This window comes from Hyperoodon ampullatus (genome assembly GCF_949752795.1).
Source record: "Hyperoodon ampullatus genome assembly, chromosome: 8".
Lineage (NCBI taxonomy): Eukaryota > Metazoa > Chordata > Mammalia > Artiodactyla > Ziphiidae > Hyperoodon > Hyperoodon ampullatus.
In genome coordinates this window covers 2,529,591-2,673,769 of record NC_136921.1, presented here as the reverse complement: position 1 = coordinate 2,673,769, position 144,179 = coordinate 2,529,591, and positions in this window count along the sequence as shown.

Sequence of the window (144,179 nt, the reverse complement as noted above, 5' to 3'; positions counted from 1 at the left end):
CTTGCCTTGTAAAAGAAGATAGTCTTTCCTCATTTTCTAGACTTTGGACTAGACTAACTATTAGTCAAAATAGAAGCCTCCGTAATTTAATTTTTAAAGAAAATTGTCCACTACATATAACATTTCAAATATATTAGCCTGAAAATTTTTCATTTATTTTTGTATCTTAATCACAACTTATCAGAATTATTCTTATTTTTCATTTCTAATATTTATTCATGCCTTTTTCTTGATTAATTAATCAAGAAAAATTTCAGTTTTTATTAGTCCTTTGTAAAGAATCATGTTTTGATTCTTTTGTTTCTCCCTATTGCTTCTTTATTTACTATTTCCAAAATTTTGACTTTATTATTTTTTCTTTTGGTTTTACATTGATTTGTATTATCTAAATTTTTACATTGCATTCTTAGCTCATTAATTAAAAATCTCTCTTGTTTTCTAAGATATATGTTTAATATTATAAATTCTTTATAACATCCCCTTTCATCTACTTTCCACAGATTTTTACGTATAAGTTCTTTTGTCGTCATTCAGTTCTTGGTATTTATAATCTCCATTACAATTTCTTCCAGACCAATGAATTATTTGAAAGTGTTATTTATTTCCAAATGTATGGGTGCATTTTAACTGACTTTAAAATTTTATTTCTAAATTCATTGTGGACCACATGTTTTCAGATCTTTGGTATTTTTCAAGACTTCCTTTGTGATCCATTATGTATGTATTCAAATTTTAAAAACATATTTTATGTGTTTGAAAAGAATGTGTAGTCTGTATTTGTGGGAGTCTGAGAGCTCTCTCTGTGTCTCTCTCTCTCTCCATCTCCATCTCCATCTCTTATCTACTATATCCCATAGATCAATTATGGTATTTCAATCTTTTCTATTCTTACTGATATTTTGAAAGCTTGATTTATCTGTTAGTAAGAGAAATGTGCTAAAATGTTTTACTTCAGTTATAGATTTGTTAACTCCTTATATTTTGTCAATTTTTGCTTTGTGTATGTTGAGGCTATCTTATCCGATGTGTGTGTGCGTGTGTGTGTGTGTATCAATGATTGCCAATCTTATAGAGTTATTGCTTTTATCACTAAAAATGATCTTTTAGCCCCTGATAATATTTTTTTCTTAAGCTCTTTTGCCTAATATTCATAAAGCCATTCAAGCTTTCTTTTGTTTAGCAATCGCTTGTCCTGTCCCATCTCTTCACTTTCAACCTCTCAGTTTCCGTGAGTTTGGGTGTTTCTCTCATGGAGCGTATGTTGCTGAATATTGTGTGACTAGTATGTGGAACAAACACAGTTCATGCTGTAATTAAAGAAGGACTTTATTTTTGTTCTCTGTCTCTTTAAAACTTGTTAATTGGCTGTCATCTTACACAGTCGTGGGCTTGGGCAGGTCCTGACTCACCTCTGACTTCCAGGTTGCCACCAAGTCCTCAAACACACCTCAATTCAAAAATCAATAAATGTGGCTGAACTGTTAATCAAAACTTTCATATTCACTTACCACCACACACCCCAGAGAAGTCTTGTAGTTGGTGAGTTGATAGCCCTCAGGGAGGCACTACCCTTGGCCCAGTTGGAGCATACGGAGAGAGGAGAGAAGTGGGGGAGTGTTTCTGCCTTGTGGGTCTAGCAGAGGTTTTACCCTGGTTCTGGTGGGACCTTTTTGGGGTTCTCCAGGGTTGTTCATGCCATCATTGGTGCTCCTGTGCTGGACCTCAGAGGTCTGCTGCTCAAGGTCCTCAGACACTTCAGGTGGTCCTCTGGGGCAGAACCTGAACCTGTGTGTGTGTGTGTGTGTGTGTGTGTGTGTGCATGCACACACATGTGTCTCTTGTTTCAGTTTCCAGTCTGTCTCCCCCTCTTCCATCCCCTCTCTTTTGCATGGCCCATAGCTGGTACAGGAGAACATCTTGTCCTAACAACATCTGGTTGTATAAGTCTTCCCCATATAGCAGCCCTCTCTTCACACACCTACTAAAGCAGCTGACCAGAACCTCTATTCTGGTCAGCAGGCAGGAGGAAGCAGGCAGTCTGGACTACGTACATCAGGCTTTCCAGGGGCTACAGTTGAGCCCATTCTCTTGGGTCAGGAAGGCTTGAGCTGTAAGCACCACTTTCACCAAAGCTGCACTCCACAAATCCATGATCCCTCCATTGCCCAGTTCCCATGATATTCTTGAGTGTGTGTGAGCTCAGAGGCAGTGGACTGGTCCCCAAACATTTCCTTTGTGAATCTGACACTTGATAGGATTTTCACATCTAGTTATCTTGGTGTCTAATCAAAAGTTCAATTTTAGGGACTGTCTGGTTAAAAAAAAATCTGTCTTTAGAAAGGTGATTTATAATTCATTTACACTTATTGTGGTTACTGATTCATTTGAAATTATTGCCAGCATTGTAGTTCTGTTTTCTAGTCAACATTAATTTCCTTGTTTCTTTTTCTGTTTAATGACTTTGTTAGATAGAACATTTTCTTTATTTCCCTGTCCCCTGCTCTGCCACTTGAAAGTTAGACGTTTCATATCTGTTCTTTTAATGTCACCTATAACTTTTTTTTTTTTTCGGTACACGGGACTCTCACTGTTGTGGCCTCTCCTGTTGCGGAGCACAGGCTCCGGACGCGCAGGCTCAGCGGCCATGGCTCAGGGGCTCAGCCGCTCCACGGCATGTGGGATCTTCCTGGACCGGGGCATGAACCCGTGTCCCCTGCATCGGCAGGCGGACGCTCAACCACTGCGCCACTAGGGAAGCCCAAGTGGTCACCTATTACTTTTAAACAAGTGATTTAACTTTATATTTTCAAATTAATTTGATAATTAACTCTAAACCCTTTTCACAAAGAAGATAAGAATCTAGGAACACATTAATTTCCCTCTGACTTCCTACTTCTTATTGTCCACATTATTATTTAGAATTTTAGTTCTTGGCATTTTTCACTATAATGAAATATGTTTTTCACTATTATTATTATATTTTGTAATGAAGATACAATTTGGATTGTTTACTGTATTATTTAAAATTCAATGTTTAATTGACTAACATTTTGCTGATTTCTTTGCTCACTATATTTTATTATACTCCTTTATTGTTTTTTGGGGTTCATTTTTTGGTAAAGTTCATTCTTCAGTAGTTAATTCAAGGGTCTATGCCAGTGATTGCCAGACTTGTCTGCATAATATAAAAATCTCAATGCCCAGGCCAAACTCTAGCTCAACTAAATCATAATCTCTTGGGGTGAGACATGGACATCAGGTATCATGGAACTTCTAAGGTGATTCCAATATGCAGACAAATTTGGAAACCACTGGTATAAGCATAGAAACTCTCTTAATCATTGTGTCTAAATATATCTGTATGTGTCTATGTGTGTGTCTAAATATATCCTTGAGCATAGAATTCTATGTTGGTGGTTATTTTCCCTTAGCATTTGTTACTTCAAGGCTTTGGAATCCATTTGTATTGATGAAAACTCTGCTGCTCATCTGTCATTTCCTTCTGACGTTTTAAATATTTTAGTTTTCCCTTGATGTTTCTCATCATATGTCTATGTTTGGATTCCTTTTTAAATATTTAAAATTTTAAAAATCCTTCTCATGTCTCAGTGAATTTCAATTTGAGGACCTATATATTTCTCCAATTATGGATAATTCTGTGTTGTTATCTGCTGAAGTGTTTGCACTCACACATTTTCTTTATTTTCTTCTTCTGGAACTCCTATTAGATGTAGCTTGGATTCAACCAATCCTTCATGTCTCTGAGCTGACTTTTCATCTCTCTGTGATGCATTCTAAGTGATATCCTTAGTTCTGTTTTCTAATTCATTGATTCTCTCTTTTGTTCTATCTATTAATGTATTGTAATGTAAGCCATTTATTGATTTTTTGTTTATTTCAATGTTTTTAAGTTCCATGATTTCCAAATGAATCCTTCTTAATCCAGAAATTTCTATTCCCTCTAATAGTTGTTATTCCTTCTATTTCTGTAAATTATAACAATTAAAAATTTTAACAATTTAATTTTAAAGTCTTTTTCAAATTACTTTATTTCCTTCTTATTTCATTAGGTATGAATTCTCCCATGATTTGGTTCTATTAATGTGTCTTACAGCAGTAGATTTTGTCATGTGTTTTATGTTTTTTATTTGAAACTTCACCTTGCCTGGGAGTTTTCCCTCATGCAAATTTGTGTGTAATTGTATAATTAAAGAATAAGGAAATAAACATCAGTGAAAGACAACGGTTAATGTTTAAAATCCTTATTAAGAGAAGGATTCATGCAAGTAAATAAGAACTAAGTCTCCACGAAATTCAAAACAAGGTCATAAGCAGATCATCTATGACAGAAAATGTTTAATAAACAGCTTAAGTATTCAACCTCATTGGTAGTCAAGAAATACAAATTAAATTAAGATAACGATGAGTTTTATGTTCACCCATTAAATTACAAATAATGAAGAGATGGTAGTATTTACGCTGGTGAAGTTTTTTTTTTTTGCGGTACGCGGGCCTCTCACTGTTGTGGCCTCTCCCCTTGTGGAGCACAGGCTCCGGACGCGCAGGCTCAGTGGCCATGGCTCATGGGCCCAGCCGCTCCGCAGCACGTGGGATCCTCCCAGACCGGGGCACGAACCCGTGTCCCCTGCATCAGCAGGCGGACTCTAAACCACTGCGCCACCAGGGAAGCCCTGGTGAAGGTTTTATGAGACAGAAACTCTTTCACTGCCGGTGAGGGTTTTACTTTTCAAGAAAGCAACCTAACAACACAATAACAAGGACTTAACTCATTCCCTGAGCACATAGTATGCATTGCGCTAAGTACTGAGCTAAGTATATTACAAACATGAGACACACCTATCAGGAACAAAAATTGCTTTATTTTGGTGACTTTTATAAACACAACAATAGGAGGATAGTTAATTAAATTATGATACATTTTGCTTCCAAAGAATTTTCTTGATAAGAGGAAAACTCCTGAATACAGAATTTGAAAGCAAAACAAGTGAGCTCAACAATGAGAATATATGCATAGAACATAATATGAACAGAAATATACATATATGTCAAAGAGCAATTCCTTTTGGTCAGATTGAGGGTGATTGTTTTATGGCTCTTTGTACTTTTTATGTGCTTTCCAAAATTTCTACAATATGATGTTATTACTTTAATCAATCTAAAAACATTAAGAGATAGAAAGCTGGGCTTTAAGTAGTAAATATTTTACAGATAAGTAACTTTTTTTAACTTGCTGATGCCAGTCTCTTGAACTGAGATGGCTAAATGCCCTCTTGTCCTGCTTCTACCTGCTGTCAGGAACCTCTCTCCACATCAGTCTGGACCAGAGAGTTTCCGGACACTCCTCCCTTTTTTGTATACATCTATTGATAAACAACTTTCTATTTCCTTGGGCAGCTCTGCCTGTTAGGAAGTTCTTTAAATTGAACTTTAGAAAGCTATTTGATGATATTAGATATTGATTTTATTGTAAAACTGCCTTTGAGGGCTCCCTGGGTCTGGATAGCAGCAGGTGTTATGCCCGTTCAAATCTGAAATGCACTGCCAATATTCTGTTAGATGCTGACCAATGCCATTTTGGCTCCCAGGGGATATTTGGCAATGTTTGGAAACATCGTTGTTTGTCAAAACTAGGGTGAGAGGGTATGCTACTGGCCTCTAGTGGCTGGAGGCCAGGGATGATGCCAAACTTCTTCCAGTGCATAGGATGGACAGACACACACAAAACTACCTGGCTCCAAATGTTAATGGTGCCAAAGTTGACAGGCCCTGTATTTAAAAGTTCTTTTTTTCCAACAAGGACCTACTGTATAGCACAGGGAACTATACTTAGTATCTTGTAATAATCTATGATGGAAAATAATCTGAAAAAGAATATATATATATATATATATATATGTATAAAGGAATCACTTTGTTGTACACTTGAAACTAACACAACATTGTAAATTAACTGTATTTCAGTTAAAAAGTTCTTGAGTCCAAAACTCATAGACTTTTAAAATTGTTTTCATTTTTTTGTACACAAAAGTGCTATCAATGCTTTATGCCAACACATCACACTTAAATTGATTTTTTGCAAGTCATTCTTAAGCTTCAAAATGTCCCTTATTAATAAGAAAAAATAGCATTGAATAACTTATTAAACTACTACTGATTCTTTAATAAGAAAGATTATAGGTTTTAAGGACAAAAGGAATGAAACGGCATGCCTGGGAAGTCATTTTGGATATTCATCAGACCTTCCCCAAAATAACGGTCATCAGATTCTGGAGTGAAGACTCTAGGAGCCCAATGTCAACCCTGAGATCCATCGCTTCATCCCTCACTCTCCCTGCTTGGCCTACCCTGCAAAGGATCATCAGGATGCATCCAAAGCAGCTCATGCAGAAGATTCTCCTGCAAGGGGCAAAGTGAAGACAGATGTTCTGTCTTTGTTCAAAACAGCAACACATGAGAATCAGCCTAATTTACGTCATTTTGCATTTCCATTAGCAACACCCTCTGCATGAAACCATAAGTGGGTTGGAGACATCTTAGGGTGGCTCCTTGGCCCTGTTCCAGGGGTCAGGGAGATGACCTGGCCACATGAAGAGCCTCTGAGAATCTGGACTCTTGGGGCTAGTCACTAACCAGCTGTGTGACTTTAAGCCACTTCATCTCTCTGTCTCAATTTCTTTACCTGTAAGACAAAGAAGTCATATCAGAGCATCCTTTTGTCTCTTTATGCCTCTAAAATGCTAGGATTTTAAAGCATTGTCTGAAAAAGACAAGACAAGCATCAGAAATTTAGCAGTGAAGTACACTTTATAAATTATTCTTTCACCACTGTTTCCCCTTCAACTTTGGAAATGGACTCAATTTTCTTTCCACAGTGTTTCTTTAACAAAAGCAGCCTGACTCATGAGTTAATTCAAATTTATTTGGGATGATTTTAGAAGGAAAACAAGTTCAAAGACTCGTTTGATAGGAAATGAAGCCAGAAGTTAGTTGCATATGGATGTTGAGAATAAATTTATAAGCTAAAAAGGTATGACAATTTTTTCTCCTGCCCAGTGTTTCTTTAAAAAAAAAAAAAGATACTTTAAAATAAAAGAATTTGAGATCTTCACATTTGGTTGTTGCATTTTCATTTAATTAATAACTGTCTTTGACCATTTTCATCTGGTAAAGCAACCTAACTAGGAAATAATCAGGAAAGCATTAGTGAACATATTGCCAATAAGTTAGAACATGGTGACTGAAGACATTTGAGTTTGGTTGGTCCTTGATCTTTTCATGGACCATTAGGAATAATTTCCACAGGGTTCTTGCAGGTGGAGGAAAAAGCTGGAAATGCTAAAAAATTGAGTCCAACCAAGAAGGCAGAGCAGGGAATTGGTTATACTTTGACTGAACTAGAGCTTCCTTCCCCCAGCTAGAATCAAGGTCAAACTCACGATGACCTGGAGATCTGAGGAACCAGCTTTCCTGTCTTCTGAGGTCCTTCCCAACATGAACAACGGCTCTAATGCTGTGGTGTGAAGTCCATGGACCAGTGTTTAGGCTCTCTGGGGCTGCTTCAGGACAGTGCCAGAGGCAGAATTCTAAAATAGCCCCCAGTCCCACCCTGGTGTAGACACCCTGTGTAATATGTGAATATAAAGGATTTCAGTCCCATGATCAGGTTGTTAAAGGCACTGGAGAGATTATCGTGTGGACCTAACCTAAGCACACGACCCTTGAAGTTTCTAGACATCAGAGACAGGAAGTCAGAGCATCAAAGCATGAGTGAGATCCCACATGTGCTGAAGAGGACCACGTGGCACAGGATGTGGGCTGCCTCCATGACGGGAGAGCTGCTCCTGGCCTACCACCAGCAAAAAAGCATGGCTATAGCCATGAGGAGCTGAATTCTGTCAACAAGCTGAACGAACTCAGAAGTGGATTCTTCCCTAGTCGAGCCTCCAGATGAGAACACAGAATCCGATGCCTGGATTCCAGCCTTTGAGACCCTGTGAAGAGAACCCCGCCATGCTGTGCCTGGACCTCTCATCTGCAGAACTGTGAGCTAGTAAACGGGAATGTTCTAAGCTGATAGATTTGCAGTAATTTTCTAGGCAGCAGTAAAAACTAAAATGGCAGCCACACACCCAAGCTGAATGAATACAAGTGGTGGCATTAGAGATGGAGGGAGATGCCACCTCCACATACAAACCTCATCCCCTTACAGGCATCTTAGCATCTTTAGGGCCAGCAGCATCTCACAGCTGTATTCCATCCTCTCCAGCATGGTTTGAATCCACTCTGTCTTGTAAAGTGGGAGGCAGCCCTGAATTAGATATTGGAGGACATGGATTCTGTCATTTTCTGCTTTGCGATTGCTTGATGGCATTTGACAAAGTCATTTCCCTCTGGGGCCGTAGTTCAATGATCTGTGTAAAAGCAATTGATTTAGAGGCTACCTGACCTCTAAGAGGCTGATAGGATTTGTTGTGGCTTTGTGATTGCTTAACCCCCCCTCCCCAGGTGGCTGATAAGTCTGTGTCTGAGCACCTGGAGCAAAGGTATTGGCAGCTCCCTCCATATGTGCTGGCCAGGTATTGAGAATAAGCCAGTTGTTGTCCTAGATATTATGAAATCCTCAAAATAGCATTTTGAGGACATGCTTAAGTTATGCTAGGTGAAAAGAGCAGGATCTAAAATAGCATGTACTGAAGAATCAGATAAAATCATTTAAACTGGGTCTGTTAATCCTTTCAGCTATTCCTCAGGAGGTGCTCATTCTGCAGTGGAGAAAGGAGCAGAAGCTGTGTGACCTGCCCCCTGCCCGCCCTCTCCAGGTGTGCTTTGCATAGGAATCCTTCCTGGCCAAGCAGAAGTGGATCAGATACGACTAGAGTCACCAAACGCTTCCATTATTGCTAGACATATGGGTGGTTTCCTTTTTGTTATTGTTGCTTTTCTTTCAATCCTTTTATTGTGGTAAATACACAGAACATAACATTTACCGTCTTAATCATTTAAGTGTAGAGTTCAGTGGTATTAAGTACACTCTTATTGTTGTACGACCATCACCACCATCCATCTCTAGAACTCTCTTCACCTTAGAAAACTGAAACTCCGTCCCCATTAAACAACAGCTCCCCTTTTCCCTCCCCCAGCCCCTGGTAACCACCATTCTACCTTCTGTTTCTATAAATTTGATTACTCTAGGGACCTCATGTAAGTATTTAAAACAATACAGTATTTGTCTTTTTGTGACTGGCTTATTTCACTTAGCATCATGTCCTCAAGGTTCATCCAAGGTGCAGCATGTGTCAGAATTTCCTTCCTTTTTAAGACTGAATAATATTCCACTGTATGGATGGACCACATTTTGCTTATCAGCTTGGGTTGCTTCCATGTTTTACCTGCTGTGAATAACGCTGCTATAAACATGGGTGTGCTCCTTTTGGTTTGTGTGTTTGCTTATTTGTTTTGAAGACTTTTTTTGATGTGGACCATTTTTAAAGTCCTTATTGAATTTGCTGCAATATTGCTTCTGTTTTCATATTTTGGTTTTCTGGCTGTGAGGCATGTGGGATCTTAGCTCCCCGACCAGGGATCGAACCCACACCTCCTGCATTGGAAGGCAAAGTCTTAACCACTGGACCGCCAGGGAAGTCCCCCTCCTTCTCGTTTTAATTAAACATTTTTTGCAAAGTGCACAATTCTTCTGTATACAATTCAAAAATTGTTTTCAAAGTGAAATTATCCATGCGACATCCCCCAGACAAGGACACAGAACACACCAGCACCTGAGAAACGCCCTTGTGCACCTCCCACTCATTTCCCCCATCTCCCTCCCCAAAGGTAACTGCCGTCCTGACTTCTAAGGCCACTCCCGGTTACACTCATGCTTGATGTTATATGAATGGAATCATGTGATCCCTACTCCTCATGCCTGGCTTCTTTGCCCAACATCGTGAGCTCTGTGCATGTTGTTGCAGGAAACAGTGGTTCAGTCACTCCTCTTGCTGTGTAGTAGGTATTCCACCGTATAAAAATATCTCCATTTATTGGTTGATTCTATGCTGTGATGGAGCTTTGGTTTGCTTCCAGTTTGGGGTTATTCTGAATAAATCTGCTATAAATATTTTTATACACGTTCTTTGTGGCTATGCACTCATTTCTGTGCGGTGTATACTGAGGAGTGGGATTGCTAGGTATAGAAAAGTCAGCTTTTGTAGGTACTGCCAAAGAATATTTCAACAGTGTTGTTCCATTTATGCCCCTTCCAGTCTTTCCCCATCCTCACCAACACTTGGTCTTATCCTTCTTTTAGATTTAGGTATTGTGATGACTATTTTGTGTTATCTTATTGTGATATAAATGTCCATTTCCCTGATAAGTGAAGGGAATGATCACATTCTCTTATGGTCACTGGGCTCTTGGCTATCCTCTTTTGTTGTGGGTCTCTTCAAGTCTCTTGCCCACTTAAAAAATTGGGTTGTCTTTTTCTTATTGATTTATAGGAGCTTAAAAAAATGTTTCCTGGATATAAGACCTTCATCAATTATTTGTGTTTAAAATATTTTCCCCCATATTGTGGGGTTTGGCATTTATTCTTAATTTTATTTTTTAGATGAGCAAAAGTTCTCAATTTTAACATAGTTCCATCAATCAGGCTTTCCTTTTAAGGTTAGTACACTCTGTGCTGCGTAAGAAATATTTGTCTACCACAAATGTATGAACACATTCCGTTTTGACATTGTCTAAAGGATTTTCTGACTTAACTTTTTTTTTTTTTTTTTTTTTTTTTTTTTGCGGTACACGGGCCTCTCACTGCTGTGGCCTCTCCCGTTGCGGAGCACAGGCTCCGGACGCGCAGGCTCAGCGGCCATGGCTCACGGGCCCAGCCGCTCTGCGGCATGTGGGATCTTACCGGATTGGGGCACGAGCCCCTGTCCCCTGCATCGGCAGGCGGACTCTCAACCACTGCGCCGCCAGGGAGGCCCCACATTTAAAAAAAAAAAATTTTATTTATTTAATTTTTGGCTGTGTTGTGTCCTGTTTGCTGCAAGCGGGCTTTCTCTAGTTGCAGAGAATGGGCTTCTCACTGCGGTGGTCTCTCTTGCTGCAGAGCACAGGCCCCAGGTGCGCGGGCCTCAGCAGCTGTGGCGCAGTCTTCAGAGCGCAGGATCAGCAGCTGTAGCACACGGGCCCAGTCACTCCGTGGCATGTGGGATCCTCCCGGACCAGGGCTCGAAATTGTGCCCCCTGCATTGGCAGGTAGACTCTTAACCACTGCGCACCAGGAATGATTTCACATTTTGATCTACAGTCTACCCGGAATTCATGTCTTTGTATGGTGTGAGGTACAGGTCCAGATTAATTTTTCTCTATGTGAATATCTAATTGACTAGTACTATTTATTTAAAAGTGAAGCCTTTTGCCATTGTTATGTGGAGTGACCTTTGTTATAAATCAAGTGTCTGTGTGTCAGTCTCTTCTTGGACTCTCTGTTATGTTCCACTGGTCTTTATTTCTCCATCCTTTTGCCAATACAACTGTGTTAACCACTATAGCTTTATTATATCTGGTAGTGTTAAGTCCTCCAATTTTATTCTTCAATATTGTCTTGGCTAATCATGGCCCTTTGCATATCTATATCCATATATCAATACATTAAAAAATCATCCAGTTAAGTTTCTCACCGAAATCATTTTGGAGTTTTGACTAGGATTACATTGAATGTGTAGGTCAAAGAGCTGGCATCTTCATCATGTTGAGTCTTTTAATCCAGGAACATGGTATTGATATATCTCTCCACCTGTTTAGGTTTTCTTTAACTACTTTCAGTAGTACAGAGTTCTTTCCAGGTATAGTAGGATATTAAGTGCTGTTGTAAATAGTATCATCTTTATTTCAAATTCTAATTGCTTATAAACAATGAGAAATAAAATTGTTTTTGTTTATTAAGAGATTGACTGCACTTAGTGATTTTTCTAAATTTGTCTATTGATTCTGATTGTTTAGAGTTTGTAGAATATTTTTTCCCTAAATATACATCAGTCATCTGCAAATAGTGACAGTTTAATTTCTCTATTTCCAATCATTATACTTATTATTTCTTGTTTTATTCTCAGTGAGAACATATTCTTGCATATTTAATGGGCTAAGATTTGGACCCATAGCAAAAAGTTGAATGAAAGTGGTGCTAGCAAACATCTTTATCTTTTCCCCATGTTTTCAATATTGCAAAGGTTTCAATATTTCACTGTTAACTATTGATATAATGTTTGCTATAGCTCTTTTGTAGATGTTGTCTATTAGATTAATAAAGGTCCCCTCTATCAGTAGTTTGCTAGTAAAATTTTTTTGTAATAAAATATTTTTTGACATTAATAAAATATTTTGTAATACAATTTTTTATTATGAATTGGTATTGAATTTACTAGTTCTTTTAAAGCATTTATGAGATGACTTTAGAATTTTTCTCCTTTAATGTGTGTGGTGAATTCTTGGAAGGAAAACAACTTGGTCATGATGTACTATACTTCCCATATATTGCTGGATACTATTTGCTAATATTTTTATTTAGAATTTTGATCAGATTAAAGTTTTTCATTCCTCTTTTTTTAAAGAATAAAAATGCTTCATAAGTGGTGGGTATTTTGATCAGGAGGCATGTGATTTTTAGTGTTCTTCTATCTGTGATGTTAGCAACCATTAGTTCTATAATTATGGTCTAGATCCATAATTTCAATGGGTTTTAAAATTGTGATATTCTAATTCTATTATTTATTCTTCAATTATCAGTGTAATATATATGAAGAAAACTTCCTTTTATCAACTTTTCTTACCCTGAAGTATAGCTCATATAGGAAAGACAGGCTAAGTACTTCACTGTTTTCTTTTATTTGTTAATTTTCTATGTAATGAGTCGGCTCCTAGTATCCTTCAGGGCTGACCAATAGACTTCTTTAGTTGTATAATTATGAATTCCTTGATATAAACATATTAATATGCTTCAACCTATTTCAGTTATTATTCTTACTCAGGCTCCAATTGTCTCATCTGTGACCAATAGGAGCCTTTTCAAGTTGAGTCCTAGACTTTTGACAGATCCTAATATTATTTGATACCTTTCTCACTTTTGGTATGACAAAATGTACCAGGATCATCCTGTATTTCCCTGCCCTAGACCTGGACTCAGCCATTTCTCCAAGGAGTTTTAGCTCCTTTTAAAGGGAGATGGTGTATAGAGACAAACATCTGGGCTCTAGGGGTGCTCACTGCTACTGGGTTTTTCCTCACTACTAGGCCTTTCCAGTGGACAGAGCTGGGAAATAGTAAATTTTTAAAAAGACAAAATACATCTTGAGTTAAAAAATTTTCCTTCCAAGTCAAATTTAGGACTATTACAGTTTACTAAACTTAATGGATCCATATGTATCTCCTTTCTCCAAAGTGAAAAATCCTGGTTCTCCATGACACCAAAATAATTACCAAGTTGTCTTATCTTATAATACACACACATCCACCTCAGGATAACAATATCAACATTAATTAGAAGCAATATGATTACTGAAAATAGTTTAATTTGTGTGTGTGTGTGTGTGTGTGTGTGTCCCTGAGTTATATACCACTAAGGATGGAGAATCAAATCACTATGTTTAGAAGTCACCTTCAATAGTCACTTTATGCTTTATCACCAACATGATACACAGTCAGTTTCATTTGCTTCATTTTGCTTTAGATTTTTAAGGGTTACTTTTTAGTTGATTATTTTGTGTGTTATAATTATTTACATGGATCCAAGTCAGTCCTATAAGACAATGACATATTCAGAGAAGTCCAGCCTCTCTCTCTGTCCTCACCATCTTATCCCCTCCATCCTCCTATAGGTAATTTTGTAAAAATTTATGTTTTATCCTTCCATTTAAAATATAAGCAAACACTTGTATATTTTCATATTCTCCCATTTTTCAATACATAGTAACATACCATACAGTTATCCATCTTGGGTTTTTCATTTAACTGTATATGTCCTAAATGTCAAACCATAGCAGTATATGAAAATATTTTTCATTTCTTTTTATAGTTGTATAATACCCCATTGTATAGATACACCATAGTTTATTCAATTAGCCCCCTTTTGATAGGCCTTTGGGTTGTTCCCAGTCTTTTGCAATTATAACAAGTGTCATAATTATTAGTATTATGCATACATGTTTGTGTATATTTCCCAGTGTATCTTTTGGGTATGTTTCTGGAGGTGAAATTGCTGGCTCAAAGGGTAAATGAATGTGCAATTTTGCTAGGTATTTTGAAATGCCACCCACAGGAGAATGTGCATTTTTCATTCTCATCTGCAATGTATGAGGGCGACTGTTTCCCCACAGCCTTGCCAAAAATATATCCTTGAACTTTGGAAAACTCAATATATTTTCAAATTCAATAGTTTGATCATTGTGCTTTGAAAAAATCTGGAACATTTGTTCTAATGTGCCTATAACCTTCTAATATACAAATAATTTACAACTTGAATAAGCACCAAATCATAGAAATTAACAAGCTAATTAAAAGGAAATGGGCTTAATGCACATAAGTTTATAAAAACAACTCAAAGAATGAAATGCAATCCCCATTTCTACTGGTGGCAGCCTCACTCCTTAGAGCATGCTGCCCATTTTGTGACTGTCTTTGTTTGGCTTACTAAATCCTCCTACCTTACTTTTGACTCTTTACAACTTCCCCTCACAGCTGCTTACAATTATCACCTGGGAGTTTAATCTTTTCCTTAGCAGGGCCCATAATCACCCCTTTATTTGGGAACCGGGACTTGTATCTTCTGATCTTTCTACTTGTCTCTGCACTCCAGATTTCCTCCTGGCCTACTGCGTAGAGCCCACACTTCCTTAGATACCTTCCCCTCTGCCACCACCTTCTTCATGTACCATTTCTCCCTGGACAGTATGAGGGGCCCTGGAGACACCCAAATCTTGAGGGCCCAGAGTCAAGGACTTACGTCAGAGCAGGAGTCTGCTTTACCTGTCTGTGGATCTGCCAGTGCAGACTTTGATTTTTACCTTAGCCTTATTTTAACCATCTGTCATTTCTACTTTCAACATTTTCACTTAAAACTCTATTTACTATGTTTTCCCCTTATATGTATTTCCAGTATACATCTTTAGCATTGTAAAATGAATTCATGTTCATTGTAAATTACTTGGAAAATGAATGAAAGAATAGAACGACAGAAAAAAAAAAAGATATGAACACAATGGCCGGCTGCAAACAGTATTAACATCTTGGCATGTTTACTTCTGAGTATTTTCTATGCTTTTAAACATAATTGAGGACTTCCCTGGTGGTGCAGTGGTTGGGAGTCCGCCTGCCGATGCAGGGGACTCGGGTTCGTGCCCCGGTCCGGAAAGATCCCACATGACATGGAGCAACTAAGCCTGTGTGCCACAACTACTGAGCCTGCGCTCGAGAGCCAGAAAGCTACAACTACTGAGCCCACGTGCCACAACTACTGAAGCCCGTGCGCCTAGAGCCTGTGCTCTGAACAAGGGAAGCACTCATACCGCAAGAGCAGCCGCCACTTGCTGCAACTAGAGAAAGCCCACGCGCAACAATGAAGACCAAACGCAGTCAAAAAATAAATAATTAAATAGGGCTTCCCTGGTGGCGCAGTGGTTGGGAGTCAGCCTGCTGATGCAGGGGACACGGCTTCGTGCCCCGGTCCGGGAAGATCCTGCATGCTGTGGACCGGCTGGGCCCATGAGCCATGGCCGCTGAGCCTGCGTGTCCGGAGCCTGTGCTCCGCAACGGGAGAAGCCACAACAGTGAGAGGCCCGCGAACCGCAAAAAAAAAAAATAATAAAATAAAAAAAAATAAATAAATTTATTTAAAAAACACATAATTGAGATCATAGTGCATATGCACATTTTTATTCTGCTTTTTTGGTCTATTTATTGCTTTTTCAAACACATGGTTTTATTTGTCAATGGCACTATTCTTTTTCATAATGTCTTAATTTATCTTTTATTCCTTATGATTTCCTTCCTCTTATATTGTTTAATTAAAAATATTTTGTCCTCTTCCTAGCTGTTTTAGTTAAACATATAGATGATTTACATTTATTATTTTTATTCAAAATGAAATTTCAGATGTTGATTTTTTTCTTTCCCCCAAGATAATAGATTTTTTTTCCTGTAACTCTATTTTTTTAATTCTTTATACAATCTTGTTTAACATCTTTATTGTAGTATAATTGCTTTACAATGGTGTGTTAGTTTCTGCTTTATAACAATGTGAATCAGTTATACATATACATATGTTCCCATATCTCTTCCCTCTTGCATCTCCCTCCCTCCCACCCTCCCTATCCCACCCCTCTAGGTGTTCACAAACCACTGAGCTGATCTCCCTGTGCTATGTGGCTGCTTCCCACTAGCTATCTATTTTACGTTTGGTAGTGTATATATGTCCATGCCACTCTCTCACTTTGTCACAGCTTACCCTTCCCCCTCCCCATATCCTCAAGTCCATGCTCTAGTAGGTCTGTGGCTTCATTCCCGTCTTACCCCTAGGTACTTCATGACCTTTTTTTTTCTTAGATTCCATATATATGTGTTAGCATACGGTATTTGTTTTTCTCTTTCTGACTTACTTCACTCTGTATGACAGACTCTAGGTCCATCCACCTCACTACAAATAATTCAATTTTGTTTCTTTTTATGGCTGAGTAATATTCCATTGTATATATGTGCCACATCTTCTTTTTCCATTCATCTGTCGATGGACACTTAGGTTGCTTCCATTTCCTGGCTATTGTAAATAGAGCTGCAATGAACATTTTGGTATGTGACTCTTTTTTTGTTTGTTTGTTTGTTTTTTTGTGGTACACAGGCCTCTCACTGTTGTGGCCTCTCCCGTTGCGGAGCACAGGCTCCGGACGCGCAGTCCCAGCAGCCATGGCTCACGGGCCTAGCCGCTCCGTGGCATGTGGGATCTTCCTGGACCTGGGCACGAACCCGTGTCCCCTGCATCAGCAGGTGGACTCTCAACCACTGCACCACCAGGGAAGCCCTACATGACTCTTTTTGAATTATGTTTTTCTCAGGGTATATGCCCAGTAGTCGGATTGCTGAGTCGTATGGTATTTCTATTTGTAGTTTTTTAAGGAACCTCCATACTGTTCTCCATAGTGGCTGTATCAATTTTTATTAAAGTCAGAACATACTGTGGGACAAACCCATGATTATCCTACTCACTAAGAAACAACTGTTAGTGGCTTTCAGATTGTTTTTATGTTTATGTACACTTCCCCCCAAAATTTCATAACTTCTGATTTCATCTAGCATTTTATGAACATTTTCTATGTCAATATATGCATTGCTTCAACATAATTTTAATGGCCACACAGTGTCTTACTGAGTAGATGTACTATAGTTTATATAATCACATTCATATTTTTAGGTGGCTAAGTCGTTCCTATTCTAACAGTTCCTACTTAGCAACACTGTTTTGTAATGAATGTTTTTTAATATTGTTTTTGGACATAGTTTACATTTGGAGAGGAGGAGCATTAAATTTCCAGAAGTGAAATTCATGAATAAGAGGGCCTACCTATCTTTGGAGCTTCTATTGCCTGTGTGTATTGCCAATTTCCAGTTCAGATAAATTTCCGCTTCTTCCTAGACTTCAGGATATTATTTCTCTGTCTTCTCACATTTCCATCAACATGGGACATATATATCTAATAGACCTATTCTTTTCGATAGGAAATGATGGCATTTTTCTTTAGTTACTAGTGAGATTAAACTTCCCCCTAATTTATGTAGCATTTATATTCACCTTCTTAGCCCACTTATATTCCATTGTTTCTTTTTAAATGCTCTCTCTATATCAAGACCATTAACAATTTGTCTGGTGTATTGTCCATTTTGTATCTTCCTTTTCATTTTATTGTTGATATAAAGAAGTTTTAGATGTTTGTGTAGACTGATTCATTTACTTTTCTCTTTATAGTTTTTACTTTGGGGTTACGCTTAAAATTCCCCATGCCATTTTATGGTTCTGTAAATATTCAACTATCAAGTCTTTTTGGACTTTCATAATTTTGTTTTCCTTTAATGTTTAATATTTTAATCACAATTGAAATTATTTTAGTTTAAGACAAAGCAATGTTTAACTTTATGAATTTATAAATGTTAGTTACCCTCTTTCCCCCATTGATTTGAAATGCCATCATTATTGTATACTTAGTGTATATTTACAAATATATATGATATGAAACCCCCTGAAGGTTATGGAACCAACTTGGGTCAGAGGGCTAATAAGTGTCTGTGAGGTTTTCACATACAATTGTCTCTGAGACTCAGGATGCATATTCCAACTGGGCTGTCATCTCCTCTGGGGATGTGCAGAGTGAGCGTCCCAGCACACCTAAGCTGGTCCTTCCTGGTTCTCAGGGCATGGTCCGTGGTCCCTGGATTTATCCTGGCTTCAGCCTCTTCATCTCCAAACCGTTATCAACTCTCTCCCTTTATCTTCTTCCCAGGTTTTGATTTCAAGGTTCCAGAGAGTCAGAGAGCTTTTCTTCCCCCCACAATGTAACCACCCCAGTGCACAAAGCTACTTAATTAGGTTGGGCTTCTCCAACAGCAGACGCTGAGAAAAGGATTTGAACACAAGTAATTTATCTTGGAGGGGCTTCTAGGAAGCACTGGCAGGTAAATACAGAGTGGAACATGGGAGGAAGTTGATAGGAGGAGCGTCAATGACTGCCGGGGACAGCTGGGCCCCATCCCCCTGGGGGCCTCTGGCCCACTGTGGATCACGTCTGAGTCGGCCCACCTGAGGGGTACGAGAGCTGGGGTATTTATACACCACTTCTTGTCTGTCACTGGTGGAGAGCTGATCCTAGGGGCCCTTAACTCCCTGGCATTCTGGCCTGCTCCTGCTGCAGAAGAAGGCTTGAGACAGAGCTGCAGGTATCATCAGTTTTACGCTGGGGTGGGGGGACTAAGGGAAGAACACCAACTGTGATTGCTCAAGTCCACCCCCTGAAAGTGTCCCCAACTGATGGTAGTCCAGGTGCTACTGAAAATACTTACACAATGGGAGAATTCAGGGTGGACTACATCATGGTGGGGCAGCTCTGGTGAGAAAATCCTTCTCTGCATTGAGCCCAAATAGCTCTCCTTCAAACTTCCACATTTTGTTCTAGTTCTGCCTCCTGGAAAAAAAAGGATCAAAACATATTTTCCAGAGGAGTTTGAACAATGACCCAGAAACACCAGAGTCTTCCCTCTTGCACACACTAGGGTACAGCCCTAAGTTGCATAACTAGGAGTCTGCCCCACCCTCCTTATTTATCTATAGTTGTCATTTCTTAGAACAGCCAACAGGATGCTCGTGTGGGTGTAGCTGAGGGGAAGGCAACTCCATGTGTGTGTCAGTGGGGAGGGATGCAATAAAGTCCACTCAGCCATCAAGCACCTTGATTAGGTCAGCTGCTCCAGGGAGTTGGGGAAAAATGTACCATTGAATGACTAATTCATGAGTCATGGAATGTTTATGCTCATTTTCAGATTTTTTTAAACTCACAAATGCTTCTTTCCCACAAGCAAACAATTGCCATTTCTGTCCTAAAAGATGGTAGATTGGCCAATTCTATCATCATCTTAATCTTCTACCACATACTAATGGAATACATGCATTTCACTTGGCTTAGAAGAAGATGGATTCCCCAGACAAAATCTGATTTTAGTCTATTTCATTTCTTGCTCCATAAGTAAATCCCAGATGACATGAAAGGAGGCCAGTGCTTGCGGCCACCCCATAACGACAAGTCCACAAGCCAGAGACACTGGGGAAGGAATTTGTACTTTGCATTCACTGGCTTTTCTTCAAATATTTGGGTGGGGCACTTGCATCTCATATTTTAATGACAGGGAGAGTGATAAATGAGATCATAAACTAAACTCTATTGTCATCGCTTTACAATTGTTAACTGGGATTAATTACAAAGAATATGGGCTAGAAGCACCCCTCAGGTTCATAAATTGAAGGTCATTTTGTAAGAAGTTCAAGGGTGCCAGGAAGACTCTTGTTTCTATCATTTCAGTTGGCTCATACTCCCAGGTCAGCTGGGAGACCTGAGTCTGTGGGATTAGGAATTAATTTCTGACCTAGAAGTCAGAGGCTGGGCTGTGCAAATCTGCAAAGGGAAGTTCTCATTTACAAAGGCAATTCCACCCTCGTTGGTAGTGTGTACCCAAACCCTAGCCCACAAAGCCTGTGTTCCCAAGGGTCACCTCCTCCCTGAGCCCCTGACTTGCCCTCACCCCAGAGCTAGGCACTGCTCTCCTGGCTGGACCTCCAAGCCTGCGGGCTGAGCAGGGAGCTCCACCTCTGGAAGAGCCCCAGAGGTGCCCAAGAACTTTGGGAGCCATTGCTGAGATTGGCTTCTGGCTCCAGCCCGGTCTTTCTTGGGCTCCTGAGGCAGCAGAGACTCAGAGGAGGCTCTCCATCATGGGAAGATGCTGGTCCTGGCAAAGAGCAAAGATTTAGTGCTTGTGCTGTGGTCCAGGCCATCCCTGCTTCTGTTCAGTTAGTGAAGATTGAGGTAGGAGTCCTGGTCCATCCTCAGCAATGTAGCAAGATGGCGCAGGGCCAAGGTATCTTGGGACACATTGAACAACTTCAGAAGCTGCTCTTTTAGCTCATGACTAGTTTTTAACCATGGCTTTGGTGTTGGGGAGACAGAGGTCAAGATGAACATTTAAGATTTTAAGAGGCTGAGTGGGAAAGGTGCTCTATGCCCACAGTACTAGGCTGACTCAGAAATCTTTTTTTTTTTTTTGATGTACGCGGGCCTCTCACTGTTGTGGCCTCTCCCGTTGCGGAGCACAGGCTCCGGACATGCAGGCTCAGTGGCCATGGCTCACGGGCCCAGCCGCTCCGCGGCACGTGGGATCTTCCCGGACCGGGGCATGAACCCGTGTCCCCTGCATCGGCAGGCAGACTCCCAACCACTGCGCCACCAGGGAAGACCCTCAGAAATCTTTTGAATAGAGATCCAGAGAGCACAGAACATCAATGACCTAGAAATACATTCAGGAACAAGTAGATATTTATAAATATAATCAATAATCTGTAGGGTATGTGAATATATGTTTCTGCAAATTTGGTTGACATTTCATCAGGCAAGGAATGGATTTAAAATGGAGGTGATCAGTGGCATTTGCTGCAGTGCCCTCACTGGGGTGGGCACCAGGAGAGTGTGTGAAAGAGAAAGAGACTTGAGTATTGGGGGCCCTTAGTTCTCTCTGGGGCTAGGCCATTACATCATCTCTGGTCAAACATGGCCCTTAGAGCCATCCCTGATTTCCTCTTTGGCCCATTAAGTCACTATGATTCTTACCTGCCTGGATGGTCCCTGGGGGTTAAAGGACACTTGAGTCCCTGGGCAGGACAGCAGCACGTGGATTCCCTGGTGGGGCTTTTCCCAAAACTTTCCACATGGTGGGTTCTGCCAAGCTCATTTCCTTTCAGAGAACTGAGACTTTTCCTTGGTGTCGTCAGACTCATTCATTATCTATTTTTATATTAAAAGAACAGAAATTTCATTAACTAATAAAAACTGGGGGAAAATGCCCATTGCCACATAATATTGGGGACAGATGTTTAATTTCAAAGCATGCATAAATGTACTCTATTTTCCAACAAAGTGGAAGCCAGACGCTCTTAACAGCCCTTACCAATTAGCAGTGTTCCCTCCTCACCCCCCTACGCCCACCGCCTGACACAGACTGATGGATGGACTTGCTGTCACACAGCCTGAGATTTAAAGGAGATTGTCAGCCTGGGCTAACCTTAAATCCCACCTTGACGCTGGCTGCCAAGGGTGGGCAGTTTTTGAGGTTCCTTGTCCCTCCTTCTCTTCTGCTCTGGCCACCCTTTCTCCCAGCTATGGTTCTATGGTTCCTGATGAAGACTTTCCATTGTGTTCCAGCCAACTTCCAGGGCTTCTGCAAGGTGACATGGTGTGGGAGGAGACCCAGAGATCAGATTCAAACCTGGGCTCCACCCTTCACTGCTTTATGAATCCAGACAAGCCATCTTACTTGTATCTGAGCCTTGGTTCTTCCCCGGAGCAGCAGGAACACACATTATAAAAGGGGATATGTAGTTATATATCTCATATGTGAGGAATAAATTAAATAATGTGGACAAAATTCTCTGTACTGCTTGACACATAGTTAAGGCTCAATAAATGGGAATGATGACACCATGACGGCCATGATGGTAGCGATCAAAGATCTCAGTGTAGGGACTGGCTGAGACTAGACATTCAACCAAATTGAAGAAGACAAATAGGATGATGCTAAACAACCACTTGTATGAATAAGGATGTTTTAGAGTTACAAACTGCTTGCAAATTCATTGTCAACTTTCATCCTTACCTGTGCAGCAGGTAAGGCAGAAATACATGACTCATTTTACTACTGAGGAGGCTCAAGGTCATAGAGTAGCAGGTTGGGGGACAGGCTTGCTTGGGGTCACATTCTCTCCTGGCACCTCCTTGTCCTTATGCAGTGCCCCCTGCAGTGTCACCTCCCACCTTTCTCCACACATGGCCCCTCCTGTCCTGCCTGCTTTCCTCCCCTGTCCCCTTTGGGGCCTCCTGGTGTCTATACCTGAGCAGTACAGAGTGATGATGCCTCTGCTGAGACTGCTGTTTGGCAGGAGGTACAGGTGTCTTGTGCACACACTTCATGCATCTTGGACCCACACAACCTCACTGTTCCCACCTCAGGAAGGACCTCGTCATGGTGTCTTATCAGCTGTGATTGCACTGGCCTTGTGTCATTGGCCCAGAAGAGCTTCAGTCTGGGTATTGGTCACAGAGGGGCTCATTATTGGAAAGGTGTTAGCTATTATAACTGAGGGTGTAAACACAGAGGTGAAAATTAGGGCATCACAGGTGAGGGATGCCACCATCTTTGTCTCCTCAGAAACAAGGTGAATGGGATTGTTTGTTGGCTGTTGGCAGCTCATCTTAGGCCTCAAGCTGGAGGGCTTGGGAGGGCCCATCTGCTCAGGCTTTTCCCTACTGTGCGCACCTCACGTTGTGGCGCATCACCCAGCCTGAGGGCGTGGTCTTCCTGGAGCAGGGATGGACCATCCTCTCTGGTCCAGGTGGTCTCGCCTTTGCCTCCAGGTGAACATGGAGAATGGCCACAGCACGTCTCCTCTCATCCCACCCATGCTCTGTCCGGCTTCCTGACACCCCAGTTGGCTGGCCCAGGGAAGCCCAGGAGATGCCATTTGTCGTGGTGTCCTGAAGGGTCTCGGAGCCTCCCACCCTGGTCCTCCCACTCACCACTGGGGGAGGGAGTGTTTGCGGGGTCTGCTCTATCTCAGAGGGTGTCCCACCTGGTGGGGGAGACTAGGAAGTCAGGCCCAGGATCCCTAACTCTAGGTTAGGTCACTTTTGACTGGTGTCCATGTGCACAGAAAATACATATGAACAGAAAATACAAATATGCAATAGCATAAAAATTATGTGGGTAAGAAAAGAGAGAAACACACTTTGTAAAGGGTGTACTACAGGAAGTAAAACTCAATTGTAAATAGCAAACTGATTTCTAACTTCAAAAATCAAGAAAAATATTTCTTGTGTGAAACTGGAGATGAAAGAATAAGTGAGACAACAAAGGTGAAAAGAGCTGGTGAGAGATGGAAAGGAAGCTTGGTGTGAGGAGGGAATATGGTTGTGAAGTCAAAGAGGTCATTTCAGAATGACAGTTCCGTGAAGGGCAACACTGGCACTTAGAACATTTCACTCAGTGACAGGGAGGATGAGCCTGAGAAACCACCAGAATGTTCCTGGAAAAGGTGGAGTGATTTAAAAAGAAGGAAAGGTGAAGATCCTGGGGGTAGGAGGAGAACAGGCCCAGCAGCTGAGGGGTCAGTGACCCTGAAGAGGAGCTGGAATAAATGGCACAAAACAGTATTCAGACAAGCGGGAAGAAAAATAGCCTGAGAACGGCTACTGCACAGCAGAAACGGGCTCCCCAGGACCTGCTATGTTCAGAAAGGGAGAAATACCCTGACACATACTGATAAACACTTGAACTTCCAGGAAGAAGAAGGGATCCTATGAATACTTAGGTCAAAAAGCAGTAGGACATTCTTTTACACGTAGCTGTCCAGTTTCCCTAGCACCTCTTATTGAAGAGGCTGTCTTTTCTCCATTGTATATTCTTGCCTTCTTTATCAAAAATAAGGTGATCATATGTGTGTGGGTTTACCTCTGGGGTTTCTATCCTGTTCCATTGATCTATATTTCTGTTTTTCTGCCAGTACCATACCTTCTTGATTACTGTAGCTTTGTAGTATAGTCTGAAGTCAGGGAACCTGATTCCTCCAGCTCCGTTTTTCCTTCTCAAGATTGCTTTGGCTATTCGAGGTCTTTTGTGTTTCCATACAAATTGTGAACTTTTTTGTTCTAGTTCTGAGAAAAATGCCATTGGTAGTTTGATAGGGATTGCACTGAATCTGTAGATTGCTTTAGGTAGTTTAGTCATTTTCACAATGTTGATTCTTCCAATCCAAGAACATGGTATATCTATCTGTTTGTATCATTTTTAATTTCTTTCATCAGTGTCTTATAGTTTTCTGCATACAGTTCTTTTGTCTCCTTAGGTAGGTTTATTCCTAGATATTTTATTCTTTTTGTTGCAATGGTAAATAAGAATGAAATTAGAACACTCCCTAACACCATACACAAAAATAAACTCAAAATGGATTAAAGACCTAAATGTAAGGCCAGACACTATAAAACTCTTAGAGGAAAACATAGGCAGAACACTCTATGACATATAGCACAGCAAGACCCTTTATGACCCACCTCCTAGAGAAATGGAAATAAAAACAAAAATAAACAAATGGGACCTAATGAAGCTTAAAAGCTTTTGCACAGCAAAGGAAAACATAAACAAGACGAAAAGACAACCCTCAGAATGGGAGAAAATATTTGCAAATGAAGCAACTGACAAAGGATGATGCTCAACATCACTAATCATTAGAGAAATGCAAATCAAAAGTACAATGAAGTATCACCTCACACCAGTTAGAATGGCCATCATCAAAAAATCTACAGACAATAAATGCTGGAGAGAGTGTGGAGAAAAGGGTACCCTCTTGCACTGTTGGTGGGAATGTAAATTGATACAGCCTCTATGGAGAACAGTATGGAGGTTCCTTAAAAGACTAAAAATAGAACTACCCTATGACCGAGCAATCCCACTACTGTGCATATACCCTGAGAAAACCATAATTCAAAAAAAGTCATGTACCACAATGTTCATTGCAGCTCTATTTACAATAGACAGGACATGGAAGCAACCTAAATGTCCATCGACAGATGAATGGATAAAGAAGATGTGGCACATATATACAAAGGAATATTACTCAGCCATAAAAAGAAACTTGTAGTGAGGTGGATGGACCTAGAGACTGTCATAGAGAGTGACATAAGTCAGAAAGAGAAAAACAAATACTGTATGTTAACACATATATATATATGGAATATAAAAAAGTAAATGGTTCTGAAGAACCTAGGGGCAGGACAGGAATAAAGATGCAGATGTAGAGAAGGGACTTGAAGACATGGGGGGCAGGGAATTGTACGCTGGGACGAAGTGAGAGAGTGGCATGGACATATATACACTATCAAATGTAAAATAGATAGCTAGTGGGAAGCAGCCACATAGCACAGGGAGATCAGCTCGGTGCTTTGTGACCACCTAGAGGGGTGGGATAGGGAGGGTGGGAGGGAGATGCAAGAAGGAGGAGATATGGGGATATATGTATATGTATAACTGATTCACTTTGTTATAAAGCAGAAACTAAGACACCACTGTAAGGCAATTATACTCCAATAAAGATGTTAAAAAAAAAAAAGCAATAGGACAGAGAGGGATGGCCCGAGGCCTCCCCTCAGCTCCAAATGGACGGTAAACTGCTGGCCTGTGGGAGGCAACGGGATGATACGTCATACCTGTAGGTGTTGGTGGGGATGTGCAGGTGGTGGTGCAGATGTGCAGGTGTTGGTGGGGAGGTGCAGGTGCTGGTGCACATGTGCAGGTGTTGGTGCAGGTACACCACTGCCATCCTGACATCTACTCATTGGAAAGGCTCAGTGGGAAAAGACTGGTATCAAGCATCCCATGAATGAGACTGATGACAAAGTCACCATTCACAAGACAAGTGAAAACAAGCTACCATCAAAGAGACCTTTTTTCCTCCATCATTTGAAGACGATCTGATTTATTGAAAAACAATAACAAGCATGAGTTCAGAGGTAGCTGGTGACAAAAGTGAAAATCCAGGAACTCATGGTCTGTCTACATGTTCTGTGTATTGATCAGCAAAACCAAGCATGTTTCTCTCTCCATCTAAATATACCAGATTGAGGAATATATATATTCTCACTTATTCACTGATTAATTTTCCAGAAATGGGGATGTTTTGATGTCCATTATATATAGTAAATATTTTCTACTTTCTTTTCCTGAAAAAGTGACATCTTCAAATCAATGGCATCTTCGAGTTAATGAAATGTGGCTCAATAGAAAATTGCTTTTCATTTTCAAGAGTAATAGAACGATCAAGAATAGAGCTCTAGAAATCATGAGAAATGTGAAAATGCTGGTGAGAGTCTCTTCAGAGTGACACCTGTGTTCCCACATGGGAAGATTTTGTATTTAAATGTGCCCGTTCTCCCGGGAAGGTGACTTGATGCCTTGGGGATGAAATTCTTGTTAAAATCCCCAAAGTCTATTGGGGAACAAAATGATATTAAGGTCACTTGGAAAAAATGTGCAAGAATAACCAAGAATACTCTGAAAAATAACCATGTGAAATGACCCAAAGAACCAAATAGCAAACGACCTTAAGATAATGACTTAAGTAGCCCAGTATGCGTGTGGACAGAAATAGAATAATGGCAGCCAGTAGACAATCCAGAAACGACTCAAGATATTTTAGCATTTCTTACATGAAAAGGGAGAATTAAGTCCATGTAGAAAAGACGAACTGTGCAATAAATGTTACTGGCATAGGTGGTTACAATTTTTGAAAAAAAAATTGAAGTTGGATTCTTACCTCAGGATAAAATGAATTCCAGATGGTTTGAAGAGATAAGCATACTGCAAATGAAATGGTAACGGAATTTGAGGGAAATATGGGTGCGTATTTTTGCACTCTGGGGGTGAAAAGGCTTTTCTAAGCATAAAACTGAAGTTAGAAAAGAGAATGGAAAAGTTTTATTACTCTTTCTAAAAATGTGAAACTGACATATGGGAGGTGGAAGGCAAATGAAGCACTGACGTCACCGTGTGCATCCAGAGACAAAGGCTTTCTCCGTGTGATTTATGACAACACGGCCTCACTTAGAGCCCAGAGCTGTCATCAGCCTTCACAGAGCCACCTATTGAATGCTGACACAGCCCTGCCAGGTGGGTTGGGATTGTCCACGTGTCACAGATGGGACACCGAGCCCCAAGAGCTCACATAGAGAGCCGGAGGAAGATGGCGGAAGAGTAAGACGCGGAGATCACCTTCCTCCCCACAGATACATCAGAAATTCATCTACACGTGGAACAACTCCAACAGAACACCTACTGAACGCTGACAGAAGACCTCAGACCCCCCAAAAGGCAAGAAACTCCCCACATACCTGGGTAGGTCAAAAGAAAAAAAGAATAAACAGAGACAATAGGATATGGACGGGACCTGCACCAGTGGGAGGGAGCCGTGAAGGAGGGAAGGTTTCTACACACTACAAGCCTCTTCGAGGGCGGAGACTGCAGGTGGCGGAGGGGGAAAGCTTCGGAGTAGCGGAGGAGAGCACAGCAACAGGGGTGTGGAGGGCAAAGCAGAGAGATTTTGGCACAGAGGATCGGTGCCCTCAGGCACACACCAGCCCGAGAGACTTGTCTGCTCGGCCGCCAGGGCGGGCGGGGCTGGGAGCTGAGGCTCGGGTATCGGCTTTCAGTCGGAGCGCAGGGAGAGGTCTGGGGCTGGCGGCAGGAAGAGAGCCTGAAGGGGTTAGTGCTAGCCCGGAGGGAGTCCGGGGAAAGGGTCTGGAGCTGCCGGAGAGGCAAGAGACTTTTTTCCCTTTTGTTGCCTGGTGCGCGAGGAGAGGGCATTCCCCTCCCTCCCCTCTGCCTGAGTGAGCCAGAGCCCCCGAATCAGCGGCTCCTTTAAACCCGTCCTGTCTGAGCGAAGAACGGACGCCCTCCGGCGACCTACGCGCAGAGGCGGGGCCAGGTCCAAGGCTGAGACCCGGGAGCTGTGAGAGCAGAGACAGGGAAATCTCTCTGTGCAGCCTCCGAGGCAGCGGATTAAAGCTCCACGGTCCATTTGATGTGCCCTGCGTCTGTGGAGTGTATGAATGGACAGCGAATCATCCCAAATTGAGGAAGTGGACTTTGAGGACAAGATTTAAGACTTTCCCCCCTTTTTACAACGAATTATCCCAAATTAAGGAGGTGGACTTAGCAAGATTTCAGACTTTTCGCCCTTTTCCTCTTTTTACAACGAATTATCCCAAATCGAGGAGGTGGACTTGGAGAGCAAGATTTTTGATTTTTCCCCCTGCTCTCTTTTTGTGAATGTGTATGTGTAATCTTCTGTGTAAGATTCTCTCTGTATAGCTTTGCTTCCACCATATGTCCCAGGGTTCTTTCGGTCCGTGTTTTTTTTCAATAATTACTTTTTAATTTTAATAACGCTACTATATTTCATACTTTATTCTATTTTACTTTACCTGCTCTTTCTTTTTTTTTTTTCCTCCCTTCCCTTCCTCCCTCCCTCCCTCCGCTCCTCCTTTCCTTCTTTCTTTTTCTTTCCTCCATCCCTCCCTCCCTCCCACCCTTCTTCTTTCCACTTTCTTTTTCTTTCCTTCCTCCCTCCCTCCCTCCCTCCTGTCTTTCTTTCTTTCTTTCCTTCCTCCCTCCCTCCCTCTCTTCTTCCATTCACTCTTCCTTTTGCTTTCATTCCTCCCTCCCTCCCTCCTTTCTTTCCTTTCTTTCCATCCTTCCTCCCGCCCTCCTTTCTTTCTTTCTTCCTTCCTTCCTTCCTTCCCTTCTTCCTTTCTTTCAATCTCTCTTTCTTTCTTCTACTAATTATTTCTTTCTACTTTTTCTCACTGTTATTCTGAGCCGGGTGGATGAAAGGCTCTTGGTGCTGCAGCCAGGAGTCAGTGCTGTGCCTCTGAAGTGGGAGAGCCAACTTCAGGACACGGGTCCACAAGAGACCTCCCAGCTCCACATAATATCAAGCAGCGAAAATCTCCCAGGGATCTCCATCTCAACACCAGCACCCAGCTTCAGTCAACGACCAGCAAGCTACAGTGCTGGTCACCTTATGCCAAGCAACTAGCAAGGCAGGAACACAACCCCACCCATTAGCAGAGAGGATACCTAAAAACATAATAAGGCCACAGGCACCCCAAAACACACCACCAGACGTGGACCTGTCCACCAGAAAGATAAGATCGAGCTTCAACCACCAGAACACAGGCATTAGTCCCCCCCACCAGGAAGCCTACACAACCTACTGAAACAACCTTAGCCACGGGGGACAGACACCAAAAACAACGGGAACTACGAATCTGCAGCCTGCAAAAAGGAGACCCCAAACACAGTAACATAAGCAAAATGAGAAAGCAGAAAAACACACAGCAGGTGAAGGAGCAAGATAAAAACCTACCAGACCTAACAAATGAAGAGGTAATAGGCAGTCTACCTGAAAAAGAATTCAGAATAATGATAGTAAAGCTGATCCAAGATTCTATTTCCCAGATCCATAATCTTGGAAATAGAATAGACAATATGCAAGAAACAGTTAACAAGGACCTAGAAGAACTAAAGATGAATCAAGCATCGATTAAAAACACAATAAATGAAATGAAAAATACTCTAGATGGGATCAATAGCAGAATAACTGAGGCAGAAGAACGGATAAGTGAGGTGGAAGATAAAATAGTGGAAATAACTGATGCAGAGAAAAATAAAGAAAAAAGAATGAAAAGAACAGAGGACAGTCTCAGAGACCTCTGGGACAACATTAAACGCACCAACATTCGAATTATAGGGGTTCCAGAAGAAGAAGAGAAAAAGAAAGGGACTGAGAAAATATTTGAAGAGATTATAGTTGAAAACTTCCCTAATATGGGAAAGGAAATAGTTAATCAAGTCCAGGAGGCACAGAGAGTCCCATACAGAATAAATCCAAGAAGAAATACGCCAAGACACATATTAATCAAACTGTCAAAAATTAAACACAAAGAAATCATATTAAAAGCAGCAAGGGAAAAACAACAAATAACACACAAGGGAATCCCCATCAGGTTAACAGCTGATCTCTCAGCAGAAACTCTACAAGCCAGAAGGGAGTGGCAGGACATAATGAAAGTGATGAAGGAGAGAAACCTGCAACCAAGATTACTCTACCCAGCAAGGATCTCATTCAGATTTGATGGAGAAATTAAAACGTTTACAGACAAGCAAAAGCTGAGAGAGTTCAGCACCACCAAACCAGCTTTACAACAAATGCTAAAGGAACTTCTCTAGGCAAGAAACACAACAGAAGGACTATACCTACAATAACGAACCCAAAGCCATTAAGGAAATGGGAATAGGAACATACATATCAATAATTACCTTAAATGTAAATGGACTAAATGCTCCCACCAAAAGACACAGAGTGGCTGAATGGATACAAAAACAAGACCCATATATATGCTGTCTACAAGAGACCCACTTCAGACCTAGAGATACATACAGATTGAAAGTAAGGGGATGGAAAAAGATATTCCATGCAAATGGAAATCAAAAGAAAGCTGGAGTAGCAATTCTTATATCAGACAAAATAGACTTTAAAATAAAGACTATTAGAAGAGACAAAGAAGGACACTACATAACGATAAAGGGATCGATCCAAGAAGAAGATATAACAATTGTAAATATTTATGCACCCAACATAGGAGCACCTCAATACATAAGGCAAATACTAACAGCCATAAAAGGGGAAATCGACAGTAACACACTCATAGTAGGGGACTTTAACACCCCACTTTCACCAATGGACAGATCATCCAAAATGAAAATAAATAAGGAAACACAAGCTTTAAATGATACATTAAACAAGATGGACTTAATTGATATTTATAGGACATTCCACCCAAAAACAACAGAATACACATTTTTCTCAAGTGCTCATGGAACATTCTCCAGGATAGATCATATCTTGGGTCACAAATCAAGCCTTGGTAAATTTAAGAAAATTGAAATTGTATCAAGTATCTTTTCCGACCACAATGCTATGAGACTAGACATCAATTACAGGAAAAGATCTGTAAAAAATACAAACACATGGAGGCTAAACAATACACTACTCAATAATGAAGTGATCACTGAAGAAATCAAAGAGGAAATTAAGAAATACTTAGAAACAAATGACAATGGAGACACGACGACCCAAAACCTATGGGACACAGCAAAAGCAGTTCTAAGGGGGAAGTTTATAGCAATACAATCCCACCTTAAGAAACAGGAAACATTTCGAGTAAACAACCTGACCCTGCACCTAAAGCAATTAGAGAAAGAAGAACAAAAAACCCCCAAAGTTAGCAGAAGGAAAGAAATCATAAAGATCAGATCAGAAATAAATGAAAAAGAAATGAAGGAAACGATAGCAAAGATCAACCAAACTAAAAGCTGGTTCTTTGAGAAGATAAACAAAATTGACAAACCATTAGCCAGACTCATCAAGAAAAGAAGGGAGAAGACTCAAATCAGTAGAATTAGAAATGAAAAAGGAGAAGTAACAACTGACACTGCAGAAATACAAAAGATCATGAGAGATTACTATAAGCAACTCTATGCCAATAAAATGGACAACCTGGAAGAAATGGACAAATTCTTAGAAATGCACAACCTACCAAGACTGACTCAGGAAGAAATAGAAAATATGAATAGACCAATCACAAGCACTGAAATTGAAACTGTGATTAAAAATCTTCCATCAAACAAAAGCCCAGGACCAGATGGCTTCACAGGCGAATTCTATCAAACATTTAGAGAAGAGCTAACACCCATCCTTCTCAAACTCTTCCAAACAATATCAGAGGAAGGAACACTCCCAAACTCATTCTACGAGGCCACCATCACCTTGATACCAAAACCAGGCAAGGATGTCACAAAGAAAGAAAACTACAGGCCAATATCACTGATGAACATAGATGCAAAAATCCTCAACAAAATACTAGCAAACAGAATCCAACAGCACATTAAAAGGATCATACACCATGATCAAGTGGGGTTTATTCCAGGAATGCAAGGATTCTTCAATATACGCAAATCAATCAATGTGATACACCATATTAACAAGTTGAAGGAGAAAAACCATATGATCATCTCAATAGATGCAGAGAAAGCTTTCGACAAAATTCAACACCCATTTATGATAAAAACCCTGCAGAAAGTAGGCATAGAGGGAACTTTCCTCAACATAATAAAGGCCATATATGACAAACCCACAGCCAACATTGTCCTCAATGGTGAAAAACTGAAACCATTTCCACTAAGATCAGGAACAAGACAAGGCTGCCCACTCTCACCACTCTTATTCAACCTAGTTTTGGAAGTTTTAGCCACAGCAATCAGAGAAGAAAAGGAAATAAAAGGAATCCAAATTGGAAAAGAAGAAGTAAAGCTGTCACTGTTTGCAGATGACATGATACTATACATAGAGAATCCTAAAGATGCTACCGAAAAACTACTAGAGCTAATCAATGAATTTGGTAAAGTAGCAGGATACAAAATTAATGCACAGAAATCTCTGGCATTCCTGTACACTAATGATGAAAAATCTGAAAATGAAATCAAGAAAACACTCCCATTTACCATTGCAACAAAAAGAATAAAATATCTAGGAATAAACCTACCTAAGGAGACAAAAGACCTGTATGCAGAAAATTATAAGACACTGATGAAAGAAATTAAAGATGATATAAATAGATGGAGAGATATACCATGCTCCTGGATTGGAAGAATCAATATTGTGAAAATGACTCTACTACCCAAAGCAATCTACAGATTCAATGCAATCCCTATCAAACTACCACTGGCATTTTTCACAGAAGTAGAACAAAAAATTTCAAAATTTGTTTGGAAAAACAAAAGACCCCGAATAGCCAAAGCAATCTTGAGAACGAAAAACGGAGCTGGAGGAATCAGGCTGCCTGACTTCAGACTATACTACAAAGCTACAGTAATTAAGACAGTGTGGTACTGGCATAAAAAACAGAAAGATAGATCAGTGGATCAGGATAGAAAGCCCAGAGATAAACCCACGCACATATGGCCAACTTATCTTTGATAAAGGAGGCAGGAATGTACAGTGGAGAAAGGACAGCCTCTTCAATAAGTGGTGCTGGGAAAACTGGACAGGGACATGTAAAAGTATGAGATTAGATCATTCCCTAACACCATACACAAAAATAAGCTCAAAATGGATTAAAGACCTAAATGTAAGGCCAGAAACTATCAAACTCTTAGAGGAAAACATAGGTAGAACACTCTATGACATAAATCACAGCAAGATCCTTTTGGACCCACCTCCTAGAGAAATGGAACTAAAAACAAAGATAAACAAATGGGACCTAATGAAACTTCAAAGCTTTTGCACAGCAAAGGAAACCATAAACAAGACCAAAAGACAACCCTCAGAATGGGAGAAAATATTTGCAAATGAAGCAACTGACAAAGGATTAATCTCCAAAATTTATAAACAGCTCATGCAGCTCAATAGCAAAAAAACAAACAACCCAATCCAAAAATGGGCAGAAGACTTAAATAGGCATTTCTCCAAAGAAGATATACAGACTGCCAACAAACACATGAAAGAATGCTCAACATCATTAATCATTAGAGAAATGCAAATCAAAACTACAATGAGATATCATCTCACACCAGTCAGAATGGCCATCATCAAGAAATCTAGAAACAATAAATGCTGGAGAGGGTGTGGAGAAAAGGGAACACTCTTGCACTGCTGGTGGGAATGTGAATTGGTACAGCCACTATGGAGAACAGTATGGAGGTTCCTTAAAAAACTACAAATAGAACTACCATATGACCCAGCAATCCCACTACTAGGCATATACCCTGAGAAAACCATAATTCAAAAAGAGACATGTACCAAAATGTTCATTGCAGCTCTATTCACAATAGCCCGGAGCTGGAAACAACCTAAGTGTCCATCATCGGATGAATGGATAAAGAAGATGTGGCACATATATACAATGGAATATTACTCAGCCATAAAAAGAAACGAAACTGAGCTATCTGTAATGAGGTGGATAGACCTAGAGTCTGTCATACAGAGTGAAGTAAGTCAGAAAGAGAAAGACAAATACCGTATGCTAACACATATATATGGAATTAAAAAAAAAAAATGTCAGGAAGAACCTAGGGGTAAAACGGGAATAAAGACACAGACCTACTTGAGAATGGACTTGAGGATATGGGGAAGGGGAAGGGTAAGCTGTGACAAAGGGAAAGAGAGGCATGGACATATATACACTACCAAACGTAAGGTAGATAGATAGTGGGAAGCAGCCGCAGAGCACAGGGAGATCAGCTCGGTGCTTTGTGACCGCCTGGAGGGGTGGGATGGGGAAGGTGGGAGGGAGGGAGATGCATGAGGGAGGGGATGTGGGAACAGATGTATATGTATGACTGATTCACTTTGTTATAAAGCAGAAACTAAAAAAAAAAAAAAAAAAAAAGAGCTCACATAAATCAGTGTGGGAAAGGACAAACATCTTCATAGAAGAATCAGCCATTTACAGCAGAAGTAAAAATGAATTAATACAAGGGAGAAAATGATTCAAATATACTGTTGATCAAAGAACTGACATGGAGAAAGCAGTCAGGTATCTCACTGATTGTAAGAAGACAGGAAGTGGTGATGGGCGGGGCCAGGGCTGCCCGAGGGGCCCCGAGAATGCTGGATGGCAAAGTGGGCGGAGTGGCCAGGCAGCTTCAGTCACAACTGGGTAAGTTGCTTCATCTCCTGGCCTCAGTCTCCACATCTGTAAAGTGGGAACAATGATGCCATCATCATTTCGTGACTGTGAGGATTTTATGACTACTTCAGGTGCCTGGCATGGAAGCATAGGGACCATGTGTAAATATAGTCAAATATATCAGCACTAGGCCCTCAATATCCCAGTCGCTGGCCTTTTCTCAGGAGCCCATGCATCAGCAGGAAATGGGAAACTCTTGGAGCCCATCCTGGCAAACATCACAATTCCCTACAGGTGTTCTCCTAACACCAGTGACGCAGTCTTTGGGCATCAAATCCATCTTGGGGTCTTGAAAATGGAGCAAACCTCCAATATCCGTAGAAATTCTTTCTTCTGCTCTGTTGGGGGTCTGAGGAAGTCTCTTAGCTCTTTAATGGACAGAAAGAAGGAAGGAGAGGGGAGAGGTGGTAGGAGCGGCAGCTCTGGCTCCTGGTGTGATGGGACGATGGTGTGACGTCCCTTGGGGGCAGGCTGAGCTGTGAACAGTCCTGTCGTGTCAAGATGGGCCTCTGGGTCCTCCCGACTCCTCCATAATCCCTGCGTGTGAGCAGCGCACAGCCAGGAGGGCTGGGCGCCCACCAGGCCGAGGGAGCAGCAGCCCTGGCCGCCCAGATGTCTCTCTCTTCTGTGTCTTCACCAGCCCCACTCTCATGCCTCTGGCTTTTCCTTCCACATGCTCTCAAGTCAGATTTGCCAACTCTGCCCCAACAGTGCAGCTGCCCCAGGCCTCCTGCGGGTACCAGTCCTGCTCACTGGCCATCATGTTGGGCACACCAGCCTGTCTGCCTTCCACTGGCTCGTGGGCGCAGGCCGAGGACCCCCAGCCCCATCTCCTCTCCTTGGGCTGTGCTGTTGCCTCCATCATCGTGACCCTAGCTTTCCTTGCCAGCCTCCTATCCTGGGTCACCCCCCAGAGAGCAGAGGCTGGGCAGAGGGCTCCCTAGATTCCTGAGGGTGTTGGCAAGCCCGGGAGGGCAGAGGTGAGGACAGAAAGGAGGAGGGAGAGTCAATACAGAGACACTTCCTTTTTGTGGGGCAGGTGTTGACCACACTGACACCCCTGGGGAAGTGCTCATCCCCCCTTGGACAAGGGTGGCCGCTGGCGTCAGCTCCCCACCCCTCACTCTGGATACAGGCTCCAGGCTGGGTGACGCCGGATGCCCCGGTGTGAAGCTGGCCAGCGCCTGTGGGGACATGGTCACGGCAGCAGTGGCTGGCGGGAGAGGTGAGGCAGGGGGTCTGGACGTGGTGCATGAGAGACGTCCCTTCCTGAACGCCTAGTGGGATGACACCCCCCCAAAGGCCCCCTCCTTCTTCCACTAACTTTGCACCCAGCATCGTTTCTACAGGTAGTTGCAGTTGACTGTACACCGTAAGTTGGGCATTAATGCGCTCATGGCTTTTGTTCCAGAGGTTTTGGTAAGTTCGATGACCACACCATGGACTGGGGCTGCCCAAATGTGATTGAGAAATGAAGCATTAATAGAAGCAGAGTGTCTGCAGTAATGGAGGGCAGAATCCCCATCCATCGGGGACAAGTCAGACCCTCACCAAAGCATCCAGTTCCTTCTCAAGCTGTGCTTTTAGAGCTGCTGAGTTTGATCACCTTTCACCCTCTGTGTCTCGAGAGATGGGGCCCTGAGAAAGCTGGGGCTTTGGGTGAACCCCGTATTCCTGCCCTGAACGCTGGTTGTCTTTCTCATTATAGAAAACCTCCCACCACCCATCACCTTTCTCTTCGAGGCTGGAGGCTGGGGCAGCCCACCCCTCCCCGGTCTCCTGTCTGCTGCTGCCATCCCAGCCCCTAAAGTGGACCCTGAATTCCTCTAACTGGAAGATACCTCAGTGCAAAGAGAGAGTGAGATAAAGTAGCTACACCTACGGGAACCTGCTGGCCTCACAGGGCAAGATTTCCCAAACTCACGTCCGAGATCTTCACCGGTCCCCCTAGTCCAGTGACAGGGGCCCTCCCACCTCTCTCCTGGGGGCCAGCTTAGATTTGGGGTGAGGACGTCTGAGGTCTCAGAGTGTCCCACATCCCCCCAGACCCATCATGCAGCCTCTGTCCACCGATTTGACGTCTTTTCTCCTCCAGCCCACCATTCCTTGTGACCCTGAGGTCACAGGTGAGGGTTTGGGGATGTGAAAGGGGCACCAGTGCGCCACGTGGAGGAGGAGGAGAAGGGCCAGTGAAGGCAATGGGGTGGCCTGGGTGCAAACCCCGCTGTGGCCATGTTGCGAGGGTGAAAGCTCAGATTGCCAAGGAGCCAGTGGGTGGAAGCTGGAGAGAAAAGCCTCAGATGAGACCCTGGGGAGGAGGCTCTGGGGATGCTAGGAGGCGTGGAGGTGATTCCTAATGTGGTGGAGTGGACACCAGCAGAGTTGGGGGGTGTCTGGTGGTGCCTGGTCCCACAGCGTTTTTTTAAAAAATTTATTTATTTATTAATTTCTGCGGCACCACACAGTTTGTGGGATCTTAGCTCCCCGACCAGGGATTGAACCCGCACCGCCTGCAGTAGAAGTGTGGAGTCTTAACCACTGAACTGCAGGAAATTCCTCCAAGTCTTTTAGAGCGAAGTTGTCATGAGTCTATGAATGAAATTCCTTCTCCAAGGGATTCTCAGCCCTAGCATTTTAGCTCTGGGTCAACTAAGGAGATTATGGTCCTAAAGCTCATGTGTCCTGACCCAGATGAGCCAGAGAGTGAGCAAGACGGGGCTGTGTCAGGCCTCAGAGAGACATGCTGTCCTGCATGTCCCGCGGGTATCAGGTATTTGGCTCCCACATGGAAGTGGTCGGGCCCAAGTAGAAACGTCCTGGCGCTTCCAGGATGACTGTGAAGATGGAGAAATTAGGGGAATTTGGGGTTCTGGAATTAGTTATGCTGCTTTGACAAAGGGAGTTGATGGACCCAGAAATCCAGTGCCAACAGCCCAGGGGTGCCTCAGCGCCATTTAAAGTCTACATATCCAGACAGAAGAGGGGGTGGTTGGACAAGACGGAGATTTAAAAAATAAACATTTTTTAAGAGCAGTTGTAGATTTACAAAAAAATCATAAAGATAGTACCGAGAGAATTCGGTCTCTCTTTTGCTCACCCCGAGGTTTTGGTGGCTTCTGTCTAGCAGAAGGCACACTTGTCCAGGGGTGGCCATGTGGATGGCCCATTGCTGATGGGCTCTTTTGTGCAGCTCTTTTGTTAACATTTCCGATGTTACATTCTTATAAGCACTTGTGAGGTGCGTGCAGCTCTCCAGGCCTGGAGCAAGGGGAAGCGCATCACAGGTGGACACTGGGGCGAGCACAGCCCAGGAATGAGGGGGGAGGGCAGAGAAGCACCGAAGGGTAAACTCACGGGGACCAAGGGCCACTCCCCAGGCCCAGGTGGCCACCTTGGCAGGTCTAAGGAACTGGGCTGCCCTGGGGGTTGTGCTATGTTGAGAGACAGAATCTGTCAGCATTGGTGGGACCGTGCGGGGGCTGTTCTGGTTCTTGCCGTCTGTACCCGTCACATGGCTGCCTCCTTCGGGGCTGGACGACTCTCCCTTGCCGGGTGATCCCCTCCAGGCCCAGCCCTCCCGCCTTCCCTCTCGGACAAGGTTCCGAGTTTGCTCGTGGACAAACGCATCCCTGGGAGAAGCACAGTGGCGGGGACTCAGGAGCAGAGAGAGGACCCTGAGGGGGGAGGAACAGGCCTGCTGGGGACAGAGGGACAGGGGGACATGGTGGCTTCTGGGATGGGCTTCCCCACAAGGAAAAGATCTCTGTGGTTCCACCGCGCGGCGCCGTCACACGCAGTAAAGGGGGCTTGTGCTTCCAAGAGGGCAACGCCTTGCAATGGGGAAAGGATTCAGCTGGAGGAGGGTCAGGTGGCGGACGCGCAGTGCGGCTCGGCCGTTGCTCTGGAGATGCTCGGCACGTTTCTCCCATTTATGCCTTTCCTGCTCGTGCCTGTCGCCCCTCTGTGCTGCTGGCCATCCCCACAGATACGAGCACCCGTGACAAAGGGCGCAGAAGAACAGGATGCGCTATGTCACCCAGGGCGCAGTGGATAGGGTGGGGCGGAGGTGACATTGTGGGTGCCGGAACCCCCGGGGGCTTGTTTGGAAGAGGCGGCCGGTCGCTGGGCCCAGGAGCGGCCGGGGGTGGCGATCTTGTTTGGGCCCCTCACGCCCGCCCCTCCACCTATCCCACCTCTGGCACGGGTGACAGCCAGACTTCAGGGGCCATCGGGGGAGGACATTGTAAAGTATGTAAGGAGGACCCTCAGGACACCTGGGGTCTTACAGCTGTGGCTTCAAAGCCCTGGGGAGTCTGTGTTTGATCCCGTTAACGGCTCAAAGCACGACATCCAAAGACCTCAGCTCCTGCCCTCTGCCCTCTGCTCTGGAGAACAGGCCCATGATCCAGTTTCCATGTAGCCATTATGACCTTCGACAGGTGTGTCTGAGGAACAGAGAGACAGAGACAGGAGAGGAGCAAAGGGGGGGCAGAGAGGGAGGGGGGGCAGGGTCAGAGGTACCAGTGTCAGCTTTAGAGGCGATTCCAGTCCTGACTGCTTTTATTTGCTGTGTTTCCAGCGTTTCATCTGGGAGCGCTTTGCAGCAAAGCTAACTGTGTGTATGTCTCTGGAGGGCGAGCCCAGGGGCCGAGCCTCCCCTGCTCTTGTTGTGGTCAGAGGGGGTTCCTCTCACACTTTTCTGAGGACAGGGGATGCATCTTTTTGATGCCTCTGTATGTTAGTCTGTTATATGTCTGTGCAGAGAGAACTGGGGTGAGGGAACCCCCTGTTGGCCTGGCCATAGCACCTCCCACCCTGTCCCCAAGCCACTTTCCCCCAGCCAGAGCTGAGCCTTCCCTGCTCTGCACACAGCACACTGTGCACAGCACACTGTACACTGAACATAGCACATAGCACACTGCACCCACACACAGCACACTGCACTCCGAACACTGCACACAGCACACTGCACCCTGCACACAGCACACTGCACTCTGCACACAGCACACAGCACACTGCACACAGCACACTGCACTCTGCACACAGCACACTGCACCCACACACAGCACACTGCACACTGCACTCTGAACACTGCACACTGCACACTGCACAGTGCACTCTGCACACCGCACTCTGAACACTGCACACAGCACAGTGCACAGTGCACTCTGAACACCACACTCTGAACACTGCACACTGCACACAGCACACTGCACAGTGCACACTGCACCCACACACAGCACACTGCACACTGCACACTGCACACCACACTCTGAACACTGCACACTGTTCACAACTGCACACAGCACACTGCACAGTGCACTCTGCACACCACACTCTGAACACTGCACATGCACACAGCACACTGCACAGTGCACTCTGCACACCACACTCTGAACACTGCACACAGCACACTGCACACTGCACCTGGCATGAGCTCCATCAAAGGTCCTCTGCTCCCTGTCTTGGGGCCCTTGGGCCCTCGTGTGCCTCTTTAATTTGTATTTGTCAAGAGGTTTTCGGCAACTTATTATACACCTTAAGTCTCTCCTGACTTCTTTTCCCCAGTTCTCACAGGTCCGTCCAGATTGAGAATTTTTCAGTGTCTAAGCCACCGGCTTCTCTTTCTATTAGAAGAGCCTCCTTCCCCTGGTTGGTTAAGTGGTGTTTGCTTCTGGAGAAGGGAAGGGGTCTCAGCTGCTGGTGACCTCTCACCCCCGCCTCCCTGACCCCACGTCTCCATCCTCCACACACATTCTCTCCCCTCCACTCCCCACCTCCCCACTGACACGGTTAGGATGGCTTATTTGTGGCTGCTTTTCATTTCACGAGACATCCTGGTTAAGAAATGCTAACGCCCTGATGCTTAAGGCCATGTGCTTGCTCAAACCCACACCGTCACACTCCTAATACTTAGTACCTCACACCCCCAAAGGAGCCTCCAGACGTGGCAGTCAAGTCCTCACCCAAAGGGGACCGAGTGTGTTAGGGTCAGAGCAGTAGCTGCGGAGAGAAATCCCCAAGACAGGGACGCCTTGGAGGCTGACCACAGGAGTAGCTTCTGGCAGGTCTGCCTTGACGGACTGCAGGATGCTTTTAAAGCCCTTGTCAATGTCTCAGATGAGGTCGGACCTTTCCTACTTTACAGAACTCATAAATCCTACCGTCCAAAGTATTTACATTAAATGTTGGCCTGCAGCTCAGAAACGGAATTCTAAGAAGAAGGATATTTCTCCTCTTGGACACACGTTATGCTTTCTCTGTGGTCTGTTGGAACCTGAAAAGCACCTGGAGAGGACTCGTCTTGGCTCGATTTTGCAATGAGTCCGTGGGTCACCAGCCCCTTGTGAGCTGCCCCGCAGGCTCCTCCACATGCAGAGCCAGCTGAATGTCCACATTAGCCGAAGAGCTTGCTTTACTGGGTCTGACTTTAAACAAACTGATTTCTACTAAGTTGCCATGTGTGTAACCACAGCAGAGCAGGCCTGTGACATCACGTCTCCTTCGACGGTCACCTCGCTGGAAAGTGAGTGGCCCCCGGAAGCACACGGTAGGGCGTCTGTCCTTTTGGAAGGTAAACATTTGGAACTTTGTCTATTGGCTTTTTTTCTTTCCTTTTAAAAAAAAATTATGTATTTATTTATTTATTTTTGGCTGCGTTGGGTTTTCATTGCTGCTGTGCGGGCTTTCTCTAGTTGTGGCGAGCAGGGGCTTCTCTTTGCGGTGGCATCTCTTGTTGTGGAGCACAGGCTCCAGGCCCACGGGCTTCAGTAGTTGTGGCACTTGGGCTCAGTAGTTGCAGCTTGAGGGCGCTAGAGTGCAGGCTCAGTAGTTGTGGCGCACGGGCTTACTTGCTCCGCGGCATGTGGAATCTTCCCGGGCCAGGGCTCGAACCCCGTGTCCCCTGCATTGGCAGGCAGATTCTTAACCACTGTGCCACCAGGGAAGCCCTGGCTTTTTTTCTTAGATGTTCAGTGGATCACAAAAATATATATTCTTCATGCAGACAAATACAGTTCGAACTTTAAGGATTATTCTAAAGCTGGAAAGTAAATATTGCTTAACTATTCTGTTAAATGCATTTGAAATAAATCTAAAAACAAGCCTCTTTTCGTGGCGGGCCAAAGAGAACCGTCTGTCTCATCAGGCCCTGAAATGCCACAAGGCTGAGGCCCCACAGCTGCCCCACCTCCGGGCAAAGAAATCCAGACTAGAAACCTTCCCGCGTTCACCAAGGACTGCTTCTCCCAGGTGGACTGGGCAGCAGTCGTTTGCCGGGAGTAACATCTTGCCACCTGTAGTCCAAGTTGGTGGAAGATTGGTTTTGTGCAGTTGTTCCAGACGGCCTGGGGAGATGCGTGCGACTCACTGCGAGGTTTCCATCCAGGGCCATGGGCTGCATGGAAGTGGCAGCGGAGGAGAATGATCCTCACTTCTCAGCCCCCAAGATACCTGCTTCACCGAGAGACTATTCCTCCATATCTGTCTGATCCTGGTCAAATGACAAACAGATGCTTAGAGGAAATCATCTTTAAATCAATTCATACTGGGGTGTAAATGACTAATAGAGCCCTAACAATCACCTTTGCATTGTTAAATGAGATGCTTTGCTTAATTAGTAAATTTTTTTTAAAATTTAATTTTGGACTCATTATAGACTTACGAGGAGCTGCCAAAATAGCACAGAGAGGTTCCACGGACCCCTCCCCTGGCTTCCCCCACTGGGTACTCCTTGCAGGGCTGTAGTACTTTATCAAGACCAGGAATAGCTCTCAGAGTCACAGGTGGGCACGGAGCACAGTGTGAAGTGTTAGGCAGTGTGAATGTGTGCATATTACAAGTACGGGGATGTATCTTTATAATCACTTCTCTCGATTAGTCTTGCTTTTTTTTTTTTTTTTTTTTTTGGTGGTACGCGGGCCTCTCACTGTTGTGGCCTCTCCTGTGCTCCTCCTGGACCGGGGCACGAACCTGTGTCCCCTGCATCGGCAGGCGTACTCTCAACCACTGCACCACCAGGGAAGCCCAGTCTTGCTTTTTACAGCTTCTTTCTTTCTGCCTCTGACTCCAAAAGTTCTCTCAGCATTTTCATAATCCCCTCGGCTCCACCACCACCTGCCACCCCATGGTGGTCCTGGCTGGAGGGTCGCTCTGCCTTCTTTCCTGGCCGATGTGTGTAACTTCTGTTCCAGCTGAACGGACTCCCCTGCTGTCTCCCGAGCCTGGGTTTCTCCTTCCAACACGGCCTCCTCCACCTGGGCCATCCAGATCCGACCAGCTCCATCCCCGTCATCGTGCCCTGCCCGCCACCTGAGGCTGAGAATCCCTCGGGGACATCAGTTACAAAAAGTTCAAAGCCACATTTATGCTTTCCCTAAGGCTCTGGCTCAGCCAGCAACCCCCACTTCCATGTGGGCCCCCCAGGAGCCAACAGACTCCACGGCTTCTAGCTCTCTCTCCCAAGTGGCCCTGCTGCCCGGTCCAGGGCTCCGTGAACACTGGTGTTGCAGGATTTCAGTAATGCTGTTTCAGCTGGTATCCCTGAGCATCAGGATTCAGTCAACCATCCAAAGCCCAGGGGGTGGGGGCTGCAAATGTGTGGGTGAATTAGAAATCTTACACAATTGCCATCCCAGAAAACCCTCCGCAAGTCTTCAGCTTGACTCTGAGGTTCGTGTCAGCATCCTGAGGACGTCCTCCTGGGCCTTGGGTGGGTCTCCTCCTTGAAAACTGGCAAGTGGGCTTCTCAGGATGTGGTCCACCCAAGAAGGGGGGATCACTGTTCCGGGACGCACGGTGCCCCCAGTCTCCACTGTCTCCTGGAGAAAAGCACCACATCCACGTCCAAAGTCTGCCTTGTATGCCCTGTCGGAGATCCACACGTCTTGCCCTGTTGCCTTCGGCGTTTGGACCAAGGAGCAATCAGGCCTGTTGCCCATCCTGCTTTTCACCTTGGATGTGACCTCACATTGGTGCTTCGTGTACGCTGCTGGCGTCCGACAGAGCATAACCTGTCCCTCCTCTTGTTTTCAGCATTTCAGGACTATTTTGTGTCTGTGAGAGGTGGATGTTCTTTTTCACCCAATATGAGAGGCTCTGCCTGTTAATTAAGACATTTTCAATTGTAATTCTTATCACAGCTGGTTCCATGTCTGTTGACTTGCTCTCCATTTTCCATGTTCTGATCTTTTCCTTTTGCTTCTTTGCCATTCCTTTGTTTTCCTCTCTCTTTATAGGGTGCATGCATTGCTTACTTTCATCCTCAAGGGTCAAACAGCAGCTTTGTATTTCTGCCGACAGCTACCCTTCTGGGGATAAAATGTTCCCATGAACCTGTACCGTCATGGTCACGTCCAAAGAGAAGTTCTTTATGCAGTTACATGTGGTGTGTGCTGGGTGAGCTGTGTGGACCTGACATGTGCCCCTCAGACCTGGATTGTGTGGGCAGGCTGAGTGTTCCCCTCTGCCCGGCACCTCAAATCTAGCAGGCCTTTGTCTTAGGGGCCCTGTGGTCGAGGCAGGGTCGCCTGGCTCACCCTCAGGCCTGAGCCTGGCAGCAGGGTGGGGGGGCCGCCCGGCTGTCATCACTGTGATGAGCACAGGGCTTAGCTTCTCATCCATCCTGCTTGGTAACAGGTGTAACGCCAAGGGTACCCCGGGCCCAGGCAGAGGTCTGCGCGTCAGAAAACCCAGCGGTGCGGAGCCCTCTCAGGATAGTGGACACAACCCAAGAAGGGGGCTAGCCTTGCCCCAGTGGTGAGGCTGGGAGAACTTGCAGGGGACCTGCCTGCCCTGCTCTCCCGGTCCCCCACCCCTCAGAGTGCAGCTCTGCCACACGTCAGACACATGTAGCATGTACGCGCACATGCAAACAACTTGTATGTGCATACAGAGACATATGCAATACAGTACACCTAGCGTGCATGCACCAATATAACATGTATGTGTACACAGACACATAAACCATATATGTGTGCATGAAGACAATGAAACACATATATGTATGTGCAAACACATGTAGCAGGTGCACATGTAGACATGTAACATGCATATGTACATGCAGACACACCCACCATGCACTGCACATGTAGGTGCAGGCAGCATGCATGTGCAGACACATGTCATATGTATGTGGACATGTAGGGACACATGTTATGTTCATGTATGCATGTAGACAAATGGAACACGCTTGTCTGTATGCATGTAGACTCATGCAGCAGACACAGCGTGTTCTGCACAGATGCCCTCAGACCCTCTGTAGCCATTGCTTCCACCTGCTGGCACCTGCTTCTTCTTGGAGAAGCCCTTGAACTTTGGGGACCAAAGTGCCTGAGGTTGACATACCCCACGCTGCCGTGGCTGCACATGCAGGGGCTGAAGTCCCAGCTCCCTTGCCTCGCAGGACAAGCCTGACACTGAAGCTGTAAGGAGGGTGATCTCTGCTGGGACTGGGCTGGGCTGCACCAGTGGAAACTGCAGCCTCGGGGGTCCTGCTCCCCCCACTGTCTCTCAAGGGATGTTTCTCAATGAAGCCCTGACAGGAATCCAGCCACAGGGCTACATCTGGCCATGACCTAAGGGAAACCCGCTGGAGAGAGCCCCCTGGGGGGCCACGTGTTCTCCTTCATCAGGTTGGACGCCCCGCCCTGACCACGCCCCCTGCCGAGCCGCCCCAGCCTGTGGTCCACACAGCATCCCTCCTGTGGCTGTCCCGCTGCTCCGGCCCTGCAGGAGGAAGTGCGCCACGTGTCTTCCCAGACGGTCCCCAGGCTCACCGCCATTTCCCTTGAACTGTGAACATGGCTCCCGGGGTTTTTTCAGCACATGTGTCCTAGAGGAAAAAACTATTTAAAGCTTTACAAGCATCTTCAAATCTTCATACTGTACCTTAAGCTGTGTCTGAACCTTAAGTGAGCCACACCGGGGCAGCTGGGTGGGGAACGACGCAGGAAAAAGTGACAGGATTGAAGTCCTATCATCACTCCGCCGTTTTCACCACGTGGTCCCTGTTTTACTCACCCGGATGTGCTGGGTCCAGAGGATTAGTGTCCTGGAGCCCTACTGGCTGTACCAACACTGGCAATATTGCGACACATGGGCAACAGGTGACTCTCACGCCTGGCAATCATGTGCCTTAAGTCCACTTCCTGCTCCTTTTCCAGAATGACACGAATCGTCACGGGCTCACGGACCCTGGAGGGAGAGGGACTCTTGGAAGATGGAGGATTTCACAAAAAGCCATGAGAGCAGCTCGCTGTGATTAGCTGAGTAATACTCACCCACCGACGGTTCATCGTCTGTGAAGTGCTGCTGCGCTTGGCTGTGGGGCTGGGGGTGAGGGAAACCTGGGGACTGACCGTGCACAGCCAGGAAGGACTGGGAGAGTTAGCTTCTGGGGAGGGTGAGAGGGAGTTTGAGCAGACCTCCTATACATGTTTTCCAAAGTCTGGTTTCCGTTGGATCCTGTTCCTATAAAAAGAAAAGAAATTCATAATAATTCAGCAAAAAAAAAAAAAAAAAATCTTCCACTGGGTCTGCATGAAAAAGAGCTCAGGGGAGAAAAAAAGAGAGCAAAGCTCCTAGGAAAGAAGCAGCTGGGGAGACAGATGTGCCCCCAGCTGCAGCTCAGCCCAGGGAAGACTAAGCTGGTTGGAGGGGGTGGAGGGGACTGACTGTCCGGACAGAGGCCGCTCCCCCCTCGAAGGCAGCAGCCCCGGGGAGATGGTCCTCTGTCCCCGACCATTTCCCTGGGATCCAGACTCGGTGACGGCGACTCTCCCTGAGGGTCCCCAGGGCTCCCCCTGGCTGGCCACTCACCCCCAGCTCATCATCTTCTCTGACAAAACTCCTCTCCATCGTGGAGGGTGAGTCCTGCCTCTCCTCCGCCACCTGCACTCTTCACTGCCCCCAGAGCCCTTCACATCCTGCACCGTGGGTGGCATCCCCGTTTGTCACCCATTCTCTAGTCACCCTGCACAGCCCACATTATCCCATCACCCATCGCTGGGGGCCCAGCAGCCTCTATGGTCCTCCTTCCAAAATAACTTTCAAGGAAACACCTGGCAACCTCCCTTCTGCTGAAACATTCTGGAAACTTCCCACTGCTGTCAGGACAGAGGCCACATGGGTAGCCCGACCTTCAAGATCTCCATGATCTGGCCTGTGTTTCAGCCTTCCATGTGCCCACGGGCAGCTGACACCCTCCCCCTAAACAGTCACACGGGACAAACCCACAGGACTCAGACTGGAGCATCTGGGCCCTCAGCTGGCCACGGGGAAAATTCAACAAACCAGGAAGGGGCAGGGCCGGGCTCACAGCCATTGGTAGCATCCAGTTCTGAGGCCAGATACTGTGGGACCTTTCATGCAATCACGATGGCTGGGACTCAGGCTGAGGTGGCCTGGGTCTTCAGGGGACCTGGTCGGAAGGGGTGGTGCCAGGCATCACGCCCCTGCTGTGCCTTGACCCTGGTCTCCAGACCAGCAAGGACCAACAAGGCCTAGTGTCTTACCTCTGGGTCTAGATATGTACAGGTTGCATCTTCTCCTCCGTCATCACAACCGTCACCCACCACGCTGGTCCCTGACGGAACCCCTCTCCACTGGCAGCCAGACCTTTCTCTCCAAAATGCCAATCTAATCATTTTGGTGCTTTCTCATTGCTTTTGATTCTCAGCGTCTTACTCTGAAAATTTTCTCGGGTCTACAGGAAGGTTGGACAAATGAGATATTGAACCACCCTGTGGCCTAGCCTACGTTCAATAACTTACACTTCTGTCCAATCTCTCTCCTTCCTTTCCTCCCTCTCTTCCACCCTTCCATATAACAGTTGTGATTTAGGATGCACACTGGATTCTGGAGGTTGCCAAGCCAATCTCTCAGCGAACCTCCAATGGGCCGTTGCATCGCTTGCTCAGGCTGGCAGCTCCTGGGTGGTGCAACATGTGATAGGACCAGTACATCCCTTGAGCACACACCTGTTTTCACACCTCCTGCACTGTGAAATGGATTCCCGAGTCTGAGGTGAGGTGATGCAGGATCCATGTCAATAGATCCAACATTCTTTAAGCCCCAAAAGAGTGATGCTGTTGGGGGTCTGTGGGCGATAGTAGACCATTGTGATGTTCTGCAGAATGACCGATGATCCTGCCACCTGGGGCTGCATTAGGATGGAGGATGGGAGAGTTAACCCAGCCAGGGGCAAAAGCTTCAATGATGCTGCTGTCCATCCACGTGAACGCACACTGCCTCAGGTCAACCTTTCTGAGACAGGTGGGAAAGGATGCACTCACCAGGTCAAAGACTGTGTTCTAGCTACCTCCAGCTGCTCTAGCAAAGATCCCACTTCTGACCCCGAGGCTGCAGTTGATGCTGCTACTTGCTTGGGTTTGTGGCAGTCTGCGGCCATCCTCTGGGTCATGCTGGCTTGTATAGGGCCCAGATCTACGAATCCAGTGGAGATAGGATGAGGACCACCACTCTAGATCTTTTAGGTATTTAACAGTGGCACTAACTTCTATCCGTGCCCCTGGGATGTGATATTATTTTTGATTGACTGTCTTGGCTTGGGAGGGGGGAACATTTCAGAGGTCTCGACCTACTTCCCCTATACTATGATAGCTATTATCCTCTGGCCAATGAGCCTGTGTGGGTTTCTGGCAATTACCAAGTCTGTCCATTGCAATTATAAAATTGAGGATGAGAACAGTGACTCTCAGGTGGGGTTGTGGACCTAGTGACCCCCATGATCCATACTGAGGTCAGGACTACCTTGATTATTACATGGCCCCATGAACCCCCACTTAACCCCAGGTGAAGGTGCTTCAGGTCTCAGGTATCAAGGTCAATCCACACAGCGTCCAACATTTGGGTATTCCTCTTCCCTGTTTGGCTTTGATGGTTAGGTGCCTCTAACTCGCCTCTATTATTTTCCGCTCCTGTTTTCCTCTTTGCTGTCAGAGTCTCATTCTGTGATGCCATCTCCTGCCATCCACCCCAGGCTACCCTGAGCTTCTCAATGAAGCTGACACCCTTTCATCACTGCATCCTGAATTGCTTTGCCAAATGTGATGTCCTATGGACCTTCCTACAGAACATGGTCCCCTAGTGGATTTCTGGACTCATGTAGCAGACCCCTTCTGGCATGCCTGTTTCTGTCTTTTCATCCCTTCTTCCATCTTCTGTTGCTGAGGTTCTAGATTTCTACTTCATTTAGTGTAGGTCACTTTCTCTGAGCTCCGAAGAGCCAGTGTAACCTCATGTTAGCACCGTCTCCTGGGGCCTAGCAGGATGCTAACTACTGGCTCAAGGAAACTGCTCCACATGAGCAAAATTGGCCAATCCATGTTCCACACCCTGGGTCCAGCACCCTCAGGACCTGGTCCTGTAAGTCCTCTGCTGACCTCGCTGGTTCATAGTGGCCGAGTTCTGCACCTCCTTCGGGATGTGGTCCCTTTTTTCTTGCAGGCGGTCCAGCTCATTCCTGGTGGGGCAAGTTCTGACATCCTTATTCTGGTGATTAGGAGGGAGCTAGGCTAAAATACATACTCTGCTGAATCCCAACAGTTCCAGCTTAAATTCAAATCCATAAGGTTCTCATTAATCTTATTGATCTTCCACCTGACCTTTTTATTTTTCATGATGAAAATCCTAGTCCCCACCAATACCATGCCTTTGTTTCATTTCATAATACATATCTAGATTCTTGGATAGCCATACCAATACTGACAGCAACAATATAATGACTGAAAAGACCTTAAGGGTTTGGCAGTTCTTTTTGTCCTTAGGGTTTATCTCAAGAACAATTGATCTTTCCATTTGTTCCCAGTCTACTTTGTGTCTTTAAGGAGAATTTTTAAGTTTCTGTCATATAGATTGTGAACACTTTTGTTACATTTTCCTAAGTATTTTATCTTTTTAATTTTTTTTTTGTGTGTGTGGTACGTGGGCCTCTCACTGTTGTGGCCTCTCTCGTTGTGGAGCACAGGCTCTGGACGTGCAGGCTCAGTGGCCATGGCTCACGGGCTTAGTTGCTCCACGGCATGTGGGATCTTCCCGGAGCGGGGCACGAGCCCGTGTCCCCTGCATGGGCAGGCAGTCTCTCAACCACTGTGCCACCGGGGAAGCCCATATCTTTTTAATTTTTATTGTGATCTCTTGCATTTTTATTTTTTAATCTTTTCTGTTATTTTATCTTTTTTATTATTATTGCAATCTTTTCTCACATTATCTTTTCTTATTATTGTCTGTGGGTAAGAAGTGTATTACTCTTGCCTGATACATCAATGAATCTTCTTTTGTTATTTGTGTTTGTTTTATCATCGATGCCCTGGAGTTTTCCAGGTTAGATTCTCATTGTCTATAAATAGAGATGGTTTTATTACTCCTTTTCTATTTCTTAAGCTTCTAAATACTTTTTTGGTCTCATTATATTGCATACCACCTCTAATGCCCTGCCAGGTTGTCATGGTGCTGGGGGCTGCCTCTAGGGGCACATCCAGCCTTTGTCCATTAAGCAGATTGCCTGATTTGGGGGCTTGATCGTACATACTTCATTGGTGAGTATCAACACTGTATTTCATAAAAATGTTATTTTTCTTTTTCTGTGTCTGAAACAATCTAGGTAGAGTGGGAATTATCCAGCCTTTGAAAGTTTGGTAGAATTCCCTGTGAAACCATCTGGGTAGGCCTGGTGCTCTTTGGGGTTTCGTTCTTTGATAACATTCTATGGAATGATTGATTTAAACTTTCTATCTCTATAGGGGTTAATTTTGATAAATCATACATTTCCTAGGAAGTTATCAGTACATTGATACTTTGAAATGTATCTGTATGGAGTTTTGCAAAGTAGTTTCATGTTTTAAAAAATTCTTTTATTTCAATGGTTATTCCACCCTTGTCATTTCTTATTTTGTGTGTTTGCGTTCCCCCCTTTTTCATGACTAGTTTCACTTGTGGTTTTTCTTTTTCTGAATAACTGGCGTTTCAATTTAGTTATGAGTTCCACTGTTTTTTATTTTTCCAACTAATTAATCTCAGCTTTTATCTTTATTATTTCCTTCTTTCTGCTTACTTTTAGATTACATTCTTTTTCTGGTTTACTGGGTAGACTATTTAATCTATTTCTTTTCACTGTTTCATTTTTTAGCAATTTAGACATTACATTGCAAAGTTTCTTCTGATCATTGCTTTAACTTTATCCTATTGATTTGTCTGTAGCTTTTCCATTATCATCTTTTTTAAAAGAAATTCTATCATTTAGATTTGTTTTTAGCTTTTCACCCTAGAGTTTTTAATTGACAGTTTTTTCTAATTCTCTGATAGAAGGGCCTTTTTGTTATTAATTTTGAGTTTTGTTTCATTATGAACAGAAAATATTGTTTGTATTAACTCTACTTTCTGGGATTTCCTGAGTTTCCCTTTGTGGCCTGAAATACAGTTAATCTTCAAGAATGTTTTGTGTGCAGGCATTGAGATCAGGGTTTTATGGGTCCTTATTGGGTCTTCTGTTCAGGTTTTCTACCTCCTCATTGACCTGTTGCTGCTGCTCCCCGGACCCATCTTTTTATTAGAACAGCAGGTTAATGCCACTGACTATTGGGCTGTTTCTACCTCTTTCTCCTGCCTCTGCTACAGTGACTGTTTATCAGCACTGTTGCATCATTTGGAACATAGATATTAAAATTAAATTTTCATCCTGAATTATAGCTTTCAGCACTATACACTGTCATTCTTGTCTCATGTAATGCTTTTTTCCCCAAATCCTACCTTGTCATCTATCAAGAGCACAACACCTGCTTTCTGTCTGTTTGCCTGTTCTCTTTCATTTTTAACTTTTCTAAATCACTTCATTTTAGGCCTGTCTCTTACATACAGCATTGAACTGGACTTGGCCTTTTGAGTTAGTCTTAACATATTTTCCTTCCAATTAGTGTGTTATGTCCTCTTAACTTATTGCTATGACCAAACTCTGAACTCTCCAACTCTGTCACATTACTTAATGTATATTTACCACATTAAATATATTTAATTGAGTTCTTTTACTATACTGTCTGTTTTATTTTTCCTTTTTGTATTTTGTTATTTATTTGGTGTTTGGGAAGGTCTGTACTTTTTTGTATAATTTTGTGGGTAGCTTTATATTTAAATATTTATAATGTTTGTATTCATACATTATATCCCTTCATATAATGTCCTTAGTCCTCCCTTCCTTTATTTGTTTAGGCTTCTACTATTTGGTTTGTCAGTCTTAATTATATCTTTTGACCCTCATCCATTGCTACTTATTACCTATAAATCAACTCATGAGCTTACTCTATTTTTCTCTTTATCCTCCTAAATTTCCTCCCTTGTCAAAGCATGTAGTTTTTACATACGAGTTTTCACTCATATCTCCACTTTTTTTTTTTTTTTATGGTCTTAAGTCTACAGAGTATCCTCAAGTCTGGAAATGGAGCTAATATACTTTTGTTTTTGCAGGTTGAATATGTTCTTGAAAACATTGTCTACATTTGTCTGTGTTTCCAAACTTTACAGGAATCTTGTGCAATTCAGTACATCCTGTACTTACTGAAGTTCTGGCACATTTTCTCTTTTCTCCCTAGGAACCAGTTACATCTTAAATCTGTTACCAAGTGCTATATGCTTCTCTCTCTCTTCCTCCTTTTGCCTTTCTGTATTTCAGTTAGGATATTTTCTTCTGCTCTTAAATTCTCTAATTCTCTCTTCAGCTGTGTCTAATCCATTATATTCATCCATTGTGTTCTTGTGTTGATTGTATTTTATCACTTCTATAATCTCCACATTTGAAAATTTCAAGTTCTTTGTGAAAATTTTCCATCTTGTCTTTTATTCACTTAAATATAAATACTAGTGGTAATTATTTTAAAGTGTATGTCTGATTACTCCATTATCTGAATCCCCTTTGGGTTCATTTATTTTGTCTGTTGTTTTCCTTGGTTTTGATTTTTTTCCCTTGTCTTCTCATAAGGCTGATTATTTTTTCACTGAGTGCCAGATATGGTGTATGAAGAATTGTAGAGATAATTGAGCTATGGGATGATATTATATTTCTACAGAGGGAATTGACATTTGTTTCTGCAAGGTGGCTACAGACATTGGTAATCCCAGATGACCTTAATCTGATCAGAATTTGACAGGAAGCTGGGTGCTGTCCTTGCAAGAATTATCTATTTCTGGTTCACTCATGCTCTATAATCTTCACATATCCCAAGAACTCTCTCTTTGGCAGACTTTAATTTTCCTCTTATTCCTGTGAATCTAAAGTGCTGCTCAGCTTCTCACCATTTTTTTTTTTTTTTTCCTGGAATGGAGACATGGCTCTTGGGGAAAAGCTGGGCTCTCTGAGTTTTGTTGGTTTTTTTTTTTTCCTGGATCTTTGCCTTATAATGTTTCTTTGCTTTGTTAGCTGTCCGATGTCTTCCAAAAGTTGTTTTTTTTTTTTTTTTTTTTTTTTGGGGGGGGTCCAGCTTTTCTAGTTTTTCTCAGCTGAAGTGTTGGCAGGAATTACCTATCCTATCATTCCTGGAAGTAGAACTTTTGGATATTTTCATAGTACTAGGCATTTTCCAAATTTTCCTCAGTAAACATGTATTTATTTTATTATTATAGATAATTAGGTATTTAAAGTAACAAATAGATGTAGAGGAATCGATCAAAGGACTGTGGATGAGAATCCCTGACCATTGCTCTATGCATTTCATTAAAGAAATAAAGTTGTTGATGTGTGGGGGAGCTTTATGTTCTCCACTCCATGGGGCTCTCCGTCAATTAGTTTTGCAGGAAGAAAACAAATGACTGAGAGACTAAAAACATTGAAGGAATGTGTACTTGGATGCTCTGTTAACCAGATGTCTGTACTTGCCCTAAAATATATCAGAAACCCAATGACTTTGTGAAAATCATTCCAATATTTGTAAACAGGAAAGTTACAACATGGACAGTGGAGTCACCTGCATTGTTTTTAAAAGTAAATATTTTGTGTATTTCTTTCCATGTATCTTGAGCTTACACCTCCTTTTTATTTAACTTACTTTCTTCTCTTCAGCTTTTGGATCAGTTGAAAAGCCCATATAAATTTACAACATTAATAGCATATAACATTGTGATATTTTGTGACTTGAAGCCAAGTTAAACATATGGCCATTTTACTGTTATATTGTTGAAGAACTTTTTTTGGAATGCCTTTTATTCATTTCTAGGCAGATCTAATTATAGATGGATTTTTAGCTTGCATGTTGAGCACATGATTTGGTATGTCTGAACAAGCAAGAAGAGGCCAAACCTCTCCTGTGGGAGCAGGCAGGTCCTTTGGTTGTACTGGAATTTTTTTATATTGACTATTCCTCCAGCGATATTAGTCATTCTCTTGGGCTTCCAAATTGCTTACTTATAACACATTTCTATTATGATAGGACTTAATCTGCATAATCTAATGTGCAAAATTAAACTGATAATCTTGAGTTTTAAATTTATCATCAATTTAATTTTCAAGGAGACAGTTTGCCTGTAGGATGCCCAAATAACCACTTATAGCATGCCCACCTACTCTGCCTTCTGTCCACCTGGGTCACCAGTGACCTCTGTAATAAGTTATTGGACACCTATTGTATGTTTGTTCCAGTGCTGGGTCCTCTAAAGGCTATAAAACTGGAATACTGTGTGGTTCTTGCAACCTAGCTAGAGGGACAGGGTCATACAGAATAGCATGGAGGTGGTGAGCCCAGTGTTAATGGGATGATTTACACAGGTAACTAGCCTCCCTGAGCTTCATCTGTAATAGTATCTAGTATCTACACAATAGAGTTGTTTAAGGAGTTAAATAAGATAATACATAGTAATAAACTTAGTTCATTGTCTGGCTTATAGAAGTCTCCAAGATATATGTATGTGTGTGTGTGTATTTTTTTTGTTTTTTTTACTGATTCAGAAGTTATTGTATTATTGGGAAGCAATTGTGATTAAGTACTAGTTTTATTAACTCTCTTTTTTTCCACTTAAGTTTTCAAGCCTCTTTTTTTCCCTAATTTTATTGATATAATGGACATATAGCATTGTATTAGGTTAAGATGTATAACATAATGATTTGATATATGTTAATATTGTGAAATGATCACCACAATAAGTTTAGCTAACATCCATGACCTCACATAATTATAATCTTTTTCTTGTGATGAAGACTTCTAAGATCTACTCTCTAAGTAACCTTCAAATACATAGAACAGTACTATTAACCATGGTCACCATGCTGTCCTTGCACCTTCAGGACTTATTCATCTTACAACTGGAAGTTTGTACCTTTTGACCACCTTCCCCACCTCTGGTAGCCACCAATCTCTTCTCTGTTTCTATGAGTTTGGGTTTTTTTAGATTCCACTTATAAGAGAGATCATGTGGTATCTGTCTTTGTCTGACTTATGTCACTTAGCATAATGCCCTCAAGGTCATCCCTGTTGCAAATGGCAGGAGATTTCCTTCATTTTTATGGCTGAATAGTATTCCACTGGATAGGCATACCACATCTTTACCCATTTATCCCTCCATGGACCATTAGTTTGTTTCCTGTCTTGGCTTGTGTGAATAATGCCGCAGTGGGTCGTAGACGTGATCACGTGCGTTGCCCTCATCTCCATGAGAATGGTGGGGAGAGGAAGCAAGTGAGAAACAGGCAGTGAGAAACGGGCAGTGCAAGACGTCTGGGACGAGAAGCAGCACGAATGTGGCAGCCCTGAGTGGAAGAAGAGCGTCAGGAGGTCAGAGAGCTCTCCGTGTAAGATGCTGAGAAAGGACATTTTTCCTGAGATAGAGGAGCAGTGCTTCCCTCTGGAATGCAAACCTCTTCTCTTTCTAAGGTCCTTTTCCGTTGGAGTTTCCTCCCTCTCCCTCTCCCTCTGCCCCTCCCCTTCCTTGGTTTCTCCGCCTCCGTGGACTCACCGCAGCCTTAACCACCTCCCTGTCCAAACCTGGCTGCGCCTGGGGGAAGGAGGTGGACAAAGCAGGTGTACCGCTGTGTTCCCGGTGGCCAGGCTCAGTGGGGAGGATGACATCTGAGCTGTGATTTCAGTGCAGCATGAGACTAACTTTGGGTGGTCAGCGCACAGGCTGGCTCTTCATCGGGCCCCTGAAGGGGTGGGGCTGCCACTGGATGGGAACGGTGGGGTGGGTGGCATGCCGAGGGGACAGGATTCCCAGGAGAAGACACAGCACATGCAGAAAGCCAGCTATTCTGTTTTTTTAATTTTATTTTTTTATTGAGTATAGTTGATTTACAATGTTTCAGGTGTACAGCAAAGTGATTCATTTATACATACATATATGTATATTATTCTTCAGATTCTTTTCTTTTATAGGTTATTACAAGATACTGAATATAGTTCCCTGTGCTATACAGTAGGTCCTTGTTATTTATCTATTTTATACATAGTCGTATCTATTAATCCCAAATTCCTAATTTATACCTCCCCCTGTTTCCCCTTTGGTAACCATAAGTTTGTTTCCTATGTCTGTGAGTCCAGTTCTGTTTTGCAAATAAGTTCATTTGTATCATTTTTTTTAGATTCCACGTATAAGTGATATCATAGGATATTTGTCTTTCTCTGAAAGCCAGCTATCCTTTAGAGCCGGGGAAAAACATAATTCTTTGCAGCTATGCTTAGGGATAAATGCAGCTAGACTCATGAAGGTCAAGAATATTTTAGGAGGGGGTCCCTTAAAACTTAGTCTTATCCCAAAACTATTTTTAAAAATTGGCCAGAAATATTTTGGAGGAGGAGTTTATATTTTCTAAACATATCTGATATGACCATTTAAAAGCAAATTCAATTGTATAAATTTTAGTGTTCTCAGACCAATGAAGAAATTCTTGACCTCTAAGTGTTACATTTATTTTCATTTTGAAAAACTTCCCAAATCCATACCGCCAACACATACACACAAAATTTTTTCCCACTAGCCTCAAAATTTTCCGAAAAGTTGCTACTCCCAAACACTATCTAATTTACAAATTGTTTTGTACACGTAGCTACATTTTTTTTTTTTTTTTTTACAGTATATGGCTTATTGTCTGAGGCTTTGAAACTCTCCAGTTCCTGGAAAAGTGGAAAAACCAAGGCTCTCATTTTTATAGCTCCAATTTTAAATTGCTGAGCTGTGTGGGTTTGGCTCAATCATGCTAAAAATTTAGTAAAACTAGAGAAGAGCTAAAAGTATAAAAAATCTAATGGGTAAGGTAGATTGAATTTTCTAAGTGAGCAACTTTTTCCCTTTCTTTTTGGTACTAATAAATTAAGCATCTTTTGTCTGATGTTTGCCTGGGCTGCCCGCCTCCATTCTCCAGGGGTCCATGTGTGTGTCTGAGAAAAAGCAGAGGTGGAGGGCTTTGGCTGGAGGCCCACAGGGGGCAGACAGATGCTGTGCAAAGGAGGTCAGCTGGCTGCATCCTCACACATCCGGATGAGCCTGGCCTGCATACTGGAGGTGACCATTATGTGCAGAAGATGCCAATTTGCTGCATATTTCCAAACATTTGGAATCATAATCCCTTCAGGAAGGAAGTTTTTTTTTCTTAGATGCCATACCATGCCTAAGTGGCAGAAATAATTCACATTGTTCAGAGCAGGTTGTATCGTAAAGGGAAAGAAACATGAAAAGGTGGTTTGAGTTTTGGTCTGAAAATTTAGGGGGCGTTGGGCAAGATTCCTTGGCAATTCAGGTTTGGTCTCCTCAACAACATGTGAGAGGGATGAGCCAGATGAGACTATTTCAGCTCGAGGCGAGTCTGGGGAGAGAATAAGTTTCTGCAAAGTCCATGACAGCCGGCCTCTGTGGCCACCTCGCAAACGTTTCTAGGTAGAAAGCAAACAGGAATGCTTCCAAGTTACCGGTGAGTGTGTGCCTCCCCACCCCATCCCTTAAATAGGAGCAGAAAATAAAGTAGGAGAAAACCAGTGAATGCTAGACGTGTCCAGAAATGGCTGCTGTTCAAGCCCATCACAGAGGAAGGGAGGGTGGAGAATCTCAGCCCTAGGTGGTGCATTCCCCGCCCTCTGCAGTGGAGGGTTACATTCCAGTGGAGAGGGGGGGTGCGTGACTGATTCAGCCCCACCACCCTAGCCCACCTGTGGGCTCCAAGCAGGGTGAGTCACCACCCTATTGTCCACGTTTATCCCCTCCTCCCACTTCAGTGAAGGAGACGACACCTCCTACTATACAACGTGTCTCACGAGGAGAAGAGAGCTGGCAGGTGGTGTTTCCTCGACCTCGGAGGGCAGGGGTCTCCTCCTGCAGGCATGAAGCTCAGAAGGAGAGGGCATAAAGCCAGCGAGGAGGTGCAGGATAGCACGTCCTACGTCTGGATCAACCAACCCACAAAATACCTACAGAATGCACCAGGTTCGGCAGTGCATTTAGATACCCTGATGACACCCTGCTCCCATCTCAGTCTGTGAGAGCAGATAAATGCCTCTCAAATATCGGAACTGCTCAGGGCTGGGCATTGCAACCTTTGTGCATGAAAGCAACTGTTAAAAAAGTGCAAGAAGGCAGAAGCACAGACAATACACCCCTAAACCTCATTCCTGAGTTACCCCAAACCTACTCTAGACTACCAGGAGATAAATCAAGATTAAAAGCCCCCAAATGTAAAGCCCTAATATAGAACTGCAGGTAGATATTGATCATTAAGAATTAGAGATGAACAGGAAAAAAAGAAGCAAATTTGATTACAAGATTGAATAACAAACACCCAAAATTTGATTAATGTAACTTATCACATCAACAGCCTAAAAAGTCACATGATCATTATCAATATATGCAGAAAAAGCATTTGACAAAATCCAACACATATTCATGATAAAAACTCTTAGTGAACTAGGAAGAGAGGAGAACTTCCTCAACTTGTTAAAGAATATCTATAAAAAGCCTACCCCTAACATAGTATTTCATGGTGAGGAATAGGAAGTTTTCCAAGCAGAAACTAACACACCATTGTGAAGCAATTATGCTCCAATAAAGTTGTAAAAAATAATAAATAAATAAAAATAAAAATAGAAAAAAAATTGTACTGGAATTCCGAGCTAATGCAATAACACACACACACACACACACACACACACACACACACACACACTCACTCACTCACAAGGAAATGAAAGGTATACAGATTGGAAAGGAAAAAATAAAACTGTCTTTGTTCACAGATGATATGATAGTTAATGTGGAAAATTCAAAAGAATTTACCAAAACTGTTAGAACTAAGTGACTATAGCAAGGTTTCAGGATGCAAATTAATATACAAAAATTAAGCTAATTGTTTCCTATAGACCAGTGATGAACAAGTGGAGTTTGAAATTAAAAACACAATATCACTTACATTAGCACTCCCCACCCTCCAAGTGCAATACTTAGGTATAAATTTAACAAAATATGTGTGAGATCTATAAGAGGGAAACTACAAAAGTCTGATAAAGGAGTTCAAAGAACTGAATAAATGGAGAGATATTCCACATTCATGGACAGCAAGATTCAATATTATCAAGAATCAGTTCCTGGACTTCCCTGGTGTTGCAGTGGTTAAGAATCTGCCTGCCAATGCAGGAGACACTGGTTCGAGCCCTGGTCTGGGAAGATCCCACATGCCTGTGTGCCACAACTACTGAGCCTGTGCTCTAGAGCCTGAGAGCCACAACTAATGAGCTCGCATGCCACAACTATTGAAGCCCATGCGCCTAGAGCCCATGCTCCACAACAAGAGAAGCCACCGCAATGAGAAGTCCGTGCACCACAACGAAGAGTAGCCTCCGCTCGCCGCAACTAGAGAAAGCCTGTGTGCAGCAACAAAGACCCAACGCATCCAAAAATAAATAATAAATAAATAAAGTAACTAAAAAAAAAAAAGAGGGCTTCCCTGGTGGCGCAGTGGTTGGGAGTCCGCCTGCCGATGCAGGGGACACGGGTTCGTGCCCCGGTTCAGGAAGATCCCACATGCCACGGAGCGGCTGGGCCCGTGAGCCATGGCAGCTGAGCCTGCACGTCCGGAGCCTGTGCTCCGCAACGGGAGAGGCCACAGCAGTGAGAGGCCTGCATACCGCCAAAAAAAAAAAGAAAAGAAAAAAAAAAGAATCAGTTCTCCCCAGCTTGATCAATAGATTCAATGCAATCCCAATCAAAATCCCAGCAAATTATTTAGTGGACATTGACAAATGGATTCTAAAGTTTATAGGGAGTGCAAGAGACCCAGAAGAGCCAACACAACATTGACAGAGAAGAACAAAGTCAGAGTACTGACTCTACCTGATTTCCAGACTTACTGTAAAGTTACAGTAATCAAGATGCCATGGGATTGGCAAAAGAACAGACAAATATATCTTTGGAACATAATAAAGAGGCCAGAAATATAACCCCATAGGTATAGTCAACTGATATTTGACAAAGGAATAAAGGCAGTATGATGGGGCAAGATAGTGTTTTCAGCAAATGGTACTGGAACAACCAAGCATCCACATGTTAAAAAAAAAAAAAAAAGAATCTAGACACAGACCTTACACCCTTCCCCAAAATTACCTCAAAGTGGATCACAGACTTTGCATGTAAATATAAACCTCAAAACTATAAAACTCCAAAAAGATAAAACGTAAACAAAGACAAAACCTAGATGACCTTGGGAATGGCAGTGAGTTTTTAGACACAACGCAAATGCATGATCCATGAAAGAAATACTTGCTAAGTTGGATTTTGTGAAAATTAAAACTTCTGCTTTCTAAAAGACAATGTCAAGAGAATGAGAAGACAAACCACAGATTGAAAGAAAATATTTTCCAAAGAGATATCTGATAAAGGTATGTTATCCAAAATATTCAAGGAACTCTTAAAACTCAAAAAGAAAATAAACAACCCGCTTTAAAACCAAGACAAAAGCCTTAACAGACATCTCACCAAAGAAGGCATGCAGATAGTAAATACATATATGAAAAGATGTTCCACTTCATGTATCATCTGGGAAATGAAAATTAAAACAACAACAAGATATCCCTACACCCCTATTAGAATGGCCCAAATCTGGAACACTGACAACATCTAATGCTGCTCAGGAGGTGGAGCAACAGGAACTCTCATTCACTGCTGGTGGGAATACAAAACAGTGCAGCCACTGTAGAAGGCAGGTTGGTATTTTCTTACAAAACTAAACATTGCCACAGGATCCAGAAATTTCTCTCCCTGGTATTTATCCAAAGAAGTTGAAAACTTATGCCCACACAAAAACCTGCACACGGATGTTTATAGCAGCTTTATTCATAATTGCCCCAAATTGAAAGCAACCAAGATATCCTTCAGTAGGTGAATGGATAAATAAAATGTGGTACATACAGACAATGGAATATTATTCAACACATAAAAAGGAGTGAGCTATGAAGCCATGAAAAGACGCAAAAGAACGTTAAATGCAAATTACTAAGTGAAAGAAGCCAGTCTGAAAAGGCTACATACTGTGTTCCAGCTAGATGACATTCTGAAAAAGGCTAAACTATGGACACAGTAAAAATATCAGTAGTTGCCTGGGGTTGGGGGAAGGAAGGGATGACTAGGTGGAGCACAGAGGATTAGAAGGGCAGTGATAATACTCTGTATAATACTATAATGATGCATATATGTCATTATAATTATACATTTGTTTTTTCCTTATAGGGGTTTGCTGCTGGGGTTTTTTATCTATAGATTTATACTTTAGAAATTATGTTCATAATTTATAACAAACTGGGAAAATTTTGACCATTATTTGTTTGAATATTATTTTTCCTCCTCTTTCTATTAGAAGGAAACTTCTAATAGTCATATGCTAGACGGATTGATATTACACTCAAGCTTCTGAGGCTCTGTTCATTAGCTCTGAATCTTATTTCCCTTGATGCTTCAATTGGATAATTTCTATGGCTATGTCTTCAAGTGTATGAACCAAATTTCTGCAATGTTTAATCTATTGATAATCTTACTGAGTAAAATTTTCCTTTTAAATGTTGTATTTTTCATAGCTATAAATTCCATTTGGATTAAAAAAACTTTTTCTTCAATCTCTCTTCTCATGTTTTCCTTTAAATCCTTGAGCAGGTTGGGGATATTTGTGATAACTACTTGTCTTCTAATCCCATAATCTCTGTCATTTCTCTGTCTATTTCTATTGAATGATTTTTTCTCCTGGCTGTGGATCACATATCTCTGCTTCTTAACATGTCTAGTAATTTTTGACCAGTTACTGGACATTGTCATAATACATTGTTGAGTACCAGATTGTGGTGTCTCCCTTTAAAGAATGAAGATTGTTTTGCCAGTCATTTGAGCTGTTTGTGGATCCATTTAATCATTTCAAGGCTTGTTTATAAACTTTGCTGGGGAAGATCTCAATTAGCCTTTACTCCAAAGATATTCAACAAGTTCTATCCACTGTGGTTGGTCAGAACTCAAATGTTCCCAGCCCTGTGTGAGTTATAGGCATTGCTCTGTTTATAACTCCCCAGAATATCTTTGCCTACCACAGGTAGCTTTACTCCACACATAAGAAGCTTAATGTAGAGCAAGAAGCCTAAGCAGACACCTCTGAGGTGTGTAGCTCTTTCTCTGTGTAGCTCCTTTCTCTCTGGTTCTCTGCGTTGTAGATTCTGCTCACCCAGCCTTCTGGAACCTTGATCTCTTTCTCCTCAATGCTGCAAGGCTGCCAGGCTGTCCCTGTACTATGGTCCAGAAAGTGCCTTCAGGTGTCATTTTAGAGTAATTATAGGGTTCACTGCTCACATTTCTTCCCTTTCTTTCAGAGTTTACATTCCTGAGTCCAATGTCTCAAAAAAGGTGTTTTAGTTTTTATCTATTTGTCCAGCTTTTACCTGAATGGAAAGTCTCTTTCCAGACACGACATCACACCTGGAAGTGAAACTCCCTCATAATATTCTGAATTTCAGGTTGAGATTTTACGTCTTCCTACAACCATTTTGTAAAAAAATTATGAATTAGAACTCTTTATAAATTGTTTCTAGAAGAAAACATCCCTCATTTCCTCTCATCCTTACTTTAGAATTTAGCTTAAAATTAGTCATCATTTTGTGTAGTACACTTTATAAAATAATTCTTACCCGGTCCCATCTTCCTGGGGTCTTGGTTCTGAATAATCAGCAGGAGAAACTAAGCCATTTGTATAGCCATACAGGTTAATCATGGAAGTGGGCCCAGATTACACATAACAAATGTTAATTTTTCTTGGCAGAGTGGGATAAAATTAAAATGAGAAAATATATTTAATATTTATCACTAAGCTTTCAAAAGCAAACTGCTATTGAGGCTATGTATCTAGATGCAAAAACTATGGTGATAATAAAAGGAAGTATTTTTCTTTAAAAAGGAAAGAAATGTTTCAAAATAAACAAGACTTAGTCTCCAAATGGATATTGGAAGTTAGGGATACAAGAAAGGGAAGTCTAGGCTGTCTGCCACATTTCTGGGTTCTGTAAGTGGGCTCTTGGAGGTGCACACAGGGAACAGCAGCAGGTTTGAGGGGGGATGAGCCGTTGTTTCATAACCATGTTAAATGTGAGATGCTCTTCTGACAGTCAGGTGGAGATACTCAGTCAACACCCGGCTCTGTGGAAGCAGCTCCAGAGGATGGGCTGGGCGTCAGATCGAGGCATATTCAGCACAAAGGTAACAGCCAAAGCCTGGCATGTAGATGGATGCATCCAGAGAGAGGGAAAGAGAAGGGAGAGACAGAGAGAGTGAGACTTAGGGGAGATTCAGAAGTATGTTTTTTAGTAGTTTATTTTCTTTTTAAGTTAAGTGTGTGCAGAGTGTTTTTATACTGTGTCTAAACACCCAGCAGGCCGGGTAGGATGAAGATTCAGAAAAGAGAAGGGATCATTGATGAAACGGGTTTCCGAGGAGAGTTGCAGTAAAATCCAAAGAGCTGAGAGTGAGTTTGTGCTTCGACAAGAGGACACACCCTTTTCCTTAGAGAAGGGGAAGGAGGTAGTGTGGGGGAGGGACCGTGCCACAGGGCCCTTGCACGTCCCACGCAGAACACCTGCTGATCCTTCCAGAAACACGGCAAGCTGGGTGGTCCTGGGGTAGCTTGCCTTGAGGCCATGTCTCCCCCACTCCCTGTCTCGTGAGAGGCTGTCACAGTGTCTTATCCACTTCCTTGTTCTGGTGAGACCCGGGACTCTCCCCTGGCCCCCCTTAGGGCACAGCTGCAGCTGTCAAGCCATGTGGGTGTATTTTAGAATCATCTCTCCTGTGACAGACTTCCTCTGCTCATGGCTGTCACCTGGTTCCTCTAGTCTGGTGTCATCATCAGAGACTAGGGATGCAGGAATCTGATACCAGGATGATCTTGCTTGTGCTGCTTGTGTGAGTAATAAACTGCCTTGAGCTGTCTCCTCACTCCTGGGATCTACACAGTGCAGCACCTCAAACTACGATGAAGCCGCAGCACTGCTGCTCAGGGACAGCTGGACAGCTGGACGGAAAGTTCTGTGCGGAAGCAGAAATGTTTGGGGCAGGGCGTGGCGCCCATCTTTCAGGCAAGGTTTTCTGGGGGCAGTGATAGAGGCCGAGGCTTGGGATGATGCACGTTTATGATGGAAACCGTGGAGCGTTGGAGACGGAGCCGACGGGCGCTGCCTCAGTGGTAGGTGGCGGGGATGTCTGTGTCCTGTTGGGGAGGTTCATCCTCCCGGGGGGGCCCACTGCCCAGGGAGACTCGGGCCTGGCTGTCTTGCAGATGCTGTGAGAGCCCCTCGCGAAACGCAGGGCTGTCCACTGCGGAATTTCAGATGCCCTGCAAGAGGCAGCGTGGTGTCCACGAGGACATCACGTCTCTCTCCCAGCCGTGTCTGTGTCATGCCCATGCATCGTAGTTAGAACGGAGAAGGGGCTTGGGATGAAACTTTGTTTAGCTCCAGCAACATCTTTCTCAGAAGCTGCGCACACGGAAAGGCACAAGTAGAATGACTCAGGTGAGGTGCGGGTCAGGGCCCAGGGATGAGGACGCCAGAGGTCTTGGTGGGAAAACCACCTCGAGTGTTTGTGGGGCCAGATCAAAAGCCACTGGCCTGAGGCAACCCCATCTTTGTGCAAAGGAGCCCCTGAGCAGGGAAGGGACCTGCCCCAAACCATGTGAGCCGTTAGTGATGGGGTCGATACTGACCCAGGTTGCTGGTCCTTCGAGCAGAGCTTCTTTGTCCTCACCACGCTGTGGGGGAAGATATGCCATGCAGGTGGTGGGAAACACGGCCGTGCGAGGTGTGGGAAGGGGCGCCGTGGGCGATGCTGGGGGCAGGGGAGTGTGTGCCACGCTCTTCCTTCTCTTAACCAACGTTTCCTGAGCGCCTAGGCGTCTGCTTGTCAGTCGGCACAAAAGACGTGCCAGCGAGGATGGTTTGCCCTTGTGGAGCGTAAATCCTAGCAGGAGAGAGACAACGCATGACAGTTATGAGTCTGATAATATACTCACACACAGTCTCACAATCCAGCTTTCACCACGTCCTAATGTACTCCTTTCTGGGGGTGTGAGTACAGTTGATGTTTAATTTACAAAGAGCAGCCTGTCCTCTGATTCTTAGGTCAGAAACCTGGAGGTTGCATAATTTCAGTGACCTGCCACGATGTCCCAGCTGGGAAAGATGAGCACCAGAGTTCCTGCCCGGCTCCGTGGGACTCGGGCTCCCGACACCGTTTTCATAGTTTCTGAATGTTTTCCAGCCTTACCTTCTCTCCACCTCTCTGCACACCCACCGTCCTGGGCTCCCCATCCTCACAAGGCTCACGACCGTGGAGGGAAGCCTGCCCCTTGGGTATGGCCTAGGTCTCCCGAGCGGGCGGGAGGGACCCTGGAGTGACTCGGAGCTCAGCACTGGGTGCGTCCCTGGGAGCATGTGGTCAGTGAGGGCCGCCTTCCAGCTGGAGAGTCACCATGTCACGGGAACCAGTGGGCCTGGGACCCTCACCCTGATTCCCGGGTCTGGGGAGACCCAGTTAGGAGAACAGCTCATTTATTTTTCGTGTCCCTTTTTTGGCAAATTCCACCACCAAGGGTCTAGTTGGAAATCTTGTTAGGGATTTGCTCACAAGTGCAGGGTATTTCTGGAGCACTGCGGGCAGATGAAGAATGAAATCGCTCCCAGGAGGGCACCCAGGAAAACTTTTGAGCTCACTGAAATCTCAGCGATGGGTAGATCATTTCACTGCACCATCAGCCGGGGAAATCTCTAGAACTGAGAGGTCACATAACATCTCGCCTCTTCCCTCTCATTTAGGAGAAAGGAATGCTTGCTTGGAACTGGACTATTTTGATTTCAGCGTGTTAGGCAATGGGATGATCTCATCATGGACAATTACTTGAATTATAATCCATGAACCCAGCACAATTGCTGGGAGAACAGAGCATTTGCGTCTGTCTCTCAGGTATGGTGCATTTCTGTAGAAGGAAATGTCTCACTGGGATTCTGCAGAATCGACAAGAGTGTCTCTCTGAAAGCTGGAGAGTTCAAGTGTTCTGCGGAGCTAAGTTTTCAGTTAAATTACCCAGATCCAAGATTAGTCAGAAGCACTGCAGGAAAGCTTAATCCAATCACTTTGATTCTTCTCCAAACATGATTTATCTTCTGATCATCAGTACTTTGATGAAAGGGGAAAAGCAAGCTCACTTTTTTTTTTTTTTTAAACTTACTGTGATTCATGTATCCGTTATTCCAGAACCCAAGCCCTGTCCCATTGTGGCTTTCCCTTGGCAATGGCTTCCTTCAGCATTCTATATTTGTATGGTCATCAGCAATCATTTTTCCCTAACGTTCAAGTCAGTCTTTCTATCCTTCTCCAGAAGGGCTGGATATCTCAAAGCTCCTGGTATAACAAGAGCTGCCTGACCTTCCACGGGAAGCATGGTTTAGTGCCAAGGTCATGCCTTAAAAAGCAGAGTTTACTCCCTGTGGGACAGGAAGTGGTGCCGGCCTCAGCTGAGCCAGTCAGGTGGGATCAGAGTATGGAGATTAAGTGCGGACTCTGTTGCTAACTGGCCAGGAATCCTGGGCAAGTGGCTTCACCTGCTGTGTCTTGGTTTCCTCGTGTCTCACACGAGTCTTCCTCACAGGCAGTTGTGAAGATCCAGTGGCCTAATGAGTGTGAAACGCTGCACACAGCACCCGATGCAGGCAGGGGGGGGTGTCTCCCTTTAGTGGGCACCTCCTGTGTGCTGGGCCCTGGAGACACAGAGACAGAAGGAATGGTCGCTCTCAGCCAGGAGCTCACAGACTAACTGCAGTTCTCAGCTGGGGGCTATTCTGCCTCCAGGGGACACTGGATGGCGTCTGGAGACATTTGGGGCTGTCCTGACCTGAAGGGGAGGGGTTGGTACTGGTCTCCAGTAGGTGGAGGCCAGGGATGCTGCTAGAGTCCTACAACACACACTCCAGCCCCACAACCAAGAATTATCTGACCCCAAGTGGCAATCCAGCTGGGGTTGAGAAACGCTGGATGAATCGAAGAGCCTTTGAAATTCGGTGTGATGAGGGTTTCAGTAACAGGGTGAACCCAGGGTGCCCAGGGACCCTCCCCTTATTTACTCTGAGGCTTAATTATTGGGTCAAACTTACTGTGACCCCCGCGAGGCCCTCAGTCCCCACCCATTTGTCAGGGGTGCCCAGATGGGTCTGAACCCAGCTCAGCTCAAACAAGGACTTGCCTGCCCCCCAATGTCACCATCCAAGGAACATTCACCGGACCGTGTGCGTTTAAAGGGCCCGACCCCAAGCTCCACCCTGTCTCCACTGAGTCGTTTAAACCTGCACAAGCCCTGCGAGAAATGCCCCATTTGACAGCTAGTGAGTGGCCAACCCAGGACTCCTGCCCACGTCTTTCTGCCTCCGAAGCCTGTGGCTTAGCTGTGATACCAAGAGCATCTCTGTAAAGGAGCCCCAGGCCCTGCAGACCAGGAGGTCTTCCAGAGCCATGGGTCAGGGAAAGGACACCCAGAGCCCAGCTCTCAAGTCTTGGACAGAGTTCCTTCCTTCCTCTGTGAAGAACTCAGATGAAGAAACACTGGACGGTCTTGAGAGCTGGGAGTCGAGCACACCTGGTCCCCCTGGTGCTGCAGCTCTCGGCTCCAAGTCCTGAACAGGCAGGAGCCAGCCCGGCCCGGAACACAGCGGTTCAGAGTGTGGTCCCCAAAAGCAGCAGGGGCAGCCTCACCTGGGAACCTGTTATAGATGAAAAATCTTGCCCCCCTCCCCAGACCTTCTGATTCAGAAACCCTGGGGCTGGGGCCAATGGTCTGTGACTGACAAGCCCCCTGGGGGGACTGTGATGCAGCTGAAGAGTGAGAACCACTCCTTCCCTTGGGACACAAGACCCTGGTGTGGGCAGCTATGTTCCAGCACAGCTAACAGTGCTCAGCCGAGGGCAGGAGGGTCCCCGGGAGCCCGCTCATCTCGGCTTCTGCCATCTCATCAGCGAATTCACCTCAGACTCCCAGAGCTTCAGCTCTCTCTGCAAGAAGCACAGAATTGTTTTAAAGATAAGCCATGTGGCGATCATGAGCAGAAAAATGAGATTCAGCCTCCTTATCTGAAGGATGCCAGTTCAAGAAGTTCATTGTAGTTCTCTTTTTGAATAAAAAGCAGCCAGGAAACATTTAAAATAGACTCCAGTGAGGCAAAACACAGGAGTCCTGGAAATGGTGAAGCTCAGCTGGAAAGAGCAGAAATGTGCTTGCAACTCAGAACAACAGGGATTAGAAAAATGTATTTCATCTCCATCTGCTAAGTTACACACACACACACACACACACACACACACACACACTCAGAATGCCTGTAGTGCTGTATGTCTTGAACTTGGTGATAGTTACAGGAGTTTATTCATTTGCAAAAATTCATTGAGATGAATGAATGAACTTAAGATTTATGCATTTTATTGAATATAAATTACACCTCTATATTTTTATGAACATTGACAAAAATGTGTACTTCACAGTATGTTATGCTTTAACGTTTTTAGAGTTTACAAAGAAACTGATAAATGACTCTTTGATAGAACAGCAAGGAGACAACAGACTTGCGGGAGCTCGGTGTGCCAACAGGGACCTTAGGAAGCAGTGTTTGAAGCCACCTGACCAGTAATTAGGGTTTAGGTATATGTGCAAGGCAAGAACCAGGTATGAACTGGTTGGCCCATCGACAATAGTGACGCGGCCCTAAGTTTGAGAAAGTTGAAGAAAGGAGATCATCAGAGCTCTTAGCATGAATGCCAGAGACCAAGTTCACTACGCTTTTGGAGAAATGGAGAGAGGTATCTAGACTTTTCCTTATAGCTGGGGCATTAAAGCAGCTCCCAGTTGAGGTAAGTTTGTGGTAAGTGTGTGGGGCTGAATCAAATCAACTCGACGCCCATTCTGAGCCCGAGAACAACCCAACGTTTCCTCAGCAGTCTACAACTTCCTGGTAAAGTTTGTCTTTTTTTTCTCTTTCTTAAACTTAAAACCCTAATAGACATTATTTTTTAGAACAGTTTTGGGTTTATAGAAAAGTTGAACTCATGGTACATAGAGTTCTCTATACCTCCACAGTTTCCGGAGCTTATTAGTGTTTAACACTAGTAAATTGCTACATTTTGTACAATTGTGATACATTATTATTAACAAAAGTCCATATCCCCTATTCAGATTTCCTTAGTTTTTACCTAGCACTCTTTTTCTGTTCTCAGATCACATTGCATTTATTCATCATGTCTCCTTAGGCTGCTCTTGGCTGGGACAGCTTCTGACCTGCCTGACAATCTTGAGGAGAACGGGACAGGTGTATTGCAAGTGCACCTCCAGAGAAATCCATCTGATGTTTTTCTCATGATTAGACTTAAGTTATGGTTTGGAGGAGGTAAAGTGCTATTTTCCTCAAGACTACCTATTACCAACATGATTTATGACCCCTGATGTTGACTTTGACCTCCTGGCTGAAGCAGAGTCTATCCAGTGTTTCCACCGTGAAGTTTCTCCCTTTTCCCTCCTTCCCACACTGACCCCTTCAGTATCAGGGAGTTATGCTCCCCCCTCCTTTAGGGTGGGATACCTGCAAACTTTATTTGGAATTCTTCTGCACTGGTGATTTGTCTCTTCTTACTCATTTCTTTACTTCTTATTGAGTATAATTGACATACAACATCATGTTTGTTTCAGGTGTACAATGCAATGATTCGATATTTGTATATATTGGGAAATAATCACTACAGTAAGTCTTTTTTTTCTTGTGATGAGAACTTTTAAAATTTACTCTCAGCAACTTTCAAATGTACAATACAGTATTATTAACTATAGTTGCCATGCTGTACATTTATCTCTTCTTACCTTTTTATCAATTTTATCAATCATTTATATCAATGTGGACTCATGGATATTTATTTTATACTTTGTGTTTTAATTCAATAGTACTTTTTTTTTTTTTTTTGCGGTACGAGGGCATCTCACTGTTGTGGCCTCTCCCGTTGCGGAGCACAGGCTCCGGATGTACAGGCTCAGCAGTCATGGCTCACGGGCCCAGCCGCTCCGTGGCATGTGGGATCTTCCCGGACCGGGGCACAAACCTGCGTCCCCTGAATCGGCAGGCGGGCTCTCAACCACTGCGCCACTAGGGAAGCCCTTCAATAGTGCTTTTATTGTTGTTCAAATTGTTCCTGCTTTGGCCACTGGGGCTATTTCATTTGACTCATATGCCCCTTTGACATACATACCCGCATCAATGTACTCTCCCTCCCTTCCTTCCTTCCTTCCTTTGCAAATTTTAATTTTTAGTTTATTAACTTTTAAAATTTTATTTTTATTTTTAGGGCAGTTTTAAAACTTTTATTTTTTTAGAACTGTTTTAAGTTCACAGCAACGGTGAGAGGAAAGCACAGAGATGTCCCACATCCCCTGTGCTTTCCCCTCACAGGTGGGCAGACCCTCCCCGTTAGCAACATCTCCCGCCAGAGGGCACATGTGTTATAACGGATGAACCTACACTGACGTATCACCATCACCCACCCAGGGTTTATGGTTTACCCTCCTGTTCACTTTTTGTGTTGTACATTGTATAGGTTTGGACAAATGTATAATGACATGCATCTAGCATTGTACTATCATACCAAATAGTTTCATTGCCCTAAGAATCCTCTGTGTTCTGCCTAGTGATCCCTTCCTCCCCCCGGCCCCTAACAACCCCTGATCTTTTTACTGTCTTCGTAGTTTGTCCTTTTCCAGAATGTCGTATAGTTGGAATCATACAGCATATATGAAAAGAAGCCTTTTTCAGATTGGCTTCTTTCACTTAGTAATATGCATTTAAAGTTTCTTTATGTCTTTTCATGGTTTGAAGGTTCATTTCTTTTTAGTGCTGAATAATATTCCACTGTCTAGACGTACCACAGTTTATTTATCCATCCACCTACTGAAGGACATCTTGGTTGCTTCCAAGTTTGGGCAATTATGAATAAGATTTTATAAACATCTGTGTGCACGTTTTTGTGTGGACCTAAATTTTCAACTCCTTTAGATGTCCCCCTGCCTTTCTTTCCTGCTTTCTTTCTTTTTTCCTCTCTTTCTCTTTCTTACTTTCTTCTTCAGGCTTATCTTGTATATTTCTTGCCTCAGTCCTAGAATCAGCCATTTCTCTAAGGAGTCCTGGTCCCTTTCATTGAAGAATGGTATTAGAAACCAAGGTTTGGGTGCTGGGTGTGTTTTTTGCATGAAGGAGTCTTGTCTTTTAGGTCCTCTTAATCGGCAGAGCAAGGAAATATATGTGTATATACAAACCCAGGTATATATACATGTGTACAAATATTTCTTTGTGTACATACATACATCTGTATGTACTTTAGGTTAAACATGAGTTCTACTGATTCTCTAACTGTGAGCCAGTACCTCACGGGTCATTCTACCCTCCTCTCCTTGCTGAGCTATAAGTTTCACCTCCAACAGTGAGAACGTGGCTCCCACCATCCACCGTCTCTTTTCTCCGTCTTTCAATTTCAGCAGATTGATTAAAGAGCATCAAAACTGTTAACCATATCCTCATGGGGATACGGTACTTATACACAGTTCCTTTTGGTTTAGTCTTACAGACTCTGTTTATTTCCAACCTTAAGTCAGCATGTTCCCACCACCCCTTCAGTGAGGTTGTTTCATATATTTGTAATATATTTCTATTCTCTTATCAAAATCTGCATTTTTCCTGGGATTCCTCCAGTTCCTAAACAATTTTTTTAAATTAGCATACAATACAGCTCACTCTGTGTTGTAAAGTTTTATAGATTTTGACAAATGCGTAATGTCATGTATCTGACATTACAGTATCATGCAGAACAGTTGCACTGCCCTAAAAATCCCCTGCCTTTCACCTGCTCATCCTTTCCTGCCTTGTTCCAAACTCCTGGCCACCACTGATCTTTATACTGTCACATGGTTTTGCCTTTTCTGGAATGTTATGTAGTTGGAATAATACAGTTTGCAGGCTTTCCAGACTGGTTTCTTTGATCTAGTAATATCCATTTAAAGTTCCTCCCTGTCTTTTCATGTCTTGATAGCTCATTCTTTTTATTGCTGAATAATATCCCATTGTACAGATGTACCAGTTTTTTTTTTAAACATCTTTATTAAGGTAGGGAGACGCAAGAGGGAAGAGATATATGTATATGTATAACTGATTCACTTTGTTATAAAGCAGAAACTAACACACCACTGTAAAGCAATTATACTCCAATAAAGATGTTTAAAAAAAGGTATAATTGCTTTACATTGTTGTGTTAGTTGCTGCTTTATAACAAAGTGAATCAGCTATACATATACATATATCCCCATATCACCTCCCTCTTGCGTCTCCCTCCCACCCTCGCTATCCCACCTCTCTAGGTGGTCACAAAGCACTGAGCTGACCTCCCTGTGTTATGCAGTTGCTTCCCACTAGGTATCTATTTTACATTTGGTAGTGTATATATGTCAATGCTACTCTCTCACTTCGTCTCAGCTTACCCTTCCTCCTCCCCGTGTCCTCAAGCCCATTCTCTACGTCTGCATCTTTATTCCTGTCCTGCCCCTAGATTCCTCAGAACTGTTTTTGTTTTTTTTAGATTCCATATATATGTGTTAGCATACGGTATGTATTTTTCTCTTTCTGACTTACTTCACTCTGTATGACAGACTCTAGGTCCATCTACCTCACTACAAATAACTCAATTTCATTTCTTTTTATGGCTGAGTAATATTCCATTGTATATATGTGCCACATCTTCTTTATCCATTCATCTGTCGAGAGACACTTAGGTTGCTTCCATGTCCTGGCTATTGTAAATAGTGCTGCAGTGAATATTGTGGTACATGACTCTTTTTGAATTATGGTTTTCTCAGGGTATATGTCCAGTAGTGGGATTGCTGGGTCATATGGTAGTTTGTTTATCCATTTACTTATTGAAGAACAGCCTGGTTGATTCCAGTTTTTGGCAATTATAAATAAAGTTTCTATAAACATTTGTATTTAGTTTTTGTGTGGACATAAGTTTTCAATTCAATTGTGTAAATACCAAAGAGCACAATTGTTGGATCATATGGTAAGTCTATGTTTAGCTTTGTGAGAAACTACCAAACTGTCTTCCAAGGTGGCTGTACCATTTTGCATTCTCACCAATAAGGAAAGTAAGTTCCTGTTACTCTGTATTCTGATCAGCATTTGGAATTGTCAGATTTTTGGATTTTAGCCATTCTAACAGGTGTGTCATAGTATCTCATTGTCATTTTAATTTAAAATTCCCTAATGACAGATGATGTGAACATCTTTTTATATGCTGATTTTCCATTTGTACATCTTATTTCATGAGGGGTCTGTTCAGATATTTTTGTCTTCTTTCAAATTGAGTTTTTTGTTTTCTTATTTTTGAGTTTTAAGAGTTCTTGTATATTATGGATACAAGTCCTTCATCAGATATGTGTGTTGCAAATATTTTTCTCCCAATCTGTTGTTTACCTTTTCATTCTATTAACAGTATCTTTGGCAAAGCAGAAGTCTCTAAATTTTAATAAAGCCTAACATCAATTTTTTGATTATGAATTGTGATTTTGGTGGTATATATAAAAAAACTCATCACCAAACCCTAGATCACCTAGGTTATTCTCCTATGTAACATTCTAAAGATTTTGTGGTTTTGCACTTTACATATACCTCTTTGATCCATTTTGAGTTAATTTTTGTGAAATGTGTTAGGTCTTTTTCTCTCTCTGCATATATATATGGGTGTGTGTGTATATATATATATATATATATATATATATATATATATATATATATGCATGCATATGTATACATATCTATATCTATATATATTTTGGTCATATAGGTATCCAGTTGTTCCAGAACTATTTGTTGAAAAGAATATGCTTTCTTTGTTGAATTGCCTTCACTTCTTTGTCAAGGATCAGTTGACTATATTTGTGTGGGTCTATTTCTGGGCTCTCTATTCTATTCCACTGATCTATTTGTATATTCTTTTAACAACATCACACTGTCTTGTCTACTGTAGCTTTATAGTAAATCTTGAGGACAGGTAATATCAGTCCTCCAACTTTGTTCCTCTTCTTCAGTACTGTGTTGGCTATTCTGGGTCTTTTGTATAAACTTTAGAATCAGTTTGCTAATATCCACAAAATAACTTGCTGAGAATTTGATTGGGATTGCACTGAATCTATAGATCAAGTTGATAAGAACTGATGTTTTAACAATATTGAGTCTTCCAATTCATGAACATGGAGTATCTCTCCATTTATTTGGATCTTCTTTGATTTTTTTTATCAGAGTTTTGTAGTTTCCCCCATATAGATCTTATACATGTTTTGTTACATTGATACTTAAGTATTTCATTTTTATGCAAAAATGTATGTGGTAATTTACATTACATTAATTTCAAATTCCACTTGTTCACTGCTGGTATATAGGAAAACAATTGACTTTTATATATTAACCTTGTATCCTGTGACCTCCATATAATCACTTCCGGAAGGTTGTTTTTGTTGATTTTTTGGGATACTTGACATAGGTAATCATGTCATCTGTGGATAAAATTTTATTTCTTCCTTCTCAATCTGTATACTTTTTATTTCTATTTATTGTCTTACTGCACTATCTAGGACTTCCAATACAATGTTGACTAGAAGTGGTGAGAGGGGACACCCTTGCCTTGTTCCCAGTCTTGGGGTAAAGCCTCCACTTTCTCATCATTAAGTATTGTATTAGATGTTGGGTTTTTGTAGATGTTCTTTATCAAGTTGAGGACATTCCCTTACATTTCTAGTCTACTAAGAGCTTTTACACAAATGGATGTTGATTTTGCCTAAAGTTTTTTTTCTTAATTAATTGATGTGACATTATGATCATTCTTCTTTTGCCTATTGATGTGGTATATGACATGAATTGATTTTTGAATATGGAACCAGTTTGTATACAAGGAGTAAACCCCACTTGGCTGTGGTGTGTAATTCTTTTTACACATTGTTGGGTTTGATTTGCCAATATTTGGTTAAGGATTTTTGTATCTATGCACAAGAGATATTGCTCTGTAGTTGTTTTCTTTTCTTGTAATTCTTTATCTGCTTTTGGATGAGGGTAATATTGACCTCATAGGCTGAATTAGGAAGGGTTCCCTCTGCTTCTATTTTCTGGAAGATTTTGTAAAGAATTGACAATATTTTTTCCTTAAATATTTGTTAGAATTCACCAGTGAAACCATCTGGGTCTGCTGTTGTTTTTTGGAAGATTATTATTGATTGATTCTTTAAAAAAATAGTTATAGGTCTTATTAGATTATCTATATCTTGTCAGCTTTGGTAGTTTGTGTCTTTCAGGTAAGTGATCCACTTCATCCCAGGTATCAAGTTTGTGAGCACAGAGTTGTCCATAATATTCCTTTATTATCCTCTTAATGTGCATGAGATCAGAGAGATGATCCTTCTTTTATTTCTAATATTACTAATTTGTGTCTCTTTTTTCTTGGTTAGCCTGGCTAGAGGGTTATCAAACTTATTGGTCTTTTCAAAGAATCAGATTTTTGGTTCTGTTGGTTTTTCTCTATTGATTTTTCTGTTTTTAATTTTACTGCTTTCTGCTCTAGTTGTTATAATTTCTTTTCTTCTGATTGCTTTAGGCTTAAAGCAATCAGGTCTCTATTTCTTCAGGTCTCTATTTCTCTGAACTTCTCAAGGTGTTCTTTCTTCCTGTATATTTTTTCATTCTTTTCATAAAGAAAATGACTTGAGCGGCATGGAATAAGATGAAACGGCAGGTGTGTGGGCAGCTCTCTGGAGTTACCCCATATGGCGGCATTTGGAAGAGCAGGCTGTCTTCCTGACTTGTGTTACTTTGCCTTATCATTGGAGTTGAAAAATCGGAAGCACAACTGAAATGCTCTGTGTGACTCCGAAACACCCCGTTCTCGTCAAGTGGCATTTTCCCCAGCCCCTTTCATCCAGTGGGACCTCTCAGGAAGGGGAGCCCCGGCCTGAGAGCAGGCCCCACTCCTGGCCTCACCCCCTGCAGATAAGACCTGCTCAAGTGTCACTTGGCAGTCAGAGGTAACTGAAAATCAGACCCCTTGTTTTGTAGTCCCTGCCATGTTTGTTGGAGATTTACTGAGAGTGTCGGTTTCTCAGTGATAGCAGGGGTGATTTGGAGGACAGCTCGAGAACTGTGAAAGGAATCATTGTTCAAAATCTAAGTAAGCAACAACTGCCATTTCTTCCTTTTTGCAGAACTATCTTCTTTTAAATATATGAGGTCACCTGCATTGCCTACAGGAACTTCTAGAACATATCAGGTCATGCTGGGCAGTGTGTATTGTGGGGGACATTACATTTATGGTCTTATCGGCCAATCCCAGTCAAGTTCAAGCTAAGGAGCTTGGAGCTGGGGGAAGGCTCATGTCTTCTTGCTTTAATCTCCTCATGGTGATGAGACCCAGAAAAATGGGATTGGAGCACAGAGTCTTGCAGCCAAATTTCATATTTGTGAACTCTAAATTTTTATTCACTCTGGTTCCAAGAGTGTGTTTAAAGTCCCTGGGGCAAGGGTAGGCTTTCTAGAAAGCAGGGGTGAGAGTCTGCTCTGTGTGTCCCCCAAGTGCCCCTGGATGGGCTGGAAAAGAAAGGGTCACCAACAGGAAGTGACTTGGGATGATGGATCCCCCCAGGGTGGCGGTGGGGAGCGGGACGGGAAGTTTCTAAACATTTCAGAATAAGCGGAACGAAGCCAAAGCAGCCTTGGAACGTTCTCTTCCTCTTTCCCAGATTTCTGTCTTCCCTAAACCAACCACGTCTGCATTAACCTCTCCCTGAAATAAAAATCAGGCCTGTCCCCATTGTTTTGGGGAACCAGGGCAAGTGTTCAACAGAAGCCCTCAAACCACAGTTTATTAAATCAAATGAATTAACTACTAAATAGAATACGTCCCCACTATAAGCTCCGCCTCGGTCCCTGCACTAGAATGGCAAAAATTAAAAAGACCAACCATATAAAGTGTGGGCAAGGATGTGAAGCAACCAAGCACTCGTACACTGCTGGTGGGAATGCAAATGGCACGGCCACTTTGGAAAGCAGTGGCAACTTCTCGTGAAGTGAAATATACACTTGCCCTGTGATCCTGCTGTCTCACTCCAAGATATTCACCCAAGAGACAGGTAAACTGATGAGCACACAAAACCCTGTATGTGAATGGACATAGCAACTTTAATCATGACAGCCAAGAACTAGATACAACCGAAACATCCTTCAGCTGGTGAGTGGGTGAACAAGCTGTGGTTCATCCAAACAACGGACACCGCTCAGCAATAAAAAGGAACGAAATATTGACTCATGTGACAGCATGGGTGCATCTCAAACGCATTATGCTGAGGGAAAGAAGCCAGACCCAGAAGGCTACATACTGTACGATTCTCTTTATTCCACATTCTAGAAATGGCAAAACTATAGGGCAGAGAACAATTTAGTGGTTAGCGGCAGTTAGCGGTGGGGGAGGAAATTTTTGGAGTGATGGAACTGTTCTACCTTGACTCACAGGGGTACCTGACTCTCTGCACGTGTCAAAACACATGGACTTGTATGCTCCAAAGGGTGAATTTTATAGTACGTTAAATCCAAATATTAAATATACACGTATACACATATATATGAAAATCCAGCTGTGGGGTCAGAGGTCAGGATTATGTTGTCACCCTGGGTGGGGGGCTGCGAGGGGTACAGCGGGGCTCCTGGGTCCCTGCTGTGTCTGTCTGCTTTTTGTTCCGTGTGCCAGTAACATGGCTGTGTTTGCTCTGTGATCCAGTAAAGGGCACTCCTATAACTTGTCTGCCTTTTTGTATATATGTTATTCTTTAATTAAAAGGCTATTTAAAAAATACAAAAGAATTAGAGACACATAAAAGTTCATAACTCTGTGTGACATCAAAGATTACATAAGGCACCACCTTCCAACCCTCCTCCTGGACCACCCTTCACTTTCCGTTGAATCCACAGCCTTTGACCACCCCACCCAGCTCTGTGGAGCTGAGATTCAGAGACTGTGTGGGTCCAAGGCCAAGCAGTGGGTTCCAGGGGGACTTGGGGTGGGGCCCGGGTCTCCCTGTTTCCAGCTCAGCACTCCATTTGGAAAAGCTTCATTGAAATGGACGACAGAGCAGGTGTCCTCCTGAACTAGGTGGAAAGCGGGCCGGATGGCACTGCCTCCTGCAGGTGCACCTGGAGGAGGAAGATAGGGCAGAGCTCTGAGCTCTCATGTAACCAGGTCATCTCTGTGAGCCCCACAGACTCTGGTTAAAGCACCTCATCTGATGGATGAAATAGGAAAGAGCTATTTTCTTTTTCACAGGAAGGGACATGGACTTCTTTTTTCTTTTATCTCATACACCATATTCTACCCACTGATACATAGAATAAATGAAACAAAAACAGAGTTGATCTTCTACAGAGATGCCATCTTCCCTGCGCTGAGAAAAGACCCCAGCATCCCTGCTGTGCATTAGTCAGCAGAGAGGTCCACGGTTCTCAAGTCTCTCAGGGGAAGCAGAATTCCGCTGAGACTTCCCACGTGTGAGCACACCAATGTTATTGTCTTCTGTGAACGTGTGTCCTGCTTTCGGCAGCTGAAGAATCTTCCAGGAGCATAGCAGGTGCTGCGTTCATGGAATGTGCAGGTTCCTGTGCAGGGGATGCTGCCAGCACAGCAGTGACCACCCTCTCCATCCATCATCAGGGGTTCCTGCCCAGGCTGGTCAAAACTTCCTCTCCACCTGGGGACCTCACAAGTGGTGTGGACTCGACACGCCTGTAACTGAGCTCAAGTCCCAACCCTTCTAGTCTGCAACTCGGAGACTGTTGGTACCACCGCCTAGCTAACCCAGCCGAAGCCTGGGCACCTTCCCTGCCACTGCCCCCTTCACCCCTCTCTCTGGTCCATCACGGTCTATCCTCGTCAGGGCGAACCTTGACAGCCTCCTCACTCTCTCTGCCTTAAGCCAGCGCCCCAGTTAGCTCAGTGGTATGGCGGTTATTGCCGTGCTACCAAGAAAGGGACCATAACGAGTGAGATCTGCTCAAAACCATGTGCTGAGCAGGTGGACGGCTGAGCTGAAAGCTCCGGTCTCACTGCTCCATCTCTTTCTTTCTTCTTTTTCAAATGTAAATTATTTATTTATTTATTTATTTTTGGCTGCTTTGGGGCTTCATTGCTGTGCGTGGGCTTTCTTTTTAGTTGCAGTGAGTGGGGGCTACTGTTCTTTGCAGTGCATGTGCTTCTCATTGTGGTGACTTCTCTTTGTTGCAGAGCATGGGTTCTAGGCATGCGGGCTTCAGTAGTTGTGGCAGGCGGGCTCAGTAGTTGTGGCTCGTGGATGCTAGGGCGCAGGCTTAGTAGTTGTGGCGCTTGGGCTTAGTTGCTCCATGGCATGTGGGATCTTCCTGGACCAGGGATCAAACCCCTGTCCCCTGCATTGGCAGGCAGATTCCTAACCACTGTGCCACCAGGGAAGTCCCTCCATCTCTTTCTTTTACCTGCACACTGACCCTCTCTTCTGGACCTTTGCCAAGGCCTCTGAACTGCTCTAGTCTCTTACCCCCTCTTAATCCAGTCCACACCTTGTCTAGGATAATGTGTTTATCTAACCTCGTCTGGGAATAACCTCCAGGGCTTCAGGTTGGTCTTGGAATAAAATCCCAAATCAGCTGCTTGGCCACACCAGATCCTAACTGGTGTGACTCTTCCTGTCCACCTCACCTGTGTCTCTCTTCCTCTTGTCCTCCAGTCACTCCAGACCTCAGGACCTTTGCGTATGCCGCTTCTTCTCCCTGGATTGCCTTTCCTACCCTATTCTGTAGAATGCGCCCAGACTTGCCCATTCTATAGATCACCTTGTGTTCTTGGATCAGCACCCTTCCTACTGGGTCAGGACAATCTCTTATTGCTCCCTTAGCTCCTTTTCCCTCTCCCTTTGTAGACTGATTACACGTGTACGAAGTTATTTAATGCTGGTCTTCCTCTAGACTGTAAGGCTCCAGGTGGGCAGGAATGGCATCTTTCTTTCCCACCACTGAATCCTCAGCTTCCAGCAGAGGGCTTGGCACAAAGGCAGTCGGTGCTTGATAGATATTTGCTGAGTGGATGAACTAATGGGTGTGTGGAGCATCCCAGGTCCTCAGACTCTCTGCAACCCCTCACTTTATAGATCAAGTTCCTCTGAGGACTGAGGACAGAGCCAGAGGGTCTCTGGACCCTCTTCCATGGACGTCTCTCTCTCTCTCTCTCTTGCTGCTGCCTCTCCAGCGAAGGGGACTGAAATGAGAGTTCTGCCCAACCGGAAGAACATCTGTCTTGGGGAACTGGAAGCAAAAGGAAGGGAACCTTTGACCATCACAAGATCTGAGCACCTTTTGTACCAGATGCTGCTACCAGGAGCCTGGAAAGGAGGAATTCCAGAAACCCATAATCACAGCTGGGCTGAGAATACAGATGAGGCCACAGGACAGAGCAAAATTAGCCAACCTCAGAATTACATCACTAACCTGGGATCTATCAGCTGATATAAACAAATGACCATAGTCAGGAAGAAACAATACAGAAGGAGTGGAAATTCCCACCGGACAGATGAGGACACTGAGACTCAGGAAAAGTGACTCATTCAGGGTCACGCAGCTGGCCGGTGGCAGAGCCAGACCAGAACTAGTTCCGGCTCAGCCTGGCCTCATCTACATGAGGCACCCAGGATCCTCACGACATGGCTACAGGTGCTGGCACAGCCCTCAGGTTGCTTCGAGTATCTATTCCTGTGTCACAACCCACCCGGAAACATAGTGACTTAAAAGGGCAAGCTGGCATGATCTCTCGTGATCCGAGGGGTGGTCAAGGCTGAGCTGCGCAGTTCTTACTGGGGAGATGCAGCTGGAGTAGAATCAGATGGAGCCTGGGGCTGAACCTTATGGGAAAGCTTAGAAGCCCCACCTACTGCCCAGGAGGGGACAAGCCACAGCCCACGCCCAGGGAGGCTGCTGTGAAAATGCCTGGATCTGGGGTCGGGAGACCGGCTGAGAGTTGTGACACTTGCCCAGCCACTTATTCTCCTGGGGCTTCCGATTATCATCTGAAATTGGGGACAGGACCAAATGGAGACCCCTCTGGGGACGTTCAGTGGGTGTGGGCCGGTCAATGGGCTAATTGCTCGTGCAGACACAGCTGCCAGCTCTTTGGATGGGCATCAGAGGTGTCTTCCAAGGCACGGATGTGAGTGGGGATTGAAGGGCACTGGGCCGCGCTGCCAGACAGTTGCTGATGACCAAGAAAGACGTGCCTTCGAAGCCTCACGTCTGTGTGTGGGTCCCTCCATGTCTGCAGTGGGAAGGTGGTCGCTGGGGGAGCAGACACTGGGCCCGGGCTGTCTGACTAACGTACAAAGCAGAAGACTGAGCTGGGCCGCATGCTGGTACATGTTAACGATTTCCTCCACAGCCAAGGGGGAAACGGAGGAGCCCGAAGCCCGGGCCTCACAGATAAATGGCTTGGTGTGGTGTTAAGTCCTGTATTTAAGACTGATTAATAGGCCGGAGGAGAGTGACACCGGCTAATGCAATGTGCAGGGGGCCACTGGCGGGTTGAGGGCCATAGGCCATAGTGGACATCAAGGAATAAAACAAGAAGCAGGCAGGAAAGTCCTGCACATACTGATAAAAGCCCCCTCTTCGACGTGAGTGTGAGGAAACAGTCATTGGTGCTGCTTATTTGAGAAGACTTTGGTGGGCACCCACGATGTGCCACTTGTCCTGGACTTCTAGAAGAAGTTCACAGACTGGTGAACTCAAAACTGAAAACACTGGCAAAACCAATTACAAATTGCTTTTTCTGGGGATGTCAAAGGATTTCAGAGACCAGCACAACCCTGTGCGCAGCTGGCCTGTGCATTTCCAGGTCCTGATAGTGGAACCAAGGGCCGGTGCCAGCCTCATCCTTCCCTCCAGCTGGGTGTCCACGGATCCGCAGCCTACGGCCCGCTCCCAGCTCCCAGGGCCCTGAGCTTCGAGCCTCTTGGGCCCTGAGCCGCCTCTCACAGCCCTGCCCGCTGCAAGGCCTCGGCCATTCTCCTTCTGCCTGTTCATCACACTTGATATCCTGTCCCCTTTTGCCACCGCCCACTGTAGGCCCTGGTCTCCTCATGCTGTGTCAGGGAAATAGCCCCGTGGCCTCCCTGCTCCCAGAGCTTTCTCGAGTGCAGGGCTGCTCACTCCATGCCCTGCTCAATGGTGCTGTGTGGCTCCCTGGCCCTTGGCCTCTGAGGCCCACCGTTGGGCACTGCCCACCCTCCACCCTCCCTGCACAGACCCTGAGCCCACCTGAACTCAGCTGCTTCCCCAGTGCCTGGCACTCCCCTGGGGCTGTCCTTGTGCTGCCTGCCATCCCCACCACCGTGGGGGCTGCTGCACCTCAACACCTCGTCCACCACGAGCCTCGGCCTCCTTAGGATTCTGCTCAAGGACCTCCTCCTCCCTGGAGGACCTCCTCCTCCTTGGATGCACGTCTCATTGCAGTCTTGGCTGAGCTTGGTTAAGGCAGGGTCAGAAGTGCCAGCAAGAGCTCTCAGATGGCAGCCCTGGGAATGAGGGAGGAGACAGGCGCCAAAACACACTGGTTCCTACGTTCGGATCCTACACCTGCAATCAAGGGACTCACTGGCCGAGGGTGCAGTCCCACGGTGATCTTTCTTAGGGGTCAGCAAGGGCAGCACGCCTGCTTCCAACATTGTACATGAGCCAAGACAAGGGGAGCTCCTCAGGTCCCAGGGCCGGTCCAGAGCTGTCATGTGTCCTCACGTGATACAGCATCCTGAGGAGGAAGGGACTGGTCCTCACTGTACAGATGGTCAAACTGAGTCACAGGGATTGTAGGTGACCTGTGCTGGCCATAGGATGGAGACCCTGCAGCCAGTCTCCGGGGCCCACGCTCACGACCACCACGCTTGTGCTGAGAGGGCTGAGACGCACCCGTGGGGCCAGGGCCTGGGGCTCACCCTCTGCAGACCCTGTCTCTGGGATATCCCGTCCACCATTGCTGTGGCCAGGTGTGTGGGAGCCTGTCCTTCTCGCCCTCCAAGCCCCCTCCACGGCTGTCGAGCCCCCCTCCTAAATTGCCCTCCAACTGCTCACTCGCCTCTGAGCTGGCCCACCTTGCCTGCACTGTCCCATTGGTGTCCTTGCTGGCCTGAAGCCCTGTCCTGCCCTCCAATCCGTGCCCCTCACTGTGCCCCGATGAGTCTTCTGACCACGAGGTAGGCCCTCCCCGCTCCCCCACCCCTTCCCGGGACCCTGGCGGGGCGGCCTCCTCGCCCACCGCCCCCGCTTGGCCCTGCTCCCAGCCTCACTTCCCCCAGCGTGGCCCTGGCTCCTGTGCCCACATCCGAGCCAACACTCTCCTGGCTCTGCTCTTTCTTCTGTGGGCAGCTCTCCCCGGCCCTCAGGTCTCAGGTTGGCTGTCGCTCCTTCTGGAACCTCCCTCACCCCCAACAATTGGCTGAGGTCCCTGCTTGTCCCCACCCACTACAGTGCCCCGCCCTCCCGCCACAGCGCACAACAGCCACTGTGCTTATGTAGTATGTGTCCCCCATGTGTCCCCGGCGTGGCCCCCACTGGACCCTGGGCTCCCAGGGCAGGAGTAGCCTGTCTTTGGAGGGCGTCTGCATGCCGGCAGAGGCAGCTTGTGTGCCCCCCACCCAGGGTGAGGGCCTGGTGCACACACGGGACCTCCACCTTCTCCTGCTGGCTTTCCTGTTGCAGATCCACGAGCAGCAGACTGTGCACCAGCCACAAAGGAGCTGAGCTTGGAGCTGCGCAGGTGCAGGAGGCCAGGGCCCTCCCTGACCGCAGAAGCAGGGAGCTGAGCCCCGATGGGCAAACAGATGGGCGTCCAGGACATGACCTACACCATGAAGCTGGCAGACACCCTCCTCGGGACCTCTGATGCTGCCACTGTCCCCTGAGAGCTCCCTGAAGGCCATGCTGAGAGGCCACAGGAGGTCTCAACCAGGTTCTGCTCTGCTTGGTTGGCCGGTGGGGTCTGCGGGACAAGGCGGGTGCTAAATCAATGTGTGAAGTTGTTCATCTTCTGCAGGTGTCTCTGAGCCACAGCAGAGTGGGGCAAAGGGTGCTAAGCCATGAGCCAAAAAGCAAGATTCCATCCTGATCCTTCCCCTTTATAGGTCTATTTCCTTCTCCCTGTGCCTCAGTCTCTCCATCTGCAGACAGGGATGGTAATCCAGGCTCTGTCCTACACAGGTGGTTTGAGGATCACCCAACACCAGAAATGCTGGTGGAGCAGCATCCTGGGAGCGTCAGGGTCAGGAGGAACCTGGAGGCCAAGGATGGAACGGCCAAGGGCAGGAGCAGGGACCGTGCAGCCCCGGGAGGTCTGGAGTTGGGTAACGTTGTACCCAGAGAGTAACCCAGGTTCTGGGGGTGATACCCCATGAAGACGTCCTGGCTTCCATTCATGACCTCTCCAAGCGTGACTGTCGTGCTTTTTACCTCTTAAATATATACCACTTCCATTGACTGTCTTTTGGTTAATTCTTTCTCTTTTTTTTTGAATTTTATTTTATTTTTATACAGCAGGTCCTTATTAATTATCCATTTTATACATATTAGTGTATATATGTCAATCCCAATCCCCAAATTCATCACACCACCACGACCCCCCACCGCTTTCCCCCCTTGGTGTCCATACGTTTGTTCTCTACCTCTGTGTCTCAGTTTCTGCCCTGCAAACCGGTTCATCTGTACCATTTTTCTAGATTCCACATATATGCATTAATATATGATATTTGTTTTTCTCTTTCTGACATACTTCACTCTGTATGACAGTCTCTAGATCCACCCACGTGTCTACAAATGACCCAATTTCGTTCCTTTCTTTGACTGAGTAATATTCCATTGTATGTATGTACCATATCTTCTTAATCCATTTGTCTGTTGATGGGCATTTAGGTTGCTTCCATGATTTGGCTATAGTAAATAGTGCTGCAATGAACATTAGGGTGCATGTGTTATTATGAATTATGGTTTTCTCTGAGTATATGCCCAGTAGTGGGATTGCTGGATCATATGGTAATTCTATTTTTAGTTTTTTTAAGGAACCTCCATACTGTTCTCCATAGTGGCTGTATTAATTTACATTCCCACCAACAGTGCAAGAGGGTTCCCTTTTCTCCACACCCTCTCCAGCATTTGTTGTTTGTAGATTTTCTGATGATGCCCATTCTAACCAGTGTGAGGTGACACCTCATTGTAGTTTTGATTTGCACTTCTCTAATAATTAGTGATGTTGAGCAGCTTTTCATGTGCTTCTTGGCCATCTGTATGTCTTCTTTGGAGAAATGTCTATTTAGGTCTTCTGCCCATTTTTTGACTGGGTTGTTTGTTTTTTTAATATTAAGCTGCATGAGCTGTTTATGTATTTTGGACATTAATCCTTTGTCCGTTGATTCGTTTGCAAATATTTTCTCCCATTCTGAGGGTTGTCTTTGGTCTTGTTTATAGTTTCCTTTGCTGTGTAAAAGCTTTTAAATTCCATTAGGTCCCATTTGTTTATTTCTGTTTTTATTTCCATTACTCTAGGAGGTGGGTCAAAAAGATCTTGCTGTGATTTATATCAAAGAGTGTTCTTTCTATGTTTTCCTCTAAGAGTTTTATAGTGTCTGGCCTTACATTTAGGTCTTTAATCCATTTTGAGTTTATTTTTGTGTATGGTGTTAGGGAGTGTTCTAATTTCATTCTTTTACATGTAGCTGTTCAGTTTTCCCAGCACCACTTATTGCAGAGACTGTCTTTTCTCTATTGTATATCCTTGCCTCCTTTGTCATAGATTAGTTGACCATAGGTGCATGGGTTTATCTCTGGGCTTTCTATCCTGTTCCATTGAACTATATTCCTGTTTTTGTGCCAGTACCATATAGTCTTGATTACTGTAGCTTTCTAGTATAGTCTGAAGTCAGGGAGTCTGATTCCTCCAGCTCCATTTTTTTCCCTCAATATTGCTTTGACTATTCAGGGTCTTTTGTGTCTCCATACATATTTTAAGATTTTTTGTTCTAGTTCTGTAAAAAATGCTATTGGTAATTTGATAGGGATTGCATTGAATCTGTAGATTGCTTTGGGTAGTATAGTCATTTTCACAATATTGATTCTTCCAATCCAAGACCATGGTAGATCTCTCCATCTGTTTGTGTCATTTTTTATTTCTTTAAACAGTGACATATTTTTCTGAGTACAGGTCTTTTACCTCCTTAGGTAGGTTTATTCCTAGGTATTTTATTTTTTTTGTTGCAATGGTGAATGCGACTGTGTCCTTAATTTCTCTTTCTGATCTTTCATTGTTAGTGTATAGGAATGCAAGAAGTTTCTGTGCATTAATTTTGTATCCTGCAACGTTACCAAATTCATTGATTAGCTCTAGTAGTTTTCTGGTGGCATCTTTAGGACTATCTATGTAGAGTATCATGTCATCTGCAAACAGTGACAGTTTTACTTCTTCTTTTCCAATTTGTATTCCTTTCATTTCTGTTTATTTATTTATTTATTTATTTATTTATTTATTGCTGCATTGGTTCTTCATTGCTGTGCTTGGGCTTTCTCTAGTTGTGGTGAGCAGGGGCTACTCTTCATTGCGGTGTTGGTTTCTCACTGTGGTGGTTTCTCTTGTTGCAGAGCATGGGCTCTAGGTGTGCGGGCTTCAGTAGTTGTGGCATGCGGGCTTTAGAGTGCAGGCTTACTAGTTGTGGTGCACGGTTTTTGTTGCTCTGAAGCATGTGGAATCTTCCTGGATGAGGGCTCGAACCCGTGTCCCCTGCATTGGTAGGCAGATTCTCAACCATTGCATCATCATAGAAGTCCCCTTTTATTTATTTTTTCTTCTCTGATTGCCATGGCTAGGACTTCCAAAACTATGTTGAATAATAGTGGCGAGAGTGGACATCCTTGTCTTGTTCCTGATCTTAGAGGAAATGCTTTCAGTTTTTCACCATTAGAATGATGTTTGCTGTGAGTTTGTCATATATGGCCTTTATCATGTTGAGGTAGATTCCCTCTACACCTACTTTCTGGAGAGTTTTTATCATAAATAGGTGTTGAACTTTGTCAAAAGCTTTTTCTGCATCTATTGAGATGATCGTATGGTTTTTATCCTTCAATTTGTTAATATGGTGTATCACATTGATTGATTTGCACATATTGAAGAATCCTTGCATGCCTGGGATAAATCCCACTTGATCATGGTGTATGATCCTTTTAATGTGTTGTTGGATTCAGTTTGCTAGTATTCTGTTGAGGATTTTTGCATCTCTATTCATCAGTGATATTCTTTTTTTGTAGTATCTTTGCCTGGTTTTGGTATCAGGGTGATAGTGGCCTCCTTGAATGAGTTTGGGAGTGTTCCTTCCTCTGTAATTTTCTGGAAGAGTTTGAGAAGGATGGGTGTTAGCTCTTCTCTAAATGTTTGATAGAATTCACCTGTGAAGCCACCTGGTCCTGGACTTTTGTTTGTTGGAATATTTTTAATCACAGTTTCAATTTCGTTACTTGTGATTGGTCTGTTCATATTTTCTGTTTCTTCCTGATTCAGTCTTGGCAGGTTGTGCATTTCTAAGAATTTGTCCATTTCTTCCAGGTTGTCCATTTTATTGGCAGAGTTGTTTGTAGTAGTCTCTTAGGATGCTTTGTATTTCTGCAGTGTCCATTGTAAATTCTCCTTTTTCATTTCTAATTTTATTGATTTGAGTCCTCTCCCTCTTTTTCTTGATGAGTCTGGCTAAAGCTTTATCAATTTTGTTTATCTTCTCAAAGAACCAACTTTTAGTTTTATTGATCTTTGCTATCATTTTCTTTGTTTCTATTTCATTTATTTCTGCTCTGATCTTTATCATTTCTTTCCTTCTACTAACTTTGGGCTTTGTTCTTCTTTCTCTACTTCCTTTTGGTGTAAGCTTAGATTGTTTATTTGAGATGTTTCTTGTTTTTTGAGGTAGGTTTGTATTGCTATAAACTTCCTTCTTAGAACTGCTTTTGCTGCATCCCATAGGTTTTGGATCATCGTGTTTTCATTGTCATTTGTCTCTAGGCATTTTTTGATTTCCTCTTTGATTTCTTCAGTGATCTCTTGGTTATTTAGTAACGCATTGTTTAGCCTCCAAGTGTTTGTGTTTTTTACATTGTTTTCCCTGTAATTGATTTCTAATCTCATAGCATTGTGGTCAGAAAAATTGTTTGATATGATTTCAGTTTTCTTTAATTTACTGAGGCTTGATTTGTGACCCAAGATGTGATCTATCCTGGAGAATATTCCGTGTGCACTTGAGAAGACGGTGTAATCTGCTGTTTTCAGATGGAATGTCCTATAAATATCAATTAAATCTATCTGGTCTATTTTGTCATTTAAAGCTAGTGTTTCCTTATTAATTTTCTGTCTGGATGATCTGTCCATTGGCGTAAGTGAGGTGTTGAAGTCCCCCACTACTACTGTGTTACTGTTGATTTCCTGTTTTATAGCTGTTAGCATTTTCCTTATGTATTGAGGTGCTCCTATGTTGGGTGCATATATATTTATAATTGTTATATCTTCTTCTTGGATTGATCCCTTGATCATTGTGTATTGTCCTTCCTTGTCTGTTGTAACATTCTTTATTTTAAAGTCTTCTTTATCTGATATGAGAATTGCTACTCCAGCTTTCTTTTGATTTCCATTTGCATGGAGTATCTTTTTCCATCCGCTCACTTTCAGTCTGTATGTGTCCCTAAGTCTGAAGTGGGTCTCTTGTAGACAACATATATATGGGTCTTGTTTTTGTATCCATTCAGTGAGCCTGTATCTTTCGGTTGGAGCATTTAATCCATTCACATTTAAGATAATTATCAATATGTATGTTTCTATTACCATTTTCTTAATTGTTTTGGGTTTGTTTTTGTAGGCCCTTTTCTTCTCTTATGTTTCCCACTTAGAGAAGTTCCTTTAACATTTGTCGTAAAGCTGGTTTGGTGGTGCTGAATTCTCTTAGCTCTTGCTTGTCTGTAAAGCTTTAATTTCTCCATCAAATCTGAATGAGATCCTTGCCAGGTAGATTAATCTTGGTTGTAGGTTCTTCCCTTTCATCACTTTAAATATATCATACCACTCCCTTCTGGCTTGTAGGGTTTCTGCTGAGAAATCAGCTCTTAAACTTATGGGAGTTCCCTTGTATGTTATTTGTCATTTTTCCCTTGTTGCTTTTAATAATTTTTCTTTGTCTTTAATTTTTGTCAGTTTGATTATTATGTGTCTCAGGATGTTTCCCTTTGGGTTTATCCTGCCTGGGACTCTCTGTGCTTCCTGGTCTTGGGTGGTTATTTCCTTTCCCATGTTAGGGAAGTTTTCAACTATAATCTCTTCTAATATTTTCTCTGGTCCCTTCTCTCTCTCTTCTTCTTCTGGGACCCCTATAATACAAATGTTGGTGCATTTAATGTTGTCCCAGAGGTCTTTTAGGCTGTCTTCATTTCTTTTCATTCTTTTTTCTTTGTTCTGTTCCATGGGAGTGAATTCCACCATTCTGTCTTCCAGGTCACTTGTCTGTTCTTCTGCCTCAGTTATTCTGCTATTGATTCCTTCTAGTGTAGTTTTCATTTCAGTTATTGTATTGTTCATCTCTGTTTGTGTGTTCTTTAATTCTTCTAGGTCTTTGTTAAACATTTCTTACATCTTCTCGATCTTTGCCTCCATTCTTTTTCTGAGGTCCTGGATCATCTTCACTATCGTTATTCTGAATTCTTTTTCTGGAAGGTTGCCTATCTTCATTTAGTTGTTTTTCTGGGGTTTTATCTTGTTCCTTCATCTGGTACCTAGTCCTCTGCCTTTTCATTTTGTCTTTCTTTCTGTGAATGTGCTTTTCATTCCACAGGCTGCAGGCTTTTAGTTCTTCTTGCTTCTGCTGTCTGCCTTCTGGTGGATGAGGCTACCTAAGAGGCTTCTGCAAGTTTCCTGATGGGAGGGACTGGTGGCGGGTAGAGCTGGGTGTTGCTCTGGTGGGCAGAGCTCAGTAAAACTTTAATCTGCTTGTCTGCTGGTAGGTGGGGCTGAGTTCCCTCCCTGTTGGTTGTTTGGCCTGAGGTGACCCAACACTGGAGGCTACCTGGCTCTTTGATGGGGCTATTGGTTGACTTCAGGAAGTCTCACACCAAGGATTACTTCCCAGAACTTCTTCTGCCAGTGTCCTTGTCCCTTGGTGAGCCAGAGCCACTCCCTGCCTCTGCAGGAGATCCACCAACACTAGCAGGTAGATCTGGTTCAGTCTCCTATGGGGTCACTCTCCTTCTCCCTGTGTCCTGAGGTACACACCACTTTGTGTGTGCCCTCCAAGAGTGGAGTCTCTGTTTCCCCAAGTCCTGTCAAAGTCCTGCAATCAAGTTCCTCTAGCTTTCAAAGTCTGATTCTCTCAGAATTCCTCCTCCCGTTGCCGGACCCCCAGGTTGGGAAGCCTGACGTGAGGCTCAGAACCTTCACTCCAGTGGTTGGACTTCTGTGGTGTAATTGTTTTCCAGTTTGTGCATCACTCACCCAGCAGTTATGGGATTTGATTTTATTGTGATGGTGCTCCTCCTATCATCTCATTGTGCCTTCTCCTTTGTCTTTGGATGTGGGGTATCTCTTTTGGTGAGTTCCAGTGTTTTTCTGTCAATGATTGTTCAGCAGTAAGTTGTGATTCCAGTGGTCTTGCAAGAGGGAGTGAGTGCACATCCTTCTACTCTGCCATCTTGAACCAATCTCTCCTCTTTTGGTTAATTCTTACCAAGAATTCTGCAGACAAAGTACAGGGGCCACAGGACCAAGGAGGTGAAGCACAAAGCATCCTGCCTCCCTGTATTCCTGGAACGAAGAGTTTGTTCCACATAATGGCACAGCCCTGAATGCTGGCACAGACTGCTGCCAGGCTGCTGCTCTGGTTCTCATGTGAACATCTGCTGCCTGCAAAGCAGCTGTCGCTGGTAACCCAGAGTCACTCCATAAATCTGCACGACAATCCAGTGAGTTGGGAGGGGCCGGCAGGTTTACGAGGTGCCATCTCTGTGATTGATGGGGCTAGGGGCTGAGCAGGAGGGAACAGGGAGGGGTGAGGGAGGAAGGACCAGAGAACAAACATCAGTGAGAATGCACGCACACACACTCACACTCACATGTGCATACACACTCACACATATACATGCACACATGCACACACATGTGGGCATGCACACACAACACATACATGCACACACACTCACATGTGCACAGACAGGCATGAACACACATCACGTGCATGCACACACACACACATACAAACACACATGGTATTACAGGCCTTGCTAGATTATTCCAGGGACAGTGAATGCATTCCCTTCCAGAATTTCCTTCATGACCTGCAGCTACCCAACACTAGAATAGAAAATTAAAAAGTGGGGCATGTGACTGGGAAATCCAGACATCGGCATGAATGAGATGCCATTAAGACATGGTTTTCTCCAGTTTGGAATTTTATATTAGATATTGAGGCATTGAATAGGTGCTTTTAGGAAACACCTATTAGATAGTGTTCATAGAAGGAAGGCAGAGGGAAATGAGAGGAAGTTGTTTTGTCTGAATACCTGCTATGTGCCAGAGCTCCACGGCCTCCACCATTGCTTACCAGTGTCACCTCATTTAATACTCACAGCTGCTCTTTGAAAGAGGCATTGATTCCACATTATCCAAGAGAAGAAAATGAGGTTTAACTAAGTGTCCAAATTGACATAAAAGGACAGTGGCAGGGCAGGCTATTCTAATGCACCCCCTGCAGGTGGCATGTGTTTATCAGGCAGACTTCACAATATGGCTGCAGCCTAACAAACCCCTTCAACACTTAATCAGCATTTACTGAGGGTGGGAATGACGTATGAAACAGTACGACTCTCTAAACTCCTTCCCTTGGCAATTTATTATTTTACTTGGAGGTGCTGTCAATTCCTGAAATCCATTCAGCCTCTCCAATCTTTCTAGCTTATAGCCCTGAAACTGGCCATGTCCCCTTCAGGAGTCTTCTCAGGCTCCAAGCCAGGGCTGTACATCCAGGGGCTCATCAGAGAGGAACAAGAGGAAGCCATCACTGAGTGAAATGAATTTTTCTCAATTTTATGGTTGAACAAGTGGGAGCATATTTGTCAAATTCAGGGTCGTTAGAAATGAACTAGTGTGTGAGATGAAGGACCATCATTCTGGCCATCACCACATGTGAAGCAGTGGCTCAGTGCCATCCAGCACCCCTGAGGCTGGCCCACAAGGGTCAGGGACTCACCTATCTGTACACGGGGAGGAGCCACCCTCTAACAGTCTGATATGCAGGCAATATATCGAAGCCACTGTCTGCAAGAGGAAGGATGCAAAAATACTTCACCTGAAGACCATAGGGGATGAAAAGCTGGAGGTGTGAGGATGGCTCAGAAGCTGTTGAAACCCATCTAGCAACAGGTGAGATGGAGGAGGAATGGGGACAGGTAGATAAGGAGGAAAGTGCAGTTTGATTTCAGCTCCAACTGTATATGCGGGGCGAGGAGAAGTTGAGGATGGCTCCCAGGTTTCTAGTTTGCTTGATGAACTGAATACTGTGTGATCTTTCTTGAAGAGACAGAAAAAGAAGGCAAGAGAATATTATCACAGAAACCAAAGAAGGAGAAAACTTCAGAATGGAAAAATAGTTTACAGTGCCAATCTCTACCTAGCAGTAAGGTTTTAAAAAATATTGAAATGCAGAAGCAGTGATTCTTCTGTTCCCTACGATGACTGGAGAAATCCCCACTATGGAATGCCCAAAACTTTGGATAGAGTATAAAGAGAAAAATGCTTTTAATATGCATGACTGGGTTAGTGGAGAAGGAGAGGAAATTGTCAGAGCTTGAAACAAGCATGAATCTGGAGAAATAGTCTAGTCTCTGGAGATGGTATTTTCCTGGGTGTATCTGCCCATCCCTGGTGACTTACAGCCTGGATTTAATAAGCCACTTGATTCAGGGGCAGAGCACAAACCTGGGGGCTTGAGCCTGGCTGGGAGTCAAAGCAGAGAACCTTAAATAAATCCAGATCCCCTAAAGTGTGCCTCTTCAGTAGGCAAAATTTGGGGGAAAAACAAAACAACTTGCCCTGCTGAAAGAGATGGTCTTACTCTGGGTGGATCTGAATAAAGGAAAGGAATCCTCAAAGAATTCATAACATAGAGCCCATAGTCACAGGAGGTTGGGACTGGGATTCACACTATACCACTCTTTGTATTGAGAAAAGGAGCTGAAAATTTAGTTTAAAGAAGTCGCAAGTGGGTCAATTCCCCAGGCACCTAAAAGATGCAAATTTGGAGGAATAAACTTTAAACTTGGGCCTCAAAAGATAAAATCCTATGGGCTATAGAATTCACTATCAAATAGCCAATTCACACAAGAAACAAGCCACCAAAAGTGAGAGTCAGCAGAAACTACAAATTGCAGAATGTGACCCACAAAGATGATGTCATCCTTATCAGAGGCTAGAATATAAAATACACTTCCGTATTTTTTATTTTTTTGGCCATGCCACATGGCATGCGGGATCTTAGTTCCCTGACCAGGGGTCAAACCTGTGCTCCCTGCATTGGAAGTGAGGAGGCTTAACCACTGGACAGCTAGGGAAGTCCCTAAAATACACTTCTTTTATCTATTTCAAGAAATAAAAGATTTTGAAAGTATTATAACAAGAAACTATCAATGAAATGAAAAAGCGGATACAAAACAGAACCCATAAAACTGCAAAATATGAAAGAGATAGCTAAAATCAGAAACTCAATAGATGGGGTAAACAACAGATTAAATATAGCTGAAGAGAGACGAAGTCAATTAGAAAATAAATCTGAATAATTTACATAGAATGTAAAACGTGAAAGAGTTGGAAGTTATGAAAGATAAAAAGATGGAGGTGGAGAAAATGGGAAAGAGACAATATCTGAAAAGATAGAATTTTTCATAACTGTTGAAAGGCTCTAATGTTCAGATTAAGAAACTCGTGAACACAAAGCAGAATAAATAAAAAGAAAATCACTCTAGAAGCAACGTAGTTAATTGAGGGACACCAAACACAAAGAGAGCACTTAAAAACAGAGAGAAAACAGATCCCCTGATGATGGAGAGCAGTCTGAGCACCGACATTTCAACAGCGAGAGAACCCGGAAGACAGTAGAAGAATGTCTTCGAAATATTTTGAGAAAACAATTAACAATCTAAAATTCTATGCTCAGAATATCTATCTTCCAAAAATGAGGGTGAAATAAATATTCCTCAGGTTAACAAAAATGGAGAGAATTCACAACAGACAGACTCTTTGGAAGGAACTTCTAAAGGATATGCTTTAGGAAGGAGAATAGTTCCACAAGGAAGGTCTGAGATTCATGAGGAAACAGTTTGTGAAACAAGAGTAAGCCCATGGTAAGTCCGGACACTGACAGTAGAAACACTAATAATAACATGTAATCTATGGATGAAGGAAAAGCAGGATATTCACACATTAATGAAAACAATAGCATATAAATTGGGAAGGGATGGTCAGAGTTAAAGCATTCAAAAGTCCTTTTTGTTTTTAGAGAGAGAGGTAAAAATATTGCTTTCAGAATTTAAGTTAAAGAAAGTTGGGAAAAACAGGGACAGAAAAAGGCAAATACCCAAGGAAAGCTATTATAACTATATTAATTTTAGAGCAAATAAAGGCTAAGACACAAACTTTACTAGAAATAGAGTCAACATATATTGATAAAATGATGAATTTTACCAGGGAAATATGACAATTTTAGCCTTATGTGACCTAATACATAGCTTCAAAAAGTATAAGGTGAAAATGGACAGAATCAGTAAGAGAGATTGCCCAAATCACCAAACTAACCTGTGTTTTAACATACCGCTCCTAGTAATTGATAGAGGGAAAAGATGATACTCAGCAAGGGCAGACAAGATTGAAACAATGTAATTCAAGGTCTGGGTCCCATGGGCATCCATAAAACGTTGCACCCAGCAGCTGGAGAGTACCCATTCTTTCAAAAACACATGGGGCATTTCCAAAGACTGACCATCTGTTAAGCCCAACAAAGCTTGTCCCAACAAAGTTCAAAGAATTAGCATCCCATAGACCATGTTATTTAACCATTTTAAGTTATAAATCAATAACACAAAGATACTGTATCTATGAACCTGTGACTGATTCCAGCCCAGACTTGCCGGTTGACCTGGCAGGCTGAGGAGACCAGGTACAACCATCACATCTACTGATGGACTAGAGGTGATTTGGGGCACCAGCTGGACTGGGTGTTCTGCAGGCCTCTTGTCCTAGAACGCCTCCCCACCATCACCCTGCGTAGAAACGTCTTCTCCACGAATGCCATATATTCATTCAACAAATGTCAATCAACATTTCTGAAACTAAAAATGTGGTCATATTACCTTCTTGTTCTTCTGTGGTTCCCAGGCAGGTCTCCCTGGGCAATAGTGCTCAGACTTGAAGCCACCCTGGAGCCTGGGAGCAATCAGCCCACCCCCTGTTTCCTTTCAGGCCCCCCTCCCCAGGGTTGGAGGTCTCAGCAGGCTGTCCCGAGGCAGTGGATGAGGAGCAGCTGTGCCGCCTGCTCCCCTCAGGAAACCAGCACACCCCATCTTCACCCCAGGCCTGGAGGCAAAACAACTGCAAGGCAAGGTTTCCTGCTCCCAAGCTACAGTTTATAAGTGATTTATTGGAGATGCGTGGTGTGAGCTTCTGCCCGACAGCAAAGTGCATGACTGCAATAACCACCCTGAAACATCTGCTGAAAACAGAAGAAAATATTTCCACATTCCCTGCCATGGTTGTAGACCACATCTTCCCGGTCTATGCAGGGATGGGGAGGGACCACGAATACACAGCATGCATCCTCTGGTTCCTTTGAATTTTGATTATTTACTGGTTGCATTTTGAGTTTTACAAGCAGGTGTGTATTCTGATGTGTGTTAGGGTTCTCCAGAGAAAGAGACCAATAGGATATACAGATGTATAAGAGGAGATTTATTAGGAGAATAAGCGTCATGTGATTATGGAGGCAGGGAAGACATGTGATCTGCCAGCTGCAGGCTCGAGAACCAGAAGAGCTGTTGTTGCAACTCAGTCTGAGTGCAAAGGCCTGAGAATTGCAGCGGCCACTGTTGTAAGTCCCGGAGTCTGAAGGGCTGAGAACCAGGAGCTCCCACGTTCTAGGGCAGAAGATGGATGTACCAACTCAAGAAGAAAACAGGAATTTGCCTTTCCTCTGCCTTTTTGTTCTATTCCATCCCTCAGCGGATTAGATGATGACCACCCACACCGGTGGGGTGGATCTTCTTTACTCAGTCTACAGATTCAAATGCTAATCTCTTCCAGAAATACCCTCCCAGACACACCCAGAAATGATGTCTGACCATCTATCTGGGCTTCTCTTAGCTAAGCTGATGCATAAAATTAACCATCCCATGACAGTTCATTCATTCAGCATTTCCTGAGGGCCTGTCAACTCCTGGCTCTAGTAAGATGAAGATGGAGAAACGGGGCTCCTTCTTCTTGAGTTTATGGACATACTGAGGGGCTGGGGGAGATAGAAACAGGGATGGTCAGGAATGAGACGTGCTGCCTCAGGGCCTGGTACAAAGGGCTGTGTGGACGTGCAGACTATGAAGGTTGACCTCACCTGTGGTGTGTGTGTGTGTGTGTGTGTGTGTACACACACCTATGCTGTTACAGACTTTGCAGAAGAGTGACATTCGTGGGGGGGGGGGGGCTACTGCAGGGTGACCAGCAGTTTTCTAGGCCACAAATGAGAAGAACTTGTTGCAAAGAAGGAAGAACCAAGGAGAAAGATGAAAAACTGATTTCACAACGATACGTGTTTAAACCGTTTATTCCTCAGCCAGGGGCTAGCAAGGCTATCAGTGACAATCCAGCTGGGGTCTGCAGAAGTATTCTCTAGCAGAATTTTGTTTTATTTTATATTTTTGGCTTGCGGGATCTTGTTTCCCCGACCAGGGATCGAACCCAGGGTCCCGGCAGTGAGAGCACCTAGTGCTAACTATGGGACTGCCAGAGAATTCACTCTCTAGCAGAATTTTAAAATGCTGCCTTCATTTTCTGGATCGACTAGACGGCCGGCTTAGAACCAACCAAGCCACGTGATTTCGGCACCAAGTCTGCACTGTGTTCGTGGTGGAGAGGAGTAGGCATGTAATTTGCTCAAAGTTAGAGAGAAAGAACAAAGGCGGTCTGTGACTAAGCGACGCATTCACACCAGCTGAGAGCCAGAGGATTCCAGGCTCAGGGAGTAAACAGTTGTGAGAAAAGCGGCTTTTCACAGAGCATGTGGACCTGGGGGTGTGCAGCGCCACAGGAACAGGCCCCTGTCACCTAGGATAACATCATCTTTAAGAGAACGACAAATCTCAGCAAAATAACATCATTCATTCATTAAGTTGTTGCTGTAAATAAGGATCTCAATGGTTTCATTTTATCTGTTCTTATTATGCATATTTCTTTCCATTATTTGTTGCATAAAAGCTATTATAAAGGGTCAATACTTTGGCTTATGTTAATGCCTATTCAAGTGCCATTGTAATAAAAATAATATAAAATGCTGGGCATCCATAAAAATGGTTTTTCCTTAAATGAATCCATATATTCTTCGTTTGAAAAACCCTGATCACTTTATTTTTCTTTTTAAAAATAATTGCATCAATATACCATAACACTAATATTCCATAACATATTGCTTTTTTCTTATTTTTTTCCATGTTTAAAACTCTGCTTTTCATTATCAAAAAAAGCCAGGCTGTTCTCAGATCCACACTGTAAAACAAAGAACATGACATTCCATTAAATTAGGCTTTATAAAATGTTGTGGTACAGTTTTTTAAAAAGATGATGAAAAATGTGAAAACATCAATGACTTTTTATCAGAGAAATTTCTTTCACCTCGAAAAAAGACTGGAATTAATTTATGGAGCCCTGAATATAGAAGAAGGGGGACTGAACTGGCATGTTCTTTTTTAAGTAGTAAAACGAAAACTCTGAAAGACGAATTTTTCTCATAGTTCTCATACTGGCGAGAGTAACCTCACAGATCCACAGCATACTCTCTAATACGGACAAATCACGTAGCTGTCAGGTGAATGATAACTTGTGCCGGGTGTGGGTAACAACCAGCTCACCCTATGTAGCGAGCAGATTTCACTTAGAAGTCATTTCAGCTTTTCAAAAGGAGATGGTATCTCTTTGAAATTCCCTTACAGAAGAAATTCCATCTCTGCTTTTTATTATGCTATTGCATTAACTTTTATATTAGGATAAAAAGAAACATATTCTGTTCTTTAAACAATAGAAAAGGGAAATGTCGCTCTCACCCATCTTTCTTTTGAGGGAATTCTAACACATTCATATCCTCAAAGGCATTTTTGTTCTTTGGGGGAGATTTGATGGCCAATTAGTATTAGCCCCTTGGAAATAGAATAAGTGTGTTCCTTCCCGTGTCTTCAAAACCACCCATACTCTTTCAGTTTTATCTTAATAAAGATACAGATACCGTTTAAGAGGCTTGGGATCCAAATGGACAGAGGCAAGGAATGTTGAGATAGTTTTGTGTCGAATTATCTGGAAGGAGAAAATATGTGACAATAGTCTAACCTGGAACTGAGAAGGTCTGGCCCTCATGACTACTCCTCAATTTACCAGCCAGCCCTGAAGGGCTATTGTGGGTCTGTGGGATACACAGGGAGGAAGATTCATTCTGTTTTGCCTTTGAGGTAAAAGTCAATCCTGAAGCCTTCAGCATGGGGTCTTGATTATTGTTATAAGAATAAGCAAGAACTTTTTGGATTAGAAAACTAGTTTTGAATGGAAATCTCAGAGAATATCTCAGAGAAGAAGGAAATCTCAGAAAAAATCTCACTCAGAGTGAAGAAGAGTAGCTGATTTAATATTATTCTTAAGTCAGTGTTTTACTGGAAGTAACACTCTTTTTTGTTTTTACATATGCAGGTTTCTGTATATTTTATGTCTTCTGATCATGCTTTGCATTGCAACTGTAGAGTCTAGAAATATTTGTACTGAACATCCAAAGTGCAAGCTAAGCCATTATCAATGTATTCTCTTCCTTAGTATATTGTTTATTATAAAATACATAAAAATATGTCATAACTTGTTTTTGAGAGATTCTGTCAGTTTCATTAAAACAAGAAGCATTGCATTTTAGACCCATTATCAGAATAGCCCCAGGATGAGATTCCTGCATTGGATTGAAACTTATTGATGAAAGTCTTATTGTTGATCAGTCGAGCTATGGAGATTTACCAGGCAATGACCTCCACTTATTCCATAGATTGCAATCCCATTTTTTAGCTAGATTTCATTATGGTTTCTGCCAGCCTTCCATATCAGATAGGATGCTCTGCAGAGTGAAACAGTCTCGTGAACCAGAAGCACAGTACCATCTTTACATTTATCTCCATCTTATCCTCCTCTTTTTTATTATTCAGTGGAAGATGGGGAGTGTCTGACCAATTTCACTCTTTTCTGCTGCTTTTCAAGCCTACCAGCCAAGTAATCAGTAACGTATTCAGGTTTTTATTACAGCAGTAGCTAGGTTTGATCCAATTGGCAAGAGAGTATATAAAACAACACAACTCTGAGAACTGAAAAGTACAGCATCTGAAATAAAAACTTCCCTGGATGGTCTTACCAGCAGGTTGGAGTCAGCAGAATAAAGTTTCATGAACTTGAAGATAGGTTAACAGAAATGATTCCATCTAAAGAGTAAAGAGAAAAAATACAGAAGAGTGAACAGAGCTCAGTGACCTGTGGGTGTAATAAATCCCTGAACAGCTGTTTCCAGCGCACATTCTCGGTTCTCACCACACGTAAACCACACTCTTCTCTTCTACCTGCCTAAGGACTGGATCTTAGCTGCTCTCGCAGCCTCAAGACAAAGCACAGCACATAGCATATACTCAACACTCAATCAATACAGAGTAAATGAATGGGCGCGTACTGTTTGCAGAATAACTTGTGAGTGTGAAGCAATCCAAATTCTCCAAAGTAGGGAAATGGTTAATTACCTACATCTGTATGATGGAACAGATTACAAACACTGAAAATTTTAATTCTGAAGAATATTGAACAACGTGAGAACGTTCTCCTGACGTGGTATTAAATGAAGATAGAAAGATACACAAGGGGGGCTTCCCTGGTGGCGCAATGGTTGAGAGTCCGCCTGCCGATGCAGGGGACACAGGTTCATGCCCTGGTCTGGGAGGATCCCACATGCCGCGGAGCGGCTGGGCCTGTGAGCCATGGCTGCTGAGCCTGCGCGTCTGGAGCCTGTGCTCTGCGGCGGGAGGGGCCACAGCGGTGAGAGGCCCGCGTACCGCAAAAACAAAAACAACAACAAAAAAAGAAAGATACAAAAGGATGATCTTGCCTTTCCTTACAAATTATATCTTTTCATTCATTCATTCAATAGATGTTTATTCATGCTCATTATTGCTAATATTACTGTCCTAGGTGCTAGCTCCATGTCTCTCTGTGTGTGTACGTATACATCAAACAAGTCATATCCTCATAGAATCTATATTCAAGGCAGAGTAGAGAGATAGAAAAGAGTAAATGCTTGCATTTTAGTTAGGCGACAAGTACAACAGATAAAAACAAGACAGGGAAGGAAGGTAAGTAGTTCCCAGGGGAACTTTTTTTTTTGCCATTGTCTTTATTTTTTAAAAACATCTTTATCGGACTATAATTGCTTTACAATGTTGTGTTAGTTCCTGCTGTATAACAAAGTGAATCAGCTATATGTATACATATATCCCCATATCCCCTTCTTCTTGAGTCTCCCTCCCACCTTCCCTATCCAACCCCTCTAGGTGGTTACAAAGCACAGAGCTGATCTCCCTTTGCTATGTGGCTGCTTCCCACTAGCTATCTATTTTTCATTTGGTAGTTTATATATGTCAATGCCACTCTCTCACTTCGTCCCAGCTTACCCTTCCCCCCACCATGTCCTCAAGTCCATTCTCTATGTCTGTGTCTTTATTCCTGTCCTGCCCCTAGGTTCTTCAGAACCTTTCTCTTTCTTTTTTAGATTCCATATATATGTGTTAACATACGGTATTTGTTTTTCTCTTTCTGACTTATGTCACTCTCTATGACAGCCTCTAGGTCCATCCACCTCACTACAAGTTTCTTTTTATGGCTGAGTAATATTCCTTTGTATATATGTGCCACATCTTCTTTATCCATTCATCTGTCAATGGACCTTTAGGTTGCTTCCATGTCCTGGCTATTGTAAACAGTGCTGCAATGAACATTGTGGTACACGACTCTTTTAGAATTATGGTTTTCTCAGGGTATATGCCCAGTAGTGAGTGGGATTGCTGGGTTGTATGGTAGTTCTATTTTTAGTTTTTTAAGGAACCTCCATACTGTTCTCCATAGTGGCTGTATCAATTTACATTCCCACCAACAGTGCAAGAGGGTTCCCTTTTCTCCACACCCTCTCCAGCATTTATTGTTTGTAGATTTTTTTTTTTGCGGTATGCAGGCCTCTCACTGTTGTGGCCTCTCCCGTTGTGGAGCACAGGCTCCGGATGCGCAGACTCAGCGTCCATGGCTTACGGGCCCAGCCACTCCGCAGCATGTGGGATCTTCCCAGAGCAAGGCACGAACCTGTGTCACCTGCATCGGCAGGCGGACTCTCAACCACTGCGCCACCAGGGAAGCCCTGTTTGTAGATTTTTTGATGATGGCCATTTTGACTGGTGTGAGGTGATACCTCATTGTACTTTTGATTTGCATTTCTCTAATGATTAGTGATGTTGAGCATCCTTTCATGTGTTTGTTGGCAATCTGTAGGTCTTCTTTGGAGAAATGTCTATTTAGGTCTTCTGCCTATTTTTTGAATCAACTCTTTGTTTTTATGATATTGAGCTGCATGAGCTGCTTGTATATTCTGGAGATTAATCCTTTGTCAGTTGCTTCATTTGAAGATATTTTCTCCCATTCTGAGGGTTGTCTTTTCATCTTGTTTATGGTTTCCTTTGCTGTGCAAAAGCTTTTTAAGTTTCATTAGGTCCCATTTGTTTATTTTTGTTTGTATTTCCATTTCTCTAGGAGGTGGGTCATAAAGGGTCTTGCTGTGGTATATGTCATAGAGTGTTCTGCCTATGTTTTCCTCTAAGAGTTTTATAGTGTCTGGCCTTACATTTAGGTCTTTAATCCATTTTGAGCTTATTTTTGTGTATGGTGTTAGGCAGTGTTCTAATTTCATTCTTTTACATGTAGCTGTTCAGTTTTTCCAGCACCACTTATTGAGAGACTGTCTTTTCTGCATTGTATATTCTTGCCTCCTTTGTCATAGATTAGTTAACCATGGGTGCATGGGTTTATCTCTGGGCTTTCTATCCTGTTCCATTGAACTATATTCCTGTTTTTGTGCCAGTACCATATAGTCTTGATTACTGTAGCTTTCTAGTATAGTCTGAAGTCAGGGAGTCTGATTCCTCCAGCTCCATTTTTTTCCCTCAATATTGCTTTGACTATTCAGGGTCTTTTGTGTCTCCATACATATTTTAAGATTTTTTGTTCTAGTTCTGTAAAAAATGCTATTGGTAATTTGATAGGGATTGCATTGAATCTGTAGATTGCTTTGGGTAGTATAGTCATTTTCACAATATTGATTCTTCCAATCCAAGACCATGGTAGATCTCTCCATCTGTTTGTGTCATTTTTGATTTCTTTCATCAGTGTCTTATAGTTTTCTGCATACAGTTCTTTTTTCTCCTTAGGTAGATTTTCCTAGGTATTTTATTCTTTTGTTGCAATGGTAAATTGGCGTTTTTCCTTAATTTCTCTTTCAAATTTTTCATCATTAGTGTATAAGAATGCAATAGATTTCTGTGGATTAATTTTGTATTCTGCTACTTTATGAAATTCATTGATTAGCTTTAGTAGTTTTCTGGTAGCATCTTTAGGATTCTCTATGATTAGTATCATGTCATCTGCAAACAGTGACAGTTTTACTTCTTTTCTGATTTGGATTCCTTTTATTTCTTTTTCGTCTCTGATTGCTGTGGCTAAAACTTCCAAAACTTTGTTGAATAATAGTGGTGGGAAGCCTTGTCTTATTCCTGATCTTAGAGGAATTGGTTTCAGTTTTTCACCATTGAGAATGATGTTGGCTGTGGGTTTGTCATATATGGCCTTTATTATGTTGAGGTAAGTTCCCTCTCTGCGTACTTTCTGGGGGGGTTTTAGCATAAGTGGGTGTTGAATTTTGTCAAAAGCTTTTTCTGCATCTATTGAGATTATCTTATGGTTTTTATCCTTCAATTTGTTAATACAGTGTATCACATTGATTGATTTGCATGTATTGAAGAATCCTTGCATTCCTGGAATAAACCCCACTTGATCATGGTGTATGATCCTTTTAATGTGCTGTTGGATTCTGTTTGCTAGTATTTTGTTGAGGATTTTTGCATCTATGTTCATCAGTGATATTGGCCTGTAGTTTTCTTTTTTTGTGACCACTTTGTCTGCTTTTGGTATCAGAGTGATGGTGGCCTCGTAGAGTGAGTTTGCAAGTGTTCCTCCCTCTGCTATATTTTGGAAGAGTTTGAGAAGGATAGGTGTTAGCTCTTCTCCACATATTTGATGGAATTCACCTATGAAGCCATCTGGTCCTGGGCTTTTGTTTGTTGGAAGATTTTTAATCACAGTTTCAATTTCAGTGCTTGTGATTGGTCTGTTTACATTTTCTATATCTTCCTCGTTCAGTCTCAGAAGGTTGTGCTTTTCTTAGAATGTGTCCATTTCTCCCAGGTTGTCCATTTTATTGGCATAGAGTTTTTTGTAGTAACGTCTCATGATCCTTTGTATTTCTGCAGTGTCAGTTTTTACTTCTCCTTTTTCATTTCTAATTCTGTTGATTTGAGTCTTCTCCCTTTTTTTCTTGATGAGTCTGGCTAATGGTTTATCAATTTTGTTTATCTTCTCAAAGAAGCAGCTTTTAGTTTTATTGATCTTTGCTATCATTTCCTTCATTTCTTTTTCATTTATTTCTGATCTGATCTTTATGATTTCTTTCCTTCTGCTAACTTTGGGGTTTCTTTGTTCTTCTATCTCTAATTGCTTTAGGTGTAAGGTTAGGTTGTTTATTTGAGATGTTTCTTGTTTCTTGAGGTAGGATTGTATTGCTATAAACTTCCCTCTTAGAACTGCTTTTGCTGCATCCCTTAAGTTTTGGGTAGTCATATTTTCATTGTCATTTCCTTCTAGGTATTTTTTTATTTCCTCTTTGATTTCTTAAGTGATCTCTTGGTTATTAAGGAGTGCATTGTTTAGACTCCATGTGTTTGTATTTTTTTTACTGATTTTTTCTTGTAATTGATATCTAGTCTCATAGTGTTGTGGTCGGAAAAGATACTCGATACGATTTTAGTTTTCTTAAATTTACCAAGGCTTCATTTGTGACCCAAGATACGATCTATCCTGGACAATGTTCCATAAGCACTTGAGAAGAAAGTGTGTTCTATTGTTTTTGGATGGAATGTCCTATAAATATCAATTAATTCCACCTTGTTTAATGTGTCATTTAAAGCTTGTGTTTCCTTATTATTTTCATTTTGGATGACCTATCCATTGGTGAAAGTGGGGTGTTAAAGTCCCCTACTATGATTGTGTTACTGTTGATTTCCCCTTTTATGGCTGTTAGTATTTGCCTTATGTATTGAGGTACTCCTATGTTGGGTGCATAAATATTTACAATTGTTATATCTTCTTCTTGAATTGATCCCTTGATCATTATGTAGTGTCCTTCTTTGTCTCTTCTAATAGTCTTTATTTTAAAGTCTATTTTGTCCGATATGAGAATTGCTACTCCAGATTTCTTTTGATTTCCATTTGCATGGAATATCTTTTTCCATCCCTTCACTTTCAGTCTGTATGTGTCCTTAGGACTGAAGTGGGTCTCTTGTAGACAGCATATATATGGGTCTTGTTTTTGTATCCATTCAGCCAGTCTGTGTCTTTTGATTGGAGGATTTAATCCATTTACATTTGGGTTAATTATCAATATGTATGTTCCTATTACCATTTTCTTAATTGTTTTGGGTTTGTTATTGTAGGTCTTTCCCTTCTCTTGTGTTTCCTGCCTAGAGAAGTTCCTTTAGCATTTGTTGTAAAGCTGGTTTAGTGGTGCTGAATTCTCTTAGCTTTTGCTTGTCTGTAAAGGTTTTAATCTCTCTGTTGAATCTGAATGAGATCCTTGCTGGGTACAGTAATCTTGGCTGTAGGTTTTTCCCTTTCATCACTTTAAATATGTCCTGCCACTTCCTTTTGGCTTGCAGAGTTTCTGCTGAAAGATCAGCTATTAGCCTTATGGGGATTCCCTTGTATGTTATTTGTTGCTTTTCCCTTGCTGCTTTTAATATTTTTCTTTGTATTTAATTTTTGATAGTTTGATTAATATGTGTCTTGAAATGTTTCTCCTTGGATTTATCCTGTATGGGACTCTCTGTGCTTCCTGGACTTGATTGACTATTTCCTTTCCCATATTAAGGAAGTTTTCAACTATAATCTCTTCTAATATTTTCTTGGGTCCTTTCTCTCTCTCTTCTCCTTCTGGGACCCCTATAATGCGAATGTTGGTGTGTTTAATGTTGTCCCAGAGGTCTCTTAGGCTGTCTTCATTTCTTTTCATTCTTTTTTCTTTATTCTGTTCCACGGGAGTGAATTCCACCATTCTGTCTTCCAGGTCACTTGTGTGTTCTTCTGCCTCAGTTATTCTGCTATTGATTCTTTCTAGTGTAGTCTTCATTTCAGTTATTGTATTGCTCATCTCTGTTTGTTTGTTCTTTAATTCTTCTAGGTCTTTGTTAAATGTTTCTTGTATTTTTTCCATTCTATTTCCAAGATTTTGGATCATCTTTACTATCATTACTCTGAATTCTTTTTCAGGTAGACTGCCTATTTCCTCTTCATTTGTTTGGTTTGGTGGGTTTTTACTTTGCTCCTTCATCTGCTGCATATTTCTCTGTCTTCTCATTTTGCTTAACTTACTGTGTTTGGGGTCTCCTTTTTGAAGCTGCAGGTTCATAGTTCCCATTGTTTTTGGTGTCTGCCCTCAGTGGGTAAGGTTGGTTCAGTGGGTTGTGTAGTCTTCCTGGTGGAGGGGACTGGTGCCTGTGTCCTTGTGGATGATGCTGGATCTTGCCTTTCTGGTGGGCAGGAGCACATCTACTGGTGTGTTTTGGGGTGTCTGTGAACTTATTATGATTTTAGGCAGCCTCTCTGCTAATGGGTGGGGTTGTGTTCCTGTCTTGATAGTTGTTTGGCATGGGGTGTCCAGCACTGGAGCTTGCTGGCCGTTGGGTGGAGCTGGGTCTTAGCATTGAGATGGAGATCTCTGGGAGAGTTCTCACCATTTGATATTACATGGGGCTGGGAGATCTCTGGTGGACCAATGTCCTGAACTCAGGTCTCCCACCTCAAAGGCTCAGGCCTGATACCTCGCTGGAGCACCAAAACCCTGTGAGCCACATGGCTCAGAAGAAAAGGGAGAAAAAAAAGAATGAAAATAAAGTTATGAATATAAGAAATAAAAAAATTATTAAAATTAAAAAAATTTTAAAGTAATAAAAAAGAGAGCAACCAAACCAATAAACAAATCCACCAATGATAACAAGTGCTAAAAACTATACTAAGATAAACATAAAAATCAGAAACTAGTCAGTCACATACAGCAAACCCCAAGTCTACAGTTGCTTCCAAAGTCCACCACCTCAATTTGGGATGATTCTTTGTCTATTCAGGTATTCCACGGATGCAGGGTACATCAAGTTGATTGTGGGGATTTATTCCACAGCTCCCGAGGCTGCTGGGAGAGATTTCCCACAGCTCCTGGGGTTCAGCTTTGGATTTGGCCCTGCCTCTGAGTATAGGTCGCCTGAGGGCGTCTGTTCTTCACTCAGACAGGACGGGGTTAAAGGAGCCGCTGATTCGGGGGCTCTGGCTCACTCAGCCTGGGGTGAGGGAGGGCACAGATGCGGGGCGAGCCTGCGGTGGCAGAGGCCAGCGTGACGTTTCACCAGCCTGAGGCGTGCGTGTGTTCTCCTGGGGAAGTTGTCCCTGGATCACGGGACCCCGGCAGTGGCGGGCAGCACAGGCTTCCGGGAGGGGAGGTGTGGAGAGTAACCTGCGCTCGCACACGGGCTTCTTGGTGGCGGCAGCAGCAGCCCCAGCATCCCACGCCCGTCTCTGGGGTCCGCGCTTTCAGCCGCGCCTCGCGCCCGTCTCTGGCGCTCCTTTCAGCAGCGCTCCGAATCCCCTCTCCTCACGCACCAGGAAACAAAGAGGGAAGGAAAAGTCTCTTGCCTCTTCGGCAGCTCCAGACTTTTCCCCGGACTCCCTCCTGGCCAGCCGTGGCGCACTAACTCCCTTCAGGCTGTGTTCACGCCGCCAGCGCTCTGACTGAAGCCCGAGCCTCAGCTCCCAGCCCCGCCCGCCCCGGCGGGTGAGCAGACAAGCCTCTCGGGCTGGTGAGTGGCGGTCAGCACCGGTCCTCTGTGCGGGAATCTCTCTGCTTTGCCCTCCGTACCCCTGTGGCTGCGGTCTCCTCCGCGGCTCCGAAGCTTTCCCCCTCCGCCACCCGCAGTCTCCGCCCGCGAAGGGGCTCCTAGTGTGTGGAAACCGTTTCTCCTTCACGGCTCCCTTCCACTGGTGCAGGTCCCGGCCCTATCCTTTTGTCTCTGTTTATTCTGTTTTCTTTTGCCCTACCCAGGTACGTGGGAATTTCTTGCCTTTTGGGAGGTCTGAGGTCTTCTGCCAGCGTTCAGTGGGTGTTCTGTAGGAGTAGTTTCACAGGTAGATGTATTTTTGATGTATTTGTGGGGAGGAAGGTGATCTCCACGTCTAACTCCTCCGCCATCTTGAAGGTCCTTCCCCAGGGGAACTTTTAAATAGGATTCTCAGGAAAAGCACACAAACACTGAACCATGACTGAGGGAGCCACGTGGATATCTGAGAGAAGATTATTCCAGAAGGATGGTAAGCTCGAGGGTTCTGAGCTGGGAGGAGACGGGTGTGTCTGAGGACCCGCGAGGGGGCCGGTGTGGTTGCAGGAAGGGGACCAGGCACAGAGCGGCCGCGGATGCAGGCAGAGGGACCGTGGGCGCCAGGCCGGTCACTGTAAGAACCTCAGTTTTTACTCTCAGATAACATGGCTTTGAACAGACAAGTGATGTGAGCTGACTTAGTTTTGAAAGAATCCTTCTGGCTGTGTGTTGAGAAAGACTCAAGGAGGCCTAGACTGGATGTTGTGTGTGTGTGTGCACGCTTATGTGTACTGTGTGTCCCTGTGTATGTCTGTGTGTGCCTGTGTGTGAGCCTATGTGTGTGTGAGCCTATGAATATCTGTGTGTCTCTGTGTGCCTGTGTGTCTGTGCCTTTGTGTGAATGTGTGTGCATGTGAGTGTTACTGTGTGTTTGCCTTTGCCTCTGTGTGTGTGTGTGTGTGTGTGTGTGTGCGCGCGCCACTTGAACTGTAAGACATTTTGTATCTTAAGGGTTCCCAGTTACCTATGTAGTTGACAGGGAGCTGTACTGACACTTCTTGAAATAGAATAAAAATTTCAGTTCTTTTTCTGAGATTAAGACAGGGTGGTAGGGGAGAGAGTAGTTGGCAGTAGTTCAGAGTGACCCTATCTTAGGATCGAAACCACCCTCGACTATGGGATATGGTTCAGAGAACTTGTTAGAATCTGTGCTCACGGGGGTCCCTTGACATTACAGATTTTCCTGGTGCTTCCACGATGGGCAGAGGCTGTGTGGCGAGAGGCCCTGGGTGTTCTCAGGTCCTGCATGGAGTGGGCACTCCTATGCTGTTTTTCAAAGCTGTACCCTTACTGTCAAGGGGAGTAGGATAAGAAGGAATCTGACTGCCCGTCATGTGGTTCTGGCAGTGTGTTAATTGCATGCTGTTTCCCAGTCTACAGCGAACTGTGTCTCTTCTCATTCCATGGCATTATTCGTTTTCACTCCTCTCTCCTTTCACCCCCAAACACTGAAACCTATGAGCATCTTCATGATATTCCTTCTGTGAATTTTAGCTGGAAGTTAAACGTGGTGAAGAGCTTTAGAACGACTTCAATACACCTTTCGATTGAAGGCTGATCAAAATCAATCCTTTCATTCTATCCTTTGCCCTTCTTTGGGGGTCACCACTGGCAAAGCAAGAAGCAGGTGCCCTGATCCCCTGTGAAGGCAGTGGCCCCCGTCTGCTGAGCCCATCACTGTCAAAGCCCATGCCGTGCATCTCTTCGTTTCACAGGCTACTCTGTGCAGTCTTGCTGATGCCAACCAGTGACAGACTGTCTCCAACGAGGCAGGCCGTTGAGGTCATTAAAGCAACAAGTCATGGATAATCCACCTATGATTTTGAGCAAGACCTCTTTAACTTTGATTTCTGGGGCCAGACAGTCTTGAACCTCTGAGGAGCCATATTAGGCGGACAGCTTTCCCTTTGGTTGCCCATCTGGGGTGGATGGATGGGACCCTTGGCACACCCTTCTCTGCCCACCTCTTCTGAGAGTCAAGTTGCCGTCCAGGTCTGGGTGCCCAGGTCTTGCTGCTGGAGAGTAGTGCTGAAGAGGACAGCTCCCTGTGGGCCCCTCTGCAGAATGGCAGCCCCCCAGCCGGCTTCAGAAGGTGGTGCCTCCCTCCCTGCCAAGGTGCAGAGTCAGCAGCCAACCTCAAGGAGAGGAAGCAGCGCTCAGCATCATCTCCGCCTTCTGTGAGCTGAGATGTCACGTTCCGACATTTCCATATGAAAATCCACACCATTTATCTGCTCCTCCACTGCCTGTGTTGCCTTAGTCAGTGACATTCTTATCTCAGGCTCTGACCCCAGATCACACACAGATGAGCGTGTGAAAAATGATTGCAAGTTTCAGAAGAATGCCATCTGGAAGATGAAAGGGGAGATGTGGGTCCATAAATGTCAGCCAACATCATGTATATAGATGCTGCGATGCAGAAATTTAACCCTTCACACTAACGATGGAGACAATTTAAATGTTATTTCAAAATAATATCCCATGGAGGGGTGTACTAAGAAATGGTATTAAATAAACATTTAAATCAATGTATTTTATAAATTATTAGAAGACAATTGTAAGTCATTAATTTGAGGGCTATGAAAAATAACTGGTATTTATCTTTGCTTTTTTATGGACTTTATAAATTTGGATTTGAAAGGTCTTTACAATTGAAACACAGATTAACAGTATATATTTCAGTGTAGATGGTCTTGTGGCTTTCTTCTTTGAATTTTCATCAGTTTTAATGCGGCCAAAATGAGTTACATTCATCTACCAAAAACGTATTACAGTAGGCATTGGAAATTTTGAGCTGTGTAAGAGATGAAAATTCTACTTATAGGAGAAGTTGTCCGATGATTATTCTTATGAACACTGTATGAAGCCACCCAAAGGTATAATTCATTCATTAAATGATTTTGATTAAAAAAGGAGAGAGAAAAGAAAAATAAGAGAGCACAGTTTGGGAGGTTTTAGAGATCTCTTAAGAGAGATGAGATAACTTACTTTAGGAAAAGCAACAATGTACACGAATTAACTGGCTATTGAGATTTGTTAGCAGAGAACAGTAGCCAGAAAAGCACAGTGGAATGTTTGAATATGCTGACAGTCCGTGATTCATTATTCCACTTTCTAGGATCTCAGCTGCCCATACCAATTGGTTTTGTAAATAAATGGTTTTCAGAAGAACAAAAAAAGTGTGGATGTCTCTTTCCAGCTAGACATTAGTTAAATGATTGTTTGTGGTCAGTTTGCTTGGAGATTAAAATAAGGCATTAAATTCTTTGGGCTAGTGCTTTTCAGAGCAGTGCTCAGTTGACTTGTTAAATTATCATTGAAAACATTTCAATGAAGCCACTTTTTAAAAGATTTTTACAATAACATTTATTTCTTAAAAGTTAACGTGTCCCTAATAGGAAACCGAAAAACACAAGGAGCAAACGACAAAGACATCAGTAATCACGAGCAGTTTACAGTTTGACGGGTCCTTCTAGTTTTCGTTTGTGTTTCTACACAACTAAGCGTCCATTTTTGTGTCATTAAGATCGTACATTTATGTATCTTTGCTCTGTTTGGTCAAGTTCCTATTTGTTTTTCCTCCAAATCCTTTCATCCTGTAGATCTGACAACCCCACCTGTCTGTCCTGGATAAGATGGGATTAAAGAAACTGTGAAGCAACAAGATGCTGTGTGGGGGCAGAGCTGTCAGAGGCTCCCTACTCTCCGGAGCGCCCTGACCCAGGGCGGGGCCGAGGCTCTGGGCAGCTGCAAAAGCGTCCAGATTTGGAGGAGACACAGTTGGCTTCTTCATTTTTCAGTTTCCTTTCCTCTCTCGCTCTCTGGATGGGCCTCATTTCCATAAGCGCACAGTGCAGCTTCTTCTCTTTGTAGTTGTACATTTCTTTCATATCTGAAACAATGTCCCTGGTATTTTTTTTAACTTGAACTTCCTCCTAGCACTCCCGAGAGACAGATAATAAGACTTTTATTGGATGGCAGTTGGGGAGATTAACTCAAGTTCCCATCATACCCGCCATCAGGTGCCTTCAGGAGAACTTTTCCGGGTCCCTCGCTCTCCCCTGTCCTCACTGCCCCCCACCCCCAGCCTCGCTTTCCCTGTCCATCACCACTGTCACCTACACATTGGCAATTGCCATCTGCCTCGACAAGGATTAAATCATGAGCCGCTGCAGCTGCTGACTTTCAACACCCCCATGAAAGGAGTTCAGGGTGGAGATCAGGAATGAGGCCCTCTGTGCTCTGGGAAAATCTTACAGAACAGGTCTTCAGATAGTTAGATATTTTCAGGAGAAGATTTTATGAGTCCAACTCTTGCATCTCCTCGTATCTAGAAAAGCACTAAAATCCTTCACGGTGACGTGTGCTCCTCGTGACGAGCAGCAAGTCTCTGCCAAGACGTGTGCTTCACTGCATATCCCCCTTCACTAAAATCACATATATACTGAGCGCCCCCCACTCCTGGGAGCAGTTTCTCAGAGCTATCTGAAATGCTGTCTCCTGGGCTATAGTCCTAATTCTGCTCCAAATAAAACTCCTGTCACTGTCCTCACTTTCCAAGCCAACTGTCATCATCCCCTCACCTGGCCTGGCCGCAGAAGCACGTATCCAAGGAAAAGGCATGACAGGCTGACCTGTCCCTCTACATGGGTCCCCACCAATGCTAGGTGGGCCCCGGGGCTCTCGTCGCTCCCCTGATCCCTGAACTCACCCATTCCTCCTCTGCTTTCTCAGATGTCACCACCCCTCCCAGCCCCAGCCCTCTCCACAGCAGGAGTCCAGACAGCCCAGAAGCTCCACGGGTCCGGAGAAGACTCCTGAAGGCCTCCACACATGATTGGCAGGAGTGAGGAGAGGTCCAGAGCTCTGTGAGACCCCGGCCAGGCCCACCCCCTTGTCTCTTCCTCCATCTTCTCCCACCTCCTACCTCTGCCACAGCTTTGACCACCTCCATCTACCTGGCCACCAGGATTAGCCCCAGGATGCTCTGCTCGCCTGTTTCCTCAGCCACTTGAGGACCCCAGGAGCCCAGGCCACCTGCAGCCCTGACTCTGCTGCCCAGTCCTCGAGGAGCGAGGCATGGGCCCTGGCATTCCCTGTCACTGTGCCCAGCTTCATGTGCCTTCATGGCACCAAAGACTTGTGATTGTTTGTCGGTCTACACCCCAAGAATGTACACTCAATGAGGGCATTTTATTCATAGCTGTTCCCCCAGTTCTTAGACCAGTCCTGGGCATGAATAGGTAGTCATAGCATTTACGTGATGGGCGAATGAATGAATGTTCACTCTCCACTGATGACCTTGCTTCTATTTCTTGAGAAAATAGAAGCAACCTGATGAGAACATCCACATGCCCTAGCACCCCAACTACCATGAAACTCTACCTGACTTCTCTCCTTCTATATTGAACACAATTCCATCTTCTCTGCCTTAATGGCTTATGTGCTGTAAATCTATGTTGCTATTTATGGTACAGATTGTTTTATCAGACTCTACCTTTAGGCAACACTATTCCTCACCCTCACAGCATAAGCTGACATGCATTCCTCCTTCCCCAGCCTTGGGGCTATTGCTGTCATTCATTTTACTTCTACATTTATTACAAACCCACAATGTAGTTCATTGATTTCAAGGACATTAAAACATTTAAAGCATTAAACATGAAAACATTTAACAACATTAAACCTTTTTAAAGACGTTAAAATAACAAGAAAAAAGACTATTGTATATTTACCCACATAGTGCTATTTTTGACACTCCCCATTTCTTTTTGAATATTTTGATCTCGACTTGTTATAATTTTCCTTTTGCCTGAACATCTGGGACACTTATTTTAAAAATTTAGATATAAAACTTGCAGGAACAATAAATTGTAAGTCAATATGTATTCCATGTTTATAAACATGACACTTCTGGGGCAGCTATTCTCAACATGAGCCCACCTGAGCAGCCCTGGGACTGGACCGTCCTCCTTGTCAGCTGGGGAGACCATGAGAGAGCAGTTTTCTCTCAGACAACGGCCTTTTAGGGGGTGGGTTGGTGTCCTGGGGCTGCAATAACAAAGCACCATACCCTGGGCAGCTTAAACAGCAGAGATATATGGTCTCCCAGTCTGGAGGCCATAGCCCAAGTTCAAGGTGTCAGCAGGGCTGGATCCTTCTGAGGCTGTGAGGGAGACTGTGCCCCAGGATCTCTCCTGTACTTCTGGCAGCTGCTGTAACCTCTGGCATCCCTTGGCTTGTGTATTTGTCACCCCAGTCCCTGTCTCCATCTTCACATGGTGCTCTCCCTGTGGGCATGTCTGGGTCCAAATTTCCCTTTACACCCATCATATTGGATGGGGGCCCACCTTACACTGGTGTGACTTCATATTAACTAATTACATCTGCAATGACCCTACTTCCAAATGAGGTCACATTCTGATGTCCTGGAAGTTTGGGCTTCAACATGTGAATTTTGAGGGGATACAGTTCAATCCATAACAAGTGTTGTTTCTGGCCCAGGAACAAGCTGCCCTGGGGTTTCCTTCTTTCCCATTCCCCCAGCTCCCCACGAAGCAGGCTGGGACAAAGGCTGCAGGTACCAGGCCAGGGGGCAGGTGTCAGGGCACTGGGACACACCCACTGAACCTGCCTTAGCACCAGCTCCCTCTGGAAGACAAGCTCTGTCACGTGATATTACTGCCTCAAGAGCTCCTTCCATCACTTAATCTCTTTAAAGAAAGGATGAAGGGACTGGAAGATTTTCCCATGCTTTAAAAATAGACCCCATTCACTCCATGATTTCCACAGGTCACCTACCTCTTCTGAGCAAATGAAGACAGTATGACTCACAGCCTCACACCTTTCCCGGGCGCTGGACCCCAAGGAGCTGGGGGTCACCTGTAGGCACACAGCACCTCTCACTCAGCCTCTTTCCACACAGCCCAGCATCCTACCCCCACCAAGCCCGCTCTCCCTCCTGTAACACAGAGCTCCCCCAACCCATCACTTCATTAGTGCTCATTACGGAACAAGTGGAATTTGACCTCTGGCCCTCAACCCCACCCACCCGGCTATTAGGCCAAATTCTATTTTCAGCCACGGAAACTGCTAAACACTGCCAAAAGGGATCCCTCACCCTGCCCCCCACACAATTATAAATACTTCAAAGGACCATAAATGTTTTCAGAAGAAATCACAGCCAATCAAGAAGCCAGATGGAGAGCCTTTGGGTTAAAAACATCACATGTGAACGATCCCAACAGCCAAGTTTACCAGAGAGCTCTGGTCCTGGGACATTGCAGCCCGGTGGGGTGTGGCATGCTGCTCCTTCCCTGCTTCCCTAGCTCTTGCCTTTGTGTCCTGCATATCCAAACCCCCCACCCAGGCCTCAGTGGGCTCATGTTTTCAAGACTTGGACGGTGTTGGCATGACTCTGCCACCGCTCAGGACAGCAAGGTCCAGTCTGCTTCCTCAGCACAGTTTCATGGCCCAGTGACTGAGGCAGTCACAGCCTCCAGGGTCCGGGAAATCCAGAGGCAGTCTTTTCCATGCAACGGGCATCAGCAAAGAGCCAGCTTCTCAGCTGAAGGCAGCCCAGGCCCCAGACAGACGTGTCGGTGGATTCACCAACTCAGGCGCTGCATGTCCAGTGAGAACTCAAAGAGACAAGGATTCACATGTCCTGTGCTCAACTGAAGATCAGGGGAAGTGGCGTGAGCGAGCAATCAATGACCAGAGGCCATCCTGGAAGACTTCTGGCTGGGGGGTGATCTTTAAGAATTCCAATGGGCAGAGAATCATGGGAAGAGATTTGCATAAACATGACTAATTCACTTGATCAATAAGTCTTTGTTGTGTTGACTGCATGAGGGCAGATTGCCACAGCTGGGGTAGAGGAAGTAGACCAGCCCTGATCTTGTGGGGCTCATGGTCTTGTAAGAAGAGACCAAGCCCAGTTATTACAGAAGTAACTAGTAGAAACAAATGGCCTTGTGACAAGGAAAAATTGGGGGGAGCTCCTCCTGAGACGGGGGTCACAGAGGGCATCCAGAGGAGCAGAGACCTGGAGTTTGGGAGGTGTGGGTGTCCCAGGGAGCCGGAGAGGGAAGGGATGGGGGTCAGCTCCTGCCAGTGAGGAGATTTCGGGCTTCATTCTAAGTGTGCAGGGTGCCGCTGGGCCGTCTGAAACACGCAAGCGATGGATGCCGTCTGTGTGTTTAAGTTGTCCTGGCCACCGTGGATGTGGCCCGAGACCAGCGGAAGCACAGTCAGAAACTGCTGTTGTCTGAGGCTCAGAGGCAGGGTGTGGAGAGAAGCAAAGAGACCCAGGAGCTACTGTGGTGAGGAACTGACGGGGTTGGTACTGACTGGACGCTGTGGGAGGGAGAAGGAGAAATCGAGGTCCCTTTGGTTCTGTGACAAGCGGCTGGATGGACAGAGGACCATTTAAAGCGACAGAGTCATGGGCACTTGACTTGAGATGCGTCTGGTGTATGTGAGCGGAGAGGCCAAACCAACAGAGGGACGCGTGAGACTGGAGCTGGGGGCTAGGACCGCCCCGGGGCAGTGGGTGCTCAGAGGAGGAGCCACCAGAGGTGGAGGGAAGCTGGGGAGTGGCCGGCGTGACCGGAAGGATTGTTGATGTCACAGCACCCCAATCTGGCTGCAGACTGGCCTGTTGTCTGGTGTGAGGTGAGCCCAGGGTCCACTGAGAGTGACACCCCCATAGCCGGCTTTTCCTCCCCAGGAGCCAGGACCCAAGTCCAGCTTTGCTTCTGATGCTTGGATCCCTGGGCGGGGGTGGGTTCAGCCCCTCAGACGACAGAGGAAGAGAGTCTGGCAGAGATGTCATTTGACCCTGAAGCTGCATGTGAACTATGAAATGCACTTCCACATGTGCAATCATGGTCATGATTCTCCTGCTCTGCTAATGTCCGAGAAGGCCAACTTCCCTTGGTCTCTGCAGCCTCCAAAGACAGCCCCGGACACTTGGAGCCTCTGAGCCTTGAACCTGATGCCTGCCTCGAGCTTTCCAGCCCCTGGCCATGCTGGGATCCAGGATCAATCCGAGCCTGAGGTGGTGTAAACATTCCCAAGGGTCGGGCACACTTGTCACCCTTTCTCTGGCCTCTCAGCCATGAAAGGAGCTTTTGCTTTTCGCAGTTACAGGTCAGCTTTGTTTTTAGGAAATGTGTCCCTTTCACCAGCCACTTTCCGCAGAAGAGAAGAGGGAACGGGCAGCCTCCATGTGGGAAAGGACAGGGCTCCAGTTCCAGAGCCCACCTTGGGCATCCGGCCGGCACGACCTGGCTAATGAGAAACACACTCGGTGTTTCCGGCTAATTTGGTTTCCTGCCAAGACAAATCAGCCCAAGTGGTTCCCACCTCCCTGGGGCCCGGGGCCACCCTGGGGTCTCCTGTGAGCCTGAAGAGGAAGGGGCGTCCTTTAATAATTAACAAAGGGTTTTGCTGCATGAGGGGAGCGGGCCCAGGCCTGGCTGCCCCCAGCACACCGGAGGCGCTGGCCGAGGAGGGTCCAAGCGAGAAGGGCACCGTTCGTTAGCACAGCCCACCCGAGGGAGCCCCACAGAAGACACAGCGTGACACGGAACGGCTGTCCCCAGCTTCCCGCTTCACCTGAGACCCTCTCTCCCTTGACCCCTCTTGTTCTCCTGTGCCCTAGATGGGCCTGAGCTGCACCCCTGCCACACTCGCGGCGGAGAGCAGGACCGGGGGTCTGCTCAGCCCTGCAAGTCCCACGTGTCTCCACGGGGGCGGGGCCTCAAGCAGCAGCCCAGGCCGGCCCTTTAGGAGGAACCCGCACGGCCACTCCGGGGATGCTGAGGCTTGGCTCAGTCATGTTTCGCAAACACAACCCCTGAAAGAGCCCAGGTCTGATTTCACGTCCAGTCCAGCCCGGCTCAGAGCCGGGGCCTCATTCGCTTACGATCCGGCACCTGCCCCGGGGCCCCGCCTGGGCGGGAGGGCAAGGGAGCGGGTCTCAGAGTTATGGGGGCTGAAGATGGGTTCTGCCCCTCCCACAGGCTCCAAAGACGGCAGCCCTTTTGGTGAAAGGACCCCTGGAGCTGAGGGTGAAAGGTCAAGCTTCAGACTCAGGCCGGCAAATGCCCCTGAGCCTGGGTGCAGCCGGATGGCCTGATCTAGTCACGTGTCAGATGAAGACCTGACCATGGGCTGAGAGGAGTGGGGACATTGCTGTGACTCAAGGCAGGCTCGCTGGGCCTTTGAACTCCAGGGGTGAGTCAGGAGGCCGCTGTAGGCAGAAGAAATGGCCTGAACAAGACCGAGGAAGGGGAAATACACCCGTCCGCTGTGGACAATGAACCCAGAGGCGGGTGGTCCAGCCACAGGTCTTTGGTGGCCATAGGTTGAGCCGGGAGCAGACCGCACCATGGTCTGGTTGGGCAGAAGAGCAGTGCAACTGGAGAAGAGAAAGCCGAGGTCAGAGTTCAAGGCTGGATGGAACAGGAGATGGGGTAGGCGTGGGCTGGGTCTGGGGAGGAGCCACAGGCAGGGATAGCACTTGTCTGTTACCGACTTATTCGTCCCTTGTTAACGAAGACTCTATTTTCCTGGATTATGTTGAGACTGCAGAGGACACTTCCTGACATGAACTGATGCTTCCTAGAGGAAATTGTTTCCAGAAGCACGTTTTTGCTTCACATCGTGGTTTTTTCTCCTTCTGTTTGCCGGCCGGTCTTTTCTGAACCTCCATGATTACGAAGCCCTGGTCGTTTTCCGTCAGTTGATCATCTGGAATCTGAAGTTCAGGGCTGGTGGATGTGCTGCAGCCCTTTCCAGAAATCCTGGGTCCCAGGAGGCCTTGACCTCGCAGAGTTTCTGAGCTGAGTGGGGACTTCCTGTTTCTGCAGCCTGGTTCTCTGACTTTGGGCAAAGGGTTTCATCTGTCCTCAATCCAGATTCGAGCTCACATTATCTGTGGTTCCTTTTCCAGAAGTAACAAACGGAAAACTTCAAACTCCAGCTGTAGCCAAGCAGGGCCCTTCTCTATGGGCACAGAATTCATTTCTTCAGATATAGGGGTCTTTTTCCTTCAACACCAGCTGTGTTTATTGTTGGAAAAGAATTGAGTGAGCTTTGATAGCCTGTGTCTTTCAAGCAATGGTCCATTTCATCAAAGACCATGAATTTATTGGCACAAAGTTTCATAAAATCCTTTATTCTTTTAATACTTTAATATCTAGGATATTTAAGTCCTCTTGATGAATTGATGGCTTTATTATTAGGAAATAACTTTATCTCTGGTGATATTCTTTGCTTTGAAATCTCCTTTGTCAGATAGCAATATCGCCATCCTAACTTGATGTGAATTAGCATTAGCATAGCATGGTATATCTTTTTCCTATCCTTTTACATTTAACCTATTTGTGTCTTTATATTTAAAGTGGATTTTAAAATTTTATTTATTTATTTATTTATTTTATTTTTGGCTGTGTTGGGTCTTCGTTTCTGTGCGAGGGCTTTCTCTAGTTGTGGCAAGCGGAGGCCACTCTTCATAGCGGTCCGTGGGCCTCTCACTGTCGCGGCCTCTCCTGTTGCGGAGTACAAGCTCCAGACGCGCAGGCTCAGTAGTTGTGGCTCACGGGCCTAGTTGCTCCGCGGCATGTGGGATCCTCCCAGACCAGGGCCTGAACCCGTGTCCCTGAATTGGCAGGCAGATTCTCAACCACTGCACCACCAGGGAAGCCCGAAAGTGGATTTTTTGTAAGCAGCATAGAGTTTGGGTCTTGCTTATCCAATATGGCAACACCTGCCTTTTAACTGAGGCATTTAGGCAATTTACCTTTAACATGATGACTGACATGGTTCAATTGAAGGCTATTTTCTTAATATTCATTTTCTATTTGTCCCATCTGTTCTTTATTCTCCCATTTTTCCCTCTTCGGGGTTAACTGAGTAGTTTTTATGATTCCATTTTATCCCCTTATAAGGCTTCTTAGCCATAGTTCCTTGTTTTGTTATTTGAGTGGTTGCCTCAGGGTTTATACTGTACAACTTTAAGTTATCGCAGTCTATTTTCCAGGGGTAACTATATACCATACCAGGCAGAGTAGATGAACCCTGCAGTAGTGTACCTCCATTTCTCTACTTCTTTTACCTTTTTCTTTCTTTCTTTTTTTTTTTAAATAAAAGTTTTTGTCTTGCTTTCATTTTGGGAATATATCATAGGATGAAATTTCAGGCCAACAGCTTTTTTGTTTTTGTAATTTAAATATGTTGCTTTACCATCTTCCCACTCACATTGTTTTTGATGAGAAATCTGTTCTTGTCTTATCTTTGTTTCTCTGTATAAAATGTTATCTATCTTTGGCCATTTTTTAGATTTTTCTCTCCTTTACTGACATTGAACAATTTGATTAACTTGGTGTAACTTTCTTCATATATTCCTCATGACTGAGGCTCACTGAGTTTCTTGGGTCCTTGAGTTTATAGTTTTTACATCAGATTTGGAAATTTTTGGATCATTGTTTCCATCTTTCTTCAAATATTTTTATATCTTTCATGTCTTTTCTTAACTCTTGGAACATATAGAGTGCAGTTATGATAAATGTTTTAATTTCTTTGTCTGCTAATTCTAACATCTGTGTCAGGCCTGGGCCTATTTCAGTTTATTGATTTTTCTCCTCATTATAGATTCTATTTGGGTTTTGCCTGCCTGATAATCCTTGACTGGATGTCAGATATTGTGAATTTCATCTTGGGTGCTGGGTATTTTGTATTCCTGTAAACATTCTTGAACTTTATTCTGGGATGCAATTGAATTTCTTGAAAACAGTTTGATCCTCTTGAGTCTTGGTGTTGGTGGGACCAGAGCTTCATTTAATCCAGGGTACTTATTCTCCATTATTAAGGCAAGTGCTGGTACCCAGAGCCCCTAGAGGTTTTCCAGTCTGGCTGGCTGGAACAGACACTATTCCCAGACATGTGTGCATCCTGGGCACTGTCCCTCTAACCCATTTTCTCCTGGCCTTGGACAGTTTTTCTCACACACATCTGCTGATCAGAAATCAGCTTAACACTTCAGGGTGAGCTTCTGCAGACCTCCAGTGTTCTCCTCTCTGGTACTACGCTCTGCAAGACGTAGTTACATTGGTTTCCCCAAACTCTCAACCCTATCTTCTCAGCTGAGGGAGTCTGCTGGGCCCTGGCTGGTGCCCCCTTCCTATGCTGTGGCCTAAAAGCCCAAGGTTGTTTCCTGTATTTCGTCTAGCTTTTGTTTATTTTTATTTCAGGTGGAAGGAAGTGGCAAGGTCTTTTATTGTATTTAGGCTCTCTCCATCCCCATGATTTCATCTTTAGCACCCCAGGGTCTGCATCAGTGCCCAGCACTCTGGGGACTGAATGCATGTTGAGTACATGAATACATGAATATGTGAACTTAACCAGAGAGTAACAAAGCAAGTAGAAGGCATTTTTCACAAGTGTAAGGAGGGCAAACGCTACCATGTACACTTTTGTGTGTATGAGTCTTGTTTCTTCTTGATGCAAATCTTGAAGCCAAGGGCCCTGTTGAATTTATTCTTATCCTTAGAGCTGAACAACTTTGTCTTGTGTACCTTAGGCTTTTAATAAATATTTGGTCAATGAAAAAGAAACAGGAGACATTTACACATGTGTGTAAACAAATTTAGGTTGAGATACAGGTACCACAAATTTGTACTTAAGCCTGACAGCACTGTGTCTTTCTTTTTTTGTTTTTTACGATTTTTTTTGATGTGGACCATTTTTAAAGTCTTTACTGAATTTGTTACAATACTGCTTCTGTTTTATGTTTTGTTTTTTGGCCATGAGGCATGCAGGAACTTAGCTCCCTGACTAGGGATCGAACCTGCACCCCCTACATTGGAAGGTGAACTCTTAACCACTGGACCGCTAAGGAAGTCCCAGCACTGTGTCTGTATTCTCTGCCTGGCACTGTGCCATCACAATACCAGTCTGTATCCATCCGTGACAAAAGGGTGACTTGAAAGGTGCAGTGGTCCACTGCAGCAGTAACTTTCATATGTGATGTCTTAGGCTTTTCAAGGTTCTCAGATTGTTTTGGGATGGAAGGAGCCAGGACTAGAGAAAGTGAAAGCAGAAATGCTAGCTGCCATTGGAAATCAGTCACAAATAAAATTATAATGCAAGCCTATTGGAAAACGGAGGTGAGTCTCCACAAATGGGAAACCTAGGACAGTGCCTGGCAGGTAGTCACTGCTCACGAAATCACCCTGAATTGGGAGACTGGCATCGACATACACACACTACTATATATAAAATAGATAACTAATAAGGACCTACTGTGTAGCACAGGGAACTCTACTCAGTACTCTGTAATGACATATATGGGAAAGAATCTAAAATAGAGTGGTTATATGTGTATGTATAACTGATTCACTTTGCTGTACACCTGAAACTAACACAACATTGTAAATCAACTAGACTCCAATAAAAAAAGAAAACAATTAATCAGTTACTACAGGCCCAGCCTTTTGGAAGGAACTCACTCATCTCAGGGACATTCTTTCATGCAGAATACATGACCAGGCTGAAAGCAGGGGCTTCAAAGTAGCTTGGGTCCAGGAGGAGGTGTCAGCCTCGAAGGGCACGGTCATAATTCACCAGCAGGACACGGTATACATTCCCAACCAGAGGGGCAGCTGCACCTTTCAGGCAGTGGGTGGTAGCCTGGGACACGGGATGCAAATAATCGCTCTGGCTGGACCAACGAGGAAACCACAAAGATGGGAGAGTGGCCTGCTTGGGGAGGGAACTTTTCAATGTATCTCCCCTTACGGACTAGTTTTGCCCGTTCCCAGTCTGGTACCAGAATCAGTTCACTAGCACTGTGTCTCAGATGGTCCTTAGGCCACACTGGGACAAAGCCAAGCTCATGGCAGCATGGTGAGCAGGAAGAGCCTGGCCACCCAGCCTGACCGCCTCCGAGGTTTAGAAACATCACCCCGGAGCCTGCAAGCCGGGTGGGTGGGGTGGGTGGATGACATTTGAGTTTTAAGCTCTGGGCGCTTCCTAGATTTGCAATGAAACCAATACCTGACGCTAAAATATTTTATAGCTAGTTTTATTGTTAAATGAATTCTATTTGATGATTATGAGATATTCTATTTTTAAACAGTCTCAGCTCTTTCGCTGCCTCCATATCTGTTCTCAGTTCCTTGAAGAAGCTGTGTCAGGCACTGAGCCCCAGAGAGACCCTGAAAGGATCCAGGAGAGAACAAACAGCAACCGTGGCTCCGACATGTGCTGACAGAATCCACTGCCCTCATCGCCCTCTTGTGGTCATGCAGCAGATGAAAAACTTCAAAGGCAAGTTAGTGTATATATGTCCATGCCACTCTCTCACTTTGTCATAACTTACCCTTCCTCCTCCCCATATCCTCAAGCCCATGCTCTAGTAGGTCTGTGTCTTTATTCCCATCTTGCCCCTAGGTTCTTCATGACCTTTTTTTCCCCCTTAGATTCCATACATATGTGTTAGCATATGGTATTTCTTTTTCTTTTTCTGACTTACTTCACTCTGTATGACAGATTCTAGGTCCATCCACCTCACTACAAATAACTCAATTTCATTTCTTTTATGGCTGGGTAATATTCCATTGTATATATGTGCCACATCTTCTTTATCCATTCATCTGTCGATGGACACTTAGGCTGCTTCCATGTCCTGGCTATTGTAAATAGAGCTGCAATGAACATTGTGGTACATATCTCCTTTTGAGTTATGGTTTTCTCAGGGTATATGCCCAGTAGTGGGATTGCTGGGTCATGTGGTAGTTCTATTTTTAGTTTTTTAAGGAACCTCCATACTGTTTTTCATAGTGGCTGTATCAATTTACATTCCCACCAACAGTGCAAGAGTGTTCCCTTTTCTCCACACCCTCTCCAGCATTTATTGTTTCTAGATGTTTTGATGATGGCCATTCTGACCGGTGTGAGGTGATACCTCATTGTAGTTTTGATTTGCATTTCTCTAATGATTAGTGATGTTGAGCATTCTTTCATGTGCTTGTTGGCAATCTGTATATCTTCTTTGGAGAAATGTCTATTTAGGTCTTCTGCCCATTTTTGGACTGGGTTGTTTGTGATTTTGATATTGAACTGCATGAGCTGCTTGTAAATTTTGGAGATTAATCCTTTGTCAGTTGCTTCATTTGCAAATATTTTCTCCCATTCTGAGGGTTGTCTTTTGGTCTTGTTTATGGTTTCCTTTGCTGTGCAAAAGCTTTTAAGTTTCACGTATATACACTACCAAACGTAAAATAGATAGCTAGTGGGAAGCAGCCGCATAGCACAGGGAGATCAGCTCAGTGCTTTGTGACCACCTAGAGGGGGTAGGATAGGGAGGGTGGGAGGGAGGGAGACGCAAGAGGGAAGAGATATGGGAACATATGTATATGTATAACTGATTCACTTTGTTATAAAGCAGAAATTAACACACCATTGTAAAGCAATTATACTCCAATAAAGATGTTAAAAAAAATAAAAATAAAAATAAAAGGCAAGTTAGGAGGAAGCTATGGTTTTGCACAACGGAAATATGTTCTCTGTTAGGGAAAGCATCACCGGGCACCCTTTTTTTCCACGTTGTTTACACACACACAAGTGTAAGCGAGAGAGATGTTACATCAGGATTACCTTTCTCTGTCAAAAAGAAATAGCATGAACATTAGATTTTTTAATTTCAGAACTGTAGATCATCACTCTGGCTGTCCAAAATCCAGGCTGGGAGGAATTTCTGAGAAGATCTTGTTCAAATCCTTCCTTTGTCAAAATTAGGGAGTTTAAAGTCCAGAGATGTGAGTGTCTTGCCTACAATCACACAGTGAATTGCTGACGTTTTGGGGACAGGAGCCCGAGAGTGGTTGCAGCAATCAGACAGCTTGGTCCTTTCATTTGCTGCGGCAGGAGATGCAAGGTCAGTGAGGTCCAGAGATGAGGGCCAGGCAGAGGGCACTGAGGGCAGGGCTCTGATGGCACCTCAGCTCTGAGTGGTCCCGTGGGCAAGTGGGTCACTTCTCTCATCTGTGTCCAGCCCTTTCCTGAGCTGGGACCATCTCTTCCCCCAGCCTAGCTCAGAGCCTGTGTGCCAGGACCAGACAGGAGAGGCTTGTGGGAGGCGTGCCCTGACAAAGGATGCCAGGACCCAGGACCCTGGTCTTGCTCATGATGTTTTCTCTTAGCTTCTCTGACCAATTCTCCCCAATCAGATGGGGCCAGTGGTGGCTACTCTGTGGCCTCATGAAGCAGCAGTTCATGAGTTTTGGTGGGTTGTTTTAGCTTGGTGTTTAAAAATATTTTTTTTTAAGTTGTAGTAAAATGTAAGTACCATAAAATATATCTTCTTAACCATCTTTAAGCGCACGGTCCAACGGCATCAAGCGTATTCACGCTGTTGTACAACCATCACCACCATCCTTCTCTAGAACACCTTTCATCTTCCCGAACTGAGACTCTGTCTCCATGGAACACTAACTGCCTACTCTCCCTCCTAGCCCTCATTTTACTTTCCATCTCTATGAATTTGACTACTTACTCTAGGGAACTGCTCAGAATCATGCGGTATTTGTCCTTTTGTAACTGTTTTATTTCACTGAGCATAATGTCCTCAAGGTTCAAGGTTCTGAGTCATAGCCGTGTCCAAATGCCCTTCCTTTGTAAGGCTGCATCGTATTCCACTGTATGGATGGACCACATTTTGCTTTTCCATTCATCTGCTGATGGACATGTGGGCTGTTTCCACAGTTCATGCGGTTTTATTGACGCCTGGCAGGAGAGCCACTATCACATGGACTCACAGTGACAGGACACATCTTCCTCCACGAGGGGGTGTGCATCCCCTCCCAGCCGGGCGTCCAGGAGGCCCTCCCCCAAGGTTACAGGTGTCCCAGGCAGCCTGGATTCCTTCCTTCCTGCCGGGGAGCTCTCCTGACCTCTGGCCCGGCTCAGGCTGCAGCCCGGGATCACATGCTGTTTGAAATTTGGGATTAGATTCACAAGGATCCAGAACCTAAAAAGAAACGTCCTTTCATTTGATCTGAAAACACAGAAAACATGTTGGTTTGCTGAAAAGGTAGTTCTCCAGTGAGCAATTAATTACCAGATGCATCAGACAGAGGCCAGCAAAGGGAGTAGGTACGGGCAGGCGGGGGGGCGGGGGTGGCGATGGCTCTGTTCCTGCCCAGCCCAGAAGCTCACCAAGGCGTGTGACACATTCCGCTTACTCTCACCACGGCCTTGTACCTCTCCTTCCAACGAAAACCCTCCTGAACGTGTGCTTTCTCTTACCTCTCACTGCCCATTCTTCCTGAATGTAAACGCAAAGCAGGGAAGGGACTGTCACAAATCTCTCACAGGAATCGTTTGCTTTCTGTGTGCGTCTGTGGCCACCCTGCTTCTGCATCTCCACTGACACCCAAAGGCTGCTTCCCGCGGCAGGCTTCATGCCAAAGCCAGGCCGCCTCCCCAGATCAGAATTACCGCGCGAGGCCAAATTAAATACGATGTCGCCCTTGCTGCAATTCTTCCCCACTTCCTGGCTCTTAGCAAAGTTCTCTTTTAAAATCCTGCAACAGGCTCACCCTTTTCTATGAAAACAGACCTACTATTCCTTCCAGATCATTAAAAGCTCAGGAGAGATAGGTCAAGGTCGGCTTTCCTTTGTTTCTACTGAACATCCTTGGTCCAGAAAAGGGTAGAGGCCCCAGCAGAGCCGCACTGGCCGGGTGCTTGTGTCCAAGCATAGGGACAGCCCAGGCAACCCTGACAGCAGCCCCCAGGCTCCCTCGGCCCCCTCCCCTCGGGCTGCAGGCACCGGTGATTTCAGGTCCCCAGAAACTAACAGGCGAAGCATTAGGGGGTGACCTAAAGCTCAGATGAGCTGCTCAAATAGCAAAACAGTGCAATGAGGTAAAATTATGTAAAGTTAAGTAAAGTCCTCACAGGGAACCATAAAGCTGTTCTTCTCTTTATGAACTCCAGCAAATCGCTTCAGAAAATGAAAGTGCCGTAAACGACATATTTCCACGGAAAGCTAGGGATGTTCTACGTGAAATGGTCACTTAGAAATCTTCTGGAGGAAGAAACTGTTTCTGTGACTTCAGGTTTTGAAGACGTTTGAAGCTACAGCTTCAGATAATGATGACAGGATTATTTTTTTTAAAAACAAACTTCCAGTTTTACTTCCTACATGATATTCTGCTTAAGTCTTTTAAAACTAATTTTTAAAACCGGAAATGTGTTCTCATAGCAATTCATTAATTTGTAATAAACTCAATATAGACCCTTTTGTAGTTAATGGATTCTTTTGAATATTACCCTTTAATTTTCCCTTTTTTGAGCCCTTGGAAAACTGCAGGTTGCTAAATTGAAGCTTAAATGAATTTCTTCTTTATAACAGTTCAGAAGGTACCAAGACCTTAGCAAACAATGTCACATCTAATTAAAAATAAAAAGTAATTTAAAATTATGTAGGAAAAGATAACATTTAAATCATACAGCTTTCTTTAAAAAAAAAAAACCTCTGGTTTAATTGAAGGCTTTCTTTACACTTTATATTTTGGTAGAAATGTTGGTAATTCTGAGTGTATCTCCCTAAAGGGCTTTCCTCGAAGGAAAAAGGCTTTACATTCTATCTTCCTATTTTCACAGGAGTGTTTCTGACACAGCACGGTGATATTTTTTTTGATGAAAATGTCATACCAAACCTCTGGGTTTTTCCTGAATTTGTCTAGATAAAAGAGAAGGACAAAAATATTTTCCATCTGTAATTTTTTGATGTTATAAGGCATTTTAAAAAACCTGCATTAAATTAGCAATGGAAATCACATTCTCTGTCTCCAAACATTTCTAAAATTGAGAATTATTTCATTTCTGTAATTCTGGAACATATAATTCGTTTACAACATGTGTGCCCACATTTACACAAACTCAATCATTGCAGAGGAGAACATTTTTCTAAAATATGTGCCCACAGTGTTTAAAAATGAATGCTTTTGGCTCATTGACTTGTTATATAGTAAAGACTTTATTAAAAAAAAATTGGGCTTCGGATTATTGGTTCTTTACTAAGCCTTGCCATAGAAAGTATATCTTATAATGAGAAAACAATATAACAGGAGTGGAAAGTTTACTGAAGCTAATTTGATGCAATATTCCAGTGGGTATTCTATGTTTAGGGTAAAATGCAGATGCAACCCCATCCAGCCTAAACTCTGCATTTAAGTGGTCCTAGATGTGTGGAGAAGAATTGATTGCCCCTTTGTCCAAGCACGAGTAAGCCAGCCTGCCTGCTCAGATTCACTTGCATTATTCTGTCTTTGCAATTTCCTGGAGCTGTCTTCTTGACGAGGCGATACACTCTCTTATTTTATCATGAAAGTGCTCCTAACAGATTTATGGCAGTGGACACACCTGCAGGGACTGCTCTCCCACCCCCCACCCCCCGCCTTACCAAGCACATCTGAAAACGCTGCCACATCACCTCTATCTTTGAGGGAAAACAAGTTGTGTACTTTTTTTCTGGATTCATTACAATAGTTGACTGCCTGAGTTCAGTCCCAGCACTGCTCCTGCTTGTCAAACTCTGCAGGTGTGTTGACTGTCATCTAGTCCAGCTAGGGAAACGATTCCCAGGTCTCCATATGACTGGCAGGACTTTCTTTTGCTGCTTTAATCAGTTGCTAACACCTTGCTGTTTAATATCACCGCAAGCACAATTGCAAACAAGGAAGGACACACTCCTGAAATAATAATTTTAAAAAACCCCCGCTGCTTAGTAACAAACATAAAATCCATCATTATTCAATACAGAGGAATTCTGTCTTATTGTAACAAAATAGCAATTCTATTCCTGATGCTTTATTTTGATGGTGGAAATCCTCCGTTTTGACAAAGCAATTTCGCTGTACAAAGAAACATTGTATCTTTTGTTTATTTTCGTCCCTCTGATCTAACACAAAATAGGGAACAATCTTTTTACTCAAGAGCAATTAGTCCTGTTCCTGTTTCAGAAAATGGTTGAACACATAGGCTTAGAGAAGAGAATATTCCTTCAAAAATTACTAACCATAAGTCGTAAAGACAACTTAGAGGTTATTTTCCTCTAGCAAATAACCATAATTTCCTTGAAATCTAGTTCTTTATGTAATTAAAGTTATTTATTTAAGGATTTAAATTTGCTTTAACATTTTAAATGGCCTTAGTGTCTGTGTAAAATTCTGTATTTTGAGCCTGGTCGGTGTTGGGTTCGACTACACATATAATTTTACCACTGCTCTGTAATGCAGGCTATTGTTCGTGTAATAATAGTTTAAAACGCTAGCCTGCTGAGGGACAGAATCAGGAGATAATTCGTGCTATACCCGGGCTGGGCGTCTATTATCCTGGACTCCTCCAGAGTCTCCTAAATGAGTCTCCAAGTTTGATTTCTTACAGCAAGGCAGAGAGAGGGTCTCGAGCGTGTTTATTGATACAGAATGTTCGAGATCGACAGCCAGGGCTTTGCGTATGATCAAGCGACTTTCTGCGCAAATCTTATGGAATGTGGCATTCCAGACTTTAAAGGGAAGGGGAGATCGCCATGGCAACGGCACAGGGGGCTGAGGCTGGGGGTCCCCTTGGGAGCTTAAGGGCCAGCAGAATTTTAAGCATTTGCAACTTAAAAAAAAAAGAAGAATAGGAAAGCTCCATCACTCTGCCAACTCTGTCTACAGAAATGGATACGGTTAGAGGGTTCCTTGGAAAGATCCAAATAAACACAGCCTGAGCCTGCACGATGTGAGCTGGAAAGGACAGTTGCTAAAAAAAAAAGTGTAGATCCTGGCCTTTTCCATCGAAGACGGAGCCGCTGTGACTGCCTAGCCTCCAAGAAGGAGCAGAACTTGGGAAAGAGGCCAGTGACTAGTCAGGAAGTGTCCTCGGCTGGGGGCTGCCCCGCCTGTCCCCTCCTGCCCACCCAGGCTCCCACGTCTCCCAGCTGGACTGCGCAGCATCTCCGAAGGCCGCCTGGAGACCGGGACTGAGGTCCCTGGCGGCCTGGCCCGTGCACGTCTCAGAGTCACGCCGAGCCCGGCCAAGGGCAGCCAGCGGTCGGTTCGTGGCTCCTGACGCTGCATATGTAGAAACAGCTTCTATTAGCACAGAAATCTCCTAGGATCCAAATAATAAACAAGTGAGTGCAGCATAAAAATGACGGTAAAGGGCTTCCCTGGTGGCGCAGTGGTTGAGAGTCCGCCTGCCGATGCAGGGGACACGGGTTCGTGCCCTGATCCGGGAGGATCCCACGTGCCGTGGAGCGGCTGGGCCCGTGAGCCATGGCCGCTGAGCCTGCTCTTCCGGAGCCTGTGCTCCGCAACGGGAGAGGCCACAACAGTGAGAGGCCCGCGTACCGCAAAAAAAAAAAAAAAAAAAAAAAAGACTGTAAGCCAATGCAATTTGTGGTTGTAGTATCTAAGGGAGAAAAAAAAAAAGATAACAGATTTATAAATGGGGCTAATTCAAACACAGTAGAAATTGAACTTTATGATAGCCACCCCCCACCGAAGACCATTCTGAAAGCGCAAAGCAAGAGTCCAGTGGTAGCCAGTGGTCTGAATCAGTGGGTGCTGGCATCAGAGGGCCGTGAGGGCAGCCCTGGCCCCGCCCCGAGGTGGGAGCCCGACACCCGGCCTGGGACCTCTGCAGGGTCACAGGGGAAGGATGAGGGGCGGCCACAGTGGGGGAAAAGGCACCGAGGCCTCCGGGGAAAACCACAGAGGCCGGTCCCCCACCTCTGGTCCCAACCAAGTCAACCCACGTGGGAAGCGAGGTGTTGGCTGCCAGTTCTCTGGATAACAAAGTCAGAGAGTGTCGCTGTTCTGGATGCTTTCCCCTGAGGCGCCGAGCACGCACCCGGCCACAGCCCAGACCTACCTGCCAGCGCCTTTATTTCACCAGGCCTATGACAGGCACAAGCTCCAGCCTCTGAAAACAAACATATTCCCCTTAGAGATGATGCCCGGGGCTTCAGGGATCAGCCTCTTGGAGGAAGGCAGACGGGGGTGCACTTGTGTCCCCCTCAGGGCCGACTGGATTCCAGACTTCCCCACCTACCTGGTGACCTTGGGTGACTCATGTTGCCTCTCAGAGTCTTCACTTTGTTGTCTGCAAAATAGGTCTAATTATATTATGCCACCTCCAGGGGCAAGCAATCAGGGAGCAGCACAAAGGCAGGTTCGGATGGGGGGAGGGAGAGGATGAGGGAGGTAGGGGATTTCAGTAAATGGCCTATGGTTGTCATCAATGTACTTTCAAAAGTATGGAAAAATGTAAAGGAGAAAAGAAAGGTGACTCCTAAACTGAACGAACAGCAGAGACAGCACTTGATAATCTCTCTCCTTCCTTCCCTCTCCCTATATTCAGTGGCATTGAGTCCATTCACATCGTTGTGCAGCCGTCACCACCATCATCTCCAGAACTTTCTCATCTTCCCAAACTGAAACTCTGCTTGCATTAAACTCTAACTCCCCATCCCTCCCCCTTTCCCTGGCCGCTGCCGACCACCAGTCTACTTTCTGTCTCCATGAATTTGACTATTTTGTGCACTTCATATAAGCGGAATCAGACAGTATTTGTCCTTTTGTGACTGGTTTCTTTCACTCAGCATAATGTCCTCAAGGTTTATCCATGTTGCAGCCCGCGTCAAAATTTCCTTCCTTTTTAATGCTGAATGGTATTCTATTGTGTGGATAGACCACATTTTATTTATCCGTCCATTCATCTGTTGATGGATTTTGGATTGCTTCCACCTCTTGGCTAGAGTGAATAATGCTGCTACGAACATGGGTGCACACATATCTGTTTAAATCCCTGTTTTAAATACTTTTGGTTTATATCCATAAGTGGAATTGCTGGACCTTATGGTAATTCTCTATTTAATTTTTTGAGGAACTGCCATATTGTTTTCCACAGGGGCTGCACCATTTTACATTCTCGCCAGGAATGCACAAGGGTTCCAATTTCCACTTTCTGGCCAACACTTGTGTGTTTGTTTATAATAGCCATCCTAATAGATATGAAGTGAAAGATATGAAGATTTGCATTTCCCGAATGATCAGTGATTTTGAGCTTCTTTTCATGTGCTTCTGGCCATTTGTATATCTTCTTTGGAGAAACATCTATTTAAGTCTTCTACCCATTTTAAATTGAATTCTTTGTTCTTTGATGTACCTAGATTTATAGAGGGCTCTTCTCGCCTTATATATGGGGAACATCTTTCCCTGTAGATAAATGAACATATATGTTCACAGTGTCCAACCAACCCTTCTGCTTCCCCCCTGTGCCCTCGCTCTTGAAACAGGGGCTCGTGTAGTGGTTAAAAACACAGACCCCACCCCACGCCTTACCAGCTGTGAATGAATTCCTGAGCAAATGGCCTTCTCTCTACACATCAGTTTCCTCATGTGTAGAATGGAGATTTTGTATGCTCACCATATACGTTGTGTGGATTAAATAAGTCAGTGTATGTAAAACACTCAGAACCCTACTCGGAGCACAGGAATTGCCATGGGAGAGTTACCTGTGCTGCTTGTCGTTTGTTCGTCATTCTGCACAGTGGGTCTCAGTTTTAGTTGAAAGACAAACCAGAATCTCAGGCAGAAGGCAGACTCCTGGGTGTGCTGACAGAAGAGAACCTCTGACTCCCACCTCCATCGTTGACAGGTGCTCACAGTGACACATGCCCAGAGCTGCCTACGCATTTCCCAGCAACTAGTCCCATCCTTACATGACCCCCTATTAGGTGGGCAATGCTGTCCTCTCCATCTGTAGCTGGGAAACCTTAGGAAGATCAAGTGACTTATCCAAAGTCACTCGGCTTCAGGGGGCCTGACCAGGATGTGAAACTAAGAGCCACAGGATATCAGAGCCCTACCCTTACGCAGCCCTGCGGGGGTCATAGCTTGTCCTGACCTTGAATTGCACTCTGTGACAAACCAGAATTTATATCTTGATCGTGGTGGTGGTTACATTACTATATATTTGTCAAAATTAAAAAGGATGACTTTTACTGAATGTAAACTGTGCTTTAATAAAAAAATAGGAAAAATAGGTTACACAATTTCCATGAACTTTTTTGGGTTTGTTTTAGTTTGAAGGCATTTAATGACATTTATTGTGCTGTTTGCTTGGTAAGAAACCTTCACCTTGGAGATGTGGAAATATCAGCATGTACCCAACCAGCATCGCCGTTCCTGGGAAGACGTGAGCCTGTTGAGGATTCCACGTGCTGGTGGCAGAGATTCCAGGCTGGGCTTTCCTGGGTCCGAGGAGCTAACTCTGCAAGTCTGACTTGGAGCAAACACCTGCCAGAGAGCTGGGAGGCTGCATCCTCCCGCCCGCCTTAATTCCGAGTGCTGTCACGGAACTCAGAGGCTCATCTCTTCTACCTTTAAATACTACCTTTCTTTGAGATTAAAAAAGTACCATCTGACTCTGGCTCACGTCAAACTAACTTAACCTGAGGGGTTCTCTGGTGCTGCAGTTATGTTCTGGAAGCCTTTGTAATTGCACCTTTGCTTTACGGGAAGGACCTTTGCAGAGAAGAATCACCCATGTGATCACGCACGTGTGTTGGAGAGAGACAGAAACAAGTTGGCAGAGAGCTCTCCTGGCGGCCCTGTCTTCATCTCTGGAACGCTTTACTCAGACCCCCATGCTGGCCGGCTCTGCCCAGGCAGTGGGCGGATAGCTGGTCACTGCTCCCACCATATCAGGGGATCTGCTGGTGCCCTCAGCCCAGTCCCATGCCTGCTGAGCTCCTCGGCATCTTCTGCCCTCTCTCTGCGTCCCTGAACCGCTTCTGGTCTGCCCCAGCCCCGCTCTGTGCCCGCTTCTCACCAAGCCTCTCCCGCTCCTCTCCCACCTCTCTGTGACCTTTCTCCGGATGCTTAAGGCACTGGTGGTTCAACAGTAGAATTCTCGCCTCCCTTCCTCCGGACGCCTTGTCTGTTTCCCTCTGAGCATAACTCCCACTCTGCTCTAATTTCTGGAAAGGGACTTTCAACTCAACCTGGGTGGGCATTTCAAGGACGTGGGGCTGTGAAATGCACGTTGGCAGGAGAGGGAATACTTGGGTGGCTTTTGAAGGCAATTTTGTTGAATTAGTATTGCTGGCATTAAACACATGCGCGCATGCACACAAACACACACACACATTCATTCTACTAGCCCCAGATTTAAACAAGTTCAATATAAATGTGATGGAGGGTAACCATGAATATATCTTTACATATTATTTAAAATGTTTAAAAATGAAATCTCATTTTCTGATGCACCACTGGTTATATCTTCTTGATTCAAAAATAAGTTAGGAATTTTGGAAGGTGATGGAATTGTTTTATATCTTGATTGTGCTGGTGGTTATACAGCTATATACATTTGTCAAAATCAAAAAGGATTAATTTTACTGAGTAAACTATGCCTTAATAAAAAGATGGAAAAAACAATAGGTTACAAAATGAAGAATTCAATGGATTTGACAGATATTTCAGCCACAGGACATCAACAATCTATTGGCAACATTTTTTCATTTCATTAACTGACTCAGTGGTTATTCTGAAACCTTGGAAAGGACCAATGTCCAATTCTAAATACAGACCAGGCTGGGGGCACACACTCTTTTTGTCTTTTCAGTTCTCCTTCCTCTTCTGGGGTCCATACTCCCTCCTTCTGGGGAGCTTATCCTTCCCTATGTGAACCAGTGGTTCTAGAGGGGCTGACCATCAGAGCAGCCTGCCCTCGGGCCATGGGGTTGGGCATAAGACCCTGCAGAGCCAGTCAAAATGTTTCCCCTGGAGAAGGGTGGTGGGGGGTTAGTTAGGGAGTTAGGGATTGACATGTACACACTACTATATATATATTTTTTGTTTGTTTGTTTGTTTGTTTGTTTTGCAGTACGCGGGCCTCTCACTGTTGTGGCCTCTCCCGTTGCGGAGCCCAGGCTCCAGACGCGCAGGCTCAGTGGCCATGGCTCACGGGCTTAGCCACTCCGTGGCATGTGGGATCTTCCCAGACCTGGGGCACGAACCCGTGTCCCCTGCATCAGCAGGCGGACTCTCAACCACTGCGCCACCAGGGAAGCCCCTACACACTACTATATTTAAAATAAATAACCAACAAGGAAAAAAATGTTTCCCCTGGAGGTGCGGGGGGCTGGTCTTCTGGGAGGGTACAGCTGTGAGCCAGCAAACTCTTGGTGGCCAAAGCCCTTGCCAAGTGACAGGAGACAAGATACAGGTGAGGGAGATGGAACTCATGCACCAGGAGAAATAAGGACCAGAGAAAGAGTCCCAGCAGGGCCCTGCCCAGTCCTGCCTGGGTCCTCAGATCTGCTCCAAAGCAATGGTGGTACGGGTGTGATGGACAGGGTATGTCAGAATAAGGTGGAACCTCTAACAACTATGACGACAGGGAAGGTGGACTGAGAAACAAAAAGGATGATCAAAGCATGCTTTCTCTCAGAAGAGAGTAGGTGTGATGGAGTAAGAGGGTGGAAAGTCATCTGTCCATACAGTTGGCCCGCTTATGCATAGCTCTGGGTCTGCACCAATTGTGTGGAAGTGGAGCCTCAGGGAGGAGATGCTGGGGTGACAAGACAAGGACCAGCTGCCGAGCACAGGGAGAGGAGAGGAGGCTGCACGAAAGCTGCAGTGGATGCAGCGGAGACCGAGCTCACCTGCAGAAAGGTGGATTTGTAGTGAAGAACGTAAGCTTTTGAAAGGTCATCTCAAAATGCAGATAAAAATAAGAAAATTATGAGAGAGAAAATGATAGACAAAGAAGAGAGAGAATGAAGATCCATGAAACCCATGTACAAAATAGAGAAAATACAAGGCAAATCAAAGTTATAAGAGAAGAAAACTTTCCTAGGCTATTTGAAAATACCTGAATATGCAAATCAAGAAGATTCATCAACTCATTACCAAGAATGTTGCTTATACTCGAATGAACATTTTGAAGAAAAAAGAAAGTGTAATAGTAAACAACAAAATAATGAACATGAAACTTAGAATTGATTATACCATGTTTCTAAATAAGAAGACTAAATATCATATAAATAAAAATTCCTCCTAAATTAATTCAAATTCAAATTCTTACAGGATTTCTCTAACTTCACAAAAATAGGTGCCTCTGGAAAAAGTCATGTGAAAATGGATAAAGAAGGGAAAAGAAAGTTAAGAATGGGAAGGGAAGAGAAGAAAGAGGATCTTACAGCAATTTTCAATCTGTGATAATTAAGTAGATTTCTGGTCATTACAAACGACCCAGCAGTCATGAGATTTGTTCATGTCTGTTCCAGATACTTAGAACTGCTGATTTAAACTTAAAATATTGAGCCAAGATAAAAGCAAGAAAGGCAAATCTCCAGTTCCCAGAAATAAAGAGGAAAATCTCAGCTAAAGCAGGAGTTTTGGCTTCATGCTCCAAAGCGGGTGTGGGCTGGAGTTTTTACAGCAATAGAGGCTACACATGACCCTGAGCCCCAAGAATCTGGAATTGCTCTTCTTATCTGAATCTAAGAGATGAGAAATTGGAAAGTTCTTCACCATGCATGAACAGAGAGCAGAAAAATCTCTGTGTTCTGGCCCCAGGTCATGGCCTGGAAGAAAACTTCCTTTAACAAGCTGTGAATTGAGAAGAAACTCAGCCTGTGCTGTGCACAGGTGTGAAACCCAAATTCACATGTCTTCTCTTGGGGTATGAAACACCATGCTGAAAACCAAGTCACAGGTGAGAACTGACTACAGGTAAGTCCAGTGTCAACTGAGGTGGATCACAGAATCCACTCCCCCAAATGGAAGAATTCACACCCAAAGAATAGACTTAACAGAATAATCTGAATGAAACTCTAAACTAAAAATATTTTAAATATTCAAACAAGAGTAGGCATTATGAAACAAAAATAAACAAATTTGAAATACAATTAAGTAGAAACCTTAGGTTAGTGCATATTTTTAAAAAGCTCCAGTAGCAGACATGATGTAGTTGAAGAGAGAAATAATGAACTGGAAAAATGTATGAAAACTCATTGGCACACAGCGCAGAAAGATAAGTCAACATATAAATGAGAAATTGACAGATGTAGAGAATAAAATAAGATGCTTAAATGCATCCAATAAGACTTCTAGAAAGAGAGAATGTTGAAACTTGGGCACAGGTGATATCTGTAGAGATAATGCCTGAATTTTTCCAGAATAGAAGGAAGACATGAGTGCTGCAATTTAAAAATATCCTCAAGTCCTAGACAGGATAAATAAAAGCAAATTCACATGAGGACAGAACATAGTAAACTGTTAAATATCAAGGAGAAGGAAAAAATCTGAGAAGCTACCAGAGATAAAAAGACAGACAATCAATGAAGGAATAACAGTGAGACAGTTGTGCATATCTCATTAGTAGACCAGATGTCAGAACACAGTGAAATAATATCCCCAATCGTTACATTGGTCAATTGATCCAGGACAGACAGACGAAGGAACAGAATAGATAACCCAGAAAGCGAGAAGAGACATGAGCATTTGACAAAGAAGGCATCACAGAGCACTGAAGACTGGGAGGATTAGTCAATAATTGTTGCTCATATAACTAGTGAACTATGTAGAAAACCACGCTGTATGTCTGCCTTACACGGTCACCATCATTAAGATTAAGGAGTTAATTTTAAAAATAGCAACAGTACAAAATGTGGTATGAATCAGTTAAAAATGTGTTTAGCTTTGCTGATGGTCAAAGAAACACAGATCAAAGCAATAAGTTATCATACTCAAAGATTTTTTAAAAAATGTTAATGTCCAGGGCTGCGGGCAGGGTGGGTGGAATGCCTAGGTATTTTCCAAGGTTTTGGCAGGGGTGGGGTTTCAAACTGATAGAACAGTTTTGGAAAGGGATTTGGAAGTACTTATTAACAATGATCAAATGTCCATTGTCTTTGACCCCATAATGCCATGCTGAGTCATTTACTTTAAAAAAATAATCAAAAATGGAGACAATGATTTATGCACGAAGATGTTCGTCACCACCTCATTTATAATCATGAAGTCTGAAAATAACCATAGAGTCCATCATCAGAGATATGTCTTCAAATAAATCATGGAAAATTAAGTGATGAAACATGACACAGTATAAACTGTTTCCTAAGAGTTTTTAATAACAGAAAATGTACATGGGGCAATACTAAGTGAAAAAAAGCAGGTTATGTTACTGCACATAAAAAACGATCACAGCATCTTTTAAAGAGCATGCAGCTGCACAATATTTATTTTTGGTGGTTATCTCTGAGCAGTAAATTGTTGAAGACTTCTTTTCTCCTTATTACACTTTTCTGCATTTTCCACGTTTCCTACCATATGGCTACTTTATAAGCACAGCACAATAATGAATGTTTAAGAAAATTAAAGCCCCTGATAAAATGAAAATCCCTTTGACCTGAAGAATGGCTAGGAATGTTGCCTAGGACCCCGGGTCGCTGGTGTCAGAAACCTTTCTCCGGGGAGAAAAGATGCCGTGTGACTCTGAGGAGAGTCCTCATTCTGGAACCCACCTTTTGGTGAGAAGGTTCTAGAATAGTTAAGTGCCGTTATCCGTTAGGTCTTTGCCCTTGACCTTTGCCTCCTGTCACCTTCTCTCCTTTCCACACAGGACTCACGCTCCGCTCAAAGAATTGTGGCTATTGCAGGAGGCTGCCAGGCGGGAGACCAATTAGTGCAAAGTAAACATTTCTCCACTAGGAAAATGGATGGAGGCCACCAGAGCTCTCCTCCGAAGGCAGAAAACACACGGTTTTGTACGCCCTGGGCAGCCACAACCAGAGATGAAAGAGACAAGAGAACGTCCCGCAGCCTCCTGGGCTGGGGCCGACTGGGCAATTAGACCTCAGCATTTATTTATGGAGCTAATTTTGCATGTATTGCTCCCATTTCCGTCTGCAGATAAAAAGCAGAGATAATGGGCTTGGATGCTTCAGGAGCCCCGTGCCGGGACCGCTTTAAAGCAGAAGGATCCCAAAGAGACTCGTTCTGAAATAGGTCAAAGAATTCACTCCACCACAAACTACACTAACTCCTCACCGCTGCGTCTTCCTGCAACGGATCTGAGAAGGGGATATTTACAGGATTTCCATCATTTATGGGAAGCACTTTTGAAAGGAAAAACAAGGCCGGAGTGATGTATTTTCCTCTTAAAAGCTTACGGCCGCCATCATTTACCCTAGCCATCCTCATCCTCTCTGCTGCAGCACCAAAGCTCTCCCGAATCTCTACCCCAGCACGTCTGATTCACCACCCACTTTCCTGAATGTGGCTGTCTCAGAGATTATGAAGAGTTAATAGTGAGAAACCCACCTCCCCGACGGTACTCGCAGCCTCTCCAACAAATGTGTGTCCCTTTAAGAGTGTTCTTAGAACTTTCCAACACACCCCTGCACGGAACAGATGGGCCACCCCATCACTTTGGGGGCAATTGGGAGTTTGAAAATGTACAATGATTTGTTCTCATAATATTTCCTCACCTGTCACTGGATCTGCCATTATTAGCATTAAGGTAAATATTAAAAACAACAACAACAACAACAACAACAAGAAACCTAAACTCATACCTTAAGTTTATGTGGGGTAGTAGCTGATGAAACAAGTAATTATAAAATAAAGTATTTCTGAGCTAATTGAAAAGAGAATGGTCTATTTTCCGCCCTCAGAAATAACTACTGCCTCCTCAATCCTGAAATTAAAGTACCAGAGAGAGACATAGATTACCTAACATGTTTTGAGATTTAAAGTTAACTTTGTTATTTTAAGAATTTAGAAGGGTATTTTTCCTGCTCAATCACATATCAGCTTCCCCTAGAAGTTTTCAGAAGTCCCCTCATACCAATGGTATTGCCTCTTCAATTAAAACATATTTAGAGGAAGCACGAAATGATTAGTTAATTCAAAAATACTCTATTAATCAGCTCCACAGGGAGGACTTCTAATACTGATGCAAACATACCTCATGGAACAGACTTGTTCTCCGCTGTATCTCTCAGGGCATGGGATCAGAACCAATAACTTGAGAAAATAAATATGGCGAGTCCCCTACGAACCTTAAAAGCTGGTTTGTGTGACCTTTGTTGCATTAAAAAATAAAATAAAAGGGGCTTCAAACATAGAGTAGCCTTGTGATTTGAAACAGACTAGAAAAATCTAAAAGCCTGAAAGAATGAACAAGGATGGTAAGCCAGTAAATATTTAACCTCAGTTTTCAGGGAAACAAGTCAATTAGCTTAGGTGATTGAAAAAGGATAATCTGCTCTTGTATTGGTGCATTTCACCCCCAAGCCAAATAAAGCCCATGCGTAGGAGAGACGCTTCCTCTTTTACTTTTGCTCACCTGCCTTCCAAAATGCACGTGCATGTCTAATTCATTTTCTGTATTAGCTATGTCTCTGAACAGTTGCTAATCATTTTGTGGTGGTTATTATTATAAGCAGAATCTTATCTAAAGGAAGGAATTAAAAGAAACAGCTGCTTGAAAACTTGGTTGTGAATATTTTGTAATGAAGAGTCACCTTGGCTGAAAGCAATCCCCCTTGGGTTCTCTTTTCATTTAGGGGAGGAATAATGACCTTTGAGCTACCTGTCCTGGCAGAAGCAGGTGCTCTGGGGGCATGGCCCGTTGAAGCCCCGCCCGCCACGTGGCTGTGATTCTGCAGACCCGCGGAGCGTGGCATGGACTCTTTGAACAGACTGTCGAGGTCCCTGAAGGTGGGCTTTCCTGGAGTGCCCAGGCAGGGTCAGGCGGAGAGGACCGTTGGCATCTGTGGGGCCTGACGTCCTAACCTGCCCGGGACTGGAGCGTTCTGGAGCCCTGAGCTCTCTTCTGAGCCCTGGACAGAAAGGCAACCTGGAAGGCTCCAACATAAACAGATTTATACATGACACACGTTCTGAGTTAATACTTTAGTAGCATATAAGACACCTCCATCCCACACCCCAGTAAAAATTTTCCAAAAATCCAAGTCTGATGCACTTATACGGATGAAGGAGCAAGGGTCCACATTAGGGATGACACCAGCCTTTGGGGGTGGAAGAGCCTCGTAAATCTCAGGGCCATGGCACAAAGTTGACCCCCAGTCAGGTCCAGGGAATAAGCAAAAGGGCAACTAAGCAGCCCGAGTTTGAGCCATCCCCCCAAGCTTTTAGATTCAAGTAAATGCTACAGAGTTCACTGATGCCGAGAGATCTCTGGGGGCTGACACAGCTGCTGCTGTGGGACGGCTCTGGCTCCTCCCTCCCTCCCACTCCCCCAGACTCCAGCCACTGTCCCGGAGCATGCAGGGCGATGAAGCTCCTGGGGTGCTGCTCAGAGCCAGGCAGAGGCATGGCGGGACCCCACTCAGAGCAAAGGAAAGGCACTGGCACCCCCGGCCCCTCTTTGCTTCTTCCCTGGAGTGACTTAGCTAACGCTTCCACAGTCGTCTTTCCACACTGTGCCGGGGCTGGGGGTCCTACCTGACACCGAAAGGGCCACATAGGGCATTTGCTAAGTTAAAGCCAGCTACTCTGGAGAGCTATTGAGCAATTCATTTGGAGGTAGAAGTAGGCATTCCCTGGTGGTTGTAAATCAAGATGATTTATCTGCACGTTTAAACACCAGCTGTTGCCATAGTGCACCCCATAGAGTGATGATGTGACCTCTCATGTACCATTGATGTCACAGCCCCATTCACACTCTACGGATTGTGTGGCATTCCGTTTTAAAGATGTAGTTGGTGCCACGGCACACTTCTTAGAAGGCGAATCTTCAGTCTGGGCAGAGCAATGAGATTCCCCAGAGAAACAAAATTCACTTAGTTTTTATTATTGAAAGACCTTTCTTTGTCATTTAAAACTTTAATGAAGCACAGTGTACATACAGAAGAGGATACATATAAATATTTACAAGCTAAACACACCTAGGAAACCAGCCACCAGAATTACCAGCACCCAGAAGTCCCCCATGGTGCCCCCTTCCAGGCATTACCCCCCGCTCCCAAAGTCCATGATCATAACTGTTAATCACATAGGTTAGTGTGGCCGCAGTTTTGTTTTTGTTCTTTGTATAAGTGAAATCATGGAGCATATATGCTTTCGTGTCTGGCTTTATTCACCTAACATTGTATTTGTGGCATCTGTCAACGTGTAGGGGTAGATTATTCTTTCTCATGGCTGTGTATACTCTCTTGTGTGAATATATCACAGTGTAGACATTAATTTCATCAAGGCTGTGTAGTGTTCTCAATATAGACATTAATGGGCATTTGAGTAGGTACCAGACTGGAGCAATGACAAGGGTGTTGATATAACTAAACTGTTTTGCTGTTAATGTACATGTAATTGCAAATTCTAATTCCTTGTGAAAGAGCTGATAAATATAAGATTTCCACTGAGTTGATATCACTGAATATGTTGGCTTTTATAAAATTTTTGATATTCAAGTAACTCTTTTGTTTTTATTGATGAAAAATGATTACAGATACCTAATACCATTGACTTGAATCATATCTCTATTTTCAATAGCCTAGATATGGCTTTTGTGGTTTAAACCAGCATCCATTTGTTACCTCCTAGTTCCTGTGGGTCAGGAACCCAGGCACAGCTTAGCTGGGTTCTCTTGGCTGAGCTGCATTCTCAGTGGGGCTGCAGAGTCCTCTTCCCAGCTCCTCCAAGTTGCTGGCGGAATTCAGTCCCTTGCAGTGGTGGGACTGAGCGCTCAGCACCCAGCAGTTCACAAGAGCTTCTCCAAGGTCAGCAGGAACATCCCTGACCTCTGGAACATCGTTTACAGAGACCACCTGATTAGGTCAGGCCATCCAGGATAATGGCCTCGCTCATTTGCAGGAGATGGGGATAACACAAGCATGAAGACCATACCAGAGTTTCCCTACTTCAGCTTTCCATCTTCATGTGTCTCTCTGCACCGCAGTTTCAGAGTAGTCAGATTCTTACTTGCTGGCTCAGGGCTCCAAAATACCATGAACCATATTTTTGCTTTTTCAGTTGTTCTCTCTCCCTTCCTGATGCTCCAAGAGTCTTTCAACTCTTTCTGTTTAGAGGACTCCCTTTAGCCTTTCTTTCAGAGCAGGGCTGCTGGCAGTAAATCCCTTTAGTGCTCCTTTGTCTGAGCATGTCTTTTTCTCCTTCATTCCTAAAGGGTAATTTTGCCAGATATGGAATTCGGGGTTGACAGGTTTTTTATTTCAGCACTTGAAAAACATTGTGCCATGTCACTATGGCTTCCATGAATTCTGTCCAGATACCCAATGTCATTCAAAGTCTTTTTCCTTGGGTAAAGCATCATTTCTCTCTCATTGATTTCAAGATTTTTGCTTTGTCTTTAGTTTTCTAAAGTTTGGTTGTAATGAGGGTTGGCATGGGGTTCTTTGAATTTTCTTGTTTGGGGTTTTCTCAACTTCTTGAATCTGAAGGTTTATGTCTTTTGCCAAATTTGGGGAATTACTCAGCCATTATTTCTTTGAATACTTTTAGGGCTCTCCTTTCTCTTCTCTCTTCCTGGGAGTTCAGGGACATAAATTTTCATCTTTTGTTGTAATCTTGCAGATCCTGAGGCACTTTTTTTTTTTTTTTTTTTTTGGTCTATTTTTTTCTCCATTGTTCAGACTGGGGTAATTTCTATTGTTCTCTCTTCAAGT